This window comes from Babylonia areolata, chromosome 7 (assembly GCF_041734735.1).
Source record: "Babylonia areolata isolate BAREFJ2019XMU chromosome 7, ASM4173473v1, whole genome shotgun sequence".
Lineage (NCBI taxonomy): Eukaryota > Metazoa > Mollusca > Gastropoda > Neogastropoda > Buccinidae > Babylonia > Babylonia areolata.
Genome location: NC_134882.1, coordinates 35,396,082 through 35,540,260, shown reverse-complemented (window position 1 = coordinate 35,540,260; position 144,179 = coordinate 35,396,082). Strand labels below are relative to the sequence as shown.

At 41.9% G+C, this 144,179-nt stretch overlaps 5 protein-coding genes across 10 annotated transcripts; 3 read left to right on the top strand and 2 right to left on the bottom strand.

Moving 5' to 3' along the window:
- The first annotated feature begins 13,656 nt into the window (after positions 1 to 13,656).
- On the top strand, positions 13,657 to 26,161 carry LOC143284008 (uncharacterized). The gene is made up of 4 exons (XM_076590536.1): positions 13,657 to 14,444; positions 16,981 to 17,276; positions 19,398 to 19,446; positions 22,106 to 26,161. The coding sequence occupies exons 1-4, from the start codon at positions 13,949 to 13,951 to the stop codon at positions 23,815 to 23,817; spliced, it is 2,553 nt and encodes an 850-aa protein (XP_076446651.1). The 5' UTR covers positions 13,657 to 13,948; the 3' UTR covers positions 23,818 to 26,161.
- Positions 26,162 to 36,346: 10,185 nt separating this feature from the next.
- Positions 36,347 to 70,212, bottom strand: LOC143284007 (E3 ubiquitin ligase RNF121-like). 2 transcript variants are annotated; one of them, XM_076590534.1, is made up of 9 exons: positions 70,064 to 70,212; positions 68,727 to 68,817; positions 66,378 to 66,418; positions 46,214 to 46,355; positions 44,663 to 44,817; positions 43,557 to 43,785; positions 41,242 to 41,375; positions 39,343 to 39,444; positions 36,347 to 38,501 (listed from the first exon to the last, which is right to left on the bottom strand). In XM_076590534.1, the coding sequence occupies exons 2-9, from the start codon at positions 68,778 to 68,780 to the stop codon at positions 38,381 to 38,383; spliced, it is 978 nt and encodes a 325-aa protein (XP_076446649.1). In that variant the 5' UTR covers positions 68,781 to 68,817; positions 70,064 to 70,212; the 3' UTR covers positions 36,347 to 38,380. The 2 variants fall into 2 exon arrangements, with proteins under 2 accessions (XP_076446649.1, XP_076446650.1); XM_076590535.1 differs by having other exon boundaries at positions 68,727 to 68,812.
- Positions 50,435 to 64,842, top strand: LOC143284006 (uncharacterized). Of its 2 annotated transcripts, none has more exons than XM_076590533.1 (3): positions 50,435 to 54,828; positions 56,943 to 57,017; positions 60,662 to 64,842. In XM_076590533.1, exon 1 carries the CDS (start codon positions 50,963 to 50,965, stop codon positions 51,854 to 51,856), a length of 894 nt encoding a protein of 297 aa, XP_076446648.1. In that variant the 5' UTR covers positions 50,435 to 50,962; the 3' UTR covers positions 51,857 to 54,828; positions 56,943 to 57,017; positions 60,662 to 64,842. The 2 variants fall into 2 exon arrangements, with proteins under 2 accessions (XP_076446648.1, XP_076446647.1); XM_076590532.1 differs by having other exon boundaries at positions 51,853 to 54,828.
- A 1,022-nt stretch (positions 70,213 to 71,234) lies between the features above and the next one.
- LOC143284242 (dynein axonemal assembly factor 6-like) lies at positions 71,235 to 83,654 on the bottom strand. The gene is made up of 7 exons (XM_076590920.1): positions 83,541 to 83,654; positions 82,049 to 82,160; positions 81,389 to 81,467; positions 80,958 to 81,054; positions 79,303 to 79,399; positions 72,745 to 72,830; positions 71,235 to 71,625 (listed from the first exon to the last, which is right to left on the bottom strand). The coding sequence occupies exons 2-7, from the start codon at positions 82,133 to 82,135 to the stop codon at positions 71,499 to 71,501; spliced, it is 573 nt and encodes a 190-aa protein (XP_076447035.1). The 5' UTR covers positions 82,136 to 82,160; positions 83,541 to 83,654; the 3' UTR covers positions 71,235 to 71,498.
- A 226-nt stretch (positions 83,655 to 83,880) lies between these two features.
- LOC143284005 (TBC domain-containing protein kinase-like protein) lies at positions 83,881 to 122,293 on the top strand. 4 transcript variants are annotated; one of them, XM_076590527.1, is made up of 27 exons: positions 83,885 to 83,917; positions 85,192 to 85,325; positions 85,837 to 86,220; positions 88,197 to 88,269; positions 89,148 to 89,262; positions 90,537 to 90,610; positions 92,608 to 92,749; positions 94,918 to 94,987; positions 95,761 to 95,816; positions 97,371 to 97,432; positions 98,726 to 98,783; positions 99,697 to 99,778; positions 102,467 to 102,605; positions 103,466 to 103,565; positions 104,914 to 104,963; positions 105,133 to 105,235; positions 107,949 to 108,083; positions 108,805 to 108,867; positions 110,494 to 110,671; positions 111,249 to 111,332; positions 113,447 to 113,532; positions 113,859 to 113,895; positions 115,447 to 115,608; positions 115,967 to 116,145; positions 116,555 to 116,730; positions 117,513 to 117,672; positions 118,845 to 122,293. In XM_076590527.1, exons 3-27 carry the CDS (start codon positions 86,028 to 86,030, stop codon positions 118,953 to 118,955), a joined length of 2,688 nt encoding a protein of 895 aa, XP_076446642.1. In that variant the 5' UTR covers positions 83,885 to 83,917; positions 85,192 to 85,325; positions 85,837 to 86,027; the 3' UTR covers positions 118,956 to 122,293. The 4 variants fall into 4 exon arrangements, with proteins under 4 accessions (XP_076446643.1, XP_076446642.1, XP_076446644.1 ...); XM_076590529.1 differs by having other exon boundaries at positions 83,891 to 83,917; positions 86,003 to 86,220; XM_076590528.1 differs by lacking the exon at positions 85,192 to 85,325 and having other exon boundaries at positions 83,881 to 83,917.
- The last annotated feature ends 21,886 nt before the right edge of the window (positions 122,294 to 144,179 follow it).

Here is a 144,179-nt window from a genome sequence, read left to right as displayed (position 1 = left end):
CACGATGTGTGCGTGCGCGCAATCGTGCGACTGAGCACTGACTCACGCGCAGTTTGTCGCCGTTGTCCAGTTTGTGGGGAGAGTGTGAAGTGGCCACGGTCTCACCGGTGACGGCGGCGAGAGGGGTGGGATGGGGTGGGGACGGAGCGGAGCTGCACTGAACTTGGGGGCCCAGAGAGTGAGACAGAGAGCTAGACAGCTAGACAGAGAGCATACATGTCACGGATTGCCAGTTTGGATGAACCCTTGTCGGTTTTTGTTTTAAAACTGAAAATATTCACGTGGTGATGTACATAACTTAATTGTCACGTGGCACCAACTGAAGAGTTTTGATGGCCGAATGAACTTTATTCTCTCTCTCTCCCTTTTTTTTTTTTTTTTAAATTAGATATCTCAGTTTCTCGTGCTCTCAATGGGTTTTATCTGGAAATAAAGCTGCTCAAGTTTGAATTGCCTCGTCAGTACAAAAAACTGAGTCACAGATGATAGGGTTTGTTTGTTTGTTGTTGTTGTTGTTGTGTTGTTGTTTTTTTTTGGTGGGGGGGGTTGTTTGTTTTGTTTTGTTTGTTTGGGGTTTTTTGTTTTTGGTTTTTTTTTTACATCCCTTGCTATGTCCGGGGCCTTCAGTAATTTTCCCTCCGTAGGTATACTGACGTAGCTTAAAAATTAAATTGATTTGTATTGACGTTTTGAGTAAGTAAAAATATGTTGTTTTTAGGTTTGAGAAAAATACGTTTGCTCTTATTCAGTTCGTTTTGTGCATAAACAAAACTTAATCTAATTCAATGTTTTCTTTTGAAAATTACAACAATCAAGAAGGGTACGAGGTGACTTCTTAGTTGATACACTGAAGCGTATAAAACATATATAATATGTTGATGTCATTGACGAAGCCCGCGGCATGTTTCCTTATTAATCCACAAACTAACATGTCACCCGTAATAGTACCAACAAAATTCAGACGCAACATTATAGTAGAAACATTAGAATATATGTTTGAAGTTACAGAGTAACTAACAATTGGAACAGACTGACCCGGACCCCAGAAATCAAACGTGCACCAAACATGAATGCCTTTAAAAAGCTTATTGCTGACTACAATATCATGAAGAAAACAATATTTGACTTTGATGGTCAAAGGCGAGCCTGGGCTTGGGAATACCTGACCAAACAACAACAAAACAAAACAAAACAAAAACCGACGGGGCGTTAAAAGCCGCAAGGCAACAATGCTTGGCATCGCCCCTAACCTGACCCTGACCCTGACCCTGAATAACTGACTGGCTAACCGTGGGTTTTCTCTGGATTAAAATTTTGTTTCTCTTCTTATATATCATGTCCCTTTCGTCTTCGTTTTTTTTTTATTGGTATTTTCGACCATCCAGTGTCGAACAACAATATCTGATACATTTCATGATATCATTCAAAACAAAAACAAACAGAAATGTCTCTTCATTCCAAGTTAAGTGTGAACATCGCCGAACCACGATATGGCGATACAAATACAAACCGCCCCCTTCAATGTCACGTGACTTGGGCCGGCAGACGACGGATCGACAGCGAGACAACAAAGGTAAATTTCCTTTGTCTCGTACTTTTGTGTGGAATTGCTTGAAGTCAGAGACACGTGCAAAATTCTGAAGAAAACCAAGCGTCTGCATTACGTAAGAGTTTATGCCTGGGGCGTTTACCTGTAAGTTTCAATGAATTATTAGTTTATTGTCATCACGTTTGAACCGGGTTCGACCCAGTTTAGTGAACCCCACAGGGCCACAGGCACATGTAACAGATCGATTCATGACCTATTTCGCCGCCAGCGGGTTTCTTTGTATACCTAGTACAGCTCTGAAAAGAAATCAAGGCTTTCATACGAGAAAGAAAATACAACGTTTAAACTGTTCACTGAATTATTCTTCGAATGGTTGATTAATATGTATCTGGATTTTGTGTGAATTCCCTTTGTTCAGGTTATGAAACTTAAAACAGTTGAAATTTACATGTCTAGTTTGCATCTTTGTTTATGTTTATTGCAAGCGAGTGTGTATATTGTATACATGCGTGTGTGTAATTAGCTTTATATGTTGCTTACATTTTTTTTCCAACCTGCGTTATGTTGTGAGTGTGCTGGACTTGGCTGTCGGCAGAGATATATTGTGTAGGGTGAGTGACAAGCCTGTGGATGCACAGTTTAAATTTCATATGGATGAATAAACTTTTTTTTTAACAAAGATATATTGCATGCATACATTATGTTTGAGAACACACACACACACACACACACTCACACTCACACACACACACTCACACACACATTAACACTTACAAGGCACACACGTGCACACACACTTAGAATTAAATAGCACCGTGCGACTTCAGGTCTACCAGTAAATAGCTGAGTGCTAGTATGCTCACCGTCTTGTCCGGTGAAGAAAGCAACCTTCCGGCTCATATGCAGCAACCTCCAGCGCAAGCTTCGTGAGATTCAAAATGGGTGGTGGACCAACCTGGCAGAGAGGGCTCAGCTTTGTGCAGACACTGGTGACTACCGGGGCTTATACGAAGCCTTGAAGGCGGTGTACGGTCCCTCATACCAGGTCCAGAGTCCTTTGCGCAGCGCAGACGGCCAGGCGCTCTTCACAGACAAGACGTCGATCCTGAACAGGTGGTCGGAACATTTCCAGGCCCTCTTCAGTGCCAACCGCTCGGTTCAAGACTCGGCAATTCTCCGCATCCCACAACAGCCAGTGAAATTACAACTGGACGAGCTACCAACCCTAGAAGAGACTGTCAAGGCCATTGAACAGCTGAAATGTGGCAAGGCAGCAGGGGTTGACAGAATTCCGCCGGAGGCGTGGAAGAATGGAGGCCCAGCACTACACTCCAAACTCCACAACCTCTTTGTCTGCTGCTGGGAGCAAGGCAAACTACCACAGGACCTCCGTGACGCAGTCATCATCACCCTGTATAAAAACAAGGGAGAAAAGTCGGACTGCTCCAACTACAGGGGGATAACTCTACTCTCCATCGCAGGCAAGATCCTCGCCAGAGTCCTCCTAAATCGGCTGGTGCCTACTATCGTCGAAGAACATCTCCCAGAGAGTCAGTGTGGCTTTAGAGCCAACAGAGGCACCACTGACATGGTCTTCGTTCTCAGACAGCTACAAGAAAAATGTCGGGAACAGAACAAAGGACTGTATGCGACATTCGTCGATCTCACGAAAGCTTTTGATACCGTGAGCAGAAAAGGTCTGTGGGAGATCATGAAACGTCTAGGATGCCCCCCAAAATTCCTCAGCATGGTCATCCAACTACATGAGGAACAGCGTGGACAGGTCAGACACAGCAACGACCTTTCGGAGCCCTTCCCAATTGGAAATGGAGTGAAACAAGGTTGTGTCCTCGCGCCGACCCTCTTCATGATCTTCTTCAGCATGATGCTCCAACAGGCCACTGAAGATCTTGGCGACAACGACGGTATCTTCATCAGATACCGCACTGATGGCAGCCTATTCAACCTGAGGCGGCTACAGGCCCACACCAAGACACTGGAGCAACTCATCAGAGAGCTTCTGTTTGCCGACGATGCTGCCCTCGTCGCCCATACAGAAGTGGCCCTGCAGCATATAACGTCCTGCTTCGCAGAGGCTGCGCGGCTCTTCGGCCTAGAAGTCAGTCTGAAAAAGACGGAAGTTCTCCACCAGCCTGCCCCACGGGAAGAATTCCACGCTCCTCACATCAACATCGGTGAGACAGAGCTGAAGTCGGTCCACCAGATCAGCTACCTAGGCTGCACCATCTCATCTGACGCCAAGATCGACAAGGAGATCGACAACAGACTTGCAAAGGCAAACAGCGCATTCGACAGGCTGTACAAGAGAGTGTGGAACAACAAACACCTGAAGAAAGACACAAAGATCAGCGTGTACAGAGCTGTTGTACTGCCCACCCTGTTGTATGGCTCTGAAACCTGGGTCACCTACCGGCACTACATACGACTGCTTGATCGCTTTCACCAGCGCTGCCTTCGCACCATCCTCAGCATCCACTGGAGTGACTACATCACAAATGTCGAGGTCCTGGAGCAGGCAAAGACTATCAGCATCGAGGCAGTGCTGCTAAAGACCCAGCTACGTTGGGCAGGGCACGTGTCCAGGATGGAGGACCACCGCCTGCCCAAGATCGCGCTGTATGGCGAACTGTCCACTGGCCACCGTGACAGAGGAGCACCCAAGAAGAGATACAAAGACTCCTTGAAGAAAGCTCTCGGTGCCTGTCACATTGACCATCGCCAGTGGTCCGCAGTAGCCGCTGATCGAGAGACCTGGCGACGCACCATCCACCAAGCTGTCTCCTCCTTCGAAAACAACCGCAGGGCCAGCCTTGAGGACAAACGCAGAAGGAGGAAGAACCACGACGCTGCAGCCGCGAACCCAGACCAGACTTTCCCTTGCAACCGCTGCGGCCGACTCTGCTTTTCCCGCATTGGCCTTGTCAGCCATGAGCGTGCCTGCATCAGACGTGGACAACGCCCTTCCTAGATCTTCGTCAGCGAAGCCAGGCCATGAGTATGCTCATACTATTGTACACAGAACTGATCAAGCTTCATGAGTACTTGACAGTAGTGTGTAGTAGTCAGACCATAAGTAGTACTGTAATTTGAGGACAGTGGCCTAAAAAAATCATATAATGTAATGGCACTACTGAGCTAGGACATTCAAGAAAATTGGCCAGACGATAAGGATTTAATTATCTTCACTTACATTTTACAAAGGAATAATTCAAGCAACAGCAGACCAGTCATTTGAAGTGTGAAGTGATGATTAACATTTCTTGCACTTTATCAAAACCAGTCACTTGACTGATATTTTCATTAATAGATACATTCACCCCTGCACTTTAACACACACACACATGCACGCACGCATACAACACACACACACACACACATACACTCACTCACACTCACACACAGAGGAATAAATGAGGGGTGCATCATCGTAATTTAACCCATTTCAGGACTGATAGGTGGGCAGGCAGACTGACTAATAATGATAATAATAGACAGTACTTTCAAGGCACAAACTCCCCATACAGTGGTCTCTAAACGCCTCACATGAAAATATATATTCATAAACATATTACAATAGTGCATAATAGCAAACCTCTGCGCACAAGTGGAGTGATGGCTTAGAGGTAACGCCGTCCGCCTAGGAAGCGAGAGAATCTGAGCGCGCTGGTTTGAATCACGCCTCAGCCGCTGATATTTTCTCCTCCTCCGCTAGACCTTGAGTGGTGGTCTGGATGCTAGTCATTCAGATGAGACGATAAACCAAGGTCCTGTGTGCAGCATGCACTTAGCACACGTAAAAGAACCCATGACAACAAAATGGTTTTTCCTGGCAAAATTCTGTAAAAAAATCCACTTAGGAAAAACAAACAAACAAACAAAAATGCACGCAGGAAAAAACACAAAAAATGGGTGGCGCTGTTGTGTAGCGAAGCACTCTCCCTGGGGAGAGCAGCCCAAAATTCACACAGAGAAACTTGTTGTGATAAAAAAAAGAAATACAAATACAAATTAAAAAAACACCATATGCACCAAGTCAAACCTTCAAATTGCATATGTTTGTCAGTCGGCATGACGAAGACCATCTTAGTCATCCTGGGTCTGGGGTTGTTGGGTCGGTGTGTGTGCAGATGGTTGGTTAGTCCAGTCAGTGCCCTGAAGGTTCTCTGGCAGTGTGGACAGGGGATGGTGGCAGCAGTTAGGGGTTCCAAGGCTCGGGCTTTCTGTGCCTGTCTCCATTGCTCAGTAACAGCTGTCCTGGTGGCTTCACAGGTCAGGGTACCTTTGAAGATGAAAGAGCACCATGTGGACCTGTCCACAGCTGCATTCTCCCATGTGTCTTGGTTGATGTTGCAGGCCTTCAGGGATGTCCTTGAAATGCTTTTTTTGGCCGCCATGGGAGCGCTTCTGGCCTCCATGGCAGCTGATGGTCTGGCATGCGAGCTACATGTCCTGCCCAGCAAAGCTGTGACTGCATGAGGATGGTGTGAATGTTAGGCAGACTCAAACGAGAGAGGACCTGGGTGTCTGGGAACCTGTCTTGCCTTTTGATCCCAAGAAGCTCCCTGAAGCAGGTTGTGTGGAAGTGGTTCAGTTTCTTGGCATGGCGCTGGTAAACTGTCCAGGTCTCACAGGCATACAGCAGCATAGGGAGTACAATAGCCCTGCACTTTCAGCTTAGTTTCTGGGCTGTTGCCTCTTCTGTTCCCCACATTGTTGTATAGTCAGCCGAGTTGCACTGGTTTTCACGATCCTCGAGTTCACCTCTTCATCAATAGTGGCGTTTCTGGACAGTGTGCTGTCAAGATAAGTGAACCTGTCAACTGCACTCAGTCATTTACCCTTGATGGTAATGTTGGGTTTAACGTAGGGCCTTCCTGGTGCTGGCTGATGTATTACTTTGGTCTTCTTGGTCCTGATGGTGAGACGGAAGTTGTCACTGGCATAGAGAATTTGTCAATGCTGTGTTGCATATAACAGCTTCTGAGGCAGTCTTGAGGGCACAGTCATCTGCGAACAAGAAGTCTCTGATGGTATCTGTTGTGACTTTGGTTCTTGCTTGGAGCTTCCTGAGATTAAACAGCTTACCGGGCATCTGTGCTGTACCTGATGCCTATGTCCACATCAGACAGGTGCAATAGCCGAATGGTTAAAGTGTTGGACTTTCAATCTGAGGGTCCCAGGTTCGAATCTTGGTGATGGTATCTGATGGGTAAAGGGTGGAGATTTTTCAGATCTCTCAGGTAAACATGTGCAGACCTGCTAGTGCCTGAACCCCCTTCGTGTGTATACGCACGCAAAAGATCAAATACACATGTTAAAGATTCTGTAATCCATGTCCGCGTTTGATGGGTTATGGAAACAAGAACAAACCCAGTATGCACACCCCCGAAAATGGAGCATGGCTGCCTACATGATGGGGTAAATAGACAAAACGGTCATACATGTAAAATGTTACATGTCTGTCTGAGTGTGTATGTGTGCGAGTCTGAAATCTGATTGAATGACACAGGAAACAAATAATGAGCACCCAATGGTAGTCGTCAGTCGGCTCTACCCAGGTAGGCAGCCTGTTCTGCAAATGACCCCATGTTAGTAAAGCGCTTAGAGCTTGGTCTTAACTGAGGATGGGTGCTGTATAAGTATCCATATCAGTCAAACATCAGTTTCACTGAAGGTGTCAGTCAGCATGGCTGAGAACATGAGGCTTAACAGGGTTGGGGCAAGAACGAAGCCTTGCTTCACACCATTGCACAAAGGGAATGGTTCAGATGCAGCTCCGTTGTCTTCTGCACTGGCCATCATGCCTTCATGGAACTGGTGAATGACTGCTATGAACTTCCTGTGGCATCCGTACTTCGCCATGATTCTCTAAAGACCGTCTCTATTTACAGTATCAAAGGCCTTGGTCAGATCAACAGAGGTAGAGAAGAGACTGGCATTCTGTTCCTGGCACTTATCTTGGAGTTTTATAGCAGCAAACACTATGTCGATAGTCCTGTTTTCTTTCTGGAACCCACACTGGATTTCTGGCAGCAGACCTTGCTCGAGATAAACAATGAGATGATTGAGAATTATCCTGGCAAGGATTTTCCCTGCTATGGATAGCAAGGAAATCCCATGATGGTTATCACAGCCCTGGCGGTTCCCTTTGCATTTGTACAGGTGAATGATGGAAGCATCCTTAAGATCTTGTGGGATGGCCTCCTGCTGCCATATGAGCTGAAACTGCTGATGGAGTTTTTCTTCCAGAGCCACACCACCTTCCTTGTAGACCTCAGCTGTTATGGAGTCTGAGCCAGGTGCTTTGCCAATGGAGAGCAGACATATTGCTTTCTGTGTCTCCCCCAAGGTTGATGGGGCTTTGAGTGCCTCGTTGACTGGCACATGTGGCAGCCGATTGATGGCACGCTATGTGCATCCTGTAAAAGAACCCATGGCAACAAAATGGTTGTCACTGGTTAAATTATGTCTCTTTGATAGTATAACAAATACTCTTGCAGGCAGAAGAAAAAGGGGATTGGATGGGTGGTGGTGCTGCACTTTGGCAATGTGCTCTTCCCTGGAGGAGCAGTCTTAATTTCACAAACAGAATATTATTTGGAAAAAAGTTGTACCTATTAAAATACATTGATATACATGGAATGGACTGCTCCACACTTATAACTTCCCTTTCAGAGGAGGCTTATTAGAACAAAATGTCCAGCAATAAGATTGCAGACCAAATCATTATTGATAAAATATTTTTTTATAAAGTGAGCTTCATTTTTGTCTTGTTTACTTCTGGGAAACCGTCAGCTTGATTGTGGCACTGCAACTGTTTACTCACTACAGATCTTATCATCATTGCCATACTGACACAGATACATTGCAGCCTGTCATGTTGGAAGTTTGAAAGTAACGTTCTTACAGGTGTAGTGACCAAAATAAATGGTTAGAGGATTGGATTCTTGCCTGAATTTCAACTTATGTGCAGACGTGCTAGTGCCTGAATCTCCATGTGAATACTCATACAGAAGATCAAACATTAAAAATCAAGTAATCCATGTCAGCAATCTCTGGGTTATGGAAACAGGAACATACCCAGCATGCACACTTGTGAAAAAAGAGTATGGCAGTCTCTGAAGACCTTGTACTGCCCAGCTGTCCCTAAAATTTCTTATCACACCATGCATACATGGCAGTGTAAAAACAAACATACGTATTAAAGCCCAATTGTATACAAGTTAACGTGGGAGTTGTAGCCAACAGACACAGAAGAAAAAAGCAAAGCTCAGGAAAGATCTGTATGGAATGAGGTAAAACAGCACCACAAAAAAAAGAAAAAAAAAAAGTTGCTTGCAAGTAATAGAATGATGAAAGTAATTTTTTAGACTACTAAAGAACAATAAATGTACTGAAGATTAAGTCTTACCAACGTATGCATTGCACACTTTATCGAAGGTTGAACTATTGTCCAACTTCTGTGGTTATATAAATATATAGTCATATTGACTGAAGATAAAACAGTTATCTCTTTTTGAATGTTAAAAAAAAAATCATCTGGCTGAATGAAAATTATACTTGCTTTAACTTTTAAGACTCTGCGGGAGAAAGGTTTATTTGACATTGTTGAATATTGTCCAGCAGACTGCACAGAGCTAAATCAGAACTGGAAAATGGCCTTTTTCTTGTTGACTCACTTGTGTAAACAAAGTGAGTCTATGTTTTAACCCGGTGTTCGGTTGTCTGTGTGTTTGTGTGTCCATGGTAAACTTTAACATTGACATTTTCTCTGCAAATACTTTGTCAGTTGACACCAAATTAGGCATAAAAATAGGAAAAATTCAGATCTTTCCAGTCATCTTGTTTAAAACAATATTGCACGTCTGGGATGGGCACAAAAAAATAAATAATGAAGCCTAATTATATGCAAACTGCATTTACTGTTATATTTATATTTTTTGTATTCTCTAAACTTGGCACTTTGATCTGATATTCTGACCCAACAACAAGAGCAGTCATTATTATCATTTTTTGTTCAAACAGGAACTTCTTTTGCTAAGCATGGAGTTTAATTTATTTTGCAAACGTTTTGGTGCAGATAGTAAAAAAAGGGAAATTACTCTGTAATTATGCTAGTAGGGGACTTAATTTGCTTTAAACTGATCTTTCTCACCTTAAACATTACATTTTGAAATTATACTCAGTACATAAAAAGCTTGTGTGTTTTACTCTCAGTCACAAGTGAGTCTTGAAGGCCTTGCCTCTCTTGTTCAATATTTGGCAGAATCAGAAAACAGCTTCCAATCGGTCATTTTTCCTTCTTCTTTTTTTTCTTTTTTCCCCCCCATTTTGTTGTTGTTAATTTGTGTCTGTCCTTTTTTCTTTTAAACTAATTAAGTTATTTTAGGATTAGTTGAAATGGATATAATAACCTTAACTCTCTCCATACGAACGGCGAAAGAGACGACGTTAACAGCGTTTCATCCCAATTACCGTCATCAAAATATTGCCAGCGGAAGGCTCTTATACTGAAGACGTGAATGTTGACAAAGAATACCACAATCAATTCTGACGACGGAAGCTAAATGTTGGGTCATTCAGACACCCACTGGACATCCGAGGGGTCTGTGTAGAGGAGAAGAGAGGACTGGCTGTACTGAGTGAGTTAAGATATGGAGTGATGGCCTATGTGGAGTGATGGCCTAGAGGTAACATGGCCGCCTAGGAAGCGAGAGAATCTGAGCATGCTGGTTTGAATCACGGCTCAGCCGCCGATATTTTCTGCCCCTCCACTAGACCTTGAGTGGTGGTCTGGACACTAGTCATTCGGATGAGACGATAAACTGAGGTCCCGTGTGCAGCATGCACTTAGCACACGTAAAAGAACCCATGGAAACAAAAGGGTTGTTCCTGGCAAAATTCTGTAGAAAAATCCACTTTGATAGGAAAAACAAATAAAACTGCACACAGGAAAAAATACAAAAAGTGGGTGGCGCTGTAGTATAGCAAAGCGCTCTCCCTGGGGAGAGCAGCCCGAATTTCACACAGAGAAATCTGTTGTGATAAAAAGAAAAAAAAATACAAATACGAAGAAATGCAAATACAAGATGGAAAAAAATGAGAGTTATTCAGCATGTTTGAAAATATCTGGTTTGCAAAACAAACATAAAAACAGAAAACCTACTTCTTAAGTTTTTGTCTACATTTCACAGCACTTACATTGTTGTTTAGTGTTGTTTTTTGGTTGGTTGGTTGGCTGGTTGGTTTCTGTTTGTTTTTTTGTGTTTTTTTTAGATAGGTGGGGTGAGGGTTCAGGGAGCAGGGGGGTTGGAAAGGAGAGAGGGTGGTTGGGGGGATATGAGGTGTCAGGAAACTCTGTGCCTCCGTGGGTTGTCTATAAATGAAAAAATATGGTACAAGTTTCGGTTTTGTGCCACAGGTATTTTCTATGGCTACTTCTCTGTCTATTGCTCAGCCAATCTGTCTGTCAGCACTCCTGTCTCGACAGCTTGGATAAAGTGCAGGTATACTCATTTGTGCATAGCTCACAAAAAAACCCAAAACATATGGTGTCTGATCATTATCATACTATGTACCAGCTAATTGGATTTATTTACTGTATGACTTTTCAGTTGTTATGTGTTCTGAAAGGTATTAAACAACTTCCTTTTTCACAGCTTTTCAACAAAATGACACGTCTCTCCAACCATGTTACCATTGCTGTTGCAATATGCCCAGTATTTTCATTTACATTCATTCAGGTGATGAAGTAAAAGAAGCACAAATTTTGTATTTTGTAATTGTATTAATTATGATTATTCTATATATTTTGATATATTAGGATCTCTCGTTTTATGTAACATGAGTATGTCCATATGGTGAAATAATAGAAGCTATTTATCATTTTATATGTTTTGTAAATTTGTTTTGTTTTTCATGTGATATGTTTCTCACTCTGTGTGTGTGTGTGTGTGTGTGTGTGTGTGTGCGTGTATAAACTGTAATGCTACGTGTGATCACTATTAATTTTGTAATCAGCATGCAGTTGTACAGTACCATGTGCCAAAGCCATTTGTTTTGGTATTCACTGTTGCGTTTGTACATCACTTATCAGACTTATTTATTATGAAGAATATTACCATTACTGTCTGTTTGTTTGTTTTTTTCTCAAGAGTGACACTTCTTATGACATAATGATGTTAGGATGGTGATGATCAAAAAAAAAAAAAAAAAAAAAATCAGGTGCAGTTCTTATGAAAAAATATAACTATTTTATTTCCTTGAACTTTTTTTTTTTTTTTTTTTTTTAACAATATATGAAAGAAAACTGATAATGTACAGGAGTGTTCAAAATATTTGTTTTAGAAAATAATATAAAAAAAATATAGAAAGCCACTTAATTACAGTAGATCAGATATCAATTGTGGGGTGGTGGCTTAGTGGTAACAGATCTGCCTAGGAAGATAAGCTGAGGATTCATGATTGAATCCCACACTGGCTAGAATTTTCTTACCATGAACTTGGCGTTGAGTGGTTCACTGGTTATCTGGATGATAATTGTTCAAGTAAGATGATAATAGGTCCTGTATGCAGCATGCGCTAAGCACACATAAAAGAACCCAGGGTAACAAAAGGGTTCTCCATGGCAATTTTCTGTTTCAAAATACACTTTGATTGTAAAACAAATACAGTTGCAGACAGAAAAAAGACCAGGAAAGAGGTAGCGCTGCACAATGGCAAAGCACTAATCTCAGGAAGAACAGCCTGAATTCCACACAGAGAAATCTATGGTGGCAAAAACTAAATGATCATAATGCAGTGCAATACAACACAATACAGTACAATACAATTCAATACAATACAATACAATACAATTGTAGAAAAAAAACTTTAAACTGTAAAAAAGAAAAAGCACAGTAGTTTTTACTCTTGCTTGTAGTGAGATAAAGTTTCACAACCATAACTAAGCCACTGTCTTTCTCTGAAGTGTAACTGAAAATGGCGAGTCTGCTTCTGTGGTGGCTTGGAGCTGATGTTCGGTTCATTCTCTGTTTCCATATCTCAGTTCACTTATTCCCATATCTCCCCCCAGCCCCACCCACTCCTTTTTTTCCTCTTACAGTTGCCTTCAATTCTTTATCATGTAAGCATCATTTAGGCCTGCTATCATCATCATCATTATTGTCATCCTCCACCTCCTCCATCATCGTCAATTATTTTTTGATAAGTCAGTGCTGGACAATAAGCAACAAATATCAGATGTCTCCTCTCCCCTGACCAGTATCCTCCGTGTGATCCTTGAATGACTGTTATACACCACATCTCCTTTTTCGTTTTACTTTTAGTCATTTAATGATATTCATGGAAGACAAATGTTATAAGAAACTGTTGTGATGCTTCCATTTGTTATTAGAAACATTCCATGGACAATATACCCTGTGGTTAAAAAAAAAAGTGGTGATTTAGTGAGGAAGTTAGTAGGTGGTTTGGAGCTAGGTGTGGACTCATTCATGTTTTTGTATATCCATTATGTGGATGTGTGTGAATGACTTGATCGATGTTTAAAACCCCCCCCCAAAAAAACCTCTTTTTATTTTTTTTTTTTTTTTTTAATGAATTTCTGTATTTATTACAAATGATAATGGAAATTGCTTCTGTATTTGAAGTTCTCTTGTTGAGTTATTCAATCTTTTTTTTTTCTCTTTTTTTTTTGTTCTGTCTTGATGTGTTGCCAAAAGCATACACAGTATAGGATATGTGTTGTCATGTATGAAACATGGTGCCAGGTGTGATCTTTGGCTGTGATACTATTGATGAAATACTCTTTCAATCTGGGCTTGATCTCTTGAGGCATGTACATGGCTATTGATTCAACCATAAGTTTTGTGTGTGTGTGTGTGTGTGTGTGCATATGTTTGTGTGTGTGTCTGTGTGTGTAAGACAGATTGTGTGTTTTTTGTTAGATTTTTGTTGTTTTTGTTGCCAATACAGATAATAAGATATTATTTTGAATTAGAAACAAAGAAACGAAACCAGTTATTTCCTTCATGAAAGTAGACTACTTAAGTATTGATAAAATTTATGTCATATGTTGACAGGATATTACATGGGCTGGAGGTGGCTGGAGGTGGCAGAAGAGGCCACAATAACGAAATGATGGAGCTTGCATTCCAGTTGTCTTGGCAACGGCTGACTGCAGTCCTTTAGAAGTGTCATTGTATGGTCACTTTTTTCTGGTTCTTCACCATAGTAGCAGAAATCAGTTGCACATGTGATCTTTTGACTGTAGTAGCAGAAATCAATTGCACATGTGATATTTTGTTTGTTGATTAACAGGTTTAGCGATGATTAAATTTGAAGGCATGCTGAGAACTGTTTGATTTAGCAGTCCTCAGCATGACATTCCACTTATCTTTAGAACATGATAAAGCCCCAGGCATCGGTTGGAGAGTGCAGAGTTGTACTTTTTTCTCTGCTTTGCAAAGATTTTATCACATAATGGACAGACCCGCGCATCTAGCAAAAGATCGTTTCAGCAGCAGCAGCAGCATTTTCAAAAAGAGCGCCTCAGAGGCATCCCTTCTTGATGCCCGATGGCAAAACGAGACCAGAAATGTGGGGTGGAAAATGTGTAGCAGCAGCAAGACTAAAGCCCCTGTATTGTTGGATAGGCCCCCAGGAAATCCACAGGGAAAGGTGAGAACTGGTGAAGAGGGAAATGAGAGAAGAGAGCATGTCTCAGTCAGCTCCACTTCCAGTCTAGAGTCTGTTCACGTCCAAAGGGTTTACGATCAGATCGCTCCCCACATCGAGGACCTGAAGCCACGGATCTGGCCACGGGTGAAGGAGTTTCTCAAGTCACTGAAAGCTGGAGCTCTTGTTGCAGATGTTGGTGAGGAAATGATGTTTCTGTGACAGTGATGTGCAGTAACCATACATGCACACACATGCGTGGACACACATATGTACATGCACACCTGCGCACGCACACGCACACACACACACACACACACACACACATACACACACACAATGCAGTGAGTGGTCTTGACATGAAGTGTTCCATTATTTACTTTCAAAGTTTCATTGCTGAGACATCATTCATATTCCTTTCCCTATCCTAACTTATGAAATTGGAAACACAAGTATTATTATCATTTAATGTCCTGTTTATGATATATAAAAGAAATATGTACCAAGCGTAACAAATCAGATAGACTTGAGGAGACAGTGACTATGTACTTTTTTGTGTTTATGCACTTTACAGCTGCTTATGCATTGTTGATACTGATTGATTGATTGATTGATATGGATACTTATATAGTGCCTAACCTTGGTTGGAGACCAAGTTCCAAGCACATTACAAACATGGGGTCATTTGCACAACAGGTTGCCTACCTGGATAGAGCCAACTGACGGCTGCCACTGGGCGCTCATTCATTTCCTGTGTCATTCAAACAGATTTCAGGCACACACACATACACACTCAGACATATAACATTTTTACGTGTGACCGTTTTTGTTTATTAAATCCGCCATGTAGGCAGCCATACTCTATTTTCTGGGGTGTGCATGCTGGGTTTGTTCTTGTTTCCATAACCCACCAAATGCTGACATGGATTACAGGATCTTTAACGTGCATGTTTGATCTTCTGCATGCGTGTACACATGAATGGGGTTCAGGCACTAGCAGTTCTGTACATATGTTAACCTCGGAGATCGGAAAAATCTCCACCCTTTACCCACCAGGCGCCATCACCGAAGTTCAAACCCGGGACCCTCAGATTGAAAGTCCAACGCTTTATCCATTTGGCTATTGATAATGATAATGTTAAAAGTTATATTTGTACTATTATAGTGTGCACTTTCCTCCTCAGGACAGGGTCGCACAGCACAAACAATTAACATCAGTAAGGTGAATAAAATAATTGCAAAATTTAACAACATAGAGCACATTGTTACAAATCTTTGTCAGTTCATTCAGTGTCATACATGATCATGCTCTCAGTTTTGTTTGTGTTTGCTAGGGGGTAATGCTTTGGGATATGGTGACACTCACTACTGTCCTTTCCCCCACTCTCATCACTTACTAAGAAGAAAAGTAGGATGTGTTGTAAAGGCTTGCATTGTGGTGAATGGCTACTGTTTGGAACTAATGGAAGAGTATCTAGATTGAAATAGATAGTAAACATAATTTAATGAATACATTGACCAATACAGTACGTGCATGGTATCGACATAATGCAAGTGCAATAATTAATGATTCTGATATACTTATTTGATACTTATGCATGTGCAGTACTTAAATACGCATGATCTTCTCCTTCTGCGTTCACTCGTATGTACACGAGCGGGCTTTTACGTGTATGACCGTTTTTACCCCGCCATGTAGGCAGCCATACTCCGTTTTCGGGGGGGTGCATGCTGGGTATGTTCTTGTTTCCATAACCCACCGAACGCTGACATGGATTACAGGATCTTTAACGTGCGTATTTGATCTTCTGCTTGCATATACACACGAAGGGGGTTCAGGCACTAGCAGGTCTGCACATATGTTGACCTGGGAGATCGTAAAAATCTCCACCCTTTACCCACCAGGCGCCGTCACCGTGATTCGAACCCGGAACCCTCAGATTGACAGTCCAACGCTTTAACCACTCGGCTATTGTGCCCGTCAATATGCATGATAAAATAAATATGCAATACGGATATAATGCATTCATGATATTGATAAAATGCATGGACAGTACTAATGATACTGATGCATGAGCAGTACTGTTATATGAACGGTGTGGATACCTGTGCAATACTAATGAGTAATATAATAATGTGCAGTATTGGTCATAATACATGTGCAGTACTGATTTTGTGTGTGTGTGTGTGTGTGTGTGTGTGTGTGTATATATATATATAGAGAGAGAGAGAGAGAGAGAGATATGTATGAAATAATGATACAATAAACGTATACTTGTGCAGTGCTGATAATCATAAATGTGCAATACTAACAGTACAATGTGTGTACTGAAATGATACTGTGTATTCATGGACCGATGGACATTGCTGATGTATTTGCTGATGTAATACATGTGTAATACTGGGGATAATACATGGACAGTGCTAGTATGATACATGGAAGTGCTGTGGTAGAATCAGGTGTTGGACTTCTGATCCAATCTTGACCAGCAATCAGGGTTCAAGGCCTTTTTTTTTGCTATGGTGTTGTGACCTTTGAAAAGGCACTTTACTCTTTTCCTCATTCCACCCAGGCGTGAATGGGTATCTGACTTCAGTTGGGGAAGGTTAGAACAACAGAAGGAGAGGATTGGGCCCTGCCTTCATATGCCTCAGATACAGAGGATATGAATTCATTGCCCTGATGACTGTAAAAGGTTATGGGGTCTTTAGTGCAATGCATGTGTTTGTTGCAGGCTGTGGAAATGGCCGCTATCTGCACATCAACCCTTCTATCTTTAAGATTGGCTCTGACATTTGTCAGCCATTCCTGCAGACGGCAGTGGCAAGGGGATTTGAGGTCCTGTTGGCTGACAACTTGCTGCTGCCTTTTCGGGACAACATCTTTGATGCTGCCATCTCTGTGGGGGTCATCCATCACTTTGCCAGCAAGGAGAGAAGAGTGCAGGCCTTGCAAGAGATGGTCCGTATCCTTCTTCCCGGCGGTCTGGTGATGGTGTATGTCTGGGCCTTCGAGCAGAAGTACAGAAAGGTACAGCCATGTAGGGGTGGGAAGAAATAGAACTTGCGTTTTATCACATGTATTATGTATTTCAATTTTCATTATAATTTAGTTGTGCAGAAACTGGCAGCATTCACAGTTTTTCCATAATGATGTATCTTAGAATCCCTCAGACCAAGAAAAACGACAACATTTGACCCCTTAACTGCTGACTCTCGGTGAAATGAGACTAGTAAGGCATGAATTTTAAGTGCAGTTACTACTTTTTTGTACTCATCCATCTTTTGATTGGTTTTGATGAACAAAATAATGCAGTCCCAAGAGGAATAGTTAAAATGAAGAATGGTGACTGTCATCCTGACCTGTGTTCTCAGACTTACATCAGTAAGGTGACAGCTCTTCATCGACAAGCACACTTGTCAGCAGCAATCAAGTTGATAAGGGAAACAAAGACTTAGACACAAACTCACAACAGGCATGGGAGTGCAGAGGAAATGAAAACGTAGGTCAGTCTTAGAGCAGGGCATGAGAGGTTACAGAATTAGGGATGGTTTCTGTCTGTCAGTTCGATGATTGATGTGCATGGAGATGAATTGATACTATTATTATTAAGATCCATGCAGGTTGAAGACATTTTACTTTTATTAAACAAACCTGAAAGACACATATTCCAGTGATGTTGATCAGAAAATTTGAATAGTGCTCAGAATTCCATATTATGTGACATTTGACTGTAGTCTCAGTTTTCACATTTCAGCTCATATTCTGTCTATCATTTATAGGTGGTCAGCCAGTCAGGTGTTGAAAAACACACATTCATAGCAGGGTTTGCACAGTCATGGAAGTCTGGAAAGTCTTGGAAAAATGAGAGAAGCATTTCCAGGCCAGGAAAAGTCTCAGAAAATTCAGCAAATATATTATTATTTTTTGTTTTGTCCTTCAGGGTTTAGAAAAGTCTTGGAGATTAGATAAAACCCTTGAAGTTGAACAGTACCATGTGACAAAGAGCTTAGTGCATTTACAACAAACAAACTACTGAAAAAAAACAACAAAAGATGATGAGAATGAATTTAACATCAATACAGGAATATCTGTCAGTCTCTTTCGTCAGCACTGTTGCAGATTTTTCATTTTATTTTATTTTATTTTTCAGTTTGACATTGTGTTTGGTATGGACATGTTTTTCAGTCTGGCCTGGGGAAAGTCTGGGAAAAGTGTGGAATTTTCTTTGGTCACAGCTTTGGGAATACGCCTTTTATGGGGTTTGATTCCATGTTCTCCTAGTTATTTATTATGATAGCCACTTTACCATACTGGCAGATCAGAGTCCAGTCTTTTTGCTTTCAGTTTGACAGATTTAGCCAAAAGATAATGCTGGAAGTCATTGTTTTTGATTAAACCTCATCTCACTATTTTCAGAAAATTTGGACCAAGATTAAGCATTTTAATTTTTCAGAGTGAAAAAGAGTTGTTATTTAAATACTTTATATGTTCTCTTAGTTTCTGCTGAACTATGGTCCCCGTTTATTTCATAGTGTCTGCAATGTCCGCCTGCTTCCTTGTAGTTTGTATGAGGCATTCTGTCCACTGCCCACATTGAACTCTTCCTAATGATCCATTAAAAATAAAAGAGATGCTATGAAATTGGGGGTTTATTTTCCCAAAAACCTACTGAAGCCACATCATCATCATACTTTGTGAGACTGAGGTTTGAACTGCTCATGTCATTTTTACTTTGAGTGAGTCCATGAACAGCACAGGTGTCAAATCCAACCTTTGGGAACTCCTGTATTCACAGAATCTCTTTAGACAATGAAGTATTGACACAGTGATGGGTTTGGGCTGATCAGATTATATAGAACTGTATGAAATCATTGTCCCTGTATCATCCCTAAAATGAAGTCATCAGTTACAAGTAAGTTCAGAAGTTTTCTGAGTACATAAATTATGTTAAATATAGTATTAAAGGCAGTCACTAATTATTGACATTCCAGCTTTTGTCTTACTGTGTTGCTTGATACCTTTATGAATACTGGAGTTTATGAAAAGCTGGTATATTAATGAGAAGTTAAAAGATAGACTGTGTTTGTATACCTCTTTATTTATCTCTTATTTGTTGTTTTTATATATTTATCTATTTTATTTGTGCAGTTTGACAGTCAAGATATTTTGGTGCCTTGGTATAAACCCAGACAAGCAGGTAAATATTGATGTCATCTGTCTGCTTTGATATATAAAAATTCTTTATATAATTTTCTTGGTGGCAGTGCATGCATATGATGATGGAATCATCATCCATTTCCCAGTAATAGCTAGAAATGCACTTTCACATTGCTTGAGTTTGGAGAACAATAGCATGTTGTTGTCAAGCAGATTAAGGTTTGCATGCGTGTGTGTGTGTGTGTGTGTGTGTGTGTGTGTGTGCACATGCATGCTCATGTTTTTGTAAAGGGAAATGTAGGTGCATGTGTGTGTGTGTGTGCATGTGTGTGCAAATGTATGTGTGTGTAAAAGGAGTTGTGTGTGCCTAATGTGTATTCCAATCCAAACAGAGTGAAGTTTATCAAGCTGCTGTCAGGTGTCAGCCGTTTGATATATTGATTGGTCAGTCCTGCTGTGTGCTCCAGCCACAGTGACTACTTAGCCAAGATTTTTTTCCCTTCATATTGATTGGTCAGTCTGACCTGTTGTGTGTTCTAGCTACAATGACTCCTTACCCAAGATTTTTTGTTCATTTTGATCGGTCAGTCTGACCTGTCATGTGCTCTAGCTACAATGGCTCCTTTCCCAGGATTTTTTTTTTCATATTGATAGGTCAGTCTGATTGTACATTAGCCACAGTGACTACTTTGCTAGGATTTTTAAAAAAAAGTGTTTTCTTTTTTGTTTTTTTGTTTGTAGTGAACATAGTGGGTAGGAAACAGCTAATTTTATTTTGAATTTCATTTCTGGCATTTCTGCTCAGTATTTTCATGGTAAAGTTCCATCCAGTTCATTGCATCATCTGCTGATTCATGTGTTCTATATCTCCCACATCTTAAAAAGGCATGAAAGGACAGCGTGCCTTTTCATTCCTTGGGCCTGTCTCCTGGAATGAACTCACATCTCAGTTAAAATCTGGGCTCAGAACATATTAGTACAAATGTGCTTTCATGGATGCCATGTGTTGTAATGTGGTGTGGCTTGTGTCTGTGTCTGTGGGCTTTGTTATTGACACAGTCCATTTAATTTATCTTGTTTGTAAGTCCTTTTTATAGTGCCCTGTGATATTATTTTTTATAACCTTTTCCCCCAACGCCCATCTCCCATATTGATGTTAACTGGTAGCATTATGGTTCCCTTTGCTAATGAGGCAGAGTGCATTATCGATACCCATTGACATTTTTATTATTTTTATCTTTATCATTATTGATATTATCAGTTTGGTTTGTCATATTGTGATTTGTAAAATTGCCAATCTGGAATAAGTAGGATCAGTTCTGTGCATCACATCTCTCTACTGATGCATCCAAAACATTTATGTGCACTTTTGTTCTCTCTCTTTTGGCCGGCCTTCCTAAATGTATGTTGGACTTAACGAATCCAGAACAGTGCTGCCAGACTTACTTGCAGAGCTTCTGAATCTGAGCATATTTCTCTTCTCCTGTGGTCTCTTTACTGGTCGGCTGTCTGCTCTGAGTTTTTTTCTGCAGTAAGTGGATCTGAACCACAGTATCTTTCTGAATGTCTCCATATCCATAATTTGTCTCACCAGCTCCACTCTTCTTCTGATACTGGACTTCTCAGGATACCCCCTGTCAGAAATAAGACCTAGAGATATCAGCTGTTTTCTTTTACAGCCCCAAAGATGTCAAACAAACTCTCTGACAATCTGACTCCCTGCCTCTTTTGAATCTGGTGTCAAAACTCATCTCTGCTCTCAGCAGCAAGCTTCATTTTGGCATGTCCACCCAACATTATTACTCCTGTACTTGACTCTGCAAGTATAAATGTATATATCTGTACACATGTATGCATGTATATGCAAATGTGTGTGTATATGTGTGCGTGTTTTGGGAGGGGGGCTGGTATATTGTGCATGAATGTATTTTATGTATATGTATGCATTTTGTTTTATGTATGTATAGTCTGCTAGGAACATCGTGGTGTGTATATGAAACATTGATGTAAAGTGTTATATCAGTGTTATTGTTTTGTAAAGCACCTAAAGCAGTTTTCTGGATAGAGTGCTATATGAGTATCATGTAGGAGTAGGAGCAGTAGTAGTAGTAGTTTCAGTTTCAGTTTCAGTAGCTCAAGGAGGCGTCACTGCGTTCAGACAAATCCATATACACCATATCTGCCAAGCAGATGCCTGACCAGCAGCATAACCCAACGCGCTTAGTCAGGCCTTGAGGGAAAAAAAAAAAAAAAGATAGATAAGCTTACACAAAGAAATAAATAAATAATAACTATAATGTAAAAAAAAATAAATAAATAAAGTAGTAGTAATAGTAGTAATGATAATATATTTGCTGTAATTTCTGAAATGATGAACAAGTATTTTTTTGGGGGGTGGGCATGGGGGTGGGTTGTTTTGTTTTATTTGATACATTTGAAGAACCTTAAGCCTTTTTTTGTGAAAATTATGTAAGCAGTTAGCTTCCACTTGTTTTCAGTGCTCATGTTTTATATCTTCTGCACTGATCTTTGTATGTGTGTGCATTGATTGGTATGAAAAGGATGACTATATTATTGTTGCTATTACCTTAAATGTTTTTTTGATTTCCTTGTGTATGTGTGCGTGCCTGCATGTGTGTTTGTATGTGTGTGTGTGTGTGTGTGTGTGTGTGGATTCTTTCTGCCTGTGTGCATTTCAGATGCCGGACATAGACATCCACGTTCCTCCTCACTGTCAGAAGTGGATCGCGTCAGCATCAGTTCTACAGGCAGCTCTGTCAGTGACGAAGAATTTACATTGTGCCCATGCCGTCAGAATAATGTGAAATCTGACGTGTGTCAGCCTGATGTTGTAGGGCCTTGTTTGAGTTGCCAAGTTAGCAATAGTCCCAGAAATCAAAAGAAAGATTTTGTCTCTGAAGATTGTTTTCATAAAAGCAGTCAGACTGAAAAAGAGTCAGATTTAGAGAATGTCAAAAGCACCAGGAGTAGTTGTGCAGATGAAAGCAGCAGCTGTATGCATAAATTCACTCCATCATGTGTGGATAAACTGAGCAAAGGAGAGGAACTGATCAAGGAATGTCAGAAGGTGGAGACCTATCTCTCCAGCTTGTGTAAAAGTCCTTGGGAGCTCTTACCTGAGAGATCCAAGTCAGGTAACACGTGGTCACAAGGGTCATTTGAAGAAGGTGCCTTGACGAGCACAACGAAAAGCAGTCCTTCCTGGCAGTCATTGTCCCTGCAGGATGATGATGTCTTTGTTACAGAAAAACCTGAATCTCCTATGCTGGACAACTCAGCTAGCAAGGAATTTTCAGCCAGTAAGCATGCAGAGGGAAAACTAGTGTTAATGGCTTGCTCTTTTGACAGTCAGAATTCATCTCCCAAAGAAAAGTGTACTTTCTGGAAACCAACGAAACCAAAAGATCCCAGTGGAACATTATTTTTTCATCATGATGATAAAGAGAAATCAGTCCGTCTGAAAGATGATAAAAGAGAGAAGTTTTCCAGTGGTGGAGATGACTTTGATGTTATTGATATAGAAACAGAAGTAGTGCCTATCAATGGGATACATTTTGACAACCATCGCAAGATGAACTCACCCCTAGGCATGTTGGACATGTTGAAACAGGGTCTTAAGAATATGTTCACCAAAACAAAACAAGACAACCACAAAAAAGCAGCAGCATGTTTCATGCCATGTTTGGCTACCCACTTCCCACAAGAGCAGTTCCAGATCAGAGAATTTCCTCAGAGCAGTCTGCCTTGTAATGTTGTGGAGAAAAGTGTCCTCTGTGCCGTTGACAGCCCTTCAAGTGGACAAAATGCTAGGTCTCATGGAACTGCTTCTTTTGAAGATGAAGCAAAGAAAAACAATGACTCATCTTTTTTTGAAGATGATGCAGCAAAGAAAAATGGTGACTCGTCTCCTTTTTTTGAAGTTGATGCAAAGAAAAACAGTAACTCACCTGTTTGTTTCGAAGATAATGCAAAAAAAGCCAATGACTCCAAGTGCCAAACTAACAGCCAAAACTGTTTTACATATCATCTGATGAAAGAGGATTTTGAAAGTCAGAAAAACACAGCAGCTGCACCCAGCTCCAACAGTGCACTAGCTGAAGGAAAGTTATCCAGCTCTCAGAGTTCAACATTTGATGCTGAAGTGACAGGGAACAATGCATCAGTGGGCAAAAAACTTCCTTGCAAAGGAACAACCAGGAAGTCCAGGAGCTCAAAGTCTCTCAAGCAACCACCAAAGCTTGACACAGTGAATACTGACCTTTGCCGTTTTTACCATGTCTTTCGAAAAGGTGAACTTGAAGAGTTGATCAGAGACTGTGTGCCAGGGGTGAGAATGGTGGACTCTTTCTATGATCACGCCAACTGGTGTGTCATTTTGGAGAAACTCTAGTCTAGGTTGTGACATGTTAGTCTGTGACTGCCTTGTCTGAAAAAAACCCCATCTCATTGGTATGTCATATCATTGTGCCATCTTGCATTGTTGTACTTTTTTGTTGTTAGTGATGATATTAGCGATCATTTCATTATCTTTCTTTTGATTATTGAATGTTGAACGAAACTGTCCATGTGTTCATTTATACTTCCAAACAAAAAAAAAAGACTTGGAATATTCATGACTGAGGAGTGATTTCAACAGCATTGGCATTCACCAGGATGGTCAAGTTTTTCAATTTTGGGATCTTGAGAAATAGTCCTGACAGCTTGTGTCCACTTTAAATAAAAAAAAAAAGACAGCACACATTATATATAGATCACCTTTCTGACCTACTTTTATTTTCCATTGCTGTCTGTTATGTTTTAAACTGTTGTTGTTTTCAGTGTTCTGCTCCTGTTTTTGTACAATATGTGATTTAATGTAATAACCATGGTTTGGTTGTCTGTCTGTCTCCTTGCATGTCCATTGTGAACTTAAAGGCTTGCATTTTCTTAGTGGCAAACAAACCAAGCTGGGCAGGATATGAGTAGGTAGTGATAAAACCTATCTAACCATCACCTTTGTGTTGACATTGCTCATAAGCAATAGTCTGATTAATTTGTTTTCAACAGAATGAACTTTTCAGAAATTATTTTTCTGAATTAGTGTTGCTGTTTTTAGAACCAGCCATAGATTGTCCCTTTTCTTTTTTGCATGGTTTCACACATTTGAAGTGATATCTGAGACCAGTATTATATTACTTGGATTGGATTGTATCTTAGTCAGATCAAACTGGTTTTTGAATAACTCGAGTTATAACTATTGTGTATCAAAATTATTACTTAAATCTTAAAAAAGGTAAGAAAAAAGTCTCTTGTGTCTTTTGATGAAATTTGATGTAACAGCATTCCCTCGTGTTTCCCCATCATCCTGTCTTCAGCCCTTGTCTGTGTACAGCAAGAGCAGTGTGGCCTTTTTTGTGAGCAACCTCCCCACCTACTTGTTAAAACTGTATGTTGTCATGAGATGTTTACATACTGAATCAGATCAAAAGAACCTTGTGAGTAAAGCTTGAGGTTTGCAAGAAACTGCTTGCAGATCTGGCAATAATTGGCAAGGAAGTATTTAACATCTGCGCATGTTTTTGACATACAGCAGCAAAAAAAGATTACTAATTAAATTCCCATTGCCATGCCAATGATAATCAGTTTTGGACATACTAAACAAGCACTTGATTTCAAAACAAACATGGTGGAGACATTGCAGACAAAAGAAATATTAAAATTAGAATAAGAAATTATTCAACTTCTGTAAAATGTACTACATACTTAGGTCTTTTCAGTTAACTGGTGTCTTTAAGTGAAAGCTTAATAATATATACCCTGGCCCATTTGCCCTTCCACAATTATTTCATCATTACGAATGTAGTTTTAGAAACTTAATTATCCTAAAATCTCTACCAAACCAATGCATTCCTTCAAAAATACAGAAATCGCTGATGCACTTTGTTTAGTTTCTTTGGGAGGGCAGTGTTGTTTTGGGTTTTTTTTTGTTTGTTTTTTAGGAAGGTGAGGGGTTAGTAGTATTGTTTTGTCTTGTTTATTTGTTGTTGTTTTTTTTGGTGGGGGAGGGGGCGCTGATTAATCAGTATTTATCACATGAAACTCATGAAGCTTTCTCTGTTTTGTAACATTTTATTTGTGACTGTTTTCTTTTCTTCAGTCTCCCCACCCCACCCCACCCCCCTCTGCCACCTCTCTCTCTCTCCCTCTCTCTCTATTTTCTTCTTGTTTTGGTTTGACCTCTCCTTTTGTTTTTCTTATTTTGTGGAGAGACATGTTTGCATTTTGTTTTTTGTCTTGGGGTAAAAAAAAAAAAAAAAGACAGCAAAGGGGATTTGGTCATTTGATCACATTCAAGCCAAAGAGACCTCTTACTTTTGATTTCCTGTTGAAATGTAATGCACATTTTTTCAGTTTGCATTCCATGAAACACTTTATTCCTTTTTTTTGTGATACTCAGTCATGATGATTATTTTGGCATTAATTGGGTGTTGTTTTTATGTCATGTTTTTCTATGAAAATATCCAAATCAGATTTTTGTTCATTCAGTTAAAAAGTATTTACTCATGATTTATTTGCTCAGGCAGTGATTATATTCTGACACAATCAGCATCCACTTTGAGTTATATACATTTATAATATGATGATTGACACTGTGCAATAAACTTGTTGAGAACATCTTTTTTTCTTTTTTTTTTCTTTTTTTTCATTTCTTTTGATATGAACACAGTTTTTAATTTAGATAATTTATCTTTTTTCTGTGAGATAAATAGCTCATAACAACCTGTGCAAGGAATACTTAATATTATTTAGACAATGACAAAAGCCTTGAAAACATCCTTTTAGGACTATGCAAGCAACCTTAAAGTTTTGCACAACTGTGACTGACATTACAAACATACAATGTCCACTGCATTATTAGTTATTGGTGTTTATATGTTCCAAACAGGATTTAACCACTTGACTGCTGTTGACTAGTATGCTTATCTGTGAAGGGTCGTAACCTCACTGAGACAGGACAGAGCCTACAGGCCAGGAAGCCAATCACCATCATTTGTCTGGACTCCTTCCTCTTGGGGTTGCATTGCTTTTGTTCAGCAATATCAATTACACCTTTGTCAAGTGCACAGAACGTTGTAACAGCATTTCAAACCTATGCCACACTGATCTCATTCCACCATGGTTCAGCAGTTAAAGGGTTAAAGAGATGTCTGTATTAAGGGTGGAAGAGTGGCTACATTGACGATGACCTGGAACACACATGGTAAGAAACAAAACTTAGCCACATGTGTGGACTTGATAAGCTGTGAACACCAGATGGCTCAGTTGTTATTGTTCAGCCACTGCTACAGTGTTAACTTTTTAAACAAAGCTGGGTGAAATCATCTACTAGATTTGGAATATACTTAAGCATCCATGCACAGAATGTAACATTTTTTAAATGTGCCAGTACTTTTTTATCTTTTGCAGTGAGTACCTTTCAGTTCTTAAGAATATTCCTTTTCTTCAATATATGAATGTTGTATATTTGTTGTCAACTTTGTGTTATTTTGATTGTAATGTTCAATACAGTTTTAAAAGAAAAGAACCTTTGCAATGTGGCGGTGCAGGAGGGAATTATCAGGGAAAAGTGCTGGAGCAAATGCATCTGGGTCATGAATGGATATATCTGTTCAAAAAACAAGTTAGTTTTGAATATAAAGATAAGATTCAGCACAAAAAAGTAAACAAAATATAAACCAACTGAGTATTCTTTTTTTCAGGAAATTGTTCATGTCTTAAATATAAATGAAAAAAATAAAGCTCCCCACACCCCTCCCAATCCATTCCTTTTCTGTTCTTTTTACTGTCCAATCCCACCTGCCTGTCTTCCCTTTCTTTTCTGTTTGTTTGTTTTATTTGACTCATGTACAGAAACAGTGAATCAGTGTAAACACCCAGTCTTGGTTGTCTGTGTGTCCATATTTCTGTGTGTGTATGTATCCAGTGTAAACTTCAACTGTGGTGTTTTCTTGGTGACCTCAGGTGTTACAAGAACAATTAGCAGGGTGGTAGTTATGACTGTTTCAGTCATTTCATTTAGAATAATGAGGTAAGCAAGATGAGAGATCCAAGTTTAAGGTAATCATTCAAGACACATCCATAAGTCCCAATTTTCATCAAATTTGGTAGAGCGTCTGGCCATGGCATTAACCCACTTGAATTTCAAGGTCAGACCTGAAGGTCAATCTTGCAACATGGCAAATGATATTGATAGGAAAAGTTTGTAGTCACAAAAGAAGTAAGGTCTGTCATACTGTCTTCTTCAGACTTGGTTCAATGACTGGTCATGGTCAGAACAAAAAGACTTGCAAGAGGCAAGATCAGGAGTCAGAGTTCAAGGTCACAACATTGTGGAAAATTTATAGAAGTGAGAGTAGTTTTGTTGATTTTTTTTCATTTCATTTTCATCAAAACTTGGGACTTTGATTTGTTATGACCAAAACCTAAGCTTTCAAAAGTCAAGTTAAGAGCTCAAAGTCACAACAGTGCAATTCACAGTGCCCTGCTGCAAGATAATCTGCTTTGCAGTCACTTTTTTTATATTTTTTAAATTTTTTTTATGTATTTCTTTTGTTTGAGTGAGTATCACACGTGTCTTAAAGGCCTTGCCTCTCTTTATCTCTTATCTTTATGCAATGTAAAATATGCTTGCTGAGTTGTTATGCTGTGTGGCAATTGAGTTTGAGACTGAAGGTGTTACTGTTTGGTTGGGTGTGTTGGCTTATGGGCGTTAGACAATGTGTTGGCTTGGGTGTGTTGGCTTATGGACCAGTGGGTGTGTTAGGTTCTATGTTGGCTTGTGGGTGGTTTGTGGGGTCAGGTTGGGTGTTGGCTTATGGTTGTAAGGTTGGGTGTTGGTTTGTGGGGTCAGGTTGGGTGTTGGCTTATGGTTGTAAGGTTGGTGTTGGTTTGTGGGGTCAGGTTGGGTGTTGGCTTATGGTTGTAAGGTTGGTGTCGGTTTGTGGGGTCAGTTTGGGTGTTGGCTTATGGTTGTAAGGTTGGTGTTGGTTTGTGGGGTCAGGTTGGGTGTTGGCTTATGGTTGTAAGGTTGGTGTTGGTTTGTGGGGTCAGGTTGGGTGTTGGCTTATGGTTGTAAGGTTGGGTGTTGGCTTGTGGGTGTTTTGTTGGGTGTTGGCTTGGCTTGTGGGTGTTTTGTTGGGTGTTGGCTTGTGGGTGTTCTGTCTGTTCTTGGCTTGTGGGTGATAGATTGGGTGCTGACTCACTGTTCTACAGCGTTATTTGCCAATATAGAATTGTTACATTTGTTTTCGTAATACAACTATTTTATATTCATTAGTGAGGGGGTGGCATGGTCGGATCATCTTCTTTGGCTGGTGATGTAGCCAGTTTGTAGAGCAGACAACTTTTGTCCACACCTGTGAATTTTGGAGCGGGTATTTTACATGCATGTGTTGAGTTGTTTTTCTCCCTTGCATACACCTGACTTATCATCAAGCTGTGGGATGTTTATAGTCTTTTGATTAAGGCTACACATTTCCAGCTATTGTGATTGATCTCTATTTGCTAAGCACCATCAGGGATGGCAGACTTTTTTTTTTTAATGATAATTATTATTAGTCGTATATTATTGATACTTTTATAATGCCTGTCACTGATCAGAGACCAAGGCTTGAGCCTGAAGCTCCTTAACGAACAGTCATTTGCACAGATGCTCATCATTCATTTCCTGTGTCATTCAGTCAGGCTTCATTCATGTGCATGCAGACACATGTATATTACACTATATTTTTCTTGTATCTTTGTACCATGTGGTTGCAAGGCATGTCATGACAGGGGAGGTAACATGATCAGTATTTCTAATGATTGTGATCCAGACTACTGGCATGGGCAATAACTCATGGTCAGCTTCCATGGCATTCTTATGAACTTGGAGGGTGAATGGAAGTGTGTGTCATGTGAAGGGCTTGGCATGGATCACTTCAGTGGCTGGTGCTGTAGATTGGGTGATGTTTATCCACACCTGTGAATTTTTGATTTGTACCACTGTGTTCAAGTTCACATTAATCTGCACCTGTTTTAGCAGGCGATGGGAAGAGCCAGGCAAAAGTAGAGTGCACAAACATGATACTATGCTTTACAAAGACATGGTTATGTTACCTTAACAGAGCACACTACACACACACACACACACACACACACAGAGAGAGAGAGAGAGAGAACTTGTATACTGATGAAAGGTTCATTTGTTGATGAATTTATATTTCTTAAGATTGTTTTGTTTTCAGTCAAATGTTTTGAGAGTTGTTTAGGAATGGAGAAATCTACAGAGCATTGCGTCTACATGGATTTTCATGCCCAGCAGATTTACCTTCATTCTTATTAATACTTCATTGAGAGTGATTGTTGTTTTGATGATTTTTTGTGAATTTCATGGGATCACTATGTGGATGAGTATGTTTATTCATGTGTCCATTGTATTGGCGCCAAGTTGGTTATTTGATTTATAACAGACTTACGTGCCAGGTCTTGCAGATATTCTTAGGTATTATGTCGTCTTCTTCTTTTTTTTTTTTACACGCCTCTTTTTTTCTTTCCTTTTTTCTTGTTGTTGATAATACTGGTACTGCAACTGATTTACTCTGACATTTTTTGTGTGTAGGGAGTATATAGGCATTAATTTTTGTGCAGAATTCCTAAAGCACATTCGTCGTTTTTTTATTGTTGTTTTTTTCTCTCTATGCTTATGAAGTTGGCATAGCTCTGCATTACTTTCTGTTTGGTGACTGCAATGAACCTGTATCTATAATAACTGCTTGCAAAGTCTGTGGCCTTTTTGCATTCAGTGTGGCTTTATAAAAATCTTTTCACACTGATATTGATTTGATATGCTATTTTGTATTTGCTCATTGTATATTTGTGAACTGGAACTATATTTACTGAAGACTGATGTCACAGTGGTTTTACACAATGAATTGTTAGTATTATCAGTGGCAATCAGATCACTAATATCATGCAATTTAAGGGATACCCGCAATTGATTCAGCCTGAAAAGGTAGAAGGAGAGGACCCATTTTGGTATCCAATCATCAAGTTCACGTTTGCCAGGGTGAGTTCATTCATTCACTTTAATTGACCATTTGATGCAGATTCTAAAATAAATTTGACAGACTGGTTGATGAGGATTCTAGATAACACATATGATTTTGATTCTTGGAAAATACAAGACAGTATAGTGATAGTGATTGTTAACTCTGCAGGAATTGTAGAGGTGAGATTGCTTAGACCTTTTGATTTATGAAAACAAGGGGAAGCAAACGCCACTGAGCTGCCACTTCCCCAAGTACAGCAAAGGGTTAACTAGTAGCCACAGGAGACTTTTCAGAACAGTTTGAAATCTTCTTTATTAGTGGGCAGCGACTTCCATGTTCACTTGTATGTATACATGTGTGTGTTTTGACCTCCACCTTGCAGACAGTTGTACTGTGTTTTAGGGGGAGAAGAGTTTGAAATGTCAAAACTCATTCCACTGTTTTTTTCCAGTATCAGAAATAATTCCAATATTCAGGTCTGCAGTCTGCAGTGAGGAAGAATACGAATTGTCAGTTGTCAAACATTTATGGACTTTTCTCAGTTTTCCCAGGAATTGTTGGATTTATTTACTTGATGATGATATGATTACTTATATATAGCACCTATCCGCAGTTGGAGACCAAGCTGTAAGTCTAAGCGGTTTACAAACACAGTCATTTGTACAACAGACTGCCTACCTGGCACAGCCATTGGGCACCCATTTCCTGTATCATTCAATCAGGTTTCAGTCACGCACACACACACACACACTCATACAGACATGTAACATTTTATGTGTTAGCCATTTTGTTTATTTGCCCCACTATGAACTGATGTAGGCAGCCATACTCCATTTTGGGTGTATACATGCTATGTATGTTCTTGTTTCCATAACCCACCGAACGCTGACATGGATTGCAGGATCTTTAACATGCATATGTATATAAATATTTGAACTTCTGCTTGCATATACACATGAAGGGTGTTCAGGAACTAGCAGGTCTGCATATGTTCTCCTGGGAGATCGGAAAAATCTCCCCCTTTACTCTCCAGGCATCTTTACCAAGATTCAAACCTAAGACCCTCAGATTGAAATGTTTTAACCACTTGGTCATTGCACCCTTGCCATTTACTTCTGTTTAATTGATCTACACTTTTCTAATTTTGCTAACATGAAAGAGTTTCTTTAGCAAGATTTTTCTTTAGCAAGATTTTTTTTAAGTGAAGAGAAAGAACATAAATTACATCTTGTATTCCAAATAATTTACAATATGATTTCTAAAAATTGAATAAAGTTAGCCTAAGTGCACAACATACAATGTGTTTTCCAGTGTACTGTATTATTTAAGCAACAGCATATTGCGTGGAATTTGAGATTCTCCCTGGGGAGAGTATGTCACTGCTATCTAGCTCAACAGTAAAAACACTATTTTTGCATTGATTAGCATACATATATATATATATATATATATATATATATATGCATGCTATTTTTATACATAGTATATTTTTTTCTGCAGAATTTTGTCAGCAACAACTCTTTTTGCCATGGGTTCTTTTACATGGTCTAGGTGTGTTGCACTTAGGACACTGAGGCACAGCACTTTTAAAATTATTGCATTTGGCAAGAATAAATTTAGTTTAGAAATAGAATATAATACTAATAGAAGTTGGTACTGCTGTTTGTGATTTATGTTGCATTTTCCTAAACTGCTTTTTGTGCAGGATTATATGAATCTGTTCACTTACTTGTTGAATGTATGTTTAATAATGTGTGTGTACATGCACGTGTGTGTGTGTGTGTGCACCATCTGATCCATTTATAAATTCAGGAGGATCGCACTGAGACAGAACTTGCACTGCTCAAAGACATCAAGAGAGAGGTAGCACAGCTTAAAGTACAGCTGGTATGTCCACCTCTAAAAAAAATGGATTGTATCCTCAGCAAGCTTTTTCCAAATAGAAAACTGTTGGAAGAAATTAATACTAGAATCTTTTTTCCCCTCTGAAAATGAAACCTTAAAAGAAATTGTTTTAAATAAAATATTAAAAACTTTTTTTTTTATGATTTTTTTTTTAAACTGATGTTTTATAGTATCAAAAATCAAATTGCCCAAACAGTTTATAAACATTGTATTTCTTTGTGGCATTAAAACCTAATGTGTAAGTGAAAAAATGTCTGGTGGACTTTGTGTTCACCTTTAGTTTCTGAAAAGGCTGGTTACAGTGTGTGCGCGTGCGCGCATAATCTTGCCTCTTCCTGTTTCTATCTCTCCCTTAACTTTGTGAAGAGTCACAGAGAACTGTTCATGCAGTATGTCATGGACAAGTCAAATCTGGCACAGCCCACCCGTTTCCACATCACATTTTCTTGCTGGAGTTACTCCCCACATGTGGCAGGTAGTAGTGGGTTACTTACAAGGTAGCTGCAGTGGAGAACCTTAGGAGTGACTAACCTGTTTTCAAATTTGGACTGTTGTCTTCAAAGCTTACTGCTGCAGCACATTCTTTGCCTTTGTCTGTGGGTGTGTGAGAGCACTGCGGCAGAACTCTAATTTTGAACGTTGTGTTTCAATGTATATCAGAGAATATCAAGGTTCACTTATATAAGTAGTTAAAAAAAAAAAAAAAAAAAATTAAAAGTTGCCACCCCATCTGAGCCATTTTGATGGTATTACTGCCATGCTGCTCATCTTGAATCTCCCCCACACAGTCGCATCTGGGTTGGGCTATTCGTGCAGTGCATTGCTGTAACGCAACTTATTATTAACTTAAGCCCTGTGTACACTGAGTGTTCACTCATTGTTAATAACAGTGATCGTATTTACTCCGCCCGGTCACCAGCAACAGTGGGTCAAGGGTAATGAACTGTCATGTAATACGTGCAGAGCCGGCCTCCAGCACACACTAGAATACTATCTAACATGCTGACTGATGATTGGCATGTCTGTCACTTTCACGGACAAGACTGAAAGAATACTGCCACCATACAGTTGGAACTGAGTTTAACGACCTGTTGCCCTCAAGGTCAACTTCAATATTTGTCCAGAGCTTGCGACTTGGTACAACGTCACACCCCTGAAAACGGAGTATGGCTGCCTACTGTTCGGGTAAAAACGGTCATACACGTGAAAGCCCACTCGTGTACATACGAGTGAACGTGGGAGTTGCAGTCCACGAGCGAAGATAAAACGGTATGAAACAGACCTTCATTTATATGGACACACTGAAACTGGCAACGTAAAAACTGAGCAACTCGCGCGCATACATACCAGCTATAGAACGATGCCTTTAATTGTGAAATACGGACTTCTTCATCACTCCAGTCCCCTTTGGTGTCAATACCGATCACTTTTCTATTTTTATTGAACAAATCGTAAATGCTTCCAACAGTAGGTATACTTATGTTTTCTTTTTCTTTTTTTTTTTGTTTCCTGCAGTAACTGAATCGGCATCACTTGATGTCATTTGCATTGGGCCATCCAAACCGGAATTTTTTTTCTATCGGAAAGTAGGTATTGTGTTCTGTTTTACATTTTTTCAGTTGGAGTAATTTATGTCTGCACTTTATGTCTTTGCTGTTTCAGTGTCTTTCCCCGCAGGCTACTGATACCCAGCCCAACTGAGCTAGCACTGCCATTTACTTCACACAATAAAAACAGAGGTAATGCATCCGCATAGGAAGTGAGAGAATCTGAGTGCGCTTGATAGAATCCCAGCTCAGCTGCCAATATTTTCTCCCCCTCAACTAGACCTTTAGTGGTGTTCTGGATGCTAGTCATTCAGATGAGATGATAAACCGAGGTCCCACATGCAGCATGCACTTAGTGCAGGGAATTCAGGTGATGAGGGACATCACTGGTTCAAGTCAGCTGTGGTGTGTTCATGCAGCTGCAGACAGTCTGAAACTGCCTATTTTGAGCCTGGGCTTGTTCCTTTGGATCAGTGATCAGCCTTCCTGTGCTTTAGAGTGCAGGGACACCAGATCCTTTCGTCCTTGCTTTAACAAAGCTCCAGAACTTTTTTTGGTGTGGTTTGGTCAGGAGTGTCTGTGACGAGGTTTTCTATGCATCTCCAGTACAGAAGACACATCCGCTTTCTGACAAGCTGCTTGATGGTCTTGGACTGCTTGTATAGCTCTTCATCACCAGACTTCTTCCATTGTTGTGAAAACAATCTCTCCTCCAGATCAGCCTAGATCACCACATAATCAATCCATGGCCAGCTTCGTTTCCAGTTTGTTGGAGTGTGTGAGACATGTTCAGTGAGGGCACTTTTCAGGCCTTGGCAGATATAGCTCTGTCTAGATATCTTCAGTGCTGCTGTCTTCCTAAGAGGACTTTAGATGACCATTGAGATGTTGGGCTGCCACCTTTTTCAAGGGCCCCTTAATCGCTGCTGTGTAAAGTGGGATCAGTCTTTGCGGCTGATGTTTCTTTGAGGGGGGGGGGGGGGGGGGGGGGGTTATATTAGATTTTCCACATGGAATCATCAATGCATGGAACCAGGCTTGTCAGGAACAAGTCGAGAAAATTTTCACCTCTTGTAGGTTCCTGCAACATCTGTTTCCAGACCAAGGAACCCAGCGCATTGCGCCAGGCTCTTTGATAGTTTAAATCAATGTACTAGTTCTAATGCGCAGATTATGTTTATTTAAATGCATGATTCTCGGTTATAAGCTTTGCTTGTTGTGCTTTGACTCAACTGTTATACTGCTGCTTTGATGTTTCTGTGGCTTGAGTTAGTTCAGTGCATGGTTCTGTAACTATTTATTCTTTTGTCAGGTTTTTAGAGCATGATGCTATTTCACTTGGTGGTGAAGTGGAGATGGGCTCTTTATCAACGACCCTCCTCCATCACCCCACGCCCCTCCACCTCTTCCCCAAACTCCTGATGACCATCTACTGACAGTGAACAAAATCACCTTGAACTTTATGCTGCACATGCTACCAGACATGTCAGCTGAGAAGTTTTACCCATGGCCTTGTTTGACTTACTGTGCTGTGGTAACGTTCGTGCAGTCAGCAAGCCCCAACCCCACACACGGAAAGACATGATAATGTGCATAATGGAAAGACATAGCAATATGATGAAGGGAAAGACATAAAAATATGCAGAATGGAAAGACGGAACAATATGGGAATATGAAATGAGACAACACTGTGCACACTGGAAAGACATAACACTGTGCACACTGGAAAGGCATAACACTGTGCACACTGGAAAGACATAGCACTGAAAAACAGAACACTGTGCAAAATAGAAAGACATAGCAGTGGAGGAAATGGAAAAAAAGCACTGCTGGAAAAAAAACGAGAACACTGTACAAAATAGAAAGACATAACAATGGAGGAAATGGAAAAAAAAAAGCAAACATACCACAGTGGAAAATGGAGGGAAAAAATCTGGAAAGACACAACAATGTGGAAAAGAGAAAGGTATAATGTGCAAAATGGAAAGACACAACCATGTGGTGGATAGAAAGATACAATGTGCAAAATGGAAAGACACAACAGTGTGGAAAATAAAATAAACATGTGACAGTGCATGGACTGGAAAGGCATAGCACAAAAGCAAAATGGAAAGATGCAACAGTGTGTAAATGAGAAGAAAAACAAGAACAAAACACCAACCAACGTGTAATATGGAAAGACATAACACGACCACACACACAAAAAGAAATTCAAACAGTGTTAAGAATAGAAAGGTCATAACAGGCAATGTGAAAACTGGAAAGACAGGCGATGTGGGAGAGAGAAGAAGGGGAGACAAATGGATCAGTCTCATGTCACACTGGACCCATGTCCCTGTCTTTCATGGCCACACCTCACACCAACACAGTACACTGACACAGTCCTGTTGTACTGCAGTGTAGTTCAGCATTGATCAACGTAGAAAAGAACGCATCAAAATTAATCTGAAAGTGCTCATCAGCTGACAAACTGAATTATTCACAATAAAAATCAGCCAAATGTAGACCACACACACACACACAAAGCTCAAAGCACCAAAATACAAATACCCTTGTTAAATTTTACAGAGTTGAAGTAGAAAATATTGATGTGTCCAGTGATGTAAAAGTAAAATTGCATGGAACCTGATGACATTACAAGTGTTCAAACATGTTTTCACATATTCATCTGAACACATTCATTGCTGATTCTATCAGATTACAAGGATTATAAATTCAAAGCACATTAATAACATTAACAACTGGTTTTTAAAAACTGATCTGAACCATCTTCACATCAAAGCGGACTGATCAATACACAGCACATATAAACTGTGCTGTGCTGCATATATTCTTTAAGATGTTTCTTTGTCCGTTTTGTTTTTTCTTCTTCGTATTTTTCTTCTGTATTTTTCTTCTTTTTTTTCATATAATTCTGTAAGCGTTTATGAAGAACTATCTTTATTGTGGTTATTGGTAAAATAAATCAGCTATATACTTTTTTTAAACACATTGTAGGAATTGGTAAAATAAATTAGCTATGTATACTTTTACCAGACACTGCATGAATCAAAGTCTGACTTTTACATGTAATTACATTAACAATGATACATTGCTATACCATTGTCAAAAAGTAAAAATACTGAATTAAAAGTAAAAATAACACTGCTGGAGGAAAGAAACCGTGATCAAAATCTGAAAAGTATTGTTATGTACAAACTTCACAAAAAGTTAAAGACTACTTCACACAAATGTCAGACCAAGTTGGGTTAATACAATCATTTCATTATGGGCAGACATTTATTCAATGGTCAAAGAACAGAACTGAGAAAAGTCAGTCCAAAATCTGGACAAACACAGTTGCTTGCAGACCAACGTAAACCCCAAATTTCAATATCTGAGAAACACAAAGTGGTCAGACCAATGTTCATCAACTGACAGCATCAAGGTGTGCACATGTGAATGCACACACACACACACACACACACACACACACACACATTGTGTCAAACTCATGTTAACAGTATCCATGTTTTCAACGTTATCAAAGTCTTCAACATAACCCATCTGTAAGTACATTTCTAGCCTTCAACATAACCAGTCTATATCTTCACATCTAGCCTTCAACATAATCCCTCCGTAAGTGCACGTCTAGCTTTCAACATAATTCATCTATAAGTACACACATAGCTTTCAACGCAATCCATTTATGAGTACACTTTCAGCTTTTAACACAACCCATCTAGTATATTCACACTTACAGCTTTCAACACAACCAATTTATGAGCACACTGTTGGCTTTCAACATAATCCATCTATATGTACACTCAGATTTCAACATAACCCATTTACAGGTACACTTTCAGCACACTGACCAAAGTAACTGTGGACTACCAGTCGTGGAGCTATGACAGAGTGAGGCTGGGCGTGGCCAAGTATGGGTGATGTGGAAAGCGACATGACGGTGATGGCAACACAATGACATGTGGTGTGGTGGCCTTGTGGGAACACATCTGCCTAGGAAGTGAGAGAATCTGAGCGCATGGGATCGAAATCCCTACATTTGGTAGTATTTTCTCCCCTTCCACTACACCATGAGTTGTGACCTGGATACTAATGATTCAGATGAGACGGTAAACTGAAGTGCCATGTGTAGCATTCACTTAGCGCATGTAAATGAACCTACGGCAACAAAAGAGATGTCCTTGGCAAATTTCTGTTTAAAAAAAATCTACTTTGAGAGGAAAACAAATAAACATGCAGGCAGAAAAAAACAAGAACAAAAGGGTAGTACTGGACTGTAGTGGCACGCTCTCCCCAGGGATAAGAGCCCCAATTTCATGCAGATATCTGTTGTGACAAAACAGTGATACAATACAAATTACAATACATTAGAATACAATAAAGGTGTATCAGCCCAAAATGTTCTTAAAACCTCTCAAAAACCCCAGCCTCACTCCTGCCCCAGCATCCAGTTCCTGGCCTGCAGGAGCAGGAAGATGACCGGTTGCCAGGAGACCAGGTAACGGATCCAGCCCAGCAATGCTCCGTACAGCACACGGCCACGCCCCCATCTGGACCAAGGTCAAGGCTGACAGCAGCAACAGTGAGAGCGTGTCTTCAACTTTCAGGACATTCCGACACAGGGGGTGCTCCATGTTCACTACTCTCTCTCGTTCCCCTCCACCACCCCACCACCCCACAAATGCACGTCCATTTTGAATTGGCGTTTATACACACGTGGCTGTGAATCAAGTAGGATATATGTGACCAAGAGCTCTGAGAGAAGAGAAAGAGATACAGACTGATACAAGAAGAGACAGTGAGAAGGAAAGACAGAGATTGTACAGTATGAATTTAAGCTTACGTGCATATGTAATACACATACAACATACAATCACATGCAGTCTCTCACACATACAATCACACAGAGACAATGTTTAATTCTAAAACTTATACCCGTGCATTTCTGTGTGTGTAGCCATGCTATCAGTTCTCTGTCTGGCTTTGTGCCTTTCTCCTCATTTTCCTATCCTTGAAACATTGGGCAAGCGTCTCTTCGAACTTGGACAAGGCCTTTCTTTGTGATTTCTTCCAAACTGATCGTTCTGAGGTTACAGCTTCCTGGTTGATCAGCTTGATGTTCAAGGCCTTCGGATTCTTCTTCGTTAAATGACACTCCTGTACGTGATTAAATGAAAACACGTAGGTTTAAAATGGGGAAGGTGGTAGAATGGTCAAGACGCCTATCTGCCAAAACAGTGTCTGTGAAGGTCTGGGTTCGAATCCTGGTCTCGCCCTTTCTCCCAAGTTTGAATGAGAAACTGAAACTGGAAAGGTTTACACAGCTTTGTGATTCACACACACACACACACACACACACACTCCACACACAGTCAAAAAGAAAAAGGATACCGTCCACCAAACATGTGTCTGAGATCCACCTTTTCCTTGCAGTAAGGACATGTTTCTTTCTTTCCCACAATGCACCAGCCTCGTATGCAAAACTCATGAAATCTGAACAGCCATGTAAGGATGACAAATATCACAGAAAATGGACAGAATCAGCGATCGAAAAATCAACCATCAGCTTATAATGATTGACAAACTAAACATTAGCTTATAACAATCAACAAACTAAACATCGGCTGAAAATGATCAACAAACTGAACATTATTTTATAACGATTGTCAAAGTGCACATAAGCTTATAAGAATTGACAAACTGAATGTTATCTTATAACGAAAGACAAACCAGACGTTTTTCTTACAACACTCTGAATGTTAACTTATGATGATCAAGAAACTAAACGTTAACTTGTAGTGATCGGCAAACAGAATGTCAGCTTATAATGAATGACAAACTGAACGTTAATGAAAATGATTGACAAACTGAAAGTAAACATATGATTATTGACAAACTGAAATAAGCTTACAATGATCAAGAAACTGAACGTTATAGTGATCGGCAAACTCAGTGAATGTTAGCTTATAATGATTGACAAACTGAACATTAATGTATATTGATCAACAAACTGAACATTAACATATAATAATTGACAACTGAACATTATGATATAATGATCGACATACTGAAACATAAGCTTGGAATGAGAAATGGCTCCACAGATCAAGCCATGTTTACACACCATTCAGTCAAACTAAAAAGACTGTGTGCAGTGTTTGAAAGGCATCAGAGGAACTTGAAAAAGAAGAAGACAGGAGAGAGCAGATGGACAGACAGACAGAATGACAGACAGAGAAGACAGAGAGAGATTCAAATTCAGATGATTTATTAATTAATAGACCAAGGCCCCTTATGAATGGGTAACTAAACAACATAAATAATTTTGTATTTTCTATTTCTTTTCTATTTCTTTTCATCACAACAGATTTCTCTGTGTGAAATCCGGGCTGCTCTCCCCAGGGAGAGTGCGTCGCTACACTACAGCGCCACCCAGTTTTTTGTATTTTTTCCTGCGTGCAGTTTTGTTTGTTTTTCTTATCAAAGTGGATTTTTCTACATAATTTTGCCAGGAACAACCCTTTTGTTGCTGTGGGTTCTTTTACGTGCGCTAAGTGCATGCTGCACACGGGACCTCGGTTTATCGTCTCATCCGAATGACTAGCGTCCAGACCACCACTCAAGGTCTAGTGGAAGGGGAGAAAATATCGGCGGCTGTGCCGTGATTCGAACCAGCGCGCTCAGATTCTCTCACTTCCTGGGCGGACGCATTACTTCTAGGCCATCACTCCACTTGTGCGCAGAGGTTTCAAACCAAATGAAAATAACAAACCAACCATGTATAAATACACATTACAGAAACACTACAAAGAAAGACAGAGATCAAAATACGGGAAAGAGAGAGGGAGAGAGACAGAGGGACAGAGATAGAGACACAGAGACAGAGACAGGGTGAGCAAGAGAAATAATGAAAGAGAGTGAGAAAGAGAGGAAGACATACGGAAGCACGGACACACAGAGAAACAAAAAAAGGCTAAGAAAATCAAAAACTCAGGGTAAAAAACAACAACAACACCAACACTACCACCACCACCAACAACAACAACAACACCAACAGCAACACCACCACCACCACCACGAATAACAACAGCAACAACATCACCACCACCAACAACAACAACAACGACACCAACAGCAACACCATCACCAACAACAACAGCACCAACATCAACACCACCACCAACAACAACAACACGAACAACAACACCACCATCAACAACACCACCACCAACACCACCACCACAAAACGTGAAAAATCCCGGAAGCCAGAGGCCCCGTTGGCCAGGATACATGTGGTGACAGTTGAGGCGGACGGTGCTTTCCAGGAGGGCGTGTGTGTTGGCAGGGAGCAGCACCTGGTTCCCACACACCGCACACACGTCCTCCTCTAGCCTCTTGCACGGCAGGCCGGTGCTGCTCCAGTACTGACACACACATCGTCATTGTCACAGTCGTCGTCATTATTGTCGTCATCATAATTACCACGAACGTCATCATTGACATCATCATTGTCGTCGCCGTCATAATTGTCGTCGTCATCATCATTGTCGTCGTTGCCGTCATCATCATCACTGTCGTCGTCAACGTCATCATCAACGCCATAATCATTGTCGTCGTCATTACCACCACCGTCATCATCATTGTCGCCGCCATCATCATCATTGTCGTCGCCGTCACCATCATCACCACCACTAACATCATCATCTTCATTGTTGTCGACGTCATCATCATCATTCTCGTTGCCGAAATCATGATCATCACCATCATAATCATTACTATTGTCATCATCGTCACTGTCATCATCATCATCATCTTGGCGCTGGGGAAGGGCGGATTACGGGTAGGAAGTGAGGGGGGAATGTATGTGTCAAAGTGAGATACACACAAACAGAAACACACGTAAACACATGCTCATACAGACCATCCACAAGCAGAAACATACACACATAGTTATACACACACCCTCACAAACACTCACTGATGGTGATATGAGGTAGGTATGGGTAATTGCGAACTGCGTGTAATTGCGAACGATTCGTATACCACCCCACTTCGAAGCGTTCTTAATGGTTGCATTTCACAATTAACGTCTGCTTCGATGTTTTCCTAATACTTTAATGAATATCCATTTCAAAGAACCAGTCAAACATCAGCTGTTTCTGGCTATTTCAGCGCTATTTCTTCTCTTCGCACACTACTGACGACCAAGGTTACAAACGTACTCTCAAAATCCTAAAATCAAGGGAAACAAGTTATAGGACTTGAAATTCGACACAGTTTAAAATAGTTTTATTTGATCGGATATGTTGAATGCACATTACCAGTGCTGGGAGAACTTAAAAAGCATATTCGTGACATATCAGAACGTCAGTTTTTTTATAGGAATCTGCAAAATATTGTCGTTTGCAATTAGACCATAGGATATTTTGACGTGAGTCTATTTGCGAACGATGCTGCACAGTTACTGAGCACTCTCAAAAAGGTGTGTTTGTGTGCGGTGTGGGGGTGCGTGCGTTTAAATGTCTGTTTGTGTGTGTGCATGTGTGATCAAAACCAACAACACGACAGTCTGGTGCCATGTTCCAATATATGTTATGTCTAATGAGTTAAAGGCCTGCTCCTGGTTTAGTTGCGTATATGTACCCAAAGCCGTCATTCGCAATTAGACTTGCCCGTTCGCAGTAGCCTCAGGCACCCCTACTATTTCAAACGTCGACAAAACGTTGAAAAGAAGGAGCAGACGGACATTTCCTGGTGCAACAAGTCGGGAAAAGCCTTCAAAAACAAAAGAACTACGTTTGACTATCCCACAACATGTAATCTTTACAGTACACACGTTGAGCTTGTCGCTTCGACTGGATCGTTCACAATTACCCATACCTACCCTATACATCACCCAATGTCCTCTTTTCTCAGGCACTCCTCGACTATCCCCATCACACACACCTCACACCCAGACTCTCTCTCTCTCTCTCTCTCTCCATCCACTTACACGTGAAGGGATATGATTTTTACGTTTTCATGAAGCAAATGTATGTATGTTTGTAATTATCTATATCACCCCCACACCCACCAATAGCCCTTTCCACCAGCCATATGTATTGTGGCCAAAGGCCGATGTACATTAAACCTTCTGAGTTCAGAGTTTTTTCTCTCCATTTTCAGTTTCTCAAAACGGAATCACTTGAGTTTGGTCAAATGCTACACCACGTTTTCTAAGCAGATAATATACCTGACAAGCAGCATTGACCAATGCGCTAGTCAGGCCTTGAGTCCGTGTATACTTGTGAATCTGTCCTGTGGATTTTACCAGAGAATTTCACCAGAAGAAAACACTTATGTTGCCATGGGTTCTCAGTTTTCAGGGCGCAAAGTGCATGCTGCACTTGAGACTTGAGTTTATTTATCATCTCACCCGAATGACAAGACAGTTTGATCTTTCCAGTAAAACTTGGGACAAAGAGCAAGACTGGGATTTAAAAATAAATAAATAAATAAATAATATATATTTTTTAAAAGCCCTCGCTGACACAGGCAAGCACTTCAACCATCCTGCCACCGTCCTCCACCTTACCCACCCCACCCCACAGCCACAGGTGACCCACCCCAATGTGAGCGGCCATGGTGTCCGTGCAGACCTGAGCCACGTCCCGAGCCACCAGGCCGAAGTACAGGCCGTAGAACATCAGCAGTAAACCGGCGTCTGTGGCCTCCTGGGGCGTGCTGACAAACACCACGTTCACACCCACCAGGGAACACAGCACCACCAGGTATCCTACAATGCCCAGCACGTAACTCACCTTGTCCACCAGAAGGAACCACTTGTACACCCATCTGTAATGTATACAGCACATCTGTAATGTTCACAGTACACACATCTGTAATGTATGCAGCACATCTATAATGCTCACAGTACACCCATCTGTAATGTATGCAGCACATCTGTAATGTTCACAGTACACCCATCTGTAATGTATGCGGCACATCTGTAATGTTCACAGTACACCCATCTGTAATGTATGCGGCACATCTGTAATGTTCACAGTACACCCATCTGTAATGTATGCAGCACATCTATAATGTTCACAGTACACCCATCTGTAATGTATGCGGCACATCTGTAATGTTCACAGTACACCCATCTGTAATGTATGCGGCACATCTGTAATGTTCACAGTACACCCATCTGTAATGTATGCGGCACATCTATAATGTTCACAGTACACCCATCTGTAATGTATGCAGCACATCTGTAATGTTCATAGTACACCCATCTATAATGTACACAGTACATCTGTAATGTACACTGTGTGTGTATGTGTGTGTGTGTGTGTGTGCGCGCGAGCGCGCGTGTGGGTGTGCGCCTATGTCTGTGTATGTACACAAAAATGGAAAGACTGTGTAAGACAGCTAGTGGGAGCGAAACATGGAAGTAGCAACACCGAATGAGTACAGAAGACGAGACATCCCCCGACGAAGCACACACACCGGCAAAACAAACAAAACACGACACCCAAATAAACAAGGGGGCGGGGGGGGGGGGATTTTTTTTAAATAATTTTTTTAATTTATCCTGTTAGCTTTAAGAATGCAAATCTTGCTGAAGACGAACCCTAAATCCCCATAATAACTACCCCACCCCCACCCCCCCACCCCCCCAAAAAAAACCCCACCACCCCCAGCCGTACAGTGTCAACCAGTGAGCACCCACCTGGGCGTGGTGCCAGCCAGAGGTCTGCGGGAAGCTCTACGGCAGAGGACGGCGGTGATAGTGGAGAAGAGGACCCACGCCCACAGGAATCGTGTCCACGCCCACCTCACACACAGCGCCATGGGGACCAGCCACATGCCCACCAGTGTCGCTCGCTGGTACACACACGTGTGTGTCACGTGCATGACACACGTCACGTGTGTCGCACAACGTCACATTGTGTTTCGTACACATGACACATGTCACATAAATCACATGCATATCATACATAAAACACACACGTCACGTAATACGTCACGCACATTGTCACACACATCACAAACATCACACATATCACATATGTGTCACACGTTACATACATCACACAAGTATCATACATGTATCACACACATCGCACACAAGTCACGCACTTCAGTTCGTCACACACACATCATGCGCACATCACAAACATCCTACACATGTTGTATACAAAACACTTGTCACACACATGACACACAAGTCACATATGTCACACACACATATGCCTATCGCATACATATCACACAGAATGCCATGGGGATAAGTCACATGTTCACCAGTGTCACTTGCTGATACACATCACACACGTCACACACATTTCATGCACATATCACACGCACTTATACATATCACATGCCTCACACACGTCACACACATATCACCATGCGAAACAGCCACATGCCCACCAGTGTCACTTGCTGATACACATCACACACGGCACATACATAACAGACGTCATGCACACACATATCACACAAAATTGCAATATCACATCACACACACGTCAAACACACACCACACACATTCTGCATACATCACCCTCATATCACACACACACACACACACACACACACACACACAACTACCCATCCGCCCCACCCACACGTAAAACACACACGTACCACATACCTCCCCAAACCCACACCCCTCTCACTCCTCCACCACCACCACCCTCACAGAGCAGCAGCACCCACCTGGAAGGTGTAGTGTCCACACCCACTCCCCCTCTCACTCCTTCACCACCTCCACCCCCCATCACCCCTCCCCCCCAACACAGAGCACTGCACTGATAGAAGGTGTAGTGTCCCCACCCCCTCCCCCCTCACAGAGCACCGACCTAATAGAAGGTATAGTGTCCACCTCCCCTCACTCCCCCTCACAGAACACCCACCTGACAGAAGTCCCCCATCCCCCTCACAGAGCACCCACCTGATAGGAGGTATAGCGTCCACCCCATCTCACTGCCCCCTCCCCCCCCCCCCCACTCCCCTCACAGAGCACTCACCTGATAGGAGGTGTAGTGTCCACTCACTCCCCCACCTACCTCCCTCACAGAGCACCCACCTGATAGGAGGTGTAGTGTCCACCCCCTTCCCCCCCCATTCCCCCTCCCTCCCTCACAGAGCACCCACCTGATGTCCACCACCCCCTCACTCCCCCACCTACCTCCCTTACAGAGCACCCACCTGATAGGAGGTGTAGTGTCCACCCCCTCTCCCCTCATCCCCCCTACCTCCCTCACAGAGCACCCACCTGATAGGAGCTGTAGTGTCGTCTCTTCCACAGCATGATGGCCAGCTGGGCCAACAGCAGACTGACCAACACCACCACCCCCACCTCCCCGTGTAGGGCCTCGTGGCCGCGGTGCTTCTCGTGCAGCCGCGCGTGTTCGATTCTACGCACACCAACCACACTCAACACTGTGTGCATGATAGTCTGTCATGTCGGACTACTACCACCAGAACAGCAAGCAGAGGAGGCATCTGCTGTGTGAATACTATCTGGGCTAGAATGTGATCATTGTGGAGAGTGTCTTGCCCAAGTCACATCCCCACTCTATCGGCCAAGGGGGTTTCAGGACAGTCAGCGTTGGGATGGTCGGTCCCCAACAGACCAACTAGTCCCCAAGGCTGCAGCACTAAGAGCCAGTGCAATCTTGCCTCAAACACTGTATACATTACAGGTAGGTGCACTGTGTAGTTGTGGCCAAGTGGTCAAGCATCCCAGAAGGAAGCGAGATAGTCTGAGCTGGCACTCAGGTTCCAATCCCACACTCGCCAGTATTCTCTTCCCCCCACCCACCTCCCCAACCCCTTCCACTGGACTGTGAGTGGTGGTCTGGACGCAAGTCATTTGGATGAGATGATAAAATTAGGTCCCGTGTGCAGCATCCGTATTTAGAGCACGTAAAAGAACCCAAAGCAACAAAAAGGTTGTCACTGGCAACATTTTGAAGAAAAATCCACTTTGATAGGAAAACCAATACAATTGCAGTCAGGAAAAAAGAAAACAATGGGGGGGGTAGGGGGGGGGGGGGCATTCGTTGTACCAACATGTTCTCCATAAATTATATCTATCTATCTATCTGTATATACATATATATATATATATATATATATATATATATATATATATATATATATATATATTTCTAATGTACATTGCATATCTTTTTTTTCTATTGGTGAACACACACACACACACACACACACACACACACACACACACACACACACACTGCATGCCCAAGACGTACGGCAAAAAATCGTTTCTTCACACGCACTATGGATGACTGTACACTCACGACGTACGGCAAAGGGTATGGCTTTTACAAACACCATGGGTTACTGTCCACCCACGACGTATGGCAAAGGATTTTCCTTCATAAAAACCATGGGTGACTGCCCGCCCGGTACGCCACACCCTTGAATGACGACGCGTAAAATCTCAGGCGACAAATGGGACAGGCTAAGAGTCTGCGCGGGTCCTACACCCTGAGTTAGATGGTAAACATTTCTGCCTCATGCTGTCAAAAAACAAACAAACAAACAAAAACAAAACCAAAAACAAAACAAACAAACAACCAAAAACAAAATAAAAGGGGGTGTGAGGGGGGCACAAATACAAGTAGTGATAGTCATCAGCTTTGTCGTTTGTGGGAAATTTATCACAGATTCTTTAATCATGGTTTCTACGTTTATTGTTGAAACATTGTTCATTTACAGGCGGTGCACAGGAAGGAAAGATCCCTGACGATCGGCGCCGTGCAGATGTTACAACCCATCTTCAAAATTGATAAGGTGGTCGACTTTCCGCCGACAATTGCGGCCCAGTCAGTTTGACTTGAATATTTGGGAAAGTGATGGAGAAGATAGAGCGGAGATGATCCGTCACCAGGAGGGGAAAAGTCTGATCGGTAACAAGGAACATGGGTTCGTGAGTGGGCGGTCAAGGACAAAGACTGGACAGTGGGGGTTCTGTGGATGTGCTCTTCATGGTCTTTCAACATGTATGTTAACAGGCCTCACACTGAGGCCTCAAGCACCTCGTGTTCAAGTTCAAATCAAAAGCCTTCGTCAGCGTCCCTCATCGCAGACTCATCTTCAGTGTCAAGGTGTATGATGTCACGAATGATCAGCAGGCACTGGAATGGACTGAAAATTTATTAAAAGACCAGCAGCAGAGCGTGGTGATTGGAGATGCACAGCCATATCTAGCCAGAGAAATTTTCACCGCTGAATGATAAGATACTACAAAAGGGAGGTTGTGCGGACACACTTTCGTCGGATTTTTGCCGGGACTCCCCGGTTATTTTCAGCGAGAACCGTGTGGGCATGTGCGTCTCCATTTCCTTTTTTTTTTTTTTCCAGGTCACCGAAATGCTAAAATTTCGTCGTGGAAATCGCTGTTTTGACGAAAGGATTTTGAACATTTTCGGTGACTATTTTTGCAAGTTTACAAGGTATATTTGGCTTTATAATTACACCCATTATTTGCTTTAGTCTTCTATGTTTACTTTGAGCATGTTTCTTGTAAATATATCTGCCATATCGTATTCGAACTGGTCCTTTAATAAACTGCCGAAAAGTTGTCTGATCAAAAGCAGTACAAACTCAGAGATGCCAGTTACGGTGGTGGGCTGCCCGTGTCGTCATATGACCTACTTCTCGCACTGCGTGCGACGAAAAGTACGCCACGAAAGCGGACTACGTATCCTCCCAAAATCAACATCTTCAAATGATCTTTTTTCCCCCTTTTTTTTCTTCTTTTTTCTCTCGAAAAGCTGAGTATAAAGCCTCACATTCAAAAAGACTAAAGGCGATGTACTGTAAAGGGTAAGTGGAATCTAATGGAGTTTTGGGCGAGTTCTACACACTGAGTATCCAGGCAAACATTTTTTATGCTGTCAAGAAAGGGGTACAAACCCAAGTAGTGAAACTCATCAACAATATCGTTTGTGGACAATTTTTCCATTTCTTTCATTTCTCGGTAAACTGTCGAAACGTTGTTTATTTAGCTACATGTTGTACATTATTAGTTGTTTTAAACTTTAAGAAAAAAATATACACCTACTCAATTCCACAATTATTTGGTAACACTGTAAAGTAAGCATCTTGACCCAAAATTGGTTAAAACAAACTGGAAAGCATTGTTTCTGTATCAACACGTTTGGAGACAGATGCACCTACCAATCATTGTCTGGCAAAAACTGATCTTTTAAACTGTGCTTTACTTTATGATGATTATAGGCTAGTTTCTACGAAACAACGAACATTATGTGTCACTGACTATCAAAAGAGCAGGGAGCAAGAACTTAATAATGTAATGTAAGTTGCATACAAACTTCAGACAAAAAGGGGAAAAAGAAGAAGAAAAAAATCCCCAGCAGGACTGCGAAGCAAACTCAGATATTTTCACCACACATGCACAGCAAGAAATTATCAACATCTTCAAACCATCTTTCTGAAAAGCTGTGCATGAAGGGCTTTTAAGCCTTACTGACATTCAAAAAGTGGGTTATGTGTATGAAAGCCCCCCACCCCCAGCCGTTCTCCCCCCCCCCCCCCCCCCCCGCGCCCTACAGCGGCGTGTGTGTCACCAGGTGTGTGTATGTGGGGGGGAGGGATGTGTGTCTGTTCAATGAAAAACACTGATTTACTCCTGGGAGGCAGCCAAGGGCGCTACGTCTGCCCAATGCTGCAGAAAATTCGGCGATGGAGCGTGCCTGTACAACCTCTTCATCCAGTTTGTTCCATCTGTGTGTGTGTTGGGGTTTTTTTGTTTTGCCGTATTTTAAGGAAAAATTTTTTTCATTGAGCCTACCGATTTAACAACCCCTTTACACGGCGACACATGTCGATTGCTGATTTAAAGGTTGCCGTGCCTTGCAGTTTAGTGTTTTCAATCCGCCTCCATCCCCCACCCCATCCCTCACAATTAATCTCCCCGTTTTCGTTCCCATCCAAAGTCTCCCCATATTCCAAATGTTAAATACTTATTGCTTCTGTTCACGTTTCTCTCTCTCTCTCTCTCTTCTCAACTGAAACATCTGCCTCTAGTGATTTTGAGTCACAAACAACTTGACACTGACACGAGCGAATTCCATGACGACTTGCTTTCAGTTTCAGACCACCAGTAGCTAAACCGTATACTAGTGTTTGGGAGACACACACACACACAGAGAGAGAGAGAGAGAGAGAGAGAGAGAGAGAGAGATTCTTTATAATTTATTTTACCAGCATACTTCTGCCTTTATCATTTACTAATGGTGTAGTGTGTGTTTGGGCGAGTATTGGATGAAACAAATAAAGCAAATACATCTGTGCTATAAATTGTATTATCTTCAGAAACTAAGTTTTGTCTTGTCTCACGTCCGAGTCAGTCTTCCTATGATGTCCCAAGTGAAACCGAAAGTAGACTGTCGGGGGAATTGGCTGACGTGTCTTGTGACTCAAAAGCTTAGCAATACGAACACTCGTCGACAGCACAGACCTGTACAGACCTGCACGAATACGACCCACGGGAACCATTGTGCACGTCAAAACCACAGTGGTGTGTGTTGTCTTTTGTTACCTACACTGCACTGCTAACACACAGTGAATGACCTGAGCAGTGCAGGCTGTGGGGTCAGATGTGGTCAGCGCCCAAAATAGCCTTCACTGAGCAGAGACACATAAGATAACCTGGTGTTGGACTTAACACCCGTGACAGGTCAAACTAGGACAAGTTTGTTGTTGTGTTCTGGCGATCGTATTTCTCAAAAACTGGTCTGTGTGTGCATGTGTTTATTTCGTCTCTCGCTGGGATCTCATACGCAAGTCTGAACACTGACTGCCTATACTTCCTGCTTTGAAGTAAAAGAAAGCTCGTGTGTCACACACACTGCCAACCTCTTTTGTACGTTAATCAACGAACTGTGGGCTACTCCTTCCACTGCCGGTCTGACATCAATCAAGGCAGAGTCATAACCTCTGCTAAAAGCCTCAGAGGGGAAAAATAAAAATGGCAGAGGCCCAGCCCCAACATGCCACAGCTTCTCTACCAGAATTCAACGTGGTGCTGTTCAACGTGCACAGCAATGACAAAGTGGCAGCAGCCGACCGCCAGGCTTGCCTGGGAGTAGTGCTGGACAGCGTGTTGTCCGAGGTCGGCCCCAGTGACCCCCTCTTCCTCCTCTGCCAGGAGTCCATCAACGGCAAGAAGAACAAAATAGTCTGTGACAAGTTGGGACTGCAGCCTGTCAGGCGCCAGACCGAAGCCATGGTGTACTGTCGGCCAGACCCTCAGCACGTGGAGTTCAGATACGTGGATGTCGGCACTCTGCGGAAGACTGACGATCAGATGGGGCTGGAGGCGGGGGTTCCCTTTGAAGTGGCCCGCCTCATGGCCTGTGTGCTGACCTCAGGGGGTGCCGAAGAAAAGAAGAAGAGGACCTTGCTGATATCCTGGCATGGGCCTGAGACCAAAGCTAGGAAAAACGTGGACCTCAAGTTGGCCTGTTTTCGCAGGCTTGTTCGCTTCTCAGAGCGGCTGAGAGCGAAGGAAGCATGCGACATTGTCATCATCGGTGGAGACTTCAACCTGCCCGCGGACAAGGCCCGTGAAGTGATGGACACTTTTCGACGGACGGATAAAATAATTGACGGGGCAGTGCTGGCTGAGTACACACGACCCGCAGACCGCAAGACTCGGCCCGTCATCGACTACATCGTGTACTGGCCACAAGACCAGCTCCACAACCTACACACCTCCGTCATCAGACCGGACTACAGACGAGAAAACGGGAGCCGGCCTTTTGACCACCCCATCATCAGATATCAGTTCGGAAACAAGGCGGCTTCCCAGACTGTGGCAAAGGAACTTCCCAAACCAGTTTCCAAACAGCCTGAGGAATGAAGAGCATCGTGTATCACTGAGTTTCGAAACAAGGCTTCCCAGACAAGTTTCACAACTCAACAAACTCCAAACAGCCTGAGGAATTCAGTGCTCAATCTGTGATCAGACGTGAAGCTGTTATCTTGGTCGTAAAAATGGGATCAATTCAACCAGATCATAAAGGAGAGGTGAACTCTAACAATTTGTTTATGAATTAAAAAAAAGAAAAAGAAAAGATTTTTTTAATAGTACAGAAGACTGAACTCACTCACTCATTCAAAACTGTAACTTCAATACTGCTTATTTGATTTGTGTTGTGTCGCAAGTGTGGCGTAACAGGTGTGTAGGAAACAACAGGAAATAAAGGGACAATCATTTACTAGGATCTGAAATTTTTGGGCAACAATAAATGTATACTTGTGTGAAGGTTTATTTCTAAAACAAATTGTTAGAAATATAAATCGTATAAGTTGCCATATTTCATATGTGTGTGTGTGTGTGTGTGTGTGTGTGTGTGTGTGTGTGTGTGTGTGAAAGTTCTTTTAATTTTGTGTTACTCATTCTGATGGATTGAACTAATTGTAATGTTGTTTTCCTCAAATTTACTCTGCCTCATTCTCATGCAGTGTGCTCATGTGCATGTGTGTGTGTGTGTGTGTGTGTGTGTGTGTGTGTGTGAATTTTTTTCTTGTAACTTTGTGTTACTTGTTCTGAAGAAATGAACTCGTTATTTTCCTCAGATTTACTCTACCTTATTCTTAGTGTGCTCACGTGCATGTGCCGTGTGGTGTGTGTGTGTGTGTGTGTGTGTGTGTGTGTGTGTGTGTGTGTGTGTGTGTGTGTGTCAGTGTGTGTGTGTGTGTTAAAACAACAGCAGGTATATGTAACTTGTTAGGTCAGCCAATGTGCTAAATCTTTACTTCTGAAAAATAAACATGCATTAAAACTTCCAAGTTTAAAGTTTGACAGTTTTCTTAGCCATCTTGTGTGTGTGTGTGTGTGTGTGTGTGTGTGTGTGTGTGTGTGTGTACTGAAGTTGTGGAAGTAAAATAATTCAATTTGGTATGATATAACGATAACATTCAACATTAAGTTTGAGGAACATAAACATCAACATATAATCAACATTTTTAACATTTTCAGCACAAAAATACCGTGAAAAGTAAATCATATACAAATACTGATCGAAATAACATCGGCAAATTCTTCAATGCTCCTGTAGCGATCGTCTGCTACAAACCGGAAGTGTTCTGACGTACTACGGCAAGCCGGCTTCCTGCCTTCATTGTCAAGGGATATCTCAGGCAGCTGGCTGAGCTGTGGTCAGAATCTTCCAACGACGTGGCAAAGGAGAACACAAAGCTTATATGTACAGACTGTGGAGAACACAAAGTTCATAAACTTTTTTCCGTTCAGCTTTTGTAGCGTTAGATATATATATATATGTATTATAGCATTGGGAGCACAGACAAATGTGACTTTTCCTTTCGTACAGCGACACGTGGTGTATTTGATTGGTAATGAACAGTTAACTTGAAGTGCTGTGCACCGTTAGTTACTGCAGATGTTGAATCTTTGGATTTGAATAAGCAGTCTGATCTGAGCCATCAATGAACGACAAACGCCGGCTATATGGTCTGGATTGTTAAGACCAAATCATATGGACGTCATCTCAGTGTAAATCGGCAGTATTCATGTCCACTAACTTACAGGCAATGAATTCACTCCTGAGGTGATTCTATATAACTTATCCAGATTCCCAGTTTAAACTAGTCGACGGCAGAAGCTGACATTGGAGCTTTCACTTCTCCTTTGTCTTTGAATTTCGACTGACTTTATTCCACCAATAATACTGGTAGTATAACAGAACAAGGGAGTGCGCAACCATGGCAGAGGGTTCAAGACCGACCCTTGACCTCACCATCGTGATGTTTGACAGTAGTTCTGCAAGAGAGAAGACTGGAAAAACACCCAGAAAGAACAAGGCTGAATCATCAGATGCTGACAACAAATCAAACACTGATACACCAAAATCAAAGACGCCTAAAACTCCAAAAAAGAAAAAGGATGAAGATGAAGCAGAAGGTGCTAATAACAAATTAAATACTGATACACCCAAATTGGAGGCGCCTGAAACACCAAAAAAGGGAAAGGATGAAACAACAGATGGTGACAACAAATCAAATACTGATAGTGATACTCCAAATACTCCTACACCGCAAGCTGCAACACCAAATACTGCAACGCCAAAGTCAGCAACACCAAAAAGGATTGTTGATCAAGGAAAACGCCGGGAAATTGTGACCGATGTTTTGAACAAATTGAAGCAGGAAAATACGCCTAATCTGTTCGTTCTGATGCAAAACGAGATAACTGGACCACTGCGTGCCGAAATCACAGAGCAATGCATTCCTCTGCAAGAGCCTGATTACACAAAGGTAGGGTACAACAAAGAGGCAGAGATATACAACTTCTCTGCCTTTCCCTCCTACGACATGAAATATCTTGACAAATCTTCCCTCAAACAAGTCTACACTTTGATGCAAAGTGACCACGACACCCCAGATGTTCTACATCGCTTAAGGGCATGTACAATAACAGAACTGAGTACAAATGCAAAAACACTGTTGGTATCATGGCATGGACCGTACAACATTGATGATGGGCAGAAGATTGGTTACTTTAGGACTCTCATTCACCTCCTGGAAGGTGTCAAATGGAGAGAGAAATGTTCGACTGTCATAGCTGGTGGCAACTTCAATCTGTTTGACAGAATTCTTCAGCAGATTTTAGAGAAGGAGACGGGGACAATAGGGGAAGTACATTACAACTATGATCTCCCTCCTGGCAGAGCCAGGAATCCTGATCAAATTGTTTGCTGGCCAGCAAAGAAGCTGTTTGGAGAGAAGGGATACCCACAGCTGATTCAGCCTGAAAAGGTTGACGGAGAGGACCCATTCCGGCATCCGATCATCAAGTTCAGGTTTGCCTGGGTGAGTTCATTCATTCACTTTAATTGACTGCTTGATGCAGATTCTAAAATAAAAATTTGATTGACTGGTTGATGTGGATTCTAGGTAACGTGTGTGATTTTGATTCTTGGAAAATACAAGACAGTATAGTGATAGCGATTGTTAACTCAGCAGGAATTGTAGAGGTGAAATTGCTTAGACCTTTTGATTTATGAAAACAAGGGGAAGCAAACACCACTGAGCTGCCACTTCCCCAAGTGCAGCAAAGGATTCACTAGTACCCGCAGGAGACTTTTCAGAACAGTTTCAGTTTGAAATCATCTTTGTTAGTGGGCTGCGACTCACTTGTATGTATACATATGTGGGCTTTTACATGTATGACTGTTTTGACTTCCACCTTGCAGACAGTTGTACTCTGTTTTGGGGGAGAAGAGTCTGAAATGTCAAAACTCATCCCACTTTTTTTTTTTTTTTCAGTATCAGAAATAATTCCAGTATTCAGGTCTGCAGTCTGCAGTGAGGAAGAATGAGAATACAAATTGTCAGTTGTCAAACATTTATGGACTTTTCTCTGTTTTCCCAGGTATTGTTGGATTTATTAACTGGATGATGATGTTATGGATACTTATATATAGCACCTGTCCTCAGTTGGAGACCAAGCTCTTAAAGCCTGAACCGGACTATAAATGGCGGGCGATTTGAATCAAGCCAGTTTCTCACCAGAGTCTGACACTGTGACGTCGGTGAAGGTTTATTCAAAATAAAAGCCTAATAAAGCTACGGTTTGGCTTCATTTATGGCAGAGAGCGAGATTTGCCTAGCAGCTTCCAATCTAGACCTGAATTGACTTTGGAAAGTACAAAATGTGTCAGCTACACGTAATACAAATTTTGAATGCAGAGAAAAGCGGCGCAACCGAAACCTTGCTCTCGGCAGTTAAGACTTTAAGTCTTAATGCTTTACACACACAGACATTTGCACAACAGGCTGCCTACCTGGGAGCTGCCATTGGGCACCCATTTCCTGTGTCATTCAATCAGGTTTCAGTCGCACACACATACACACTCATGCATGCAGACATGTAACATTTTATGTGTATGACCATTTTTGTTTATTTGCCCCACCATGTAGGCAGCCATACTCCGTTTTCGGGTGTGTGCATGCTAGGTATGTTCTTGTTTCCATAACCCACCGAATGCTGACATGGTTTACAGGATCTTTAACTTGAATATGTATTTGATCTTTTGCTTGCGTATACACATGAATGTGGTTCAGGCACTAGCAGGTCTGCATATGATCTCCAGGGAGATAAGAAAAATCACCCTTTACCCTCCAGACATCGTTAACGAGATTCAAACCTGAGACCCTCAGATTGAAACGCTTTAACCACTCGGCCATTGCACCCGCCATTTACTTTTGTTTATTGATAGATCTATCTATGCTTTTCTAATTTTGCTGACATGAATTATGAAAAAGTTTCTTTGGCAAGATTTTTTTTTTTAAGTGAAGAGAAAGAATATAAATTACATCTTGTATTCCAGATAACTGATAAGTTACAGTATAATTTCTAAAAATTGAATAAAGTTGGCCTAAGTGCACAGCCTACAATATGTTTTCCAGTGTTTTGTATTATTTAAGCAACAGCAGACTGTGTGAAATTTGAGATTCTCCCTGGGGAGAGTATGTCACTGTTATCTTGCTCCACAGTAAAAATTCCTTTTTTTTTTTTTCATTGATGTGCATCTATACATATATATATGGCTACAATGTATAAAAATAGCATGCATAATATGCATGCTATTTTTATACATTGTATATTTTTTCTGCTGAATTTTGTCAGTGACAACTCTCATGTTGCCATGGGTTCTTTCACGTGGGCTAGGTGTGTTGCACTTAGGACATTGAGGCACAGCACTTGTCAAGAATAAATTTAGTTTAGAATATAATACTAGAACTTGGTACTGCTGTTTGTGATTAATGCTGCATTTTCCTAAACTGTTTTGTGCAGGATTATATGTGTCTGTTCACTTATTACTTGAATGTATGTTTAATAATGTGTGTGTGTGTGTGTGTGTGCGCATGTGTGTGTGTGTGTGTGTGTGTGTGCGCGCCATCTGATCCTTTTATAAATTCAGGAGGATCGCACTGAGACAGAACTAACACTGCTCAAAGACATCAAGAGAGAGGTAGCACAGCTCAAAGTACAGCAGGTATGTCCACCTCTAAAAAAACAGATTGTATCCTCAACAAGCTTTTTACAAATAGAAAACTGTTAGTGTTAGAAGAAATTAATACTAGAATCTTTTTCCCCCCTCTGAAAATGAAATCTTAAAAGAAATTGTATTAAATAAAAATATTATAATAATTTTTTAAGTGAATGGAATGTCATTTTTAAAAACTGATGTTTTATACTTATAGCATCAAAAGCCTAATTGGCCAAACAATTTATATACATTGTTTTCTTAGTGGCATTAAAACTTAATGTGCAAGTGAAAAATTGTCTGGTGGACTTATTGTGTTCACCTTTCGTTTCTAAAGAGGCTAGCTACAGTGCATTTTTCTTTTAACACGATAGAATTAATTTTAAGTTAATATTTGCAAGCCTATGATGATATATATATATATATATATATGTGTGTGTGTGTGTGTAGCCAAGTGCTCAGCTGGCTACTAACCGTAGTTCAAATCCATAGCACATTCTGTAAAGCAGACGACAGTTTCACTGCATTGACATCAGGATGTAACTCCTGTGGTGTAAGGCTATCAAAGTTCGAATTTGAACTAAAAGCTGTAAGCATCTGCCAGTCACTTTATGAGATGCCACTCTTAAACACACAGCACACACAGTCAGCAGCCTAACATTCTGCTGTAAGTACTCCATTTAAAAGTGTTGATCTGTAAATTGTCCCACACAATACATGTGTTCATATGAGTATGTTGATAGCATTTAAAGTTGTTACACTTGGTTCAGTTATTGCTTTACATGTAGTCACAGGTCAGCTATGATTGATCTTGATAATCGCCATGTTGTCATATGTTTGTAGCAGTATTCCATTTCATTCTTTTCAGTGTCAGTCAGTGATGTCTCTGCCTACTGATAGTTTATTTGAATGTTTTAGAACATTAGGAATGACATATTCTTTCTCATTTACTCACACTGGTGAAGGTTAGGTAATGAGCAAAGGAAATTAAAATGTAGAGCACTGGTTTTCAGCTGAATGCACTTAATGGTCAAGCCATGATAGTTCTCCCAATCATTGTATTGAGCACTGGCTGTCTGGTCTCTCAGTTTCTCAGTATTTAATATTAAAGCCACTTATTCTATTATCTTGTTTATTATTCATGTATCATTCTACATGCTGATAAAAGTGATATCAGTTGTACTGCTACAGTGTTTCACTGACTCTCATTACTATAGCTTCACAGTTACAGTGTGCTCAGTACTCTAAGGTGTGTGTAGCATTCTGTTGTGGTGATTACTGTATACAGTGTGTTAGATTGACATCAGTTATTGAATAAAACCATCTGGTATGTATCAGTCTGGTAATTGTAATTTTGCTATCATGCTCTCTCCTATACTGCTTACTCCAGTATAGTGCCACATGATAACTGGTTCATTTTAGTCATTGACACAGTATAAGCTTTATCCAGTCTATACTGTCAGTGTACTTTCATTAAACCAGCTTAGCTTCAACCACTTTAACTGCACTGTTTAAATGTATTAGATATGTCATTTGCTGTCGATGTTTGGTCTTCACACATATGCATTATTTATGTTGTGTTGTTGCCTACTCCAAATCAAGTGGTGGTCTTTCCATTGTAATATACGATATGCTTACTATCCACTTGCATTCCTGACAAGTTCTTGTTTGTGTCTATTCAGGCATTGTTTTCTCATTCTCCTCTTCTTATTTACTTCTCATAATATTGTAATAAAACAATAGAAAAACCTTTTGTGACTGGCCTCTACATGCTCCTGGCCTGCACGTAGATCTTTTCTATCCTTTAATACAGTAAATCAGTCAGTGATTCTTTTGTACCGTCCCCTTGATAGTATACCACTCAGGGTTTACAACACGGCTACAAAAGTGGCGTCGCTGACAGGATATTGATCCACATGACAAATAGATCCGACATCAAGATTGATCGAAAATTCTTCCTTTTAATGTTTAATTCCTTAATCCTCTTATCCAAAATTCATTCATAAATTAAAAACCCTTCCCCACTAAGTGTACTTTATCACACACAATATATATATGCACGTAATCTTGCCTTTTCCTTTTTTTCCCTCTACCTTACCTATGTGAAGAGTCTGTACAAGAGTCATCACTCACTGGGGTGCCACAGAGAACTGTCCATGCAGTATGTCATGGACAAGTCCAGTCTGGCACAGCCCATCCCTCTCCACATCACATTTTCTTGCTGGGGTTACTCCCCATGTGCGGCAGGTTGTACTGGGTTACTTACAAGGTAGCTGCAGAAGAGAACCTCAGGACTGACTAACCTGTTTTCAGATTTGGACTGTTGTCTTCAAAGCTTACTGCTGCAATACATTTTTTGCCTTTGTCTGTGGGTGTGTGAGAGCTGTGAGACAGAACTCTCAGGTTTGAACATTGTGTTTAAATGCATATCAGAGTATATCAATTATCATGGGGTTGGTTCACCAGTATTAGTAATAAAAAAAATAAAATTAAATAAAAATAAAAACATTTTAAGTGTTGCTACCCTATATGAGCCATTTTGATGGTATTATTGCCAAGTTTCTCATCCTGAATCTCTCCCACACAGCCACATCTGGGTTGGGCTACAGACCATAGTCCACAGTGAGAGCTATCAATGTTAGGCTGCCATGGGCCAACACATCAGAGGAGATGCTGCACCACTGTAGAGTCACTCAGGTGTTTAGTCATGCCTGTTCTGTACCATCAGCTGCAGGTCACCATCCATGAAGCCTTGTAGTTGAGATGACAGTAGATCACTAGACAGTAGATGCACAGTCAAGTCAAATCATGTTGCTAAAATATATCAGTCACAGCCCAGCTGGTCACAAAGGGCCATTTCAGGGCTAATCACCCTGTCAAAAAATGCAAAGTTATCATGTTAAAAGACTGATTAAATCTGCCAACACAAAATACTTTGACCTCAACTCAACAGAATCAGGGATTGGAAGCAGAGAGGAAAATCAAAACTGAGATCACCATGACAGCAGGGCATGAAAGGCCACAGGATTTGAGACAGCAATTTTTATCTGTACGTGATGAATGCTGCTGTATAACAAGTTTGCTCAGATTTGGTAATGTGTGACATGGTTGTACTCTGCACTTCATTTTATATGACATATCATAGCATCAAGTAGGCTCAAGACATACAAACACTTGCTGAATTGAGCAGTAACACTCTCAAAGATATATCCTTGAAATGGATGACCCTCGAATGTGTGGGACAAGTCTCACTGTTTGAGGCCACAGCACTCCTGACTCTGGATTGGAAAGATCAACTGGCTGAAAATTCCCACGATGACACTTTTCATGCTTTGATTGGGGCTTGAACCAGAGTCCTTCCAGTTTTCAGTCAGCGATGCTAGCCATGGTGTCTGATTTGTGTAAAAAAAAAATGTACTTCATGAAAGTGAGACGATAAGGTAATGTTTAAATATATCAAATATTATTTGCAGGTTGTTTTTTTTCCAGGCATTTTCTTTTTCATTTTCTGTCAGTCTACTTAAGATTTGTAGCTTAAGGTGTAGGAAACGTCTGTCTGTCAATTTTCTTTTCTTTTTTTTTCTTTTTTTGTTGTTGTTGTTTTTTTAATCAGTGTCATATATTGACTGATTCCTATCCCTTCTCCCCTACAGGAGGCCTACCAACAGGACATGGAGGAAAAAGACCAAGAGATAAAGGAGCTGAGAGAACTTGTGGCGCAGATGGAGACTCGGTAATATGATGTTCAAGTCATACAGCCATTCTGTTTTTACAGTGGTTCTTGTGAGTAAAAAATGTTTTGAAACTGACCCACCTGAAGATCACTTCAGTTTGGAAGGAGCTTGGTGTAGACAACTTACTGACATATGTCATGAATATATCAAGTCTTATCGGGATTTACTGCCGTATTTTGTATTTAAGTAAATAACAACAAACAGGATGAAAGCATGAACATACTCAAAATAGGCAGCTTTGGGCATCCTCAGAGACACAAATATTGACTGAAGCCAGGATAAAGTCAACAACAAAAATTCCACATAAACTGTAACCACATTTCTTGTGAAAGTGACATTATTCTCAAGGTCTCTTTTTTCATGAATGTGTTCTTACATGTTTACAGGGTGACTGTGCTCTCTGATCAGAAATATATCTTTCCCGCAGTACAGTTGTGTGATATTTTTGTGAAACATTGGTGGATAATGTAGATTGTGTCATGAACTACTCTTATCAGTTCACTTCATATTACTATTATTAGGCTTGCCATTCTGTGGTTTGGACGATGCATTCACACTGTTGTTAATTATACTAGTGCTTGTGGTAATGCTTTCATCATGCATAGTGTGTGCATGAAGTGATTCTTGAAGAAACAGCCAGATTGTACACACATTGCTGTGTCAAGCCTCATATTTCCACCAGTACTTGGGCAGCTGAGGGAAAGGCCTTCTCAACATCCTCAGACAGAAACATTTGCTCCATTCCTTCAGCATTATCAACATCAGAAAAGGCAAAAATAAACACAGATGCAACATAGCAGCATCAATATCAACACCCCAAAGTATGATTTAATTACACATACTTAACCGCGCCCCAACTAGTGCAGACTCCGGCAGGGGTCTGACATTCCTGTCCTGTGCAAGTATGATTTTAGGTACTGTCTTTCCTAAGCGAAATAGACTGAGTCACGACATCTGGCATCAGTAGCAAGGTAGAAGGTGCCGGCCAGAGGCTGCAAATTTACAGGATGAAGAAAACACCGGCAGGAATGGAAGGAGTTAAAGAGTGTATTAAAACAACAACATGCAGACGTTTTTCAAAGTTGGTGTTTAAACTGTGGCTTGCTCTGGAAGATTTTGGAATGGACAGAGCACAGAAAATCATGACAGGCATCGCTGGAGCTCAGTCAGGGCTGTTGAAATCTTCAGTGTTGCTTGCCTGCTGAATGCTGGAACAGTCCAAGGTCTTTGTCAGAGATTTACTCATGCCAGATCTATCAACTATTTAGCCAAATGCAAGAGACTGACGCATAATGTGTTCATTTCAGACCATGTACACATGTATGTGAGCATGTCTAAGTTGTGTTTTGTTGTGCTTAATGTTTTACACACACCCACACATAAGTATAGATGGGGTTTTTTTTGTGTGTAACAGATAAGATATAGACACATATAATATTTGGTGATGTCCATTTCATGCAACCTGGAGAGGTTGATAGAATGAAGTTTTTCTATTATATGTATTGTATTACTGTTCATTCAAAACAGACTTTTCTGTGTGAAATCTGGGTTACTTTCCCTGGGGAGAACGTGCTGCCCCCAGTCTGGCATTTCTGTTGTTTTTTTAACAATTTTTTTAACTGTCTGCCAGCCTCCAGAAGCAAATTTTTGTAAGCGAATTTTGTTGAGGACAGCTCTTGTTGGGTTCTTTTATGTGAACAAAGTGAAACTACATGGAACATGGATTTATCACCTGATCAGAAAGACTAGCATCCAGACAACAACAAACAGTCTAGTGGTTGGAAGAAATGAAGGGGGGAAAAAAAAAAAAGAAGAAATTCTGATCCTTTTGAGAACCGAACCCAGGGCCCCATATGTGTATGCATATATAAAATGCATTGTATTGCATTGTATAACGCTTTTGTCACATGATTACTCTGCATGAAACTGAAGTTGCTCTCCCCTGGGAGAGCGTGTTGCAACAGTGCAACAGCACCTCTTTTTTTTTCTTTTTTTTTTTTCCTTTTTACTACATGCTGGTGCATTTGTTTTACGATCAAAGCGGATTTTGAACAGAATTTTGCTTGTATCTTTTCTTTCCTGCCTCTCTGTCTTAGTGTCTTAGTGTCTGTCTCCTTCTCTTGCTTTCTTCACATGTATGTGGGTGATTTAATTTTTTATTTATTTTTATATTGAAGCGTTTCACTTTTTCATGGGTGGGTGGTGTATGTGTAAAATTTTGTAACGTTTCAAGATTTGTGTGTTTCCTTGTATGCTTTTTCATATTTTAGCACAAGTTTATTTGTTTTTACGTTAAATATTGTTTCTACTCTGATGCACCCCACCCCCACACCCCCTCCTCCCTCTCAGTCTTCCTCTTTCTCCTGTTCCTTCTTGCTTTCTCTTTCTTAGTCTGTCAATCAGGTCATATATGGGAGTATTTTGGTAGATGTTTATGTGAAGGAGTTGGCGAATTTCATTGAAGTATTCTAATATGTCTTATGAGGTTTTGTATGAAGTGTGTTAGAGAATTGTATCATAATTTTTGCTTTGTTGATTTTTTTTTTTTTTTTTTTTATGAAACTGATTTGCCTTTATCTTTAAAAAAAAAAAAAAAAAAATTACTAGTAACATGTAAATCATGCATTTATCTGGATTTGTTTTCTGTTTACCCCTTACTGACCTATAGGCCAGCCAATGGATAGCACAAGCAGCAGTGGTTTGAATTATGCGATTATGTCTTGTAAAGAATAACAGTATGTGTTCCTTTTTTGTAAATTTTTTTTTCATATTCCTCTTCTCCTCACCCCTTTCATTTTTCTCCTCTCCAGAGGTGAAATGTCGAGTATAATATGGTACCTTTACTTAACACATTTTAATGCCTTTTTATGTTTATGGAGGTTTGGTATATCTATGTGGCTTGGATTCTTACTGTGGCTATTTTGTGTTTATGATGTAATATAGGTTTGATATTAGACTTTGATTCTTACATTTTTACTGTGGCTGTTTATGTTTATGATGTAGCATAGGTTTGATATTTGGCTTCAGTCCTTACTGTGGCTGTTTTATGTTCATGTTGTAGACTAGGATTGGTGTTTGGCTTCAGTCTTTTCAGCAACTTTTTTTTATGTTTATGATGTATAACCTTGGGTTTTATGTTTGTCTTCAATCCTTACTGGCTGTTTTATGTTGATGTTGTATAGGTTGGATATTTGGCTTCAATCATAGCACTTACAGTGGCTGTTCTATGTTTATGATGTAGTATAGGTTGAATATTTGGCTTCAATCCTTACAGTTACAGTGGCTGTTCTATGTTTATGATGTAGTATCAGTTGGATATTTTGCTTCTGTCCTTTCAGTGGCTGTTTGTATAATATTACAAGCTTGGCAATATTCTAACAGACATCTCTGATATAAATACTTCCCAGTCTGTATAATGGTAGGGCTATCCGTTTCCTTACATATCCTATTGGGGAAAATCAACTAAGCTGATTAAGATTAACTAGATGCTTGTAATTGTGTTGATGTTTATGTATGTACTCTATTCATGTGATTTCTGGACTAAAACAGTGTAGCTTGTGTAATTAACAAGATCAAATATCTATATCTCTATATATTCATATATCTATGTATCTTTTTTTTTTCAATTGATCTAAAAGAAGCACAGTATCCCTTTAACAAGTTTGTATTTACATCTCACATTGTGTTAGCGATGGCAAAATGTTTTGATATGTTTCACCCAACACCTAGTACATTCTCCACTGACAACTTTTACCGCACAGTTGCAGAGCCAGTTTTTTTGTTTGTTTTTTTTATCCAAGAAATTTATTCAGAAAAAGTTTTGCAGAATCTAATACATTTTAATAATTGGGAAAATGCCTCTCGGAACATTGACCATTCAACGTAAAAAAAAAAAATATTGGCAGAACAAAAGACATTCACATCCATTCCATTTCAAAGCTTAGTCCTGTACAATCCATATGAATGTTGCCCACTTCTGAATAAATTTTATATTGCTTGTTTAAGATATTTTATGAATATTTGCATTGTTGGTTTTACTTTGGTGATCCTACATGTGTACACAAAGAATTAAGCTATCAATTAAACATATGAAAAGCATCCATCAGTTTGTGATTTGTTGTCATATCTAACCTTGGTTTATCACCTCATCCAAATGACAAGCATCTGGACCACCACTCAAAGTCTAGTTGAGGGGGAGAAAATATTGGCAAGTGTGGGATTTGAACCTGTGAACTCGGATTCTCTCGCTTCCTATGCAGACGCATTACTACTAGGCCACTACTCCACAATAATATCCTGGTCTCTGTTGGGGGTTTGACCCTACAATCTTCTTGGCACCATTCCATTACACAAGCCACATCCCAACCACATGACTGTTTTAAAAACTCATGTGTATAAAAAGGAAAAGAAAAAAGCTGTTTTCTTTTCAATAAAAATTAAGAAGTGGTAGAAACTTTGTTTTGGTGAAAGACATGTTCAGTCCTGTTGAAACATGGTTGCAACAGCCGAGTGGAGAGTCTTGGGTTCGAACCACCATTTACAACGCCTGGTGGGTTAAGGATGGATATTTTCCTGATCTCCCAGGTCAAGAGATGTGCAGACCTACCAGTGCTAGTGCCGGAACTCCGGTCACGTGTGTACACACACAGAAGCACTTGTATGTGCACACAAGTGAACTTTTGAGATGCAGCCCATGAACGCAGAAGGGGGGAAAAAGAAATTCTGTTCAAATGATGGTTTTATTTTATTTTGCAGATAGACAGTTTTGTTTTACTTTACTGATAGGTTTGCTTTCTTTTCCTCATGTACATCTCTGCTGTCTGTGTGTCAGACAACTCACTGTCGTATGTAGAGATCATGCGTCAAACATCATCAATTGATGTACTTCAACCCAGATTTGAGATGGGCATGGTAATTTTGTTTTTTGTTGGCCGTTTTCAATTTCGATTGGCAGTTTTTTCGTTCAACTAGAAAGTATGAAATTTGCAGGTTACTGGCATTTTACTTGGGTCATGAAAGACAAAATTCAGTGGAATTCTTAATATTTGACAGGAAAAAGATTAAAATGCCTGCTTAATAGTGCTATTTTACAGAAACTTTTGAACTGGATTGTCTAAAGTCTAGCACATATGTTTAGAAGCATGCAATATGCTCTGAAACCTAGACTGAGATAGGACACATCATATAATGCCAGTGAACCTTTTTTCAGATGTTCACTGTGCTAAAACAGGCAGTGCCAATAACACTCGGCTTCTTGCCACCATCTTTGTTAAAGTCCCTTTTATGAAAACACTACATCTGAAAAATATTGATTTTATATATAGGAGTCCCCTTGCTCATTTTCACCATGGTATCTCATTTTGAGGTCACTGTCAGTGTTTGTGCTGCTTCCTTAATAAGTATTTCATTGATAATTCAACAATCCTGCAATTTTATTTTCACACAGAAAATAACCGTGATCCCTTTGATCTTGCTATCTTCAAATTCAAAGAAATATTTTGTGGAATCACCCTCCCCACAACTTTGATCAGAAAATATAACACTGAATGAAACACACAACACATGCACATCTACACAACTTCTGACGCAAAATGTTATATTGAATAAAACAACACAGACACACACACAAACTCACCTCCATTTCTCTGATTCTGGTAGCTGCGATACATTTACAGTCTGCAACAATACCACTTGTTTATTCATTTCTGAAAAACAAATGCAAAGCAATATTTTTGCATTGTTGACTAAATACCCGTGTAATATAAACAACAATAATGACAGTAAAGACTGGTGATAATGGTGATGATAATGACTAAAGTAATCATACGTGCAGAGCAACAATTCCTCATTATCCCATGGAAAGCTTTTCTAACCTGTTTCACTGAACATAAACTGATATGAAATAGCACTGGATTTTTTAACAACAGAAAAAAAAAAAGCATGCAGATCCACAAAATTCCAAAGTAATCTCCAGAATGATGAAACAGAAACAAGGCATGTAAACAGAATGCTAAGTAACAGGCCAAAAGAAACTGTACATCAACAGGAAAGAGACCAGGACACAGTATAGAACCAATGAAAGGATCCTTGCAAAAAACAAAACAAAACCGACATACACCAAGGAACGGTACAACCACACTTTGAACAAGGGTCAGACTGCTTCACCACAGCCACTCATTCAAAGCCTGGGAAAGCCAAAACTTTGGTTCTGTGCACAATCACCACTGAATATATTCTCCAGGACAGCAGGGACCTCACAGGTCTGAGAGAGGAGGTCTGACACCCACCTAATAACTTTAAAAGACAAACTGCATGGGCCTGTGGAAATGCTCCACAAGATCTATTTCTTCTTGAGGGCAAATCTCTGAATGTACAGTTCAGTTCAGTTCTCAAGGATGCATCACTGCATTTGGACAAATCCATATACACCATACCACATTGGCTAAGCATATGTCTGACCAGCAGCGTATCCCAAAACGCTTAGGCTTTAGGAGAAAATGAAATGAAGTAAAATAAGACAAAAATATATGTTTGAAAAAAGAAAGAGGATAAGTAATTGAATCAATGAAATGATAGTAAGTAAAAACTGAAAACAAATAAAAATCTCAATAGAAATAGTGAATGAGACATAAGTATATATATTTATGTATATCTCTGTGTATGTATTTTATACATAAGTAATAATTTATTATGTCAGATTATGTGTATAAACATGTAATTTGAATAGTGTTATGAAATGCATTTTTAATACACATGAGATAGATGTATATATATTCACAATGATTTGTTAGATTTGTCAATGAACTTCAGCTTAACTTTAGCACCTGATCTGTTTTTATTTCAAGCTGTAAATCACAAAACAAAACAACAACAAAGAATCTCACCCCTCAATGAATCACCCCAGTGAAAAAGCAGATAAAATAAACAATGTATCCAGTTTGCCACTCCCAAACAGTCTGCAAACAAAAGGAAATGAACAAAAAAATACACACACACAAAAAAAAAGAAGAAAAAAAAAAAAGAAAGCCACAACATTTATCAAAGCAAAATATTTTTAAGCCAACAAAATCAACAAAATTAACAACAAAATACAAAACTTATGACCACTCCAGCTTGTCCTTTCTCTGCTTTCAGTTGCTGAAGAAGAAAGATGAAATGAAAAATAAACATGAGAAAAAGAGATTTTACAACTCTATTCTTTTAGATCAGTTACCCCAAACTTGTTTCCAACAGAAAGGCATTTTTGTGGATAAAATTCAGAACCTGGCCTGAGCCAAACACATTCTCCACACTGGACTCACACTGATCCTGGGCTATAGCAAACTGTTGAAAATTATACAAAATACATCAAAATCCACTTATATACATATATTTATGCATGCATGCATGTGTGTTTGACTGAAGCCTGAGTGAATGACACAGGAAATGAATGATGAACACCTAAAGGCAGCTCTTAGCCACCCATGGCAGCCTGATGTGTAAAGCGCTTAGAGCTGCATCTCTTACCCAGGCACTCTATTATTTTATGTATCCATATCAATCAATCAAAGAACACAGTGATATATGGAAGGCTGTCTTCAGCTAAGGTCAGGTACTAACAACAATTTCCATCTGAAAAAAAAAAAAAAAAAAAAAAAACAGATAGAGAGAGGCAACCTGCATCTTGCAAGATATATTCAGATTAATCAAAATGTCCAAATGTCAGTAATGAATGCAATTTGCTTAACGATGTAAGTGAGGCATACAAGACGATTCAATTTTAGTGTTCAACTTCAAGGAATAACAATCATTATTATCAACAAACTCAAAATAGACAGAACCCTTGTTCACAAAACAAGAACTGATTCTGAATGCAACAAAAGGAGGCAGAGGCCAACCGTACACAGGCATGAGTGTTCATAAGCAGAAAGTGTACAACATGTATCAAGTGTATGGTGCAATGAAAGCCAGCTCCACACCAGCCTCAGTCCCTCCAGCACCATACCTCTAGGGAGTCATGATCTTTGGGGTAGCGTGGGAAGCGCAATCTGAACGGCATGCTGGGTAACAAGGGCAGACAATCTCAACAGTCTGTGCTGAAAGGTGGGAGTGAAATGATCAGCTAATCACAGCAACCATAAACATTTTGACAGCAAAACCATATTTTATAGAGAACAAAATACCTGGTACACAACTCTTGAACTATTTCATGAATTATTACTATCTAGTCTACTGTATGCCAAACATTTCAAATGTTTGTTAAAAGTGTTGATAGCTCTGTAAAACACTGATTTCCCATGTGAACTGATAACATAGTATTGAAAGATATCTCCTTCCCTCCTCTCATCCCTCACGTGGGTTGTTTGTGACAGGACGCTGATCCCAGCATAGAACCCCAGACATTGAGGCTCAGCAATCATCAGATTCTTTCAGCTTCAGTTTTTCAAGGTGTCACTGTGTTCTGATAAATCTATATAGGCTACACCACATATGCTTGGCAGATGCCTGACAGCAGCACAACCCAACAAGCCTTGAGTGCATTCGTATATGTATATTTATGCACAAATCACTCAGATCTAGTGGATTTCTTTTGCAGAATTTTGCCAAAGGACAACACTTTTATTGCCATGGGTTCCTTTTTAGTGTGCCAAGTGCATGCTGCACTTTGGACCTTGATTTATCGTCTCATTTGAATAACTAGACACTGATTTGGGAGAAAAGGCATGAGCAGAATTCGAACCCATACCCTCACACAGTCACAGACACAGCATGTATTGTCAGATAAGCATCTGGTTCATTCTGCCACTTTGCTCCTGAAACTGAAAAGTGAAACTAAATTGTTACTGTCAATGATTTAAATCAAAGTGAATTTACCCCATAATGAATTGCTCCTGCAGCAGTGTTCATGTGTTAAAATCAGGATGTTTCTGGACTTATCAGCAAAGATTTTGCATAATTTTTTGATGCAGAGAAAATTAGGTAGACCAACTAGTCTCCTTCTTGGCGTTCAAATCTAGTTTAAAAAAAACAACCCAAGCAATGATGTGATGAGCATCATCATCACACTTTCCTCCTGCATGAAAATTAAGTTGTTTGAGAAAGAGAGATTATTCAGTGAACTCCTGTTGTACTGCTGGCCCCATTCGCCAACAGTTTTATTTAAATTTTTAACAATAACACACACACACACTCACACCGCATGCATGCACATGCTAACACATTGACTGGGAGAGGAGACGGGAAAGGGTGTGGGACGAGATTAAGTGAAACAGCCGACCCAACGGCTCTGAAAACAATAACAACGAAAATAAAACAACAGCCACGGCCAGATTCACCACTCACTGTGTATTCAATGAGGATGCATTCCACTGAGGGTCCAGATTTCACTGAGAGTGCTTTTCATTGAGGGGCCATTCCCCTGTCTGCCTACGTGGTGGTAGTATTGGTCGATGTTTCTAAATCACTTGATTTCATACTCGTGTGCACACAACCAGAGTGCTTTCCCCTGCACAATCAATTGTATCCAGCTGGGTCACTGGCCACAGGCACATGGAAACGTTTTCTTCTTTTGTTTATTTGTATGAAAGTTTGTGTTTTTTTGAAGGAAGTGTAATTGAGTGAAATGGCCATTTGCTGTTCTCTGTCTGTCTGTCTCTCATTTATGTAATGTTATGCTTTTGTATTGAGTGTTTATTTTCACTTTTCATGAGGGCAGGATGAAAACAAGCCATTTGTGCTTATTTCTTTTTTCCCTCAAAAAAAAAAAAAAAAAAAAAGGAAAAAAAAAAAAGGTTCATTCATTCTGTGTGTGTGTGTGTGTGTGTGTGTGTGTGTGTGTGTGTGTGTGTCTGAAGTCAAGATTTTAATTCATGATGGTAAATTGAATAAGCAACACAACTGCTTTTTTTTCACATCAAGCCATCAATGAAAAAGAAAAAAAGAAAGAAAATAAAAGAAATAAAGGAGAGAGAGAAAAGAATCAAACAAATGAAAAGCAACAACAACAACAACAACAAAAGCATATATATATATATATATATATATATATATATATATATATATATATATATATATATATATATATATATATATATATATATATATATATATAAGAATAGTGTATGTGATGATGAAATACACAATTGCATCTCTCTCTCTCACACACACACACATGCGTGCGCACGCGTGCACTCGCACATACACACATACACACACTCACACACACAAATGCGTGCGTGCGTGTGTGAATAACAAAGATTAATATTGTCAAAAAGAGCAAAAGTGAGTTGCACGTGTGCACTCGCACGCGCGCACACACACACACCCACACACACGCAAATGTGTGCGTGCGAGTGTGAATCACAAAGATAAATATTGTCAAAAAGAGCAAAAGAGAGTGGGGACTAGCCGCATTCTCAACATCATCTTTCAGGAAAAGAGCATTATGAAAGAATTAACCGACAGAATTGTAATCAACTAGAGCACAGGAAAGTGAAAAACTCGCACCACAGTAAATGATTCAACATCTTTTATTATCACAAGCAATCATGAATTCAAACGCACATGCGTTACACATCACCCATTCTTTTACAATGATCAATCCATGCACCCACTCTTTTGTCCAACACAGATTTCCAAAACAGAGTTTTTAAAAATGAAACAAACATGAACAGAAAAAAAGTAAAATGAATCAAACATCAAGAGATAAAAGTAAAATGAAACAAACATCAACAGATAAAAACAGCGATGGAAAACAGCCATGAACAGCCAGATGGTGTCAGAAATTGAACATATCCAGATCTCGAGTCATGCGAAGGGTGACTTGCAAACTGTGTGTCTTGGCGTTCCACTGGGCCTTGCCGTTCTTGTGGTCCACAGGGTGAGGAAGGTGCAGGCCCAGCAGGCTGAAAACCATACGCACACCAATGTTTCCCTTCAGACACTGCACAGAGGTGACCATCTATTTCATCGGCTGAAAACCGCACGTACACCAATGTTTCCCTTCAGACACTGCACACAGGTGACGATCTATTTGATCTGCTGAAAACCACATGTACACCAATGTTTCCCTTCAGACACTGCACACAGGTGACGATCTATTTCATCGGCTGAAAACCACACGTACACCAATGTTTCCCTTCAGACACTGCACAGAGGTGACCATCTATTTCATCTAGCATTGGGGCCTTCGACAAATCAAAAAATACTGATTAGTAAAAATTTTTAATTTCATGCAAACTGCACAAATCAATGTATTTCATCTATAACTGTGGCATTCAACAGATCAAAAAGTACAGGTTAGTACTGTAATCCATGTATTTTTTTCATTTCATGCGAACTGCGCATACCAATGTATTTCATCTACCATTGTGGCCTTCCACAGATCAAAAAGTAAAGATTTGTTTTGTTTTTCATTCCATGAAAACTGCACAAGGATGAGGATGTGTTTCATCTATCACTGTGGACTCCGACAGATAAAAAAGTACAGATCAGTAATTTTTTTTTTTTTTATTCCATACAAATTGCTCAAATTAAGGTGAGGGCGTGTTTCATCTATCACTGTGGCCTCCAACAGATCATATTAGTTTGTGTTTTTATTGTTTGTTTGTTTGCTTGTTTTGTTTTTTATTCCATGCAGCATCAAAACATCTATCATAATGCCAACAATCACTAAATAGTGAAACAAAGAAAGAACAAAAGGAAGAAGTAAACCAAACACATGCAAAACCACACGCACTTGCGCTCGCACACACACACACACACTCACACGCATCCATGCATACACACAAAGACATAACATATGTATTTTCATAGATTGTATTCTGTCTACTCTTTTTTTCTTGCATCCTACATATAATTGTGTGTGTGTGTGTGTGTGTGTGTGTGTGTGTGTGTGTGTGTGTGTAGATAGATGGATAGAAAAATAGATTAGATCGATAGATAGATAGATATTAATTGTTCTATCTGTGTTCTTTCCTTGAGTCCTGAATGTTAACTTGTGCAGCATGTTATAAAAGCCTTACTATTTGGGTGTTCGACAGTCCAAAAACTTGGATTTGACATCCAGAGTGACATCAGCCATTTGAGTGTCTGGCAGATGGATTTTCACCTGGAAACAGTTAACACAATTCTTTACATCTGAGTCATACAATCTGTACACACAACTACACATCAAACCTTCAAATGTCTTGGAGTCATTTACTTCTTGGTGACTGCTTCTGCCTATGTTTCCATATCAATATTAAGAAAACAGATGTGAACCGTACCGTAAAGTTCGGTCTATTGAGCGCACCGGTATATAAGCCGCACCCACTAATTTTTTGAAAAAATTTAAGTTTATACATACATAAGCTGCACTGGCTTATAAGCCACACTTATTTCCGGTACCGGAACACATACTGATACTACAGAAAAGCTGTCAATACTGTAGGTTATGAAATAAACACAAGCGGGAACATCAGAAAGAAAAGCAAGCGAAAATATTTCTAGTGCCACAAAAAAATAATAAATAAACACAACAAAAATAAGATCCATAATTTAGGGATAGTCACATTTATTCAACGTCATCCTGCTCACTGAATCCACTGAGATCTTCGTCTTCAGTGTCCGAGTTGAAGAGAACCAGCACAGCTTCCTCCGCCATCTTGTCACTGACTTCAGCCTCGCTTTCACTTCATAAGCATGAAGGTGGAGGTCGCTGCTGGTTCGTCGCTTGCACTGTCATCTGCTAGGTCGATCGCCTTCAATTTGAAGGCTGCATCATAGGCATAATGTCGCGTTTTCGGCATGATGGTGTACGCTTGAGCAGAGTAGAACTGAATGCTGATCTGAAGGCTTTAATGTGTGCGGATTTGATCTATAAAACGTGAACAGTTAGCACACTATCCTGAAGCTCATCCAAAACTTCATGAACAGAAATCATGATTTTGGTGAGTTGAAGGGCAGCTAAGAATAGACGAGAATGTGACACTCATGGGATCGTTAAAATCCTCAAATAAGCCGCATCATTGTATAAGCCGCAGAGGTCGCGGCTTACAGACCGAACTTTATGGTATATTGAACGTAAGTTGTGTTTCCAATTATATCTATCTATACATTTGGGGGTTTAGGGGATGCACGGGAGGGGTAGTACCTCTAGAGGGGGGGGCTTGTCACGCTCTTCCGGGAGTGGTTCGTCCTCTATTGGTCCCCACCGGCACCCAGCTCTCACCTATGGGTCCTAGAAGCTGCTAGCATGCGGCAGCGCCCAACCCCCAGGCAACGGCTTTGACAGGCTGGCTAAACTAGGTGAGGGTAGCTGACAGGTCTCAAACCCTCAGTGAGTTAGGGCTTGTCTACCCAAGCATGTGAAGACTGGATCCGGCGGACTCTGCGGAAGAAACCTTCATGGTTCAACGGAGAGGAAGGCGGTTGCAGCAGAGCACTGTGGAGTGCTGAGGGCAGGATGAGGCACATAGGACATCCTGGTCATCCACTGCATCCGTTTCCATCTCCAGTCGTCTTGACCTCGTCTTGCCACTGGATACAGACGGTCTCGGACAAGAGAGTGAGGTTGACGGTGCGCAACTCCTCCTCACTACAAACAAAGTCATCACACAAGTCATCAGTCATCCTTCATCCCATACCATCATTTTCCCCAAGCCCTGTGGTGACAGGTGAGCGACGAAGTGACAGGTGTGGGTACACTGGCAGTTGTAGCCACGGACCTGCACACAGGCGGCTCAGGCCATAGGGTCGTTTTTCACCGACTGGAGCAGCGGTGGAGATCGGCAGCCCCCTGAGCGACTGCGCAGCCCTCTTCAGGACAGCACTGCTCACCTCCATGGCATGAGGAAGAGGCTAGAAAAGGTGCCCTAAACATTGCCTGCTCCACACCACCCTAGTCAGCATACCACGGCTGACGGGGACCCTACTCAAGCAGTCGATACACAAAGGAAAGAAAGAAGAAAACAAGGAGCACTCCATCGACCATTGCCACATGGAATGTGCGTACGCTTCTGGACAGAGGCGACTCAGACAGACCACAGAGATGCACAGCACTCACTGAGAGTGAACTAGCCAGATTCAACATCAACATCGCTGCCTTTAGTGAGACCAGACTGGCAGAAGAAGGTGAACTCTGTGAGCGAGGCGCAGGCTACACCTTCTTTTGGAGTGGTCGTGGACCTGAAGAGAGACGTGAGGCTGGAGTTGGCTTTGCAGTGAAGACAACCCTCGTTGGCAAGCTGGCTGGCCCCCCGAAAGGAGTGAACGATCGCCTGATGATGATGAAACTCCCTTTATGCAACGGGAAGGAGTTTACCACCATTGTCAGCGCCTACACGCCCACCATGACCAACCCAGATGAGATCAAGGACAAGTTCTATGAGGACCTGAACGCTGTCATCACCACTGTTCCCAACGCAGACAAGCTCAACATTCTTGGTGACTTTAACGCGAGAGTTGGCTGTGACAGCACCTCCTGGGAAGGCATGATCGGGAAGCATGGGGTTGGGAACTGTAACAGCAATAGTCAACTACTTCTCCAGACATGTGCCACGCATGACCTTCTTATCACAAACACCGTCTTCTGCCTCCCTACCCGTAACAGTACATCATGGATGCATCCTCGCTCTGGGCATTGGCATCTCATCAACTTTGTCATCGTCAGGAAGAGGGACAGGCAGGACGTACGAGTCACGAGGGCCATGTGCGGCACCAAGTGCTGGACAGACCACCGCCTTATCGTCTCCAAACTCAACCTACGCATCCAGCCCAAGAGACGGCCTCAGGGCATGAAAGCACCCAAATGCCTGAATGTCAACAAGCTGGAGCTAGGCAACATCAAGCAGAGCTTTGCTGACACCCTGGAGGAACGCCTTGAGTCCACCGCGCTGGACAACCAGAATGTGGAGGCAGCATGGGGCGCACTGCATGAGACAGTGTACAACACTGCCATGGAGTGCCTGGGGCCTTCTGCCAGCAAGCACAAAGACTGGTTTGATTAGAAGTACACTGAGATCAAGCAGCTGCTGGAAGACAAATGCCAAGCCTACAGAGCCCACATTGAAGATCCCAAGTCACAGTCAAAGAAAGACATACTGAAGAGCGCACGGAGCACCATCCAGCTGAAGCTGCGGCAGATGCAGGATTCCTGGTTGAGCAACAAAGCTGATGAGATCCAGGGCTTTGCAGACAGGAACGACATGAAGAACTTCTATCATGGCCTGAAAGAAGTCTACGGTCCCACCACCTCTGGATCTGCTCCACTCCTCAGTGCTGATGGTTCTACCCTAATCACTTACAAGGACAGGATCCTTGAGAGATGGGCTGAACACTTTGACAGCGTACTGAACCGCCCTTCCACCATCAATGATGAAGCCATCGACCGACTCCCCCAGGTGCCAGTCAGTGAGTCGTTGGATGCCATTCAAACTTTGGAGGAGACCCAGAAAGCTATCCGTCTGCTATCCAATGGCAAAGCCCCTGGCTCAGACTCCATTCCAGCTGAGGTCTACAAAGAAGGTGGTATGGCGCTGACTGAGAAGCTTCATCAGCTGTTCCAGCTCATCTGGCAGCATGAGGCAGTTTCACAGGACTTCAAAGACGTTTCCATCATACACCTGTACAAGCGCAAAGGAAATTGTCAGGCCTGTGACAACCATCGTGGAATATCCCTGCTGTCCATCACAGGCAAGACTCTGGCCAGAGTGCTACTCAACCGTCTCATAGCGCACCTTGAGCAAGGTCTCCTACCAGAGAGCCAGTGTGGCTTCCGGAAAGAACGTGGGACTATCGACATGGTGTTTGCTGCCAGGCAGCTCCAGGAGAAGTGTCAGGAACAGAACACTGACCTTTACTCCACATATGTCGATCTGGCCAAGGCCTTCGATACTGTTAGCAGAGATGGCCTTTGGAGAATCATGGTGAAGTTCGGATGTCCCAGAAAGTTCATCACCATCATATGGCAACTACAAGATGGGATGCTGGCCCGAGTCCAAGACAATGGAGAGACTTCAGAACCATTCCCTGTCTCCAAGGGAGTCAAGCAAGGATGTGTTCTTGCCCCCACCCTGTTCAGTCTCATGTTTTCAGCCATGCTGATAGATGCCTTCAGAGACGCTGACGTAGGCATTGGCATCAGGTACCGCACAGATGGCTCACTCTTCAACCTCAGGAAGCGTCAAGCAAAAACCAAGGTGAGGACAGACACTGTCAACGACTTCCTGTTTGCTGATGACTGCGCTCTCAACGCTGCCTCCGAAGCTGACATGCAACACAGCGTCGACAAGTTCTCTGCTGCCTGTGACGACTTTGGCCTCACAATCAGCACAAAGAAGACTAAGGTGATGCACCAGCCAGCTCCAGGAAAGCTTTACGTTGAACCAAACATCTTCATCAACGGGCAACAACTGAACGCGGTGGACAAGTTCACATACCTGGGCAGTACACTCTCTCGCACAGTTGTCATCGACGATGAGGTGAATGCCAGACTCGCCAAAGCCAGCGCTGCCTTCAGCAGACTCCATAAGAACATCTGGAACAGGAGAGGTATCATCCTGGAGACGAAGCTCAAGGTATACAAGGCCATAGTTCTCTCCACACTGCTCTATGGATGTGAATCATGGACGGTCTACAAACGCCACACCAAAAAGCTGAACCACTTCCACACCACCAGCCTCAGAAAACTTCTCGGCATAAAGTGGCAAGAGAAGATCCCTAACACAGAGGTGCTCACTCATGCAAACTTGCCCAGCATCTACACCATCTTGATGCAGGCCCAGCTGCGCTGGGCTGGCCATGTAGTTCGCATGCCAGACCACCGGCTCCCCAAGAAACTGCTGTATGGAGAACTCCAACATGGCAAGCGCTCCCATGGAGGCCAAAAGAAGCGCTTCAAAGACACTCTGAAAGCTTCTCTGAAGGCCTTCAACATCAGCCACGACACATGGGAGCTGAATGCAATGGACAGACCAAAGTGGGGTTCAGCTGTCCACAAAGGCACCAAATCCTGTGAGGCCAATAGAATCACTGCAGCAGAGCAATGCAGACAGGTCAGGAAAAGCAGTGACAGCAAGTCCCCGACAGCCGCCATCATCCCCTGTCCACACTGCGTCAGAACCTTCCGGGCGCGGATTGGCCTGACCAGTCATCTACGTACCCACAGAGCCCAACCCACCCACCCCCAGGATGACTAGATGGTCCTCGTCGATCCCGATGGACGAACCACGAACATCTATTCATTTACAGCTTAGTCTTTTGTGAAGGACTGTGACTCTCAAACTAGGAGGCAAAATTGCACTGGCTCTTAGTGCTGCAGCCTTGAGGGCTAGTCGGCCTTTGGGAACCATCCCACCCTCTTGGCCGAGAGAGTGGGGATGTAACTGGGCAAGACACTCTTCACTACAATCAAATTCTAGCCCAGACAGACAGGACAGCAGTTACCTCCTCTGCTGTTCTGATGGCCATAGTCGAACACGACTGAATATCATACATACATAAAAAAAAAATCCAAAAAAAATCTATACAGCCCTTCCCAAACCATGGGTGTTCCACTCTCATTCCCAGCCAAGGAATGGTGGGGAGGTGTGAATTTGGAGAGTGTGGGAATGTAGGGAAGTACTCAGATCCAAACAAGCTCTGGATTCCAAGTGGTGATGAGGTGGAGTGACAGAAGGTGCAGTCTCCACTGAACATTGAACAGATTGAGTGAAGGATTTTCAGGACAGGGCATGTGTTTGATACCACAGGAGAAGTTTCAGTTTCAGCTTCAGTTTCTCAAGGAGGCAACACTATGTTCGGACTAATCCATATATGTTACACCACATCTGCTGGGCAGATGCCTGACCAGCAGCATAACCCAACATGCTATGTCAGGCCTTGAGTGCAATCACAAATATCTGTGTACATATCAGAGTAGATTTCTGCTGCAGATTTTTGCCAGAGGACAACACCATCATTGTGATGGGTTCTTTTTCAGTGTGCCACATTACAGCGTGCTGTACACAGGACCTTGATTTATTGTCTCATCTGAATGACTAGACACTCAGTTTGATCTTCCAGTCAAACTTGGGAGAAAAGGTGAGAGCCAGATTTGAACCCAGACCCTCAAAGACTTTGTACTGGCAGATGAGCATCTTAACCATTCTGCCACCTTCCTCTTCCACAGAGGAAAGCTAAACGGAGTGACAGTAAATGCAGAGTCTGTGCTGAACACTGGGATATATGGAGGGAAGAATTTTCAGGAGAGGGAGGGTGTGTCTGGTACCACACGGAAAGTATCACAACAGTGACACAGGAAGACAGTGAGCAGATGATGTACTGTGGTTACTGTCACTATCTTGAGCTACATTGAGACAATACACACTCTCATATACACACACATCACACAAACATTCTATATATCACACACAGACACACCCTGCTCCCTTCCTTGCACCTTGCACCTGCCCCCGCATCACACACACACTCATTATCAACTGATCAACCTGTCTGTTGGTTCATCAGTTGATTAATCACCAATCCACTTACTCTACCAACCAACCAACCAACCAACTAGAGTATGAACAAGTCACAGAGTGTGTGAAAGTGTGTGCACTCACCACCATGTCTTCACAGCTGGATGTCAGTGGTGTTTTGTTCCCCATCTGCAGGAACATGTCTTCGCTGCTCACTGCTTGTTTGTACAGTATTTCATACCTGGAATCATGTTTATTTGTCCAGTATTTCATACCTGAAATTATGTTTATTTGTCCAGTATATCACACCTGAAATCATGTTTATTTGTTCAGTATTTCATGCCTGAGATCATGTTTATTTGTCCAGTATATCATACCTGAAATCATGTTTAATTGTACAGTATTTCATGCCTGAAACCATGTTTATTTTACAGTTTTTCATAACCAACATTATGTTTATTTGTCCAGTATTTCATACCTGGAATCATGTTTAATTGTACAGTATTTCATACCTGAAATCATGTTTATTTGTCCAGTATTTCATACCTGAAATCATGTTTTTGTACTGTATTTCATACTTGAAATTAAGTATATTTTACTGTATTTCATAAACAAAATCATATTTATTTGTACAGCATTTCATACCTGGATTCATGTTTATTTCTACAGTATTTCATACTTGAAATCATGTTTATTTTACAGTATTCTATAACCACAATCATATTTATTTGTACAGAATTTCATGCTTGTAATCATGGTTATTTGTCCAGCATTTCATACCTGAAATCATGTTTATTTGTACAGTATGTACAGTATTTCATACCTATAGTCATGATTATTTGTCCAGTATTTCATACCTATAATCATGTTTATTTGTACAGTATCTGATACCTGAAATCATATTTATTTGTCCAGTATTTCGAACCTAAAAATTAATGTTTTTACTGCTTTCCACGTGCTTGTTCAATGCCGTAAACCTGAAAATCAAGAGTTTGCTACTCACTGCATATTTGTACAGTACTTCATTTCTGAATACAAGGTCTCCACCACTCACTATTTTTTATACAAAACTTTCATACCTGAAATTAATGTCTTTCCTGCATTCATCCTGTTTGATCTCTTGAGTAACAGAGTGAACGAGAAGAAAGGATCTTTAGCTTAATCTCCACAATGGCATACTGAGATATAACCATCAAACATACTATCACATGCAAAAGTGTATCAGACAGACTTGTCAATTCTGCTACTGTCAATTATGGTAGATCAGTTTTACTGGTTGTTCTTTCATTCTCTCTCGCCACAACTAATGCAAGTCTGTTTTGTTTTATCCATTCATTCCCTTCAGAACACACAAAACTCTACTGCCCAATTCTTCCTCAGAAAGAAAATATGCGAGCACATCAACTTGCAATCTCTCCACTGGCTCCCTGTTTCACACAAAATAAAGTACAAAATCAGCACCCTAGGTTATAAATTTATAAAAATACAATCTACCTCTTCCTGTCTCTGTGATGTTTCTACACCTAATCTTGCTCGCTACAATCAGCTTCTGATCCACACACACGCACACACACACACACACGCGCACACACACACACACATACACACACACACAAACACACACGCACAAATGCACACACACACATGCACAAACACTTAAAAACACAAAATTATATAGAGACACACACACACACACAAACACACACACATAAACACACACAAATACACACACACACACACACACACACACACACACACACACACACACACACACACACACACACACACACTCAACTCACTCAGGCTGAGGACGTGGGTCATTCAGAATTTCAAACTCTGCCCCTTCAGGAACTTCATCAGCATCCCAGATATCTTTGGTCGCTGTCGTCTCTTTTTCTGACACACACACATACTGTGATGAAAAATGTGGTATTAGTTAAAATGTGTTTGTTTCACTAACAGTGTGCATGTGTATGTGTCAACATGAGTATCGGTACTTGTGTGTGTGTGTGTGTAATTTTGTGTTTTTAAGCGTGTGTGTTTTTTTTTATCTTCACTTTTTTTCCCCTCCACCATCATATTTATACATATGTGTGTGTGTGTGTGTGTGTATGAGCGTGTATGAGTGTGAATGTGCAAGGCCTTTTGTTAGTATGTTTTAGTGCTAGTGTGTGTATGTGTGTGACAGACAGACAGACAGGGAGACAGACAGACAGACAGTCAGAGATACCTTTAGTTTGTGGGGTCGGTGCTGTTTGTTTCACAGGTCCCACATCGCCTGGCCCCATTGCTGCCACTGTCGAGTCTGGCTGATCATGAGGAAACAAGAAAAAACAAGGACATAATTAAACTGGAATATAAAAAAAAACCCTACGTATCTATATAGTTTTACAGTCTGTATCACACATCATTACAGAGGAGGAAAACAAGTGCTGATTAACAATTTTTTTGTTATCATATGAAATGTTTATCAAATGAGTCTTGCAGATCATGTGTAAAAAAAAAAAAGAAAAGAAAAAAAAGAAAAAAAAAAGAAAAGAAAAATCACAATTAAACTGAAAATCACACACACACACACACACACACACACACACACACACACACACACACACTGTATGTATCACAGGCTTCACCACACTAATGATAGATTTATTCTGATTCACACACACACACACACACACACACACACACACACACATAAGCATGATGGTGGAGGAAAAAAAAGTGCAGATAAAAAAAAAACTCCTGTGTGATCATGTAAAACGTTCGTCATATATCTATTTTGTATTTGGCCAGTTAATTTGTTCATCATTTCTTTCAGAAACAAAAGTGATTATAAAAGTTCCAATGTAACACTGGACATGTAGGGGTCCCCTTCACACCCTGTTACCTTCATGTCCTCATCACTGTCAGACTCTGGCTCCTCCGTTTTCAGGAGGTCAGCAATGGCTCTGATGTGCTGTCCAGAAAAATCCATCGTGGAAATGGAGGATCAGCTGTCCCTGAAAATAATGAACAGAAGGTGTGTTTTTTTTGTTTTTGTTTTTTTGTTTGTGTGTGTGTGTGTGTGTGTGTGTGTGTGTGTGTGTGTGTGTGTGTGTGTGTGTGTGTGTGTGTGTTAAATATATTTTTTTAATAGCACTAACCATTCACACAGGATGTCATTTGTGTACAAGATTATGGTTGAGAAAGCATCACAGAGAGAGAAAGATAGAGATAAAGAGAAAGAAATAGTGAGTGAGTGAGAGAGACAGCCAGGCATAGACAGACAAACAGACACAGAGACAGACATGCAGACAGAGACAGAGACAGACATGTAACAGACAATGAGACACAGAGCCTGAGAATACAGCACTTTTAAAAACTTTCCCCCCCCTTCTTATCAATCTTATAGATTGATTAGCAGCATACCTGAGTATAAGTATCAACAAGATATCCTAGAATACTTCATCAATAATTGGAGTGGTGGCTTGCTAATAAAATGTCCATCTACAGGAAGCGGGCAAAAGGCCTTATCAGCTTACACGCTTTAATATTGATATGATATGATAAGTGAGAGAATCTGAGTGAATGGGATCAAATGCACCAATACCTGCCATAATTGTCTCTCCTCCTCAAGACCTTGAGTGGTGATCTGGATGCTAGTCATTTGAAAATGATGAAAAACTAAGGTCCTGTGTGCAGTATGCACTTAGCATACGTAAAATAACCCACAGCAACAAAATTATGAAGAAAAAAAATCCACTAAGACAGTGAAACTAACACACTTGAATGCAGGTGAAAAAAGAAAGCAAAGCTCTGCACTGCTGTGACATAATCTCTTCATGAACAGCTGCAATTTCATACAGAGAAATCTATTGTGACAAATAAGTAATGCAAAAAAACACAATCAATATGATATGCCCATTTGTGTATAATAAAGCAAGGGTGACTGAAACAATAACATACATAACCAATAGAGTATGAACTAATTATACTATACATCTATGAAATTAACAACAGACTAATAAAGTTTTAGAACATATACAGTCTGCCACATAATGTATCTACCTCATGCAGACCTGTGAACTATTTCCAAAATGAACACTTGATGCCTGTTTTCAAACATATTTTATTTGAAGGAGGACTGATTGTACACTTTACACATGGTAGTTTTTCACTACACTTGGATCTTTCTGGTAAACGGTTGCAAAACTATTCACAGGTGTGACATGATTATATGTTGAATGGGTATAATTCGTTAGTAACTTCGAAGAGACAGACGACAGAGAGAGAGAGGGGGGTGGGAGAGAGAGAGAGAGAGAGAGAGAGAGAGAGAGAGAGAGAGAGAGAGAGAGAGAGAGAGAAGAATATCAATGAAAACATTGAAACGCAACACAAACTTATTTGTGTAGTCTCTAGGCTGTAGAATGTATGTATGAAGACGATGATCCAGACGTTTCACTGTAAACAACACGTTTCAGCATGTGCAGGAACTTCCTGTATCTAATGTAAACACTGGGAATTTTTTCGAATCAAAAACTGATTTATTTAAAATAATTTCATTGCTCCTAGCAAACTAAGCGTAACTAATCAATCGGCAAAATGAAACAATATAAAACATCACACTTGTCTTTCAAGCTTAATATAAATATTACTCTAGTATATATTGTTTCAGCGCAATGTGGATTTTAACTTTTTTTTTCTCGTCCTTGACCTGATACCTGTTTTTCTTCCTTCCGGCAGAGAATTGTCTTCTGCTTCTTGGGGGTGTGAGCAGGTACAAAATCTTTGTTCTTTTTCTCTCACGGAGCGCAGTAAGTTAAAAAAACAACAACAACAACAAACAAAAAACACCCTCTAAATTAATAGGGAGAGGGTCGTTAAAATCAACTTTATTTTTTCTGTCGGCTCATGAATAGCCAAGTTGTCAACGCATTCTCAACTCGAACGATTCTTAAGGTCTGTACCTCCCCGCCTTGGCTATTTTGATTGAACATTGTCTTTATGGAGTCGGCTTTACTACCCCTGTTTACTGAGCATTTTGTAGTTTTATAAAGTTGGATCAACAGTGCATGGGTGAGAAAAACGTGAAAAGAAATGGGAAATGAAGGAATTAATTACATATGGATTTTTATACCCCAAGACTATCAAATCAAGATAAATAGATTTTTTTCTCTCAACTGTCTGGATTTGGGATGCCCTGCCCTCCTCAGCTCTTTTTGTCTGTTTCCCAGTGAATTTGGATTGATGATGGCATGGACTGCTAATCAATGTATTCTCAGGGACTGCTATGGCAGCCTGATTAGCCTGTCAGGAGACATGGACATACCTCAATGCCTGTGAGATTGTTGTCCAGTATGTATTAGCTTACTACATTATTCGTCTTGTGAAAAAGAAAAGGGGTGTGTCCTGTCATATTGTTAAGTTGCAGCAAGATTAAATAGGGGTGGAGGGGGTGTGGCAATATGATCAACTTGTACAAGTTTATTCATGGTAATTACAGGGACCTCATATCACATGCTCCAATTGTTGGGAAATTTGGGGGAATAGTCTTAAGCTGAGCAAATCATTATAGACTGAATGTGTATGAAGCTCCTTCACAGAACGACTTGTGAACTCATGGAATAGTTTATCAGACACAGTCGTAATGGTGCCAACAGTCTCAACCTTTAACCCTTTCAGCCCATTAGGGTCTTCTGCCTGTGGCCGTCACTTTGTCTACACTGGTTCCTAATTTCATCTCCTTCACTTTCCCATGAATTATCAAAAGAATTTCTAGACAAATCATCATTATTTGGATTGAATTTGCTGCAAGAGTCCATCATAATTTCATTGAGCTCTAAACTGCGCAGTAAGCCTTAGACGTTTTACCATATCAATTCGGAAAACAAGATAAAAAACACACTAATCATTTGATTTTTGGAGCGAAACTTCGCGTGCCAGTGAGGAAGGAAGTTAAGTTGGTGTTACTTCCCTTACCTAGCAGTTTCATGCATAATAATGAGCTGATGAACTGGTTTAAATAAACGGATTTGTTCCCCTGCCTGTCAGGCGGGCTTAGGTGGAGAATGGCGATCAGTGGCGCACACCTCTCAGGCGGGCGCAGGCTTGAATGAGTTAAGAAAAGACTTGCCATATACTGGATCACCCTACCTTCACTGTACGGGCCAATATGCTACACATAGGTAGGCCATGCATGTCACTAAAAATGATTGATTTTTTTTTACCTACAGAATGATGAACAGGCCTACAATGTCTACCAAATTCAAGCTAAAGTTCAAGTGAAGCAATCAATGCTTGTGTGCAAATGAAAACTATGATCTAGGATCTTTTGTTAGCAATGTAGGTGCCAACACTCCAGTGCACTGTTGCTTTGTGTGTCAGTCTTTATCATTGTCGACAGGGAGATGATATTTCACAGGTTGCTCATATATCCTATGGCTTCTTTTCAAGTGTTTAAATACATTTCTGTCATGTATACACCAGCTTATCTCTTAATCTTTAAGTTAAAAAAAAAAATCCCCAACTCTTCAGTTCATCAGTCAGATATGATCATCTTAGATGAACAGACTATAAATAAATAAACAAACAAATCTTCAGTTCATTTAATCATTGATATTCTAAGTATTGTTTTTTTTATTTTTAGAAAATTATAAGTAGTTAACTAATGGTAACTTGTTTTCTCATTTCTTTCAGCAATTGTGAACAGACCCATCTCCATCAGTGCTTGTGACCCAGTTCTCTCAGTGGTGGTGACCCAATTTTGTCAGCACCAATGACCCAATTCTCTCAGTGTTGGTGACCCAATTCTCTCAGTGTTGGTGACCCAGTTCTCTCAGTGCCAGGGATTCATTTTCCGCAGTGCCGGTGATCAAACGAGGGTCACCATGGCCACGTTGGGGAAGGCTGACTTTGGTGTGACGACCTTCTATGCAGCCAGTCATCCTAACGACAAGTGTGGTGCCAATGGCCTGCCCTTGACCCCCAACTCCATCAAGGTCATGGGTCGTTTCCAGTTCCTGACCACTCTGCAACATCCCCGCCTCTGTCGTTACCTGGACATTGCCAAGTCAAAACACGGTACTGGATGCCTGGCCTTAGGCTTCCTTCTGCTGTGTGGACTGGAGTGGAGTGTATTGTATTGTATTGTATCATATTGTATTGTATTGTATTACTCATTTGTATGTTAGGTGGTGGTAATGGTTGTGTCTTTGGTGCATGTAATGTTATGATGTTGTGTACAAGGTCTGAGGGGAATTTTGGGGTTTCATTATCAGCGTCGGCTTTTTTTATTTTTGATGAAGAGTCAAAGACTTGAAACATTCTTTTATCTTCATCTTAAGGTACCTTTGATTTTACGCCACGTGTTATTATTTTTAACTTTATTAATGTTTACCTTTGCATGGCATTAGTGACAAGGGAAGTCACTCTGATGTGTTCATGCTATATCGGAAGTATTGATGTGGTAGATCTGGCTAAGTTACGATGATATGACAGTGCATTTCACAGATAGTAGGTCAGTAGCCAAGTGGTAAATTCACTGAGTTTCACAAGATGTAGGGATCAGATCCCAGCAGTGTGTGAGTAAAGGGTAGGTCATATGCAGCAGAACTGCTTGTGCCTGAACCTTGTTCAAACACAGAATATTAAAACATACACAGTAAAGATTTGTATCCACGTCAGCACCAGTGGTTGGCTTTTGGAAGCAGGAAACAAATCAGCAGCATTTCACAGCCCACCAAAATGGGGTCTGGGTGCTAAGCAGTGAAGTAGTGCACTTGCCCAGTATTGTTAAAACACAGGATTGCTGAGCTCTCTTTCAGGAGGTTGTGAGTTCAGATCTGCAAAATAAAGATTGGCATTTCCACTGCTCATAATAATTAGGTGGTGGTCTTGTGGTGCCTGAGTACTGTTATATATATATATATATATATACCTGTTCCTTCTCATGCCTGTGATGTTATGTTCTTTGGCCACACGGCAGTGGATGTAAACATTGAACCTGTATGCTACCAGACTGGGCTAAGAAGGCTGGTCCATGTGAAGGCCTGTGCCAATGCTTGAAGGGGGATTAACATGCATTTATTAACTGCATGCAGGTTTACAGACATTTCAGAACTCACTCACTTTTTAAGGTTATTGTTGTAGGCTACAGTCCAGTAGTCTAACATGTCAATTGTCTGACGTTCATTTGTTTGACATGTTGAAAGTCAGGTGTATTGATAGTTGGACATGGCAATGGTCCAACATAGCAATGGTCTGACAAAGCAGTAGTCTGAAAAGCCGTTGTACTAAGACATTAAGTCCACTGTAGCTATGTTTCAATGTGGCAAGAATCTGAATTTTATTGTTTTGTTGAAGACATGAACATTTTGTTATACTACACATTTGTTTCTCCCTTAATTTTTTTTTTTCCATGAAATGTTATTGGTTTGTTTTTGAACAGTCATTTCAGTATTTTCAAGTCATTTACAAATATACACACATTTCTATCTCTCTGTCTTGTTGTCTGTCTGTCCCTCTCTCTGTCTCTCTCTCTGTGTCTCTCTCCCTTGCCCCTTCTGTATATATAGTGAGAGAAAGAGAGAGGGGGAAGGCAGACACTTACAGGCAGGGAGACTGGAAGGTATGTAGGCAGTTATAATCTGAATCAGGCAGACATACAAAGAGAAGCGGAAAGGGCAATTGGGGAAGTGAGAGAGAAATGGAGAGAGACATACAGACAGACAAAGAGGGGAAGAGAGAGAGAGAGATGCATACATCCATATTGGCAGGCACTGTGTGATTTATAGAGCTGTGTATAGTTTCAGACCACAAGTCAGAAAAAAAAAGTGTCAGACTGAATACATGTCAGATTGCCCTGTCAGATCATTGCTGCATTGGACCTTCAACATGTCCAACTACTGTCATGTGGGATTAATGAGACTGATGATGACATATCAGACATTGCTATGTCGGACTATCAAGATGACACCATTGTTGTATAGGGGTTGATACGTAATGATGACCAATGATTGAACAGGATGTGTTGTATTGACTGTGATGATGTGTGGCAGAGCGCATGCTGGTGGTGTCAGAGTACTACCCAACAACACTGCAGAGCCAGTTGTCCACTGGAAAGTATTCCAGGTATGGCAGTCAGTGGAGAGAGAAGGGGCTGTGGGGGGGGGGGGGGGGGAGAGAGAGAGTTTTTGTGTATGGTGTGTGTGTCTGTGTGTCCGTGTGTCCGCATGCCCACTTTGTTTTCTATTTAGGATTGAGACTTGTTTTTAATCAGACAGTTGAGATAAACATATCCAACAGATAATCAGACAGTTTTCATGTCCATTGCTTTCCACTTGTGCTGGCTGAAGATTGCTAGTCTGCTTGTGACTGTCTTGGAGCACAAACAGGCAATTCACATGACAGGCAGATGAGCTTATTGAAGATGGAAGGATTCCCATTGCATGAAGGTGTAAGAGCAGTGGATATAGTATATACTATTATAATGGTTGTGTCAGTGAACTCTGATTTACTAGTGTTGCAGTGATTAGAAATCTGGTGGGGTTTTTTTTGTTCAGACAAGGGTTTGCAGATAAATTATGATTTGTACATCAGCAAGTTGCTGTGAGTATTAACTATTCCACATCAAAGTAACACAGGTAGAATGATAAATATTCATTCACACATTGAATCCATTTGATATTAGAATGCTTAGTTTACAACAAAATAATTGGTTTGGCAGAACAAGAAGTATTCATTCACACATTGATCCCATGTGATATAATGCTTATTTGGTGTCATTTTCTGTACCATGTCAAACTGATGCAAACCAGGCTTATCTGTTTGCTCTCCTCGGCCAAAAAAATTTGGGGCAACTCAGTAATAAGACGATTAGTTTGTTTCAAAATGATGCATAGGCAGAACATTGAGTATCCGTTTTCACATTGATTCCAGAAAGGGCTTCAGTACTTAGTTCAGTGGCAGTGAAGGTGGTATTTATAACCAGAGTGACTGGCTGTGTGCAGTGAAAGCAGTGTGGTGCACGTGGGTCACCAGATCCTGGAGGCCCTCAGCTACCTGCATGCTAAAGGCGTCACTCACCGCAGTCTGTCCATGGACAACCTTCTGCTCCAGACCCCTGTCAGTCAGGATTTCCTTTCGTCATCCTCCCCCCCCACCCCCACCCCGGCGGCCACTTCTCTGTTTGCCTTCCCCTTTCCTGCTTCTCTAATTCTGTGGTTCACTTCTTTCACTGCTGCTTCTTTAGTTTAAGGTCTTTTTCACTGTTGTTTTGTGATATTAGATGAAAACAAACAAACAAACAAACGAATACACTCTTGTATTGAGTTGGACTTTGTTTGCCTTTATGCATTGTTAATCAGTGTGTGTGTGTTTGTATATGTGTGAATAAGTTTGTGCTCAGAGTTTCTTTTTCATGTTGGAAAGGGGAAAAATGCACTGTGATTGATGTTATGTTGATTTCTTGTAGTTGTGATAAATCCCAGACCCTCCCCACCCTTTCTGTGTGTTTGCTTGTGATCAGCAGGCGTGGTGTGTGCACATCAGTGACTGAAACATCACTGTCCCAGAGACACACAGACTGGGACAGGGGTCAGACAGTAGTACTTCTCTGTTCACGGGCTGAAACTCACACTTTCACCTGTATGAACTAATGAGCTGCTATGTGCATTCCTGCTTTTACCTGGCTATCTGGGCAGCTTTAATCTTATTTTCAAGGGGTTTGCATGCTAGGTATGTTCTTGTTTCTATAACCCACAGAATGCTGACATGGATAACAGAATCTTTAAAGTGCGTATGTGATCATCCCATGCATATACTTTCGAAGGGGGTTCAGGCACTAGCTGGTCTGCACATCTGTTGACCTTAGAGACTGGAAAAATCTCCACCCTATACCCACTAGGTTTAGTGACCAGTATTCAAATCAAGGATCCTCAGATTGACAGGTGCAACAGCTGAGTAGTTAAGATTTGGACTTCCGATGTGAGGGCCCCAGTTTCAAGTCTCGGTCACGACACCTGGTGGGTTAAGGGTGGAGATTTTTTCTGATCTCCCAGGTCAACACATGTGCAGACCTGCTAGTGCCTGAACCCCCTTCATGTGTATGTGCATGCAGAAGATCAAATACTCGTGTTAATGATCCTGTAAACCATGTCAGCGTTTGGTGGGTTAAGAAAACATAAACGCACCTGGCATGCACCCCCCTGAAAACAGAGTATGACTGCTTACATTGGGGGTGTGGGGGTAAAAACAGTCATATTTGTAAAAGCCCACTCTTGTGTACAAGTGAATGTTGGAGTTGCAGCCCATGAACAAGGAGGAAGAAGGTAAAGAAGGACCCTCAAAGTCCAGTGTTGTGCTGGCCGTTTACTGACTGACCTGTCTGTGTTCCACAGAATGATGTCAAGCTGGCGGAATACGGAATGTACTACATGACTGACTGGGGAGCTGACGTCAGCTTTCCCATTGGGTGAGTCACACCACACTTCTTCCCTCCCTTGAGAGAGAGCTCGCCTTCACCATGGAAATGTCCGTCACACTGAGGAGAGGAGGGAAAGAACAGGAAAAGAAAAGGGAGAGAAAGGGACGAGCAAAGAAAGATGGCATTGAAGAAAAAAAAAGGACAATGGAAAAGAAAAGACAAAGCAATGCATAGAGGAAACAGACACAGACAGACAGACGCACGCATGCATGCACGTATGCACACATGCACACACGCATGCATGCAGAGAAAAAAAAAGAACATGTGTCTGACATGTACTTTGCGTGTGTGTAGACCCCCCCCCCTCACCCCAGGACCTATCCTTGGATGTGGTGTGCAGTGTATGTACTATGTGTGTGATGTGCACTGTATGTGATGTGTACTACATGTGTGATGTGTTATATGTTTGTGATGTGTACTGTATGTGTAGGTCCCCCACCCCACTCCCTCCATGTGCCTGTTCCCAGAGGTGGTGTGCAGTGCAGGTACAGTGTGTGTAATATGATCAGAACAGCCACTACTGAACACCGCTAAAGGGTCTCCTCTGGTGTGTGGCCTTTTGGTGACCTAACATCTAAAGTTCCCACTGGACTGTTGACACCGGAATTTTGACAGACGATCCTGGATTTTAGTCATGTGTGGGGGACTTGAAATGATCAGGGAGGGTGTAATGCCACCTAAATGGTACAGATTAGGGCGTAGCAATAAAAAAGAAAGAAAAAAAGTGTGTGATGTGTACTGTGTATGATGTGTGCTGTGTGTGTGATGTGTACTGTGTGTGTGCAGGTCCCTCCAGTACCTGGCCCCGGAGGTGGTGTGCGGTGTATGTACTGTGTGTGTGATATGTTCTGTGTGTGATGTGTACTGTATGTGATGTGTACTGTGTGTTTTGATCCCCCCACTACCTGGCCCCAGAGGTGGTGTGCAGTGCATGTACTGTGTGAGATGTGTACTGTGTATGTTATGTGTACTGTGTGTGATGTGCACTGTGTGTGTACTGTGTGTGATGCATACTGTGTGTGTGGTGTGTACTGTATTTGATGTGTACTGTGTGTTTAGGTCCCCCCAGTACTTGGTCCCAGAGGTGGTCTGCAGTGCATGTTCTGCGTGAGATGTGTACTATGTATGTTATGTGTACTGTGTGTGATGTCATGTGTACTATGTGTGTAGGTCCCCCCAGTACCTGGCCCCTGAGATGGTGTGCAGTGCATGTTCTGTATGAGATGTGTACTATGTGTGTTAAGTGTACTGTGTGTGATGTGTACTGTGTGTGTGATGTGTAATATGTGTGTAGGTCCCCCCAGTACCTGGCCCCTGAGATGGTGTGCAGTGCATGTACTATGTGTGTAATGTGTACTGTGTGATGTGTACTATGTGTATGATGTGAACTGTGTGTGATGTGTACTGTGTATGTTATGTGTACTCTGTGTGATGCGTACTATGTGTGTGATGTGTACTGTGTGTGTGTGATGTCTACTATATCTGTGTAGCCCCCCCCAGTACCTGGCCCCAGAGGTGGTTTGCAGTGTATGTGCTATATGTGTGATGTGTACTGTGTATGTGATGTGTACTATGTGTGTGATGTGTACTGTGTGTGTGATGTGTACCATGTATGTGATGTGTACTATGGGTGTGATGTGTACTGTGTGTGTGATGTGTACCATGTATGTGATGTGTACTATGGGTGTGATGTGTACTGTGTGTGTGATGTGTAGGTCCCCCCAGTACCTGGTTCCAGAGGCGTGCAGTGTATATACTGTATGTGTGATGTGTACTATGTGTGTGATGTGTACTATGGGTGTGATGTGTACTGTGTGTGTGATGTGTACTGTGTGTGATGTGTACTATGTGTAGGTCCCCCTAGTACCTGGCCTCAGAGGTGGTGTGCAGTGCATGTACTATGTGTGTGATGTGTACTGTGTGTGATGTGTGATGTGCACTGTGTGTGTGATGTGTACTGTATGTGATGTGTACTGTGTGGGCAGGTCCCCCCAGTACCTGGCCCCAGAGGTGGTGTGCAGTGGGCCGGTGGAGGTGGAGGAGGAGTCAGAGACGTGTGTCCAGCCGGTCAGCGGTCCTAAAGTGGACACCTGGTCACTGGGCATTGTCCTGTTGGAGTTGCTGCTGGTCAGTCAACCTCTGCTGTCTGTCTGTCTGTCTGTTTCTGTTGGTCAGTCTGTTGGTCTGTCAGTGATACACTGTGGTACATTGCCAGGACTGAGGACTGCTGTGTGTCTGTCTGTCCATCTCTGTTGCTCAGTCTGTTGGTCTGTCAGTCATACACTGTGATGCATTGCCAGGACTGCTGTCTGTCCATCTCTCTGTCGATTGTGATACATTGCCAGGATTGCTGTCCGTCTGTCTGTCTGTCCGTCTCTGTCAGTCGGTCTGTTGGTTGGTTATGCTCTGTGATACATTGCCATGACTGCTGTCTGTCTGTTGGTGTATTTACTTTTTCTTTCTTTCTTTCATTCTTTTCTTTTCTTTGTGTCTGTCGGTGTGTTTACTCTTTCTTTCTTTCTTTTTTTACTTTCATTCTTTCTTTTTTTCTTTCATTCCTTCCTTCTTTCTTTCCTTCTTTCTTTTTTCTTTGCTTCTTTTTTCTTTTCTTTCCATCTGTTGGTGTTTTTACTGTTTCATTCTTTCTTTCTTTTGTTTGTTCCTTCTTTCTTTTGTTCCTTCTTTCTTTCCTTCTTTTTTTTTCTTTTCATCTTTCTTTCTTCTTTTTTTCTTTCTGTATGTTAGCATGTTTACTGTTTCTTTCTTTCTTTCTATCTTTCTGTCTGTCTGTCTGTCTGTGGATTTACCCTTTCTTTTTGTCTTCTTTCTTTCTTTCTTTCTTTTCTCTCTGTCTGCCTGTCGGTAAGCACTGTGATTCACTGCCAGAACTGTTGTCTGTCTGTCTAGGACATTTCATCCCATGTCCTGAGTGTAGGATGTTGGACAGAGACACTGGTATCTGCAAGCAGTGAACTGCAGAGCTTCTGTCAGAGTGTTTAGCCTTTCAGGTCACAGCGTGATGTGACTGGTTCAGTGTGTCATCTTGAGACACCATTCATGGCCTGGATAAAGGGATTGATTGACGATCTTGAGACACCATTCATGGCTTGGATAAAGGGATTGACTGACGATCTTGAGACACCATTCATGGCTTGGATAAAGGGATTGACTGACGATCTTGAGACACCATTCATGGCTTGGATAAAGGGATTGACTGACGATCTTGAGACACCATTCATGGCTTGGATAAAGGAATTGACTGACGATCTTGAGACACCATTCATGGCTTGGATAAAGGGATTGACTGACGATCTTGAGACACCATTCATGGCTTGGATAAAGGGATTGACTGACGATCTTGAGACACCATTCATGGCTTGGATAAAGGGATTGACTGACAATCTTGAGACACCATTCATGGCTTGGATAAAGGGATTGACTGACAAAGTGGCCTGCTAACTACTTTATAACGAAAGGCTGGTGAAGCACAATGAATGTAAAATTTACTGGTCTAAATATCAGTTTTATTTTAGTTCTTCTTTTCTTTTCTTTTCTTTTCAGTAATGAGGTTTGGCTGTTGGAGTGTGCAAAATCATTACTGGGAACATTTTGCCAGTATATTCATGGGTAATAAGAATTTTGTTTCCTAAAACTGCCTTTAATCTATCATACTGTGACCCATTGGTGGAGACTCTGGCAGGGGTCTGATTCCTGTCCTGTGTAAACAACTAATCCCCCCCCCTCCACCCCCCAAAAAGTGTTTTCTTAAACAGGTGATTTGTTTTGGAGTTGTGATTTGGTGTGTGTGTGACTGTTGAAGGGGAAGGTTGCAGAATGGTTGACATGGCCACCTGCCAGTATAGAGAGTCTGTTCGGGTCTGGCTTTGAATCCAGCTCTTGTCCCTTCTTCCAAGTTTAACTGGAAAATCAAACTGAGGGTCCAGTCATTTGGATGAGATGATAAACTGAGGTCCCATGTGCAGCATGCACTCTGTGCACTGAAAAAGAACCCATGGCAGCGGGAGTGATGTCTTCTGGCAAAATTTTATTGAAGAAATCAACTCCGATAGATACACAAACAATTTATAATAGCTACACAAATAATTTATATAAATGCATGCATTCGAGGCCTGACTCAGTGTGTTGGGTTATGCTGCTGATCAGACATCTGCCCAGCAGATGTGGAGTAGCATGAAAGGGTTTGTCCGAATGCAGTGACACCTCTTTGGGAAACTCAAACTGAAAAGCTGAAACTGAAGAGGAACAAATGCCGGCATGTGGAGGTGTGTTTTCAGGGGAGGCGGCTGTGGGAGGGAGCTTCACTGCCGGAGGTTTTGCACACTGTGCTCAGCTTTGTCACTGCAGGTGAGTGCTGGGGGTGTGTGTGGTGGGGGGTGGAGGGTGGGGGTGGGGGTGAGGGGGTGTTGTGTCATGTGTTATGCATCCTTTCACACAGAAGTACTGTTGCAAAGTGTGATGGCGTTTCTGAAAGATCTAAGCATATTTATGGTTTTCACAGCAGATATTTATGGGTTAAAGAAAACCTGTCCAGCCGAAAAAGAAAAAAAAAGTTTTCACATACGTTATTTATGTTGTTTTTCTCATCACAGTGGATATCTATGGTTTTTACTGTCAACATTTATGGTTTTTATGGTTTTGAAAATGATATTCATGATTTTCACATCTTATGTTTATGGTGGTTTTTTGTTTTCACAACTGGTATTTAGAGTTTTGACAACTAGTGTTTATGGTTTTTATAGTCTTTACACTAATAATTATGGGTTTCACAACTGATATTTATGGTTTTTGTAGTTTTCTGAACTGATATTTATGGTTTTTGTAGTTTTCTGAACTGATATTTATGGTTTTCATGAGTGACAACTGATATTTATGTTGGTTTAACAAGGCCTGACTAAGCGCGTTGGGTTACACTGCTGGTCAGGCATCTGCTTGGCAGATGTAGTGTAGCGCGTATGGATTTGTCCGAACACAGTGATACCTCCTTGAGCTACTGATACTGATAAAAAAAAAAGGTTTTCTGATATTTATGGTTTTGACAACTGGTGTTTATGTTGTTTATGGTTTTCACAGTTGGTATTGATGGTTTTGACAAGTGATATTTAAGGTTGATCTTCCAGAGGTGTCACCACTGGACAGCATGGCCAGCTCACAGGGGTTCACCGACAAGTTACAGGTGAGGATTCATGATCAGTTCTGTGTGTGTGTGTGTGTTTGCACATGCATGAGTGCGTGCGCATGCACATGCCTGCATGCATGTGTGTGTGTGTGTGTGTGTGTGTGTGTGTGGAGTTTGCTTAAGTGTGTGTGTGTGTGTGTGTGTGTGTGTGTGTCACTTTGGAGGTGGGAGGGGAGGAAGGGAGACAATCAGGCAGAGAAAGGAGGAGTCAGAGACGGGAGGGGAGGTAAAGGGGGGGGACAGGAGACAGGTTTTCATTTTATTTTTCACAAAGAGTATCTTTGATATGTCGTAATTTTATTTCTTACAGGAATATCTGCGAATGTTTGATGTGATACCATAATTCATTTCTTGCCAGGGTATCTTTGAATGTTCAGTGTGTTATAATTTTATTTCTTGCTAGAGTATTTGTGAATGTTTTGTCATGATTTTTATTCTACCTGGAGTATCTTTGAATGTCTTATTTAATTTCATAATTCTATTTCACACTATCTTTGATTGTTTGATATGTTATAAATTTAGTTTATCTCTGGAGTATCATTGTAAGTCTGATATGATGTTATATTTCTATTTCTCACTAGAGTGTCCTTGAATGTTTGATATGTTATAAATCTATTTCAGTGTTTGATATAACTCTACAATTTTATTTTTCACAAGATTATCCTTGAATGTTCGTGTCCTGATTCTATCACAAAAATATCTTTGAATGTTTGATATGATGCTATAATTGTATTTCTCACTAGAATATCTTTGAACTTTTGATATCATGTCATGAATATGTATCTCACTCTGTGGTCAGACGTCATCCAAAGACATGAAATCTATTTATCACTCTGGTCAGACGTTATCCAAAGACATGAAATCTGTTCTCACTCTGTGGTCAGACATCCAAAGACATGAACTCTGTTCTCACTCTGGTCAGACGTTATCCAAAGACATGAACTCTGTTCTCACTCTGGTCAGACATTATCCAAAGACATGAAATCTGTTCTCACTCTGGTCAGACATTATCCAAAGACATGAACTCTGTTCTCACTCTGGTCAGACATTATCCAAAGACATGAACTCTGTTCTCACTTTGTGGTCAGACACTATCCAAAGACATGAACTCTGTTCTCACTTTGGTCAGACACTATCCAAAGACATGAACTCTGTTCTCACTCTGTGGTCAGACATTATCCAAAGACATGAACTCTGTTCTCACTCTGTGGTCAGACATTATCCAAAGACATGAACTCTGTTCTCACTCTGGTCAGACATTATCCAAAGACATGAACTCTGTTCTCACTCTGGTCAGACATTATCCAAAGACATGAAATCTGTTCTCACTCTGGTCAGACATTATCCAAAGACATGAAATCTGTTTCTCACTCTGTGGTCAGACATTATCCAAAGACATGAAATCTATTCTCACTTTGGTCAGACATTATCCAAAGACATGAACTCTGTTCTCACTCTGGTCAGACATTATCCAAAGACATGAAATCTATTCTCACTCTGTGGTCAGACATTATCCAAAGACATGAAATCTGATTCTCACTCTGTGGTCAGACATTATCCAAAGACATGCTGGATCTGCTGCGACTGTGTTTGACCGTGTCCCCAACACGCAGGTGGGTGAAGTGTGATCATGTGTGTGTGTGTGTGTGGGGGGGGGGGGGAGGGGGGGGGGGGGAGGGGGGGGGGGTGAAGGGGGTGATGTGGGGGGAGATCGGAAAGATGGTTTTACCTCATTGAGGCTGTGTGACGTTACAATGAGAAGCACTTGAGTTCAGTTCAGTTCACTTTCTCAAGGAGGCGTCACTGTGTTCAAACAAATCCATATATGCAACACCACATCTGCTAAGCAGATGTCTGACCAGCAGCTTAACCCAACACGCTTAGTCAGGCCTTGAGGAGAAAAAAACAACAACAAAGAAGCGTTTGAAATGAGCACTGAATGTACAGAATGTCAAATGTTACTTTTGCAGGGAAGTTTATGACAGACTAAATGCCTTGCATTTTTGTTGTCAGTTTTTTTGTTGTTTTAATCCAAGCATGGTGATCAGGTGTAATGGTCTACCATATGATACCCAGAGACAGTTTGCAGTGTGTCTAATTATCAGTGAATTTCTTTTATAGCACAATAATCAGTAATCAGTAATTCTGTGAAAGATTTGCTTACAGATATTCTCTGAAATTGGTATTTGAATTCTGTAATGGTGGGGAAAAAGAAAAGAATTAAAGCAACTCCATTTAATACGCGATTAAAAAAAATCAAAATATAATGTTCTTATTTAAAGTGTATGCACATTTACATAAATTTCACATATTTTCCTGTACTTTACCATGCTATAGTTCCGGGTAAGTTCATGTTGAATTCCTCTCCACTCCAACAGGAATTAGACTAAAGACATGTAGGTGTAGGAGTGGGCGTGGGTGTGGGCACATGCTTGTATGTGTGCATGTGACAGAGAGGCAGTCAGAGAGAGAAAGTGACAGAATCATATCAAGACAGAAAGAGAGGCATGAAGAGAAAGGTAGAACACCCAGAGAGAGAGAGAGATTTTTCATGAGACAGGTGCAATGTAGGCAAAGTGTCACAAAACCTGTAGGGGATTTAGTAGGTGGTGTCCCAAGTATGTTAAATCAGAACTCTCACTACTGAACACCACTGAAGCAACTCGGCACCAGTGCAGGGTCTCGTCTGGTGTGTGGCCTTCTGGCAGACCTGGCATGGATAGTTCCCTGTGAACTGCTGATGCTGGGACTGTGACGAACGGAACCCAGGTGTGGTTGAGTGAGGGGGAGATACAGAATGAGCTAAATGGGAGGAATGGCACAGATAATGGGACAGTAAACCAAAAAACAAATAAAATGTGTGACAAAAGCCTGTGTGAAAGTGAGCGGTGATGTGTTCCCCACAGGCCCACGGCAGAGGAGCTGAGGGCACATCCTGTGTTCAGGGAGGAGCGACAGAAATCAGTGAGTCTTCCTTTTTTTTATGTGCAGTGTACACACACACACACACATGCACAATGCACACGATGCACACACACACACACATGCACAACACGCTCACACATGCAAACAGGTGCATAGGCACACACATGCTAATACACACACACTCTGCATGTGTGTGCGCGCGCACACACAAGCACACACGCACATAAACACATACATACATACATACACTCTCTCTCTCTGTGTCTCTTTCATGCTATGTATTTTTCATTCAGTTATCGCTTACTCATGTACAATACAGACTTTTTTTTCTTTTTTTTGAGACGAGCGAAATATGTATTCTTTCTGCATGTTGAATTGCCCCATTGTATCCCCCACCCCTTTGTGTATGGGCCAGTGGCCTTCACAATTAAACCTGTGTCAGTCTCTCTCTCTCTCTCTCTCTCTCTCTCTCTCTCTCTCATTCATGCACACTCACAATGATGTATGTGTCAGCAGATGCCCTGTGTGAATGGCTACAGCATGTTCACCACACACACACACTGTCTCTCACAATGATGTTCATGTCAAGAGACATCCTATGTGAATGGTCACAACATGTTCAGCACACACACACACACACACACACACACACACACAACAATGTACATGTCGACAGACACCCTGTGTGATTGGCCACATGTTCACCCCCCCCACCCCCCACCCCACCCCCACACACACACAATGATGTACATGTCAACAGACGCCCTATGTGAATGATGTACATGTCGACAGACACCCTATGTGAATGATGTACATGTCGACAGACACCCTATGTGAATGATGTACATGTCGACAGACGCCCTATGTGAATGATGTACATGTCGACAGACACCCTATGTGAATGATGTACATGTCGACAGACGCCCTATGTGAATGATGTACATGTCGACAGACGCCCTATGTGAATGGCTACAACATGTTCACCACCAGACTGCGCTGTCAGGACCTGGAGCTGCCCAACTACGACAATGAAGGTCAGGGACACAGAGCACAACAGAGCACAGGTCACTGTGTGTCTTTCCTTTGTCTGTGCCTGCTGATGTCTGTTCTGAAGAACAGAAACCCCTGTGTCTATGCTTGGGGCTCTTTCAGTTCAATTCTTTCACCGCCATAGGCGACTTAAATCAATCAGACAGTTCACCACCACAGGCACTTTAGTTGAGCAGACAGTTCACCACCATTGGTGAATTTAGTCGAGCAGACAGTTCACCACCATTGGTGAATTTAGTCGAGCAGATAGTTCACCACCATAGCCTACTTCAGTTGAGCAGACAGTTCACCTCCATAGGCAACTTAAATCAAGCAGACAGTTCACCACCATAGCCTACTTCATTTGAGCAGACAGTTCACCTCCATAGTCTACTTCAGTTGAGCAGACAGTTCACCTCCATAGGCAACTTCATTTGAGCAGACAGTTCACCACTATAGATGAATTTTGTTGAGCAGACAGTTCACCTCCATAAGCAACTTAAATCAAGCAGACAGTTCACCACTATAGGCTACTTCAGTTGAGCAGACAGTTCACCACTATAGGCGACTTTAGTTGAGCAGACAGTTCACCACCATAGGTGAATTTAGTTGAGCAAACAGTTCATCACTATAGGTGAATTTAGTTGAGCAGACAGTTCACCACTATAGGTGAATTTAGTTGAGCAGACAGTTCACCTTCATAAGCGACTTAAATCAAGCAGACAGTTCACCACCATAGACCACTTCAGTTGAGCAGACAGTTCATCACTATAGGTGAATTTAGTTGAGCAGACAGTTCACCACCATTGAATTTAGTCGAGCAGACAGTTCACCACCATAGGTGTATTTAGTCAAGCAGACAGTTCACCACTGTAGGTGAATTTAGTTGAGCAGACAGTTCACCACCATACCCTACTTCAGTTGAGCAGACAGTTCACCACCACAGCCTACTTCAGTTGAGCAGACAGTTCACCTCCATAGGCTACTTCATTTGAGCAGACAGTTCACCTCCATAGGTGACTTTCGTTGGGTTACGCTGCTGGTCAGGCATCTGCTTGGCAGATGTGGTGTAGCATATATGGATTTGACTGAACGCAGTGACGCCTCCTTGAGCTACTGATACTGATACTGATACTGAAGGCAACTTTAGTTGAGCAGACAGTTCACTTCCATTGGTGTATTTAGTCAAGCAGACAGTTCACCAATTTAGTTGAGCAGACAGTTCACCACTATAGGTGAATTTAGTTGAGCAGACAGTTCACCACCATAGGCTACTTCAGTTGAGCAGACAGTTCACCACCACAGAAGACATTAGTCGACCAGACAGTTCACCACCACAGGTGATTTTAGATGACACAAAGAGGTCACATGAAAAGGACCATCTTTCACATTGAAACAAAGCTTGTCAGCTTCAGCCAGTTTCCCAGACGATAAAACAATGACTAACCTTCACCTTCCTGACCAAGTTTGAAGTGAATAAGTCCATTGTGTTGTTTTGACATGAACCTGATTGTGTGACTGAGAGCATTGAGTCTGAAATATTTGGCACTAGAGAGTGTTTTACTCACCGAAAATTGGCAGTTAAAGAGTTCATAAAACAGTATCTGCACCTTCTGGAAATTCTCTCTTTTCTGTTGCTCTCTCTGTTTCTGGCTTTTTCCTTGTCTATCTGTTGTAGCTGTCTTTCTTATTTTCTGCTTTGCTGGCCCATTTACCTACATTTTTTCTGTTAAATTCTTAATTTTTTTGGTGTTTTTTTTTTCTCTGGACTTGGCATTTCTACAATGTTGTGTTGTTGTTTTTTTGCCCAAGCTATGTGAGTTGCCTGTTGACAATTTTTGGTTTTGTGTGCATGTTATGAAACATTTGGCGCATTATATGGAATTATGATCACGGTTAGATTACTTTTCTTTACCCTTACAATGGCTGTTGAACAGCTTACTGTAAAGTGTAAGTATGACTGTCTGGTGAATTAACAGAAGGATAGTTTAAAAAAAAAAACCCACTAACTTTTGTATAAGAAGCATAGAAGTGGAGTGATGGCCTAGAGGTAATGCGTCCATCTAGGAAGTGAGAAAATCTGAGCGCGCTGGTTCGAATTAGGGTACAGTCACCAATATTTTTTCCCCCTCCACTAGACCTTGAGTGGTGGTCTGGACGCTAGTCAATCGAATAAGATGATAAACTGAGGTCCCGTATGCAGCATGCGCATAGTGCACGTAAAAGAACCCATGGCAACAAAGGGGTTGTTCCTGGCAAAATTCTGTAGAAAAATCCACTTTGATGGGAAAAGCAAATAAAACTGCAAGCAGGAAAAAATACAAAAAAATGGGTGGCACTGTCAGTGTAGCGATGCACTCTCCTTGGGGAGAGCAGCCTGAATTTCACACAGAGAAAGTTGTTGTGACAAAAAAGAGAAATACAATACAGTACAGTACAGTACAATACAATACAATACAATACAATACAATACAATACAATACAATACAATACAATACAATACAACTTTTCAACTGTTATCACTTGAACAAGACCTGCAGAATAAAAAGTGTTAGTAACTGAATAAACAATAAACATGAAACGGAACTGGCGTGCTTGTGAGCGTCTGATGGAGTGCTCGCATCACCTGTCTGGAATGTGAAAATCTCATGTGAAAACTTCTGTGGTCTGACCTGTGGCCTGTGACCTTTCAGTGTACGACCCTGACCACCTGTCCCAGAGAAGCATGGAGGAGGTGTACTACCTGTGGCGGCTGGCCGGGGGGGAGCTGGAGGCTGTGCTGAAGAAGGCTGGCCTGGTCAAGACACGCCCCCCCATCAACCTTCTGCCCTGGTCAGTGCTGGTCTTCTTTCTTTTCATAATCTTTCGAAGGTTATATTTGCCAGAACAGAAAATCATGTAATCAGATTCCACATTAAGGTGATCAAAGTCACAAAAATACATAATTAAGATCTCAAAAATACATAGTTCTGGTCTTTTTGTCTGGTGGTAGAAATACTCATGATAAAGACATGCCCCCCCATCAACCTTTTGCCCTGGTCAGATCTGCTCTCTTTGTTTGGTGGTAGAAATAGTCCTGATAAAGACCACCCCCCCCCTCCCCCTCCCCCTCCATCAACCTACTGCCCTGGTCAGATCTGCTCTTTATTTGGTGGTAGAAGTAGTCGTGATAAAAGAACCCCCCCTCCCTCGCCCTCCCCATCCCCCTCCATCAACCTTCTGCCCTGGTCAGTTCTGGTCTGTTTGGTGGTAGAAATAGTCCTGATAAAGACACCCCCCCCTCCCAACCCCCTCCACCCCACCCCCCACATCAATCTTCTGCCCTGGTCAGCTCTGCTCTCTTTGTCTAGTGGTAGAAGTAGTCATGATAAAGACACCCCCCCCCCCGCCCCCGCCCCCTCCCTCTCCCCCACCCCCCTCCCACCTTCGACTCTCTGCCCTGGTCAGTTCTGGGTAGAAATAACAATGATGAAGACATCGCCCACACCTCTTCAGCTTTCTGCTCTGGTTCTTTTTGTGCGGTGGTGATGGTGGAAATAGCAATGATAATGGCCTGGTTTTTTCATTGCTTCCACACCGCTCTACACCCCACACCCACCCACCGGCCCACCCACACACCAACATACACACCCCACACCCCCAACACACACACAGTGATGATAACATGATAGTGTGTACACCCACTGTGACAGCTGTGGGATCCCGGACGGTGACGTGTTTGGTCAGGAGAGGGACCAGGCTGAGCTGTTGGACCGTACCATCATCGTCATGTCACAGGACCAACTCAGACAGGTCTCCACTTTGTGTGTGTGTGTGTGTGAGGGGGAGGGGGAGGGGACAGATTTCATGGACCGTACCATCATCGTCATGTCACAGGACCAACTCAGACAGGTCTCCACTTTGTGTGTGTGTGTGTGTGTGTGTGTGTGTGTGAGTGTGTGTGTGTGTGTGTGTGTGTGTGTGTGTGTGTGTGTGAGGGGGAGGGGACAGATTTCATGGACCGTACCATCATCGTCATGTCACAGGACCAACTCAGACAGGTTTCTTCCATCACTTTGTGTGTGTGTGTGTGTGTGACAGTATGTGTGTGTGTGTGAGGGGGAGGGGACAGATTTCATGGACCGTACCATCTTCATCATGTCACAGGACCAACTCAGACAGGTTTCTTCCATCACTTTGTGTGTGTGTGTGTGTGTGTGTGACAGTGTGTGTGTGTGTGTGAGGGGGAGGGGACAGAACTCATGGACCGTACCATCATCGTCATGTCACAGGACCAACTCAGACAGGTTTCTTCCATCACTTTGTGTGTGTGTGTGTGTGTGACAGTATGTGTGACAGTATGTGTGGTGTGTGTGAGGGGGAGGGGACAGAACCCATGGACCGTACCATCATCGTCATGTCACAGGACCAACTCAGACAGGTTTCTTCCATCACTTTGTGTGTGTGTGTGTGTGTGTGTGTGTGAGTGTGTGTGTGTGTGTGTGAGGGGGAGGGGACAGAACTCATGGACCGTACCATCATCGTCATGTCACAGGACCAACTCGGACAGGATGCGCTATGAGCATGGGAAGGGGACAGAACATTGTAGTCAATCTGGGTTTTTTTGTATTTTTTAAATATTTTTATGTTTTTTTAAGTGTCATGGAGACAGCTGTTTCAGATAAAAAAGTTTACTTTGAGACTGTTGCTAATCAGCTGAGGCAGGATTACATGGGATTATGGCATTGACTGTTAATTGCCAAAACAAGGCTAATGAGTATTAACATGGTTTGCTTTTGTTCCTAAACACTACATGGATAGTATAGATATGGCACTGACTTTTAATTACCAAAACTAGATTAATCAGTATGGTTTGCTTTTGATCGTAAACACTACATGGGTAGATAGATATGGCATTGACTGTCAATTATCAAAACAAGATTAATAAATATTGATATTGTTTGCTTTTGTTTGTAAACACTATATGGGTAGATCAAATTTATGAACATTTTTTACAGAGTGAGAGAAGTGATGAATGAGATGATGAAGTATGATGTATATATCTTATGTATGTGATGTATGATGTGTATGATTAATGTATATGATTGATGTATATGATGAATAAGATGTATGATGTACATGATTACAATGTTTGTTACAGAGGCTGAAGGACATGGAGGAGACCGCGTACTATCCACTGCTGGAAGATGAGTAAGTTGGGTGACAGTAGGGTGTGTGTGTGTGTGTGTGTGTGTGTGTGTGTGCATTAGATGCTGCGTTGGGTGGTGCTGTGTGTGTGTGTGTTTGTGTGTGTGTGGAAAGCTGACACATGGTGTGTGTGTGTGTGTGTGTGTGTGTGTGTGTGTGTGTGTGTGTGCAGGAGTGTGGACATGCCCCAGTTACCTACGTCTCCCAGCTCCTGTGACCTGACCCAGACCCAGAGTCTGCCCCTCATCATCCGTGAACGAGACATCGAGTACCAGGTAAACAGGACAGGTAGACGGAGGACTGGGTGTGAATGATGGAGTACCAGGTAAACAGGACAGGTACACAGAGGACTCGGTGTGAATGATGGAGTACCAGGTAAACAGGACAGGTAGACAGAGGACTGGGTGTGAATGATGGAGTACCAGGTAAACAGGACAGGTGGACAGAGGACTGGGTGTGAATGATGGAGTACCAGGTAAACAGGACAGGTAGATAGAGGACTGGGTGTGAATGATGGAGTACCAGGTAAACAGGACATGTACACAGAGGACTGGGTGTGAATGATGGAGTACCAGGTAAACAGGACAGGTAGACAGAGGACTGGGTGTGAATGATGGAGTACCAGGTAAACAGGACAGGTAGACAGAGGACTGGGTGTGAATGATGGAGTACCAGGTAAACAGGACAGGTGGACAGAAGACTGGGTGTGAATGATGGAGTACCAGGTAAACAGGACAGGCAGAAAGAGGACTGGGTGTGAATGATGGAGTACCAGGTAAACAGGACAGGTAGACAGAGGATTGGGTGTGAATGATGGAGTTCCAGGTAAACAGGACAGGTAGGCAGAGGACTGGGTGTGAATGATGGAGTACCAGGTAAACAGGACAGGTACACAGAGGACTGGGTGTGAATGATGAAGTACCAGGTAAACAGGACAGGTAGACAGAGGACTGGGTGTGAATGATGGAGTACCAGGTAAACAGGACAGGTACACAGAGGACTGGGTGTGAATGATGGAGTACCAGGTAAACAGGACATGTAGACAGAGGACTGGGTGTGAATGATGCAGTACCAGGTAAACAGGACAGGCAGACAGAGGACTGGGTGTGAATGATGGAGTACCAGGTAAACAGGACAGGTAGACAGAAGACTGGGTGTGAATGATGGAGTACCAGGTAAACAGGACAGGTGGACAGAGGACTGGGTGTGAATGATGGAGTACCAGGTAAACAGGACAGGTACACAGAGGACTGGGTGTGAATGATGGAGTACCAGGTAAACAGGACAGGTAGACAGAGGACTGGGTGTGAATGATGGAGTACCAGGTAAACAGGACAGGTGGACAGAGGACTGGGTGTGAATGATGGAGTACCAGGTAAACAGGACAGGTGGACAGAAGACTGGGTGTGAATGATGGAGTACCAGGTAAACAGGACAGGCAGAAAGAGGACTGGGTGTGAATGATGGAGTACCAGGTAAACAGGACAGGTAGACAGAGGATTGGGTGTGAATGATGGAGTTCCAGGTAAACAGGACAGGTAGGCAGAGGACTGGGTGTGAATGATGGAGTACCAGGTAAACAGGACAGGTACACAGAGGAGTGGGTGTGAATGATGAAGTACCAGGTAAACAGGACAGGTAGACAGAGGACTGGGTGTGAATGATGGAGTACCAGGTAAACAGGACAGGTACACAGAGGACTGGGTGTGAATGATGGAGTACCAGGTAAACAGGACATGTAGACAGAGGACTGGGTGTGAATGATGCAGTACCAGGTAAACAGGACAGGCAGACAGAGGACTGGGTGTGAATGATGGAGTACCAGGTAAACAGGACAGGTAGACAGAAGACTGGGTGTGAATGATGGAGTACCAGGTAAACAGGACAGGCAGACACAGGATTTGGACATTATACCACACAGATCACACCACTCCACATCACTTCACACCATACCATGTCCAATCACATCACCCTACATCACACACTCCACATCACACCACATCACACAATACCATAGCACACCACACCACACTATACCACACCACACTACATCACACCACATAATACCATTGCACACTGCACCACATCACACCACTCCACATCACATCACACCACACTGCACCACACCATTGCACACTTCACCACATCACACCACATCACACCACACCATTGCATATCACACCGCACCACATCACACCACACCATTGCACACCACATCACATCACACAATAGCACACCACACTGCACCACATCACATCACACCACACCTCACCACCTCACATTATCGCACATCACACCACACCACCTCACACCATTGCACATCACACCACACCACACCACACCACACCACCACATCACATCACACACCACCACACCACATATCACACCACACGACCCCACACAACACCACATGTCAGCACACAACATGTCACCCTGTAACACAGCACACCTTCACGAGGGCAGGGTGAAAAAAAACAAAGGCTCTATTAAGCCAACTCTTCTACCATGAGTAAAGATCATTTTGACTTCATACCACCCAGCCCACAGCACACTCAGCCTGTTTTCCATGGTAATTTCAACACATCAACCTGTATGTGCTTTTTGAAACAGTAATAATATACACGCACCCATATCCCCCACCCCCACCCCACCCCCTCCATCGACTTTCTTGCCCTGGTCAGTTCTGGGAAGAAAGAACAATGATGAAGACATCCCCCACACCCCTCACCAGGTTTCTGCTCTGGTTGGTTCTTTTTGTCTGGTGGTGGTGGTGGTGGAAATAGCAGTGACAACGGCCTGGCTTATTACATCCACACCACACCCACACACCCAAACGCACACACCCAGCCACCCACATCCTCACACTCACCCACACACATTCACACACACACACACACACACCAACATACACCCCACCCCCTGCACACACACAGTGGTGCTAACACAGTGTGACAGCTGTGGGATCAGCGTGTTTTCCCTGTTGTCCAGTTCCATCGCATCATCTTGTATGAGCGCCTGCTGAAGGCCTACCCCTACAAACGTCCTCACATCTGGAAGGAGGCCCGTGTCGACATTCCTCCCCTGGTGCGCGCACACGTGTGGGCCGCACTGCTGGAAGTGGAGGTACGCACAGCAGTCTTTGGGGTGCACCAGTCGTGGAGTCTTTGGGTGGATGTGTCATATGGAGTCTAGGGGTACACATGTCATGCAGTCTTGGGTGCACATGTCACACTTAGGGTAAACATGTCATTGAGTCTTTTGGTACATATGTCACAGTTTAGGAGTACACATGTCTTGGAGTCTTTTGGTACACATTGCAGTATTTGGGTACACATATCAGTTTATGAGTACATACGTCATGGAGTCTTTGGGTACATGTGTCACAATGTAGGGGTACATGTCATGGAGTTTGGGTACACATATCAGTTTAAGGGTACACATGTCATGGAGTCTTTAGGTACACTTACAGTTTTAGGGGTACACATGTCATGGAGTCTTTGGGTACACATATTATAGTTTAGGGGTCCACATGTCATGGAGTCTTTTAGTACACATGTTACTGAGTTTAGGAGTACACATGCCATGGAGTCTAGGTACACGTCACATTTAGGGGTACATATGTCATGGAGTCTTTGGGTACACATGTTACAGTTTAGGGGTCCACATGTCATGTAGTCTTTGGGTACACATGTCACAGGTTAAGGGTACACATGTCATGGACTCTTTGGACATCCATATCACTGACTGTGTATAAACATCACAGTATTTGGGTGCTTATGTCAGTCAAGTTTGTACTATAAAGTTGATGTGGCCGGGCTGAAGATGACCTGATGACAATGTGCAGGGAGACATTGAAGGAGCCTACAACAACATTGACAAAGAAACACCCATTCCTACTGACAGACAGGTTTGTTTGTGGGTGTGTGTGTGTGTGTGTGTGAGAGAGAGAGAGAGAGAAAGAGAGTGTGTGTGTGAGTATGTGTGTTTGTACACATGCATGTACATTTGTGTGCACTCTATACTGTTTATTGATTTTAGATGTTGTTGAGTTGTATGTTTTTAATCATGTGTGTCTTTGTTTCAATTATCATATGGTATTTCTGCCTGTTCTCTTACTGTGCGCAGTCCATGTCTGAGATTTACATGTATTCAGTATTCAAGCATTTTGTGTCTTTTACATGTTCATATTGAATGTGTTGCATGTGTATGGTTATGATATGATTTTGATTATTGTATGTAAGGTTCACATCAGTTTAGCAGCAATCTGTGTGTTTTTTATGTACTGATATTGAATGTCTGTTAGACTGTGAAGTGTGATCATTTCTTGTATATGATTGTGATTATTGTATGTGAGGTTCACGTCAGCATAACATGTCTTTATGTATTCATATTGACTGACTGTGATTCATGTGCATTTGAGGAAGGTTGCAGAATGGTTAAGACACTCAGCTGCCAATACAGAGAGTCCGTGAGGGTGTGGGTTTGAATCCTGCTCTCGCCCAATCTCCTAAGTTTGACTGGAAAATCAAAATGAGCATTTAGTCTTTTACATAATTATGTGACCTGGTTGGAGACATAATTTGACAAAAAACAAGAACGCCAGAGAATCGACAGACAGGCAGAAAATATGAAAAAACTTAACCGTATGAAGAGCACAGGAACAGGAGTCATGATGGCTGCCGTCAAAAGAGGGCGCTAGCTAGCGGGACAGAGGGGAGGTTACCTACTTCCGGGATGTTATCGGCCGTAGTTGCTTTCGTTTTCTCCGCATAGGCGGATAGTAGTTTGCACAGGACAGGAATGTCAGACCCCTGCCGGAGTCTGCACTAGTTGGGTCATGGTAAGTATGTTATTTAAACGTAATTTTAGATAGAAAATTTCCTTTTAGTCTTTCGGATGAGATGATAAACTGAGTTCCAGCGTGCAGCACGTACTTGGCACACTGAAAAAGAACCCATGGCAACGAGAGTGTTGTCTTATGACAAAATTATGTAAGTAGAAATCCACTCTGATAGGTACTCAAATATATAAGCATGCACTTAAGCAAGGCCTGCCAAGCGCATTGGGTTATGTTGCTGTCAGGCATCCATCTAGCAGATGTGTAGTGTATATGGGATTTGTCCGAATGCAGTGATGCCTCCTTAAGAAGCTGAAACTGAACTCATGTGCATTGTTTGTGCAGCATACGTCACAAATGAATTTCTCTTCCTTTTTTTTTTTTTTTTTTTTGTGTGTGTGTGTTTGCTTAGAGTTTACTTCATCAAGATTTTGCACCTTATGAATATTAGTAGTAGTAGTAGAAGTATTTTTATGTATTTATTTATTTTATTTTATTTTATTTTATTTTATTATTATTATTTTTTTTTTTTCTCAAGGCCTGACTAAGTGTGTTGGGTTACGCTGCTGGTCAGGCATCTGCTTGGCAGATGTGGTGTAGCGTATATGGATTTGACCAAACACAGTGACACCTCCTTGAGCTACTGATACTGATACTGATACTCTTCTTGAGATAATGAAGGGCTGTGTGTGACAGATTGAGGTGGACATTCCCCGCTGTCACCAGTACCATGAGCTGCTGTCCTCACCCACTGCCCATGCCAAGTTCAAGCGTGTGCTGAAGGCCTGGGTGGTCAGTCATCCACAATATGTGTACTGGCAGGGCCTGGACTCTCTGTGTGCTCCTTTCCTGGCCCTCAGCTTCAACCATGAAGGTGTGTGTGTGTCTGTCAGTCTCTGTGTGTGTGTGTGTGTGTGTGTGTCACTCTGTGTGTGTGTCTGGTAGTCTGTGTCTGTGAATGTCTGTCATTCTGTGTGTGTGTGTGTGAGTGTGTGTGTGTGTGTGTGTGAGAGAGAGAGAGAGAGAGAGACTCTGCGTCTGTGTCTGTGAATGTCTGTTTCTCTGTGTGTGTATCACTATGTATATGTGTGTGTGTATGTGTGTTTGTGTGTGTGCGTGTGTGTCACTCTGTGTGTGTGTGTGTGTGTGTCTGTGTCTGTGTGTCACTGTATGCATTTGTGTGTGTCACTCTGTGTATGTGTATATGTGTGTGTCTGTGTGTCACTGTATGTGTTTGTATGTATCACTCTGTGTGTGTGTGTGTATGTGTGTGAGTGTGAGTGAGTAAGTCTGCAGAATTAATTAAAGATGAGGCAGGGAGAGGGACAAAGTGGACAGCAATTCCATGGTCAGAAGCTGGAGAGCATCATACATCTCCTGTGTTGATGAAAACAAAGTCTGCAGTGCTGTTCACCAATGAAGACATTGCGTGTATTGCTGTATTGTTGCAGCCCTGGCATACGCATGTCTGACTCGATTCATCCCCAAATACCTCAACAAGTTCTTCCTTAAAGACAACTCCCCCATCATACAAGGTGAGAGCAGGTGCTTGTTGTAGTTTGTTTGGGTATTAAGTTGTGATGATTTGTATTGTAATTAAGTGGTTTTTTAAGTTGTAGTGTATGGAGTTGTATTGCAGTGAGTTGCACTGCATTTAGGAATGTCAGAAGAACTGTGTGAAGGCCGTCCAGGCTGGTCATTTTTACATGTCTTTCCCAGTATGCAGAGAGCAGTTTCTTTGCTGACTGGCGTTGAGAGCATGTGGTGATGTGATATGACTTTGGGAATCTCTCCATCTCTCCACTATGTTGCTATGTATTACAGGGTGTGTCAGGAAGTGACCATGTGTTACACAGTGTGTCAAGTAGCCCTGTGTCATGAAGTGACCTTGTGTTACAGGATGTGTCATGAAGTGACCTTGTGTTACAGGGTGTGTCAGGAAGTGACCATGTGTTATAGGGTGTGTCAGGAAGTGACCATGTGTTACAGGGTGTGTCAAGTAGCCCTGTGTCATGAAGTGACCATGTGTTATAGGGTGTGTCATGAAGTGACCTTGTGTTACAGGGTGTGTCAGGAAGTGACCATGTGTTATAGGGTGTGTCAGGAAGTGACCATGTGTTACACAGTGTGTCAAGTAGCCCTGTGTCATGAAGTGACCTTGTGTTAGAGGGTGTCAGGAAGCCATGTGTCATGAAGTGACCATGTGATGCACAGTGTGTCAGGAAGCCATGTGTCATGAAGTGACCATGTGATGTACAGTGTGTCAGGAAGCCATGTGTCATGAAGTGACCATGTGATGCACAGTGTGTCAGGAAGCCATGTGTCATGAAATGACCATGTGATGCACAGTGTGTCAGGAAGCCATGTGTCATGAAATGACCATGTGATGCACAGTGTGTCAGGAAGCCATGTGTCATGAAGTGACCATGTGATGCACAGTGTGTCAGGAAGCCATGTGTCATGAAATGACCATGTGATGCACAGTGTGTCAGGAAGCCATGTGTCATGAAATGACCATGCGTTACACAGTGTGTCAGGAAGCCATGTGTCATGAAATGACCATGTGATGCACAGTGTGTCAGGAAGCCATGTGTCATGAAGTGACCATGTGATGCACAGTGTGTCAGGAAGCCATGTGTCATGAAGTGACCATGTGATGCACAGTGTGTCAGGAAGCCATGTGTCATGAAGTGACCATGTGATGCACAGTGTGTCAGGAAGCCATGTGTCATGAAATGACCATGTGATGCACAGTGTGTCAGGAAGCCATGTGTCATGAAATGACCATGTGATGCACAGTGTGTCAGGAAGCCATGTGTCATGAAGTGACCATGTGATGCACAGTGTGTCAGGAAGCCATGTGTCATGAAGTGACCATGTGATGCACAGTGTGTCAGGAAGCCATGTGTCATGAAGTGACCATGTGATGCACAGTGTGTCAGGAAGCCATGTGTCATGAAGTGACCATGTGATGCACAGTGTGTCAGGAAGCCATGTGTCATGAAGTGACCATGTGTTACATGGGTGGTGGGGGAGAGGGGGGTGGGGGTTATGGGTCAGAGCGTCAGGTGAACAGACAAGAAAAATAAAATAAAATTGAAAGTAAAAGCAGAGGAAGGCAAACAGATTTTTAGAATGAACTGTGGTTTTCAGACAGCTCATTCTTTACGGACAAATTATTTTGTATATTGCTGCTTTTTTGTCATGATTATCTATATACTGTTTTTAACCATCCCTTATGTGTGTGTGCGCGTGTGCATGCATATCTGTGTGGACATAATTGCTGGCCTTATTCTACGGATAAGACCAGCCACTGTACCAGTTTTGTTGGTTTTTTTGCTTTTGGGGGCCAACCCTTACTGTCTGGAAAGATTACAGTGAATTCTGGAACTCCTCCAGATTGTGTTTTATCCTTGCTGATTTTATCTGTGTGAATAGAATAAAATACAATTGTATATTTTATTGCCATAAAACCTTATGGTTTATAAGACACAGTGAAACATAAACATGTTATGTAAAGAAACATTCATGAACAAATTTCACCAGCCTTGGCTGTATTTGTTTTAGTAAGATGTGTGCTTTGTGTGTGTGTGTGTGTGTATGTATGTGTGTGCATGTGCATGTGCGTGTGTGTGTGTGTATGTGACAGAATATCTGGCTGTGTTTGCTCACCTGATCGCCTTCCACGACCCTGAACTGAGCAATCACCTGGACGGCATTGGATTTATACCTGACGTGAGTCACCTGTCTTCACTGACAGCATGCTGTTTGCTCTGTGACTGTATGTCTGTTGTTGATGTGTGTATGTCTGTTGTTGACTGTGTGTGTGAGAGAGAGAGTGTGTACGTGTGTGTTTGTGAGAGTGCGTATGTGTGTGTTTTTGTGTTTGTGAGAGTGTGTACGTTTGTGTGTTTGTGTGTGTGTGTGTGTGATAGTGAGAGTGTGTGTGTGATGGCTCTGGTGTTATTTTGTGCAGTTTATGTCTGTGAATTGTGTATTCTCTTAGAGAGATTGAGAGGGAGAGTTTGATGTGAAAGGAAATGATGTGCATTATGTTGCAGTTGTACGCCATCCCATGGTTCCTCACCATGTATGCTCGTAAGTAATTGCATGTTGACGTGTGTGTGTGTGTGTGTGTGTGTGTGTGAGGGCATGAATACATTAGTGGTGTGGTGATTGACGTGTGTGTGTGTATGTGTGTGTGTGTGTGTGTGTGAGGGCATGAATACATTAGTGGTGTGGTGATTGACACGTGTGTGTGTGTGTGTGAGTGTGTGTGTGTGTGTGTGTGAGGGCATGAATACATTAGTGGTGTGGTGGCCTAGTGGTTTCATGTCACTCTAGGAAAAAAGACAGAATCTGAGCGCACAGGTTCGAATCTCACATTTTCCAGTATTTTCTTCCACTCCACTAGACCTCGAGTGGTAGAGTGGAAGCTAGTCATTTGGAAGAAACAATGAACTGAGGTTCGGTTTGCAGCATGCACTTGGCACTGAGAACCTAAGTCAAGAAAAGGGTTGTCCCTGGCAAATTCACGTAGAAAAATCCACTTTGATTTGGAAAACAAATACACTTGCAGGCAGAAGAAAAGGGGGAGGGGAGTGGGGGGAGAGAGAAGGAGGAAAAAAAGGGTGATGCTGCATGTAGCGACGTTCTCTCCCTAGCTCAAATTTCACACAGAGAAATCTGTCATGACCTAATGTAATACAATGCAATACAATACAGTTAGATCTTAGTTACTGTTGTAAATGTGAAATGCTTGCATGTGTTTTTTTCTGTCTGAACTTTTGTACATGTCGTTGTCAATGTTCCCTTGGAAGCAGACAGAGAGAACATACTGAAAACTTTATCTGAAGAAAGAAGTCAGATAATAGAATGTTCATTGGACCTTCACTATAGGGAATCTGAAAATGCATGTGAATGTGGAAGAGGGGGAATGATTGTGCGTTTGTCAATGTGTATATATATGTGTGTGTGTGTGTGTGTGTGCGCGCGTGTGTGTGTGTGTGTATGCATAAATATTTGTGTGTTTTTGTGCATGTATTGTTCTGTGCATGTGAGAGAGTGTGTGTGTGTGTACGCTTGGGGGTGTGAGTGTGCATTTATGAGCAAGTGCATGCTGTGTGTGTTTGTGAGTATGTTTGCGTGCCTGGGTGCACATGTGCGCTTGTTTGCGCTTGTGTGTTAATAACACATGTCGATATGTGTGTTTCCAGACATGTATGTAAACACGTATTGACGTGTGTGTTTCCAGATGTGTTGTATGTAAACATGTATTGACATGTGTGCTTCCAGACGTGTTGTATGCAACCACATATTGACATGTGTGTTTCCAGACATGTATGTAAACACGTATTGACGTGTGTGCTTCCAGACGTGTTGTATGCAACCACGTATTGACATGTGTGTTTCCAGACATGTATGTAAACACGTATTGACATGTGTGTTTCCAGACATGTATGTAAACACATATTGACATGTGTGTTTCAAGACATGTTGTATGTAAACATGTATTGACATGTGTGTTTCCAGATGTGTTATGTGTAAACATGTATTGACATGTGTGCTTTCAGACGTGTTTGTAAATATGTATTGACGTGTGCTTCCAGACGTGTTGTTTGTAAGCATGTATTACATGTGTGTCTCCAGACGTGTTCCCCATGCACAAGATTGTGCACCTGTGGGACACGCTGTTGCTAGGCAACTCATCATTCCCCCTGTGTATTGGAGTGGCCATCCTGCAGCAACTGAGAGACCGACTCTTGTCCTTTGGCTTCAACGAGTGTATCCTGCTCTTCTCGGACATGCCTGGTCAGTGAGGGCAGTGTGGGTGTGGGGTGTTTCTTTTGTTCTTGGTGTGGTGTGTGTGTGTGTTGAGTGTATGTGTGTGTGTGTGTGGAGGGGGTGGTGTTCAGTGTGTTGTGTGTGTGTGTGTGTGAGTGGTTGGATGGATGTTTGTGTTTTGTGTGGTGTGTGTGTGTGTGTGAGTAGTGTGTTTGGGTGTGTGTGTTGGGTGTGTGTGTTGGGTGTGTGTTGTGTTTTTGTGTGAAAGGTATGTGTGCGTCTGAATGTGATGTGTTTGTGTATCTGTGTGTGTGAGTTATGTATGTGTTTCTGTGTCTGTGACTCTGTGTGTGTGATGTGCTGACACTGTTGGATGTGTGCTCAGAAATCGACATAGAGCGGTGTGTGCAAGACTCGATCAAGATCTTCTGCAACACGCCCAAGAGCGCCACCTTCAGGCAGCACAACGTGCACAGCAAAGGGCGGGGAAAAGGGGGGGTTGAGGAGCGCCCGGCTGTGTCCTACTACAGTCGGGATTACCATCATCAGCCGCAGAATGAACTGGTGGGTGGAGCTGCAAGCACAGGCACGTAATCACACATGCACCTGCATGCAATCACACACACTCATGCTCAGTCACACACTGACAATTTCACACACACACACTCTCATACTCTCAGTCTCAAACACTGTCACTTGCATTCACTGTGGTGTGTATTGCGGTGTGTTCAGTGTGGTGTGTACAGTTGTTGTCTTCTTGATGTTCACAGGCATATGTACAGAGTGAAGTGTGGAGTGTCGTGTGTACTGTAATGTGCACAGTGTAGTGTGTGTATTGATGAGTGTACAGTGTAGTGTGTACTGTAATGTGTACAGTGTAGTGTGTACTGTAATGTGTACAGTGTGGTGTGTACTGTAATGTGTACAGTGTAGTGTGTACTGTGATGTGTACAGTGTGCTGGTGTGTGAACAGTCTATGGAGGCGATGAGCATAGAGGACCTCAAGTCGGAGAAGTGTCCGCGGATCTCAGCGGAGGACCTGGTGGAGCTCGGGGAGCTGTCTGGCCCCGCCCCCTCCCGCAGCCCCACCAAGAAACGGCACAACAGCAAACCCATGATCCTCATGGTGGACGTCAGGGCCCCTGAAGAGTATCCTTTGTGTGGGGGTCACTGTTTGTGTGTGTGTGTTTGTGTGTGTGTGTGTGACTGTGTGTGTTTGTGTCACTGTGTGTGTGTGTGTCACTGTGTGTCATTGTGTATGCGTGTTTAAGTATGAGTGTGTGTTCTTAGTTATGTGAATGGTGTAGCGCAAGTGGTGAGGCGTGTGACAGAGGTATATGAGTGGTGTTGAATCATGTCATAAACAGTGTTGAGTGATGTCCTGAATGAGGTATGTGAACAAAGTTGTGGGCATTGTTGAGAATGTGTTGAAGGAGGGAAGGAGCAGAAATGGCAAGATGCGTATCTGCCATTATTGTGTCTGTGAGCGTCAGTGTTTGAATCCTGGTCTCGCCTTTTTAGCCAAGTTTGACTTGAAAATTGAACTGAGCATCTAGTCATTTGGATGAGACGATAAACTGAGGTCCTGTGTGTAACACACATTTGGTGCACTGAAAAAGAGCTCATGGCAGTGTATGTGTTGTCGTCTGGCAAAATTCTGGAGATGAAATCTGCTCTGATAGATACAGAAATATATACGCATGCACTCTATGTCTAGCTAGAATATTGGGTTATGCTGTTGGTCAGGCATCTATCTGCCAGGCAGATGTGGAAGAGCCTGTATGGATAATGGACTTGTCTGAACATACTCACGCCTCCTTGAGAAACTGAAACTGTCGTGAGCGATGTTGAGCCACGTTCTGGACAAGGTACGCGAGCGTTGTTGTGAAAAATGCTGAGCATCATTGAGCGTTGTCCTGAGCAGAGCCCAGATTCCGTAAAGGGATGCTGCCGGGCAGCATCAACATCCCCTTCATGACGGCCTTCTCCCCAGAGGGTGACCTCGCCCCCTGCCCCGCCGTCTCCACCCTCAATGCCAGGCGCTCACAGGTCATCGTTGTCATCGGCAGCCGGGGTCGCAACGCCTCCAATGTGAGTGAACCTGCACCGCTGTACACTGCTTCACGGCTGGGAGGATGGAGGGGAGGTAGTGTTGGGGGGTGGGGTGGGTGTGTTAAATCATGGGAAATACTGGTGGAGGTGGTTGATGAGCACAACAGCCTGATGTTGTTAAAGATGTAATTGAAAGGGACCATGGTAACAGTCTTCACTCTGTGTGTGTGTGTGTGTGTTTAGCGTTATAGAGTTAATTGAAAAGTTACATGTATTGATAAAGATGTAATTGAAGGGGCCATGGTAACATAGTCTTCACTGTGTGTGTGTGTGTGTTTAACGTTATAGAGTTAATTGAAAAGTTACATGTATTGATAAAGATGTAATTGAAGGGGGCCATGGTAACATAGTCTTCACTGTGTGTGTGTGTGTGTTTAGCGTTATAGAGTTAATTGAAAAGTTACATGTATTGATAAAGATGTAATTGAAGGGGCCATGGTAACATAGTCCTTCACTGTGTGTGTGTGTGTGTTTAGCGTTATAGAGTTAATTGAAAAGTTACATGTATTGATAAAGATGTAATTGAAGGGGGCCATGGTAACATAGCCTTCACTGTGTGTGTGTGTGTGTTTAACGTTATAGAGTTAATTGAAAAGTTACATGTATTGATAAAGATGTAATTGAAGGGGGCCATGGTAACATAGTCTTCACTGTGTGTGTGTGTGTGTTTAACGTTATAGAGTTAATTGAAAAGTTACATGTATTGATAAAGATGTAATTGAAGGGGCCATGGTAACATAGTCTTCACTGTGTGTGTGTGTGTGTTTAGCGTTATAGAGTTAATTGAAAAGTTACATGTATTGATAAAGATGTAATTGAAGGGGCCATGGTAACATAGCCTTCACTGTGTGTGTGTGTGTGTTTAACGTTATAGAGTTAATTGAAAAGTTACATGTATTGATAAAGATGTAATTGAAGGGGGCCATGGTAACACAGTCTTCACTGTGTGCGTGTGTTTAGCATTATAGACTTAACTGAAACGTTGCAAGTGTTAGTAAAGATGTAATTGAAGGGGACCATGGCAACTAAGTGTGTGTGTGTGTGTGTTGAGGTGTGTGTGTAACATTTAAGAGTTGGCTGAAAGTTATGTTTGCCTATGATTACAGAATTGAAGGCAACCATTGTAACAATGTTGTGTGTGTGTGTGACAGTTTGCCAACCAGCTGGTGCGGCTCAACTACAAGCATGTGTGTGTGCTGCACAAAGGCATCGACGTCCTCAAGCCCACAGGACTGTTGACTGTCGCCCCCGCTGACATCTGAATGGTGTTTAGTGTCGACATGTCACCAGCCCACATCGGTGTGTTGGTGTTTGGTGTGGACTTGTAACTAATTGGTGCGTTGGTGTTGACAAAGGATTGGTGTGTTTGTGTCAACATGTGAATGGTGTCATCGTCACCTGTCAACATCAGAATGGAGTGTTTGTGTGGACACATCATCCAAACACTTGTTGACGTTGAATGTTTCGTATTGTCCTCATGAAAGATTTTAGAGGACAACTGTGTTACACTGACGTTGATCAGCAGAAGGCCACAGAAACTGTGGACATTGGCTTTCTTCAGCATCTGCGTGGTCGTCACTAGTGTTGGGGAGAAACGGATTTTACTGTGTACAAGACAATAATGTTCTGAGTCTGCACCATTGATGGCGACATCGGCCCATCACAATCATGACTGTAAAACAATACAGTGTGGGGGTGGAGTGGAGTGGGGTGGGGGGTTGTGTAAATGTGGAGGCATGTATCATGTGGGAGTGGTGAATCAAGGTGAAAACAGTGGTGTGTTCCATGAGATATGTGTGTGGCAGAAACAGAAGCACGCTGTGTGCAACCTGCTGCATTGTGACACTGGCTTCATGCAGTCCGCACTTCTCTCTGCAGTCCACACTTCTCACTGCATTGCTGACCACACTTCTCACTGCAGTGCTGGCCACACTTCTCACTGTGACTTTATGTTGTCCACTCTCCTCACTGCAGAGCTGACCACACACCGGACTTAGATCATCACAGAGGCTGATGAGAGAGGAGTGTCAGTGACACCAGCTGTTGACCTGTGGCACTGTCAGCTGTTGACCTGTGGCAGTCAGCATGTTGACCTGTGGCAGTCAGCATGTTGACCTGTGGCAGTCAGCTGTTGACCAATGGCACTGTCAGTTGTTGATCTATGGCACTGTCAGCTGTTGATCTGTGGCACAGTCAGCTGTCGACCAATGGCACTGTCATCTGTCGACCTGTGGCACTGTCAGCTGTCGACCTGTGGCACTGTCAGCTGTCAACCAATGGCACTGCCAGCTGTCGACCTGTGGCACAGCTGTCGACCTGTGGCACAGTCTGTTGTTGACCTGTGGCACTGTCAGTGACATCAGTTGTTGACCAATGACACTGTCAGCTGTCGACCTGTGGCACTGTCAGCTATCGACCTGTGGCACTGTCAGTGACATCAGTTGTTGACCTGTGGCACTGTCAGTGACATCAGTTGTTGACCTGTGACATCAGTTGTTGACCTGTGGCACTGTCAGTGACATCAGTTGTTGACCAGTGGCACTGTCGGCTATCGACTTGTGGCACTGTCAAGTGACGTCAGTTGTTGACCTGTGCCAGTCAGTGACATCAGTTGTTGACCTGTGGCACTGTCAGTGACATCAGTTGTTGACCTGTTTCACTGTCCATGACAGCACATCACTGTCTCTATTGTGACGTTCTGGAAAACCAGGGACAGATGTCACACAGAGGACAGGTGTGTCAGGGTGATAGCCACAGGTGTGTGGACAGCACAGAGTGAACTGTTGTCTGTGGCATTAACCAGTTCAGAAAAAAACAGCAACCATTTTCCATGTTCTGGAGACTGGTGAACATGGTGTTTCATTGTTGGCACTGGCATTTAATATCTGGGATTGTTAAAAAGATGTTGTTTTGGAGAACCTTATCCAGGTTATGATGGAGTTCATCACAAGTCTGTGTATGAGGTTGTGTGTACTGACACATGGACATGTGTGCCATGTGTGTCAGTGGTAGCTGTGTTCCACACAATGTTACCTGGGTTGACAAGTTCAGTCCCTGAAGTCACTCTCTGATGTTGTGGTGACTGCATGCACTCTCAGTTGAGTATCAGTTGTGCGGTCTGTTCACATGCAGTGGGAAAAGGGGCAGGGGGTTGGGGCGGAAGGCATTTGTCTTTGTGATGTTTGCAGCTGTTGTGGAAGTGTAGCATTAGGGCAGCATTGACATTCCCAGTTTGACTGTTGAGTTAATATTGATGCTCGTCCAAGGCAACAGGTTTATAAGCACCAGAACAGTTTTAGTTACCACCCAGAGTGAGGGAGTGGGGGATGGTTGGGTGGTGGAGGTAAGGGTTGGTGCCAGCACATCAAAGATGGATGAGAATTGATTTAATGATGAATGACCATTGATATAGAGCTGGTTGTGTGTGGTAACAAGGGCAAATTGTGCCAGATTTAGTCATGTGGGATACAAACCTTTCATAGGGCTAACCAGTGGAAATGGGACATCAGCTTGTTTCTTCAAAGACTAGTCCATAGTCCTAGTATTTTTTTCCCTATCAGATGATGTATTTTACAAGGTGTAATGTGTACATGTTGGCTGTGTGCTGTGTGTGCTTGGAGCAGCATGCAGTGCCGTATGTCTGAGGTGTGAAGTGAGAAGTGATTTGTTGTTGTGCCCCTCACTGCAGAATTAAGCCATGTGGACCCTGTGCAATATGAACTCTGGACAGCAGCTGTGGACTTCCCTTGGCTCCACATGTTTTCCAGGCAAGGTGTGCAGCGGTGTACTGTGGGTGGGAGGGTCTGAACAACATTGGTCTGTTGTGTTTGTATTGAATTGGCATTGTATTATTCTTTTGTCACAATTAATTTCTCTACTGGGTATTCAGGCTGCTCTCCTAAGGTGAGGTGCATCACTACAGTGAGAGTGCCACACTTTTTTTCTGCCTGCAGGTGTATTTGTTTTCCTATCAAAGTGGATTTTTCAACAATTTTTGCCAGGAACAAGCCTTTTTGTCGCTGTGGGATCTTTTATGTGTGCTGAATGCATGCTGCACACGACATTGGACCTCGGTTTATCGTCTCATCCGAATGACTAGCATCCAGACCACCACTGAAGGTCCAGTTGAGGGGGAGACAATACTGACAAGTGTGGGATTTGAACCAGTGTACTCAGATTTCTTCACCTCCAAGGTGGACAGGTTACCAGTTGGCCACCACTCCACACTGACTGCCAGTGTCAAGCACCACAGATATCTGTTGCCACTGGTAAAATGGAAATGTGCTGCTAGAGATGTTTCCTCTGTTGTCTGCTAAAGGGGAAATGTGCTGTTAGAGATGTTTCCACTAGTAAATGAAAATGTGCCATTTGAGATGTTTCCTCTGGTAAAATAGAAATGTCGTTTGAGATGGTTCCTCTGTTTGAATAGAAATGTGCAGTTAGATATGTTTCCACTAGTAAATGAAAATGTGCTGTTTGCAATGTTTCTAAAGGGAAAATGGAAATGTGCTGTTAGAGATGTTTCCAATGGTAAAATTGGAAATGTGCTGTCAGTGATGTTTCCACAGGTGAAAAAGAAAAGAAACCATTTACCTGTGTCCCCAGGGGTTGTGTGTGGAACATAAAGAAATGAAGTGTCACCATGGGAAACATTTCTCAGTGAAGGACTTTTATTTATTTCAAGCAACAGATGTGTGTCATTCAAACAGATAACACTATTCACTGCCTGCACCTATAAAGTAGCCCAGAAGTGATCACCTTGGCACCCATGATGCACACACATTTCTGGGCTTAGTTAAACAGTACCCATGTCAATCATTTTTCAAGCAGCATATAAATCAATGTCAGTTTGGAGCAAATTGCTGTCTCTGCTCTCAGCAGGCAAGAAACCTTGAACCAAAAATAAATAAAATGACTAGAGAGACTGGTTTCAGTTCAAACTGCACATCACTGCCTGAAACAAGGAAACTAACACGACATACAGACAGGGTGCGTACAAGTTTTTAGAAAGGCATTTCACTTTTTTTCTTCTTTCCTTTAATACAGACTTTTGATTAACAAAGTGCAACAGAGGAATGTTACTCCTTAAATACAACAGAAAATAGGGACCTTTCCAATAAACTGGTTCTTTTATGTGGGACACAGTGGGCATAAACTGGCACTCAAATATCTGCCTTTCACACTAGTTCTAAAATGTCATGATTTAGGGGAAATGGGGGGCTTTTAGCTTTGTTGTGATTACACAATAAAAACCTATGAACCACCAAATAGTTTATAAATTTTGTGATGGAAAACCTGTATGCACCCTGTCAGAAACCAGATGTACCAAGCACATGAGCAGTTCAATTAACAGGATCATGAGAATACCCCGTTTCTGATATTCTGACCATGACCATCCAAACCAAAAAAAGAGAAGCATTCATATGCTTTTTCAAACCATAATTAACCACCCAGTATAAAGCAAAAACCATTAAAAAAGAAAAAGAAAAACTCCTTACCCTTAATCAAACCATAATCAACCATTAATAACAAAATAAACCATTCATATACTTTAAAAAAATCACGAATCATCCAGAATAAAGTAAAAACCATTAAAAAGAAAAAAAGCCAATATCCTTCATCAGACATTTATAAAAAGAAAATGTAATAAAAATGGTACCCTTTCATCAAGCTACAATCAATCATCAAAATAAAGTAGCAATTTATCAAGCTATAATCAACCCTATAAATAAAATAAACTGTTCATGTACCTTCAAAAAGCCTTTCCTTTTTATCAAGCCATAACCAACCACCTGATCAAAACATTCTCATAATTGTAAAACAAACACACCCATTACCAAGCCTTAATTGGCCACCAAAAACAAAATAAAACAATTCACACATATCCCTATCATACACATGGTACACATTTACAAATTGCATTTTCTCAGATGCTGGATATACATTTTATGCCAGAACTGTCAAATGAGTGCAGAAAACAAACCATTTTGCATCCACCAATTAGCCAGTCGGCTGCCATGTTCTACAGATATGATCACCGGTATGTACTTTTTCACATACAACTATTGATTTTAGCTCTTATAGTTGTATGAATCTCTGATCCAGACATTATGACTATAGACATAGCAACAGAATCTCTGATCCAGACATGATATGACTGAAGACATAGCACCAATGTTATGCTGCCCTTCTCACGTATGTTGAAACACATGCTCTCAAAGTTTCATCAAACAGGAATACATCCACCTTGCACACAAACATCTAAATGAAGAACATGGATTTGGGGCTATAAGAACTCTGGACATGGACAGACATCACAACACACTGGGCAGTATCAGCCTTCAGAGAATATCACTCTGGACAATAAAACTGTTCACCCGTATAACTCGTGACCATTTTCCACAGAAAAAGACGAACACTTGAATTAACATCCATACGCTGACACTGTCTGCACTCTGCAGATTCTGCATAAAGTGGAAAGTGGAAATAAAGAAAAAATAAAAACTATGCAAACTGCAGCACTGTTCATTTCTGTCATATTCTTAGACTGTTGTTATTGTGGCTGACGGAGCTTCCATCAGATCCGAGGTATTAACTATCATATCACTTGTTATACTTGTGTAGTATGCAAGCAACAACACACCAGAGCAACAATAAACCCAGACAAATATGTAGTCACTGAACATTCCTAGATCGCATGCCGCAAGACATCCTGGGGCAATTATTGTGCTAGACGATAGGGAAAAAAAATACCCCAAAAATTGAAAATGAGGATTCATGGAAAAAAAAATTATACGAAAAAAAAGAAAGAAAAGTTATTAAAAAAAAAAAAGAAGAAAAAGTTTGTTTAAATTTTTTTTTTCCAATGAAGAAGGCATGTGAAGCACTAAAAAGAATAAAAAAAAAAAAAAAAAAAAGCGGGTGATCCATGACCTGCATGCGAATGAGGCCACAAAAACTAACTAATCTGCACATTTGACAACTGGAAAGACATACTAATTTTAACAAATAGGCAGGCACATCATGCATTTAAGGATCCATGACTATGATAGTCGTGTTCAACAATGACCATCAGAACAACATCGGAGGCAACTGCTGTCCCGACTGTCTGGGCTAGAAATGTCAACTGCACACAAGATCTTACCCAGGATATTACCAATATCAAAATGCCCTCAAGTGCACACACCTTACCAAGGTATTACCAATAATAAAATGGTCAGCTGCAAATATTTTACCCAGGATATTACTAGTAACAAAATGCCCTCAACTGCACACACCTTACCAAGGTATCACCAATAACAAAATATCACCTGCATATACCTTACCAAGGTATCACCAACGACAAAATGTCAAAGGCTAACATTTCACCCAGGACATTACCAAAAACAAAACGTCCTCAACAGCACACACCAACACTGACCAAACAGGATTTTACTGACAACAAATCTGTCTCCATCTCCAGTGTTATCACCACTCCAGTGTTGACCTGTCATTTTATATCATCATCTCCAAACTTTGAAGACGCTTCCACTGAGGCAGCCACAGAATGAACAGGACAGCAATGAAGAACTGAGGCAGAAACAAATACGGAGAGAGCACTGAACAGCAAGGCAGCTATGAAGCGTGAGGTTGTGGACAATGAAAAGTGAGGCAGCAAGCTATGAATGACGAGTTAACACACAGCTTAGACAGCAATGAATCTACAAGTACAACTACTACTGCATTCATGGGCTGCAGCTCCTCATATGTACACGAGTAAGCTTTCACGTGTATGACCGTTTGTATCCTGCCATGTAGGCAGCCATACTCTGCTTTCGGGGGTGTGCATGCTGGGTATGTTCTTTCCATAACCCATCGAACGCAGACATGGATTACAGCATCTTTAACGTGCGTATTTGATCTTCTGCTTGCGTATACACATGAAGGGGGTTCAGGCACTAGCAGGTCTGCACATATGTTGACTTAGGAGATCGGAAAAATCTCCATCCTTTACCCACCAGGTGCCGTTTCGAACCCGGGACCTTCAGATTGAAAGTCCAACGCTTTTACCACTCGACTATTTTTTTTTAAATAAAAAAAAAATCCTTGAGATTAACAATGTGTGCAAAAGAAAAGAAATAATGAAAGAAAATTTACAACCATTTACAGAGGGGAAAAGGAAGAATCCAGCACACAGGTTAAGGTGGTCAAGACCATGTTGTGTCCTCCTCAGACACCAGACTACTAATACCTAACCCACTGTACATATACCTTGGTCAGTGTTGGACAAATGGATGTGTGTACAACACACGCTGTCCTCTGTCCCTGTTGATCAAATGATGTGTGAACAACACACACTGTCCTCTGTCCCTGTTGATCAAATGATGTGTGTACAACACACGCTGTCCTCTGTCCCTGCTGATCAAATGTGTGTACAACACACGCTGTCCTCTGTCCCTGCTGATCAAATGTGTGTACAACACATGCTGTCCTCTGTTCCTGTTGATCAAATGTGTGTACAACACACGCTGTCCTCTGTTGCTGTTGATCAAATGTGTGTACAACACACACTGTCCTCTGTCCCTGTTGATCAAATGATGTGTGTACAACACACGCTGTCCTCTGTCCCTGCTGATCAAATGTGTGTACAACACACGCTGTCCTCTGTTCCTGTTGATCAAATGTGTGTACAACACACGCTGTCCTCTGTTGCTGTTGATCAAATGTGTGTACAACACATGCTGTCCTCTGTTCCTGTTGATCAAATGTGTGTACAACACACGCTGTCCTCTGTTCCTGTTGATCAAATGTGTGTACAACACACGCTGTCCTCTGTCCCTGTTGATCAAATGATGTGTGAACAACACACACTGTCCTCTGTCCCTGCTGATCAAATGATGTGTGAACAACACACACTGTCCTCTGTCCCTGTTGATCAAATGATGTGTGAACAACACACACTGTCTTCTGTCCCTGCTGATCCAGCACCCTTCTCCAAGCGCCACACAGATCAAGCACAACACTCAAACCAAACGCCACAACACAAACACCAAGAATCAGTGAAACAAGACACTCACACACTGTCCTCAAACTGTACATCACGCCAAGGAGCACTCACTCACTCACACAAAGAACACAGGCGCCATGACAAAAGCACTGGTCCCCAAACCAGCTCTGTCAGCTGATGTGTTGCAGGACGTGTTGATGTTCTGTGTTTCTGCAGGTCACCTGTCTTCCAGGAATGATGACACCGAGTCTGGCATCACCTTCTCAACATCACTCCTGTCCTCCCTGCACCAAACACACCTCACCTGTCAATGTCCCCACTGTCACACCTGACAATGTTCCCACTGTCACACCTGGCAATGTCCCCACTGTCATCTGTCACACCTAACAATGTTCCCACTGTCATCTGTCACACCTGTCAATCTTCCCACTGTCACACCTGTCTATGTCACCACTGTCACTGTCCCTACTGCCACACCTGACAATGTCACCACTGTTGTCTGTCAAACCTGTCAATGTCGCCACTGTGATACCTGTCAATGTCCCCACTGCCATCTGTCACACCTGTTAATGCCCCACTGTCGCACCTGTCACCAATCACACCAGTGAATGTCACTCATCACACATGTCAAAGTATCCATCACTTGTTGATGACTCCACTGTCACCTGTCAATGTCACAACTGTCAATGTCCCCACTGCCATTGGTCACACCTGTTAATGCCCCACAGTCACCAGTCACACCAGTGAATGTCACCCATTACATGTCAATGTATCCATTATCACTTGTCAATGTCACTCCTGTTGATGTCTCCACTGTCACACCTATAACCTGTCAATGTCACCACTGTTACCTGCTAATGTCACCACTGCCACCCCCACAGATGTCACCAAAGAGAGAAAATGAACCGGTCGATGTATTCACCGCCTACCACAAGAGTTGGCCCATGAGGGCCATGGAAGAAACTCATGGCTTGGAGTTTCTTTGCGTTACGGCGGATGGTGCCCTTAAAGGTAGGATCCCCCTCTGCCATGCTAAATATCTGAACGGCTCCTGCACACACACACACAGAGTGTTGTATTGCCCAGACTGCTGACATGTGATGTGTCAATGATGACTGTATTGCCCAGACTACTGACATGTCAATGATGTGTGAATGACTGTACTGCCCATACTGCTGACATGTGAATGATGTGTGAATGATAACTGTACTGCCCAGACTGCTGACATGTGAATGATGACTGTACTGCCCAGACTACTGACATTTGAATGATGTGTGAATGATGACTGTACTGCCCAGACTGCTGACATGTGAATGATGACTGTACTGCCCAGACTGCTGACATGTGAATGATGACTGTATTGCCCAGACTGCTGACATGTGAATGATGACTGTATTGCCCAGACTGCTGACATGTGAATGACTGAATGATGTGTGAATGATGACTGTACTGCCTAGACTGCTGACATGTGAATGATGACCGTACTGCCCAGACTGCTGACATGTGAATGATGACTGTACTGCCCAGACTACTGACATGTGAATGATGACTGTATTGCCCAGACTGCTGACATGTCAATGATGACTGTATTGCCCAGACTGCTGACATGTCAATGATGTGTGAATGATGACTGTATTGTAAAGACTGCTGACATGTGAATGATGACTGTACTACCCAGACTGCTGACATGTGAATGATGTGTGGATGACTGTATTGGCCAGATTGCTGACATGTCAATGATGTGTGAATGATGACTGTACTCCCCAGACTGCTGACATGTGAGTGATGACTGTATTGTCTAGACTACTGACATGTGAATGATGACTGTACTGCCCAGACTGCTGACATGTGAGTGATGACTGTAGCACCCCAGACTGCTGACATGTGAATGATGACTGTATTGTCCAGACTGCTGACATGTGAATGTGTGAATGACTGTATTGGCCAGATTGCTGACATGTCAATGATGTGTGTATGATGACTGTATTGCCCAGACTGCTGACATGTGAGTGATTACTGTATTGTCTAGACTACTGACATGTGAATGATGACTGTACTGCCCAGACTGCTGACATGTGAATGATGACTGTACTGCCCAGACTGCTGACATGTGAATGATGTGTGAATGAAGACTGTACTGCCCAGACTGCTGACATGTGAATGGTGTGTAAATGATGACTGTATTGTAAAGACTGCTGACATGTCAATGACTGTATTGTCCAGACTGACATATGAATGGTGACATGTGAATGATGAACGTACTGCCCAGACTGCTGACATGTGATGTGTGAATGATGAACGTACTGCCCAGACTGCTGACATGTAAATGATGACTGTACTGCCCAGACTGCTGACATGTGAATGGTGACAGTACTGCCCAGACAGCTGACATGTGTGATCAATGACAGTGGACTCACCTTCTTTGAAGCCAACCGCCAGCAGAGAGCCACATGCAGCCAAGCAGACAGCGTTGTGACTGCACCATTCATTGTGGCGGAAACCTGAACCGCTGATGGTTTCATGTGTAGCCCAACTTTTTATGTTGACCAATGAAAGTGTTGGAGCCCCTGGCACATCCAAAAAAATATACTCACTCATGTGCCTCCGTTGAAAATTCGCATTCAATACTGCTACAGTTTCAGTGCATTTCTATGAAATACGACAAGCCTTGACTTTTGTTGACAAAATTCCCTTTTTAAGCAGAGAAGACTAAACACAAATTAAACATTAACCTGTCAGAAAATAGTAAATTATTCAACAATTAAAATGTGTTTCTATTGACAGTTAGCACACAATTAAAGGGAAGTATTGCCTGTATGCTTCAGCCATTTACCTATACAGATTGACCTCCCTTCCACTGATCATACTGTTTACCAGCACACTGACAGCTTGGGTGACATTTACCTTTTAAGTGGATTTTTTATTTCTGAAAAAATGTTTGTTTGATTTTGTTACAGCAGAGGGAACTTTCACAGGGGTCTTTTCCCCACGCAACCAAGGACACACACACACACACACACACATTCACACACACACAGAACACACACATAAGACACACTCACACAGAACATGCACACTGACTGACATAAGATACACACATACACACTCACACACATACACAGGACACTGTGCTACACAACACAGAGGACACACACACAGTGGACACACACACACAGAACACACACACACACAGAGTGGGCACAGACAGAACACAAACACACACACAGCTGACACAGACAGAACACACACACGCAGTGGAGACAGAGAACACACATACACACATGCACAGAGGACACAAACACACACACACACACATGCACACAGAGGACATACACACACAGAGGAGGTAGGACTGACCTGGATTGTGAAGGACGGAAACAAATCCTTGGTGAAAAACGAGCTGAGTGATTCTGCTCTCCAAGCACTTTACCTTGCTTGGGGCGTTAACCACCTGTGGTTTCTTCTCTTCCTCCTCCTCATCCCGACACAGTGGTGGGAATTGCCACAAGAACAGGTGGCCCTTCTGATCACCCGCTACGACCTGACAGGACACACAACAGATGTTAAGACACCTCCATTCTGATCACCCGCTACGACCTGACAGGACACACAACAGATGTTAAGACACCTCCATTCTGATCACCCGCTACGACCTGACAGGACACACAACAGATGTTAAGACACCTCCATTCTGATCACCCGCTACCACCTGACAGGACACACAACAGATGTTAAGACACCTCCATTCTGATCACCCGCTACCACCTGACAGGACACACAACAGATGTTAAGACACCTCCATTCTGATCACCCACTACCACCTGACAAGACACACAACAGATGTTAAGACACCTCCATTCTGATCACCCGCTACCACCTGACAGGACACACAACAGATGTTAAGACACCTCCATTCTGATCACCCGCTACCACCTGACAGGACATATAACAGATGCTATGACACCACCATTCTGATCACCCACTACCACCTGACAGGACATATAACAGATGCTATGACACCACCATTCTGATCACCCACTACCACCTGACAGGACATATAACAGATGCTATGACACCACCATTCTGATCACCCATTCTGATCACCCGCTACCACCTGACAGGACACACAACAGATGTTAAGACACCTCCATTCTGATCACCCGCTACCACCTGACAGGACACACAACAGATGTTAAGACACCTCCATTCTGATCACCCGCTACCACCTGACAGGACATATAACAGATGCTATGACACCACCATTCTGATCACCCACTACCACCTGACAGGACATATAACAGATGCTATGACACCACCATTCTGATCATCAGCTAACACCTGACAAAACGAACAGCAGATGTAAAGACCGGATTACTGCAATTCCATTCTTGCAGGTTTAACATCTTCCTCCATCAGCAGATTTCAGAAAATTCAGAACAATGCTGCACGACTGGTTCTCACCAAAAAGAAATCTTATAATGTTACACCTCTGCTGAATCGGTTACACTGGCTTCCGATTAAGTCCCGCATTCACAAAAAGTTAGCAACACTTGCCTTCAAACATTTTGACAAGTCTCTTCTATTGTATCTCTTCTCTGTATTGGAAACATATGAACCGCACAGAACATTAAGATCCAATTCTGAAAAGCTGCTTAAAGTTCCAAGGACTAATCTGAAATGTGCTGGAAATAGGTCTTTCAGAGCTCAGATTCCCCAAGTGTGGAACTCTCTACCTTCATCTCTTAGAAATGCCTCTGATCTACATTCCTTTAAGTCAGATCTGAAAACTTACCTCTTCCATGAGCATTTTTGTTATGGGCGGAACGGTTAAACCAAGGTAAGCCTGTTAACAAGTGTCTTTGTACTAGTATTTTTGTAGTCCTGTTTTAATGCATTGTGTATTTTATGTAGTTTTGGTCTTAGATGTAATGGCATTTTTTCTATCTGGTTATTTTTAATGGGCATGTGTGTGTGTGTGTGTGTGTGTGTGTGTGTGTGTGTGTGTGTGTGTGTGTGTGCGTGCGTTCGTATGAGTGTGCATGTGTTTGTGAGGGTACAGTGCTCTGGTACGTGTGTGTAGGTGTGTAGGCATGTTAGTATGTCCGAACAGAATTCTATGTTAGAAAATAAGAAATATCTTAATGCTTATGCAATTTTGTTTTTAGTGCAGTTGATATTTGATGACAGAGAGAGTGAGTGAGTGAGTGAGTGAGTGTGAGTGTGTGTGTGTGTGTGTGTGCGCGTGTCTGTAAGGGAAGGACAGTGTGTGTGTGTGTGTGTGTGTGTGTGTTCGATGAAATGCATTTTGTTTTAAGCTAAGCCTTATTTACTTCATAGCTGTCACCCACACTATCACCCTCACTGTCATCCACACTATCACCCACACTGTAGTGTCATCCACACTATCACCCACACTGTAGTGTCATCCACACTATCACCCTCACTGTCATCCACACTATCACCCACACTGTAGTGTCATCAACACTATCACCCTCACTGTCACCCACACTATCACCCTCACTGTCACCCACACTATCACCCTCACTGTCATCCACACTATCACCCACACTGTAGTGGCATCAAGACTATCACCCACGCTGTCATCCACACTATCACCCTCACTGTCACCCACACTATCACCCTCACTGTCATCCACACTATCACCCACACTGTAGTGGCATCAAGACTATCACCCACGCTGTCATCCACACTATCACCCTCACTGTCATCCATACTATCACCCTCACTGTCATCCACACTATCACCCTCACTGTAGTGTCATCAACACTATCACCCTCACTGTCATCCACACTATCACCCTCACTGTCACCCACACTATCACCCTCACTGTCATCCACACTATCACCCACACTGTAGTGTCATCAACACTATCACCCACACTGTCATCCACACTATCACCCTCACTGTCATCCACACTATCACCCACACTGTCATCCACCTCACTGTCATCCACACTATCACCCACACTGTCATCCACCCTCACTGTCATCCACACTATCACCCACACTGTAGTGTCATCAACACTATCACCCTCACTGTCATCCACACTATCACCCACCCTATCATCAACACTATCACCCTCACTATCACCCACACTGTCATCAACACTATCACCCTCACTATCACCCACACGGTCACCCTCACTATCACCCACACTGTCATCAACACTATCACCCATACTGTCACCCTCACTATCACCCATACTGTCACCCACACTGTCATCCACACTATCACCCACACTGTAATCCACACTATCACCCATACTGTCACCCACACTATCAACCTCACTGTCATCAACACTATCACCCTCACTGTCACCCTCACTATCACCCATAATGTCACCCTCACTATCACCCATACTGTCACCCTCACTATCAGCCATAATGTCACCCTCACTATCATCCACACTATCACCCACACTGTAATCCACACTATCACCCACACTGTCATCCACACTGTCACCCTCACTATCACCCATAATGTCACCCTCACTATCACCCACACTGTCATCCACACTATCACCCTCACTGTCATCTACACTATCACCATCACCCATACTGTCACCCTCACTATCACCCATACTGTCACCCTCACTATCACCCATACTGTCACCCACACTGTCATCCACACTATCACTATCACCCATACTGTCACCCACACTATCACCCACGCTGTAATCCACACTATCACCCTCACTGTCATCCACACTGTTATCAACACTACCACCCTCACTGTCACCCACACTGTCATCCACACTGTTATCAACACTATCACCCACACTGTTACACATACTGTCACCCTCACTATCACCCTCACTGTCATCCACACTATCACCCACACTATCACCCTCACTGTCATCCACACTATCACCCCTCACTGTCATCCACACTATCACCCCTCACTGTCATCCACACTATCACCCTTCACTGTCACCCATACTGACACCCACACTCAACAAAAGAAGCCAAAGGGTGGGCAGTGAGGTAGAAGTTAAAGGTAGATAAATAAATATGTAAAGGTACCTGGTTGTAGGCAAGAGCCACGGCCACTATGTCCCGGTGCTCCCCACTCATCAGTTTCAGCACAGGCTGCGCGTAGTAGCCGCAGTTGTATGTCCGACAGTTTGTCTTGCATAAATACTGGCGATCAGTTTTGTTGTGTTTGTGTTCCTTTATCAGTCGATACACAATTATACCCTCCAACAGACTGTGACTGCCGGCGACAGCAAAATATGGCCCCACTGAACTGAAACACACCAAGATTTTGCTCCTTTGTCCAGGTCCACACATGTAAACAACAGTCACAAACAAACAACTCTCTCCAATGTCTATGTCCACACATGTAAACAACAGTGAGTCACAAAGAACTTTCTCCATTGTGTGTCCACACATGTAAACAACAGTCATAAACAAAAACTTTTTCCGCTGTCTATGTCCACACACGTAAACAACAGTCATAAACAAACAACTTTCTCCACTGTCTATGTCCACACATGTAAACAACAGGCACAAAGAACTTTCTCCACTGTGTCCAAACATTTAAACAACATTCATAAACAAACAACCTTTTCCACTGTCTATGTTCAAACATTTAAACAACAATCATAGACAAACAACTTTTTCCACTGTCTATGTCCACACATTTAAACAACAGTCATAAACAAACAACCTTTTCCACTGTCTATGTCCACACATGTAAACAACAGTCATAAACAACTTTCTCCACTATGTCCACACACGTAAACAACAGTCATAAACAAACAACTTTCTCCACTGTCTATGTCCACACATGTAAACAACAGTCATAAACAACTTTCTCAACTGTCTATGTCCACACACGTAAACAACAGTCATAAACAAACAACTTTCTCCACTGTCTATGTCCACACATGTAAACAACAGGCACAAAGAACTTTCTCCACTGTGTCCACACATTTAAACAACATTCATAAACAAACAACCTTTTCCACTGTCTATGTTCAAACATTTAAACAACAATCATAGACAAACAACTTTTTCCACTGTCTATGTCCACACATTTAAACAACAGTCATAAACAAACAACCTTTTCCACTGTCTATGTCCACACATGTAAACAACAGTCATAAACAACTTTCTCCACTATGTCCACACACGTAAACAACAGTCATAAACAAACAACTTTCTCCACTGTCTATGTCCACACATGTAAACAACAGGCACAAAGAACTTTCTCCACTGTGTCCACACATTTAAACAACATTCATAAACAAACAACCTTTTCCACTGTCTATGTCCACACATTTAAACAACACTCATAAACAACCTTTTCCACTGTCTATGTCCACACATGTAAACAACAGTCATAAACAACTTTCTCAACTGTCTATGTCCACACACGTAAACAACAGTCATAAACAAACAACTTTCTCCACTGTCTATGTCCACACATGTAAACAACAGGCACAAAGAACTTTCTCCACTGTGTCCACACATTTAAACAACATTCATAAACAAACAACCTTTTCCACTGTCTATGTCCAAACATTTAAACAACAATCATAAACAACTTTTTCCACTGTCTATGTCCACACATTTAAACAACAGTCATAAACAACCTTTTCCACTGTCTATGTCCACACATGTAAACAACAGTCATAAACAACTTTCTCCACTGTCTATGTCCACACACGTAAACAACAGTCATAAACAAACAACTTTTTCCACTGTCTATGTCCACACATGTAAACAACAGGCACAAAGAACTTTCTCCACTATGTGTCCACACATTTAAACAACAGTCATAAACAAACAACTTTTTCCACTGTCAATGTCCAAACATTTAAACAACTGTCATAAACAAACAACTTTTTCCATTGTCTATGTCCACACTTGTAAACAACAGTCATAAACAAACAACCTTTTCCACTGTCTATGTCCACACGTAAGCAACAGTCATAAACAACCTTTTCCACTGTCTATGTCCACACGCGTAAACAACAGTCATAAACAAACAACTTTCTCCGCTGTCTATGTCCATACATGTAAACAACAGTCACAAAGAACTTTCTCCACTGTGTGTCCACACACTTAAACAACAATCATAAACAAACAACTTTTTCCACTATGTCCATGTCCAAACATTTAAACAACAGTCATAAACAAACAACAAATTTCTCCACTGTCAATGTCCACACAAGTAAACATCATTTATAGTCTTATACACAATCACCAATCTTCTTCACTGTCTGTATTTACACAGAGATCATATGTATTAGTAATGTATGTGTTCTTGTAATCAAGCCACAAACATCTATCCTCCATGATCTATGTCCACACAAGTAAACATCATTTATAGTCTTATACACAATCACCAAGCTTCTTCACTGTCTGTATTTACACAGAGATCATATGTATTAGTAATGTATGTGTTCTTGTAATCAAGCCACAAACATCTATCCTCCATGATCTATGCTTTCTTGCTGTTTCCAATTCAACCTTATGCTCACATCCGCCTCTCCTGGGAACATGCTGGAGGTTTATGTCCAGAATTTGAATAAAACCATAAAATACTGAACTTCATTCCTTACATTCCTCCAGCAACATTTTCCAATGCTGTAAACTTTCAGGCTGGCACTGAACACACACACACACAACAACAACAACGACGACACATACACACCCACCCATAACATTCACACTCACACAGAAAACACTTCCTTCTAAAATAAAATAAATAATAATAAAAGGCAACATAGCACACCATACAATGATCCGGAAAAAAAAGTTTTATAAAGAAAAATTCAAACCAACCACCAAAGAAAAACAACAACAAAACGATCAAATCATATGATGCACTGTTGTCTGTGTCTTTGAAATAATTTAAAAAACACACCAAAAAAAACAAAGCCCTGAAGACACAACAAACAAACAAACAAAAAGACAAAATGATGCACCGTATCCCTGCCTAAGAGTGTGTTAATTTCAATCAACCAACAACAAAAAACAAACAAATAGATGCTACCATGTGAGTACCAATGAGTTAACACATGTTAATTCGGACCAACCAACAAAAAACAAACAAAAAGATGCTACCAATGAGTTAACACATGTTAATTCGAACCAACCAACAAAAAAACAAACAAAAAGATGCCACCTACGAGTGTTAATTTGAACGAACCAACACACACACACACACACAAAGAAAAAAAGATGCTGAACGATGCTCCGCTATCCTGTGCCCCACAGGTGTGTCTCGGCAGTGTGTCAGTTTAGTCACCTGATGCAGTGGATCCTCTGCCCATGGTTCTGCTTCAGTGTGTGGCTGCAGAAGGTGTCCATGTCCCTGGCCATCAAGTCCCCTATGGGGGAGCTAGTCACTGCCACGATCTCCACCTTGTGCTCCTCAATGCAGCAATTGGGGCAATGAGCGGCTGCAAGGTAACAACCGTCCAATGGCATGAATGCATGTTATCACACAATCAAAAAGCAGAGTGAACCCAGCGACCTCTCAAGTCGGCAAAGCTTTGGGGTTTATGTTTGTCTTACCATTCAGTATTCATGGGACACTTTCATAATGGCAAAGCTTAGGGGTTCATGTTTGTCTTACCATTCAGTATTCATGGGACACCTTCACAATGGCAAAGCTTAGGGGTTCATGTTTGTTTTAGCATTCAGTATTGATGTGATACTTTCACAATGGCAAAGCTTAGGGATTCATGTTTGTCTTACCATTCAGTATTCTTGGGACACTTTCACAATGGTAAAACTTAGGGGCTCACGTTTGTCTTAGCGTTCAGTACAAGGACACTTTCTCACAATATTGTCTCAGTACTGGATTCATGTTAATTCTAACTTATCAGGAAAATAATTAAGCCTTTAACTAGTTTAAGACCCTTTTTTTGACAGTGATTTTCAAGCTTCATTTTATCATAAACCCCAAATACATGATTTTTAAACCCCCTTTTTGCCATTGAAAACATGGTGCTCCCAAACCATATATATATATGTATATATTATACATATTACATATGAGAAAAATCTAAACTATATATTTAGGACAGTAACTGGGGACAGTAGTTATTGTATCAGACTATCACCCTTATTCATTGACAGACCTCTATACAAAGTGCTTACTGTATCACAGATACAAACATTATTGCATCACACTTATTCGTTCACCTGTAGATACCCAGAGTATTTACTGTATCACAAATACAAACATTATTTGTATCAGTTTATCACATTTCTTCACAGATACACACAGCTGTTGCTGTACCACAGGTACAAACATTATATCACACTTATTCACCAATACATGGCAGTTACTCTATCACAGCTATACAACTGTCATGAACTAGAGGGCCGAAGACTGCAGTTAAAAACAGACTTGTCAGAGGTTACTGTGCGTACCCCAAACCCAGTGGAGTGTTGGCATAGCGGTAAAGCAGCCACCTGGGACGCTAGAAACTGTAAGTGTGAGCAATAGCCGAGTGGTTAAAGGGTTGGATTTTCAATCTGAGGGTCCTTGGTTCGAATCTTGGTATCGGCGCCTGCTGGGTAAAGGGTGGAGATCTGGTATCGACGCCTGCTGGGTAAAGGGTGGAGATTTTTCTGATCTCCCAAGTCAACATAATGTGCAGACCTGCTAGTGCCTGAACCCCCTATGTATGTATAGGCATGCAGAAGATCAAATACGCATATTAAAGATCCTGTAATCCATATCAACGTTAGGTGTGTTATGGGAAAAAAAGAACAAACCCAGCATACACCCCCCCCCCCCCCCCACTCCCATGAAAATGAGTATGGCTGCCTACATGGACGGCTAAATAAACGAAATGGTCATACACGTAACATGTTACAACGTAACATGTCTGTATATTATGTGTGCGTGACTGAAACCTGATTGAATGACACAGGAAACAAATGATGAGCGCCTAATGGCAGCTGTCAAATGTCTCTACCCAGGTATGCAGCCTGTTTTGCAAATAATTGTGTTTGTAAAGCACTTAAAGACCGGTTTCCAACCAAGGATAGGCGCTGTATAAATATCCATATCATCATCATCATCACACAGGTTTGAATCTCACAGGGGGTGGGGGAAAGAAAAGAAGGAAAAGAAAAAAAAAAAGAAAAAAAAAAGAGAGATGGCTGTGCACTGAAGCTACACTTCATGTGGATAGAGCAGCACATATTTCACACAGACCTGTTGTGACAAAATGTAATGCAAAAATTACAATACAATAAAATACAATACAACACTGACCCAAAGTGACAAAGGCAGCAGAGGAGCAGCTGTTGATGTGTCGAACGAAATCACCATTGGACTGTCTGGTGTTGGGCCTGTTGACGGGAGACACATCGAAAGCACCATCGAGCTTTCTGATGTTGGACCTGTCAACGGGAGGCACGTTGAAGCACCTTACTCTTCCATTTCGGAACCCAGCCATGGCTATTCCTTCACCAGCTGCACAAATATACCTCTTTTGTCATTGTCTGCTGCTTCACTTCGGTGTATGCCACACACACCTGCCAGACTTATCTCTCATCATCATCCTCTGTTTCATTTCGACACATACATGCCACACGCACCTGCCACACTTCTCTCTCATCATCCTCTGCTTCACTTAACACATACATGCCACACGCACCTGCCACATTTATCTCTCATCATCATCCTCTGCTTCACTTTGACACATACATGCCACACGCACCTGCCACATTTATCTCTCATCATCATCCTCTGCTTCACTTTGACACATACATGCCACACACACTTGCTGCACACCACACATCTGCTCTACGGTTCATGCCTAAAACAGTGTAAAAACATAGGAAGGTGAGAGCAACTTCAGTAAGGAAACAAGGATCTTCATGGCTCAACAGCCACTATCACAGGAACACACACCAGAATTCACTCTCAGTACTTAACACTGGAATGCACACCAAAACAAACACTTAGCACAGGAAAACACACCAGAAGAAACTGAAACACTCAGCTCTGACACTCACACACCAGAATGAACACCACTGAAACACATCACAGGAACACCCAGCAGGACAAACACTTACCACACACCACAGAAACACCCAGCAGGACAAACACTTACCACACAAAAAGTGAAGAGCAGACACTTACCTAGTAAATGGCCACACTGATGGCTGGCTAGGGCGGTCACATCCACAGACCTAAAAGAGACTTCTAACTCCAGCCGACGGACTTGCCACGATGCATCCCTGCTCAATTGCAAACAACGAAGATTGGCCACATACAAATCTTGCCAGAACCACCACCTCCAGGCTTCCAGCTTCGCTCTGACCTGACTGCCTTTCGCAGCCAACCAGGTGAGTCCTGTCTGAGCAATCATGGCATCCAAGCCCACCTCTTTCACACAAATGTGATACCAAATGTTGAACCTATTCAGTTTCTTGACGACGTTCCGCCATCGACTGTTGACCTGTGAGGCACGGGCCAGACTGCAACCATCCAGATTGCTGATGATCATCTCCAATATTTCTGGTGGCAGCTCGTCCAGAGAGGGTCCCCGTGAGGTGTCTGGCAGCCTTCTTGGAGGATGAGAGCCACCCCGCATCATGCAGAGCGTCATGGATGTGAATTTCACCTTTTCAGTTTGCTGTAATGAAAAGCACACAAGAGCTTCTTTACAGTTTGGCTGTTCTGGACACTGCTGGGTGGAAATAGTGTCTCTCTCTCTCTCTCTCTCTCTCTATATATATATATATATATATATACTGACTCATGAGGGCACTGGGCTTGTTATTTGTAACAACCAATCCATTTTATCAACAACAAAAAAGACAAAAAAGACCAAAAAAAAAAAGACATGTACAGTACAATTGCTTACACAGTAACTTTTTCTTCTTTATATCTGTTTGCTAGCTTACATATATACTGAATTATTACCTTAATAAATAAAATTTTTTTTAAATACTGATGTTTTCAAACAGAGAGAGAGAGCAATTTGATCTGGAAATCATTTATTCTAGTCCAAAATTCACACACACACACACAAACACACATGCAGATTCACACACACACACACACACTGACATACACATGCACATGTGACATACACATGTGCCATGTATTGATCACCATACCTCACACATACCATCGTAGGAAAGAAAGTCTTAGGGGGAAAAAGTCACATAATTAAAAAAACCCATCTCAAAATCAGGAAGAAAAAAGCTTCTTTACAGTTTAGAAGTCACAGCATCCACCAAAATATCTTTATTTCATTATGTCAAATCTCCCTCAGTCCCTGGCACTGAAAACAAAAGACTACTCTTCCTTCTGTCTACACTTCAACTTAAATTATCCCAGACGTCCTTTTTCTTTTTCAACAAAGTCCAAAACATTTGCACCAACTTGGAGTTGGACCAAATACCTTTCTTGCTTACTCCTGACTGACACACCTATCAACAACAACAAAAAATTTAGCATGCACAGCTGCCCATTCATTTTCATTAATTTACTTTTTTTTTTTCACCTTAAGTATTTCAGGAAAAGCACACGAGTCCCAACACACACAAGAAATAATAAGCAGTTCAAGAATCAACAATATCTGACCCTGGACCCCTGTTGAGGTATTGAGGATATAAAATAACATCAGTATTATAGAAAAAAAAAAAACAAAAAAAAAACTGAAATGCAAACAAAATAAATTATAACTTAAACAATGAAATTGGTGATATAACAGATAAGCAGCGATCATATCATCTTGTAATCTTTCCCATTTTGATGAATTTCCCTACAAGTTTCAAACACATTCTCCTCCCAGCTTTCAACAAATTGCAAAAATCAAAAACTGATTTCAAATATTTCTTTGGAATGAGTTCATTATGAAGACCTGCAAATTTCTGACATTCTATAATAAAATGAAATGCATCCAATCACATCCATATTTTTAGTCAAAACAAAAAAAAGTATGCAGTTCATGTGGAATATTGTGACATCTACCAAGACTATTAGTATTACACCTGAACTGCATTTATGATGAGATGTAACAGTCGGTTAGATTGGAAATACTCTTTTCTCTTCCATAATTAGCTTTAAAGATTCTATCAATATATATATATATATATTTTTTTTTTAATAAGCCATTTAGTAATATGTGTGGGGTGATGACCCAGAGGTAACGCGTCCGCCTACGAAGTGAGAGAATCTGAGCGTGCTGGTTCGAATCACGGCACAGCCGCCGATATTTTATCCCCCTCCACTAGACCTTGAGTGGTGGTCTGGACGCTAGTCATTCGGATGAGACAATAAACCGAGGTCCCGTGTGCAGCATGCACTTAGCGCACGTAAAAGAACCCACGGCAACAAAAGGAATGTTCCTGACAAAATTCTGTAGAAAAATCCACTGTGATATGAAAAACAAATAAAACTGCACGCAGGAAAAAATACAAAAAAATGTGTGGCGCTGTAGTGTAGTGACGCGCTTTCCCTGGGGAGAGTAGCCCGAATTTCACACAGAGAAATCTGTTGTGATAAAAAGAAATACAAATACAAATACATGCACAATATTTTCCAAGGCCTTCAATGATAAATCATATTTGCAATTTTTGTTATTACATAGACTCTGTAAGACAAATGAGTCAAAATTTGTAATATATTTTAACGCCCTATATTCAGGGACCTCTCTTACCAGCAATTTTTGTTCATAGATGAAATGATACTACTTTACTAGGCAGACATTAAGTAGATCACAGATGTAACTAGATTTCAGTGGTTTTCGACTGTACTGGATGTTATTTTACTCTGTTTTAATGCTGATTCAGTCACCAGCTTGCTCTTTCTGTTTTTGGTCCCGCAAACCATGAAAATGTAAACAAAAAAGATGGCCAAAGCATCTCTCTCACAACTGACTCCATGGCAATGCTTGATTTGTGACGATCCATGCGAGGACAGTGATGAGGCAACTCCATCTGTGGAGTGTTATAATTGCAAACAGTGGGTCCATCAGACTTGCGCCAAAGTAAAACCGGACCTATTCAAACAATTGATGGAAAATAAAAGCCTCCAAATCCAATGGGTCTGTGAGCCATGTACAGTTGACAGAGTTGAACGACAAACCAGACTGGAAACAAAAATAGACAGAATGATGACAATGTTTTCCCAAAGACTTGAAGCAATAGAGAAAGAAATTAAGGGAGGGGGTGGGGGGGGGGGGGGGGGGGGACAGGAGAAAAAAATAGAAGAAATTATGGATAGAAAACTGACAGAAGCCCTCATAGAAAGAGACGAAAAAGAGAAGAGAAAAAACAACATTGCAATTGTCAATCTAAAAGAAAGTGACAAGACTGGTGCAGAAGAAAGGAAAGAAGATGACATGGATGAAATCATGAAAATATATAATGGCAAAATGCCAAGTGACAGTGGACAAAAGAGAACTGACAAACCCAGTCAGGTTGGGAAAACAAGGGTGGTACAGACCTAGACTGTTGAAAGTGACTGTGGCCACATAAAGTAGAAAAAGAGAAATCATGAAAAAAAGCGACAATGACAAATCAGGGAATCAGGGACCCAAAGGAAAGAGTGTACATAAACAATGACATGACACCAATAGAAACAAAAATTCAAGGATCTACTGACAGAAAAAAAGAAGATGAATGCACAATCCAGTACTACACACAGAAAATCACAGACCTTTGAAAACATTATTCTTTAGTTTGACAGTTTCTAATATTCTGGAGTACTTTGAGCATTTTAAATCCTGTTTTCAAGATACTATCAGTTAGTATCAGTCCATGAAAACAAGTACAAGTAACAAATCATGAAACTGATCACATCATCAGTTGCATTCTTGCACACCTACATACATGTATGGAAAAAAGAAAACCTTCAAACATGGCATAACAACATTATCAAGCACAAACTATACAATATAGATCACATCATATTTTTGTCTGACTTCTTCACCATAATCTCAGTGGTCTAAGACACAAATGCAAGCATGCAAGTGTGTGCATGCATATAATGTATACTCATACACCACCAAAGTGTCAGAATCTATTACTGCTTCAGTTGATCATTTGCTGTTTGGGGGCAAAAGATGATGGTAAATGTGACGTTTCCTCAGTCCATCACACTCATGAAAGTCTAATGTATACATATACCACATGTACTGGTGTGCTCATCACATACCAGCTGTCATCAAACAAACAACATCACAATAATAAAAGATACTATGAAACGAAATGTTAGTGATTCGAAAATTGAACACAAACAGTAATGCTCTATCTAGTCTATGTTTCACCCAGTGCTGCCTTGGGGGTAATATAGTCTTGTTTTTTCTGTTCCACCAGACTGCGTTGCAGCTGATGCCAAATATCAAATAAATAATTTATGAATGTTAAACTATGAAAAGAAACACTAGTGATTTAGATATTTGGACACAAAAATCTCAAGCAATTTTTTTTTTAACAAGTTGTATCAAGTTGACTGATGAGACAATGAAAAGTGGGGTGTTGTGTGATCG

What these genes read in the sequence shown, in the direction of transcription:
- LOC143284008 (XM_076590536.1), top strand. Translation starts at nt 13,949, where the DNA reads ATGACATTCCACTTATCTTTAGAACATGATAAAGCCCCAGGCATCGGT. An exon ending in TCGAGCAGAAGTACAGAAAG is followed by an intron (nt 17,277 to 19,397) that starts GTACAGCCATGT and finishes TTATTTGTGCAG; the next exon opens with TTTGACAGTCAAGATATTTT. An exon ending in GTATAAACCCAGACAAGCAG is followed by an intron (nt 19,447 to 22,105) that starts GTAAATATTGAT and finishes TGTGCATTTCAG; the next exon opens with ATGCCGGACATAGACATCCA.
- LOC143284006 (XM_076590532.1), top strand. Translation starts at nt 53,722, where the DNA reads ATGGCAGAGGGTTCAAGACCGACCCTTGACCTCACCATCGTGATGTTT. An exon ending in TCAAGTTCAGGTTTGCCTGG is followed by an intron (nt 54,829 to 56,942) that starts GTGAGTTCATTC and finishes TTATAAATTCAG; the next exon opens with GAGGATCGCACTGAGACAGA. An exon ending in CACAGCTCAAAGTACAGCAG is followed by an intron (nt 57,018 to 60,661) that starts GTATGTCCACCT and finishes TCTCCCCTACAG; the next exon opens with GAGGCCTACCAACAGGACAT.
- LOC143284007 (XM_076590534.1), bottom strand. Translation starts at nt 68,780, where the DNA reads ATGCCGTTCAGATTGCGCTTCCCACGCTACCCCAAAGATCATGACTCC. An exon ending in GACACTACAGCTCCTATCAG is followed by an intron (nt 44,818 to 46,213) that starts GTGGGTGCTCTG and finishes TGTGTGTACCAG; the next exon opens with CGAGCGACACTGGTGGGCAT. An exon ending in CGCCTCAACTGTCACCACAT is followed by an intron (nt 39,445 to 41,241) that starts GTATCCTGGCCA and finishes ATGGCTGTTCAG; the next exon opens with ATTTCATGAGTTTTGCATAC.
- LOC143284242 (XM_076590920.1), bottom strand. Translation starts at nt 82,135, where the DNA reads ATGGATTTTTCTGGACAGCACATCAGAGCCATTGCTGACCTCCTGAAA. An exon ending in CCAGCTGTGAAGACATGGTG is followed by an intron (nt 72,831 to 79,302) that starts GTGAGTGCACAC and finishes AACTGTTTCCAG; the next exon opens with GTGAAAATCCATCTGCCAGA. An exon ending in GACTGTCGAACACCCAAATA is followed by an intron (nt 71,626 to 72,744) that starts GTAAGGCTTTTA and finishes TATGGTTTTCAG; the next exon opens with CCTGCTGGGCCTGCACCTTC.
- LOC143284005 (XM_076590528.1), top strand. Translation starts at nt 86,028, where the DNA reads ATGGCCACGTTGGGGAAGGCTGACTTTGGTGTGACGACCTTCTATGCA. An exon ending in GCTCAGCTTTGTCACTGCAG is followed by an intron (nt 94,988 to 95,760) that starts GTGAGTGCTGGG and finishes TTGATCTTCCAG; the next exon opens with AGGTGTCACCACTGGACAGC. An exon ending in CCTCAGCTTCAACCATGAAG is followed by an intron (nt 110,672 to 111,248) that starts GTGTGTGTGTGT and finishes GTATTGTTGCAG; the next exon opens with CCCTGGCATACGCATGTCTG.